General features: G+C 45.5%; 1 protein-coding gene across 5 annotated transcripts; it reads left to right on the top strand.

The window, feature by feature from the left end:
• The first annotated feature begins 47337 nt into the window (after positions 1-47337).
• On the top strand, positions 47338-116656 carry LOC146822453 (uncharacterized). Of its 5 annotated transcripts, XM_085613560.1 has the most exons (3): positions 47355-47464; positions 66442-66579; positions 72919-75495. In XM_085613560.1, the coding sequence occupies exon 3, from the start codon at positions 73336-73338 to the stop codon at positions 74317-74319; it is 984 nt and encodes a 327-aa protein (XP_085469686.1). In that variant the 5' UTR covers positions 47355-47464; positions 66442-66579; positions 72919-73335; the 3' UTR covers positions 74320-75495. The 5 variants fall into 5 exon arrangements, 4 of the variants coding, with proteins under 4 accessions (XP_085469688.1, XP_085469687.1, XP_085469686.1 ...); XM_085613562.1 differs by lacking the exon at positions 66442-66579 and having other exon boundaries at positions 47338-47437; XM_085613561.1 differs by lacking the exon at positions 66442-66579 and having other exon boundaries at positions 47338-47464.
• The last annotated feature ends 27523 nt before the right edge of the window (positions 116657-144179 follow it).

The raw sequence follows: 144179 nt of genomic DNA, 5'->3' as shown, positions 1-144179 counted from the left end.
GGACATTGAGGTTCGCTGGCATAGTGTCCGGTCTGTTGGCAGCGGAAACAGGTGATCCTCACTCGGGGCCCCGGCCTCCCTGGTGGGCCGGTGCTGGCCGGAGGTGGAGCTGGAAAGGGCGGAGATTGTCCTCTGGGAGGGCTGAGCGGGGATCCCCCCGGGAGCTCCCTTTGCCGGCCTTGATTCCCTCCGCCCCTCTGGCGGGGGGGTCCCTGACTGTGGCGACCATAGTCTCCCACGGGGCCCCGGGAGGCCCGGGTGTTCACCCACCGGTCAGCCTCGACGGCCAGTTTTCGAGGGTCTGTGAGTTTGCTGTCCAGGAGGTGCTGGCGCAGCTCTACGAAGCAATTAGCGGACAAGTGTTCCCATGCGATTAGGTCGAACAGCTCCTCAAAGGTGGAGACCTTGCTGCCCTTGATCCATCCGTCCAAGGCCCGGCTGTAAAAGTTCGCGTACTCCACCCAGGTGGTACCGGGTATCTTTTTGCAGTCTCCAAACCGTTGCCGGTACATTTCAGGGGTGAGCCCATATCTGGCTACCAGGGCCTCTTTCATGTGACTGTAGGAGTTCATCACCGTGGAGGGCAGGTCCAGCAGGGTATCTCTCCCCTCGCTCAGGAACCGGCCCCACAGCCCAGCCCCCCAGTCCTTCTGCGAGACTCGGTGGGAGGTCATGGCGACTTCGTAGGCCTTGAACCATTGCTGAATGTCGTCGTTCTTATAGTATTCTTTCACCACATCTTTGGGGATGTGGACCTTTGGTTCCACGGTGGAGGAGATGGGTTGGGTTTCCGAGGGTCGGGCCTCCGCCTTCTTAGCCTTGAGCTCGATTTCTTTTAGGCTACGTTCGTGCTCTAGTTGGAGTTTTTTGTCTTCGTGTTCTCTCTGTCGTTTCTTTTCCTCTAGTTCTCCTTGTAGGCGTAACTGTTCCACCGCCAGTTTTTTTTCGGCCAGTTTTAGCTCTCCTTCGATTTTTAATTTTGCTAGTTCTAGTTCGTGGTTGCGACCTCTTTCTCGGTCCGCTAGTTCCTCTGGGGATAGGCCCCCCTCGGGGGCGCCGTTCCTCCCCGGGGTGCTTCGTGGTTCGTTGGGAGGCTCTCCTTCTGTTTGTGTCCGGGGAGTTTCCGCCTCGACCCAGGTTTTTAATGCCCCCTGGAAGTCCTCTTTCGTGCTTAGTCCGGTGGTAGCGATTCCAAAGTCTTTGCAAAATTGTTTCAGTTCTCGGTGCGTATAAGATTCTAACTGGTTCTTTTGGAATGCCGTGCTCGGGTTGGTGCCTGCGGCACCCAGGGAAGTTTCTCCTTCCATTCCTTCTTGGTAGTGCGTAAGCCGTCTACTGCACGATCTCTAGGTGTTGGCTCGGATCCCGTCGCCTGCCACCAAATGTTGGAAAGCGTTCCCCGGGGAGGCTGCGGAATGCGTTCCCGACCACCCGGAGGCCCACCTTACCCAGAGTTAGGCCGAGCAAGCAGGGAGGCCCTTCCTGGGGGGGTCTCGTACCTAGGATCGCACACGCTGCGCTTACTCTCTCTTCGGATAGAGGGACACCACACAGTAATTCGTTGTAAGATAATATGCTTTTATCGGTGGTTATCAGGGATCTTTATGATCCGGCAGGCAGGTGCAGAATTAATGCCACAAGCGGCAGCGTTCTCGTGATGAGGGGAATAGGGGTAGCGGGACAGTCTTTGGATCAGTATCTCTGCGAGGTATCCGGCGCACAGCTCTCAATCCTCGAGCTGAGGGGATGTTGCTTCTCTCGGCAATCTCTGCCGATTCTCTTGGAGGAGCAAGCCGCGAGTCACTCAGCAGGCACCGGAGGGTCGTAGTTCAGGGAGCCGCGACGGCGTCAGCAGGGCTCAGATGGTTCAGAGTTCGGGGAGCCGCAACAGCGTCAGCAGGGCTCAGATGGTTCAGAGTTCGGGGAGCCGCGACAGCGTCAGCAGGGCTCAGATGGTTCAGAGTTCGGGGAGCCGCGACAGCGACAGCAGGGCTCAGATGGTTCAGAGTTCGGGGAGCCGCGACAGCGTCCGCAGGGCTCAGGTGGTTCAGAGTTCGGGTAGCGTTCTTCTGTTCGGGGAGCGATCGAGCCGCGACCAAGTCAGCAGGCTCTCGTCTGTCCAGGTCTTCTCTGCTCCCGTCCCTTCAGCACCCCTTGTTATACTCCCCCTCCTCTTTGAAGTCCGGAGTCCTCGCGGAGAGGGGTCTGGTGCCTGGGGGGCGGTGTGCCGGGGTTTCCTGTCGCTCGGCCCTTTGATCTGTTTAGGTGGTTCTGGGAGGGACTCCAGACACCCAGCAGGCGAGGCACCCGCTCACCGGGGGCCTGGTGGTCGATCGAAACATCCCTCGGGGGAGAGACCAGAGGTGTGACAGGGTCGGCGCCTCCCGGTCTGGTTTGGGGAAGGGGTTTCGTTCGCCCTCGGCCGGGCATGCGTGTTGGTGATCTGGTCGGCCCTCGGGATGTTGGCCCACGGGAGCCGGAAGGCCGTGTCCACGAGGTTCGGCGTGGTTGTAGGGTAACTTTCTGGTCGGGAGGGCCCACACCACGAGGCCGGTGTCACACACAGTGCATGCGCTGTCTAGAGTCGAGACCTAAAAAAGAGCATTAAGATCAAACCTAAAAGCACATATCAGCAGCTCTTGAAAACCACAGAGGTTTAACCAGTTCCATGCTGAGGACAGACCCCGGCCGTCCCACGTGACAGTCCAAACTGTCCAAACCCCGCCCACTGATTAAAATGCCCGCAGCCGAATTAGCCCACAGTCAACGGGTTAAAGGTGTTTTCCACCCCACAGCCTGCATGTTTTACGTTGTGAGCAGTATTCTTTGTTTTTCCTTGTTCATTGCAGATGGCATCTCTTGCTCATAATACACTGCTATTTTTTGAGAAATTCAACTTATTTCTTTTCACTTTAGGTCGTTCTGAGGCAATCAACAGTAGTCACGAGATTGTAAGTAAACCCTGGAGACTCTCTGGTGTTCAGGAAGATCTGAACCTTCTGCCAGAGTAAAGCACTCAGAGCCCTCGTCTTGTTAAGAGTTGAGGATTCCTGGAGTGCTCGGACAGGCTGGACCTGAGGAAGGAAAAGACGCCTCCCCTGCTTGGAGAGGGCAGGAACAGAAAAGGTGTGAGGATGAGCAAGAACCCACTGTGTTATTGTAGCCTTGTCTGATGCTTGTAAGCTGCTTGTGGTTGCTTTTCTCTAAACAAACCTTGCAGAGATGCCAGGAATGAGAACACAGTTTAGAGAAGATGCCACTGGCCCCTGTTGGTGGTTAAAGCTAGTGCTGCCCCTTGCTGGTGTGCATAGGTAGCACTACCCCCTGCTGGTGGGTAAATGTAGCACTGCCCTCTGCAGGTGGGCAAAAGTGGCACTGACGCCCCCTGCTGGGGGGTAAAGGTAGCACTGCCATCTTCTGGTGGGTAAAGGTAACACTGTTCCCTGCTGGTGAGTAAAGGTAGCACCCCCAAAGGTGGGCAAAGGTATCACTGCCCCTTGCAGGTAAGTAAAGGTAGCATTGCCCCTGGTGGTGGATAAAGCTAGCACTGCCCCCTGCTGATGAGATGAGTTTAATGAGCACTCCTTGTGTGCAAAGGTAGCACTACCCCCTGCAGGTGGGTAATAGTAGCACTGCCCCATTCAGGGGTAAAGATAGTAGCACTGCTCTCTGCTGGTTTATAAAGGTAGCACTGCCCCTTGCAGGGGTAAAGATGGTAGCACTGCCCTCTGCTGATGTATAAAGGTAGCACTGCCCCATGCAGGGGTAAAGATGGTAGCACTGCCCTCTGCTGGTGTATAAAGTTAGCACTGCCCTCTGCTGGTGTATAACGGTGGCACTGCCCTCTGCTGGTGTGTAATGTTAGCACTGGCCTCTACTGATGGGTAAGGGTAGCAATGCCCTCTGCTGGCGGGAAAGGTAGCACTTCTCCCTTCTGGTGGAAAGAGGCAGAGATCATGGGAATGCAAAATGTCCTAGGTTTCATGTTTGGAAGTTATTCAGTTAACGCAGAGGCACTTTTTCTGCTTTGCTTCGGCACTTTCTATATAAGCCGTGAATCAAAGCAGGGAAATATTATTGAACTACAAAACCCATAGCTCCATAAATAAACCACAGCATCTGAACAAACTGTCCAATCAGCTGTAATCACAATAAGTCCAACCAGCAGAGCCATATTCGCCTCTTTCTTCGCCTCTGTGCTGCATCCGTCACTCCATTCTTTCTGTTTCTTGGCTTTGGAGAAGTCAACTCCTATTGAGTGAAAGGAGGTGGAAACAAGACTTCTCAATCTTGAATTTATCCTCTATCTGCTCAGATAGAATAAGGTGTGAAAGTAACGTCTTTCAAGCAAAAAATCACCTATTTCAGATCAGAATGAGCCCAAGCAGCAAAACATGACTTTATGGAAAGAAAGAAAACTTTATGAGATTATCGAGCAATACACCAACCCCATAACGAACCTCAAGATAACCCCATCTGCTGTAAAAAAACAAAGAGTTGTCTGATTTCATCACAAACAACTTCTATAAGATTGAACTTTGACTACCAAGAATCTAAGCTCCCTCCGTGGCTTTTCGCTTAACTTTGAAAACCAACCTGGCCTGGAATGAATTCAGACCAGTCTAAGAAGAGGATGTTGCCTCAACAATCCAGAAAGTGAAGCCATCTGCTCATCTTGTCGATCTGTTTCCTTCTTTCCTAATCAAAGAATACAGTTGGGACATCTCATCATTCTGGACACAGCTGATTAGCACCTCATTGGCAACAGACTGTCTGAAACTTGATCAACTCACTCTGCCGCTAAAAACAAACAGGAGCCAACACAGAACGTGAAAAACTTCCACCCAGTAGCAGACCTCTCACTCTGAAATTCTGGACAGCCATGTCGCTACCCGTCTAAAGCAGTGGATCAAGGAGCTCCAAATGAGAGAACTTCCAGTCGGGCTCCAGACATGGAACCAGCATGGAATAGTCACTCTCCAGACAGTGAATGATGTCCTTAGCCCCTCAGATTAAGGAGCGTCTTGTGCATACTTCGGGATCTTTTCTCGGCCTTCAACACTCAACCACAAATTCCTGTCTAATTCTCACAGAAGGAAATCAAATTTACAGAACATTTCTTAGCTGGTTCCCCTCCTATTTAGACAACCGCCATCAGCGTCAAATTGGACAAGTATCCTCTGGAAATGACCAACATCACCAAGGGTGTACCCCAAGACTCTCTTCTCTCTCTTCTGCTTCAATCAGTGCGTAGAACCTCTAACCACTTTCTAAAACAGGCAGACAACTCATATCATCACTGCGCTGATGACACTGAGCTTTATCTCAAAGCTGTGAATGAAATCCCCTAATCCTTAATGACATCAAAGGCGGTCTACCTGAAACAAATCCCTCATAGGATGCAGTTCGTCCTTATTCCCCCCACCCGTCCCTAGTGCCTCAATCCAAGAATGTCTAGTCTCGCTAAATAACGCTTGAATTTGATCTCAAATCATTTAATGCTCCAAATCTCTTGGGATCACCTTAAACAGGAATCTGAATCATCAAGAACACGTGAACAACTCAAGAGAGAGTGCCTAAGCTCAACTGAGACTCCTAAAACAGATTAGCCCTTTCATTCCAAACTCAGACCTGAAACCCTGGCCATCCCTAGGCTGGGGTGTGGCCACGTCCTCCTTAAGAGCAGAGCATTCCCAAGATGCACCTGGCACCCTTGAAGGCAGTCATGCACTCTGCAGCTAGGCTTACTTCAGGTACTAGGTGCTTAGATCTCATCGTTTGCATCTGTCAAAAGAGAACTGAAAGCTCTTTAGTTCCAGATATATTTTATGAACTAAACTCTATCCTCTTTGTTCTCTCGGTGAGCTGAATCTCCCTTATCTCTTCTACACTCCCTAATCCCTTTCGGATTGTTGTATGGTGTAATCAGGAGACTGGGGCACCCTTGATTGAACCTCTTATGCAATAGTTGCACATTTGATAAGCTGTATCTCCTGCACTTACCACCCCCACCCCCGCGGCAGACTGGTATACCTGACCCTGCTCTACGCCCTGCACATTCTGAGTGAGGTATAGAGCCAATTACCCATGTTTTTTGTGATAGCCCTTATGTTAGAATTTACTGCTATTTGAGATGTACTATATCTATTACAATACAATAAGGACCTGATCCTTTAGCTGAACATGATGGTTGGATTTTCCTTCGCCATCGTTGGCCGCACAACATTATGTATATCAACAGCAGCTACAGCTATACTGTCTGTTGTTGGGAATCAATGTTCACCTTTGTATAACATTCTTGTACTTGGTCTCCCCCGGTTAGTATACCACCTTGTAGTGCAAAGAATCAAGTGTTTAGAAAAAGGTGGTGAAAAGGCTGGCAGTGCCTCACGGGAGCAACACCATGGGAGTTTACAGATAGGTTCTCACCAGTAAACTCAGATTCTATGTCAGGACTGGAGGCGAGGATTATGCCTTCTTTCTTCACTTTATTTTGTACAGCAGCACAGAAAGAAGTAAATAAAGACTACGTTTCCCATGAACCATAGGGAAAAAGGTAGTCATTTAGAAAACAACCAATCTACAACAAGGTAACAACGTCCAATCAGGGCCTCTCAAGCCCTCTATAGTCCTTTGTTAGTGCCTGATCTTCTCTTTCTTCGCTGCTGCGCAGCCAGTTAAGTCTCCTCAGAGTCTTTTTCTGTTTGGGGGGGCTTTTGTGGTTTTAATGAAGTTTAATGAAGTTTAATGATGTTACTATTGTGCTAATCGCTTTGTATGCGCGATTGTCATGTTTGTTGCTTAGGCGATTATTCCTCGCGATGTGTTAATTACTTTCGCCACGCGGTCTCCGCGTTTGTATTTTTAAGCGTTTTCTTATCATTCGCGTGTGTTTCCCATCGACCGCGGGACCGAGAGGTTTATCTCTCGCTCCTACGCGGTCGCTGCTGGCGCGCTCCGTTCCTCCCGCCGCCTGGGGGCGTGGGAGGCTGTGGCTTGTCGCGGCGCGTCTCTGGTTTTCGATCTTTTTTCCAGAGACGCGCGCGCGCTTACTACGGAGCTCTGGGCTGAGGTGAACGCCGTGTATCGGTCTGTACGGGGTCCGCGAGGCTGAATGTAACGCTCGCGGCCCGGTTTGCATAATTGGACACTCGATCCCTTCAGAAACGGGATTTCGAGTCTGTGTTGCTCGCTGAGCGCTGACGCCTCCTTTGGGGGTCTGTAGTGGCCTTTGGCTTTCTTTGGGGACAGTCCCAGCCCAGGTTGTCTGCAATTATTTCAAATTAATTACTTGCCAGCATTGTCCCCTCTGGGTTAGGCGCCCAACAACATTAAGTGGTTTGGACCACGTCTAAAAAATTATAAGCTGACACCCAGCTTTGGTACATATTTTGTTTGCGAATTGCGGCGCAAACCCTCTGTTTACCCATCCCTCGCCTGAGATGGAATTTTATGAGGATTACCAAGAGGAGGAGGAAGACCCTCTGGTAGATATGCCCTGGGGTGACGCTTTCTATGAAGCTGTGGATACCTCTATCTATAGGGCAGTGGACCAAGCCATCTCCCCTTTAGAAGATAGGCTGATGCAGAAAATAGAGCAAGCGTTCTGGCGTCTAGAGCGTAAAGCTGCTCTGCCTTCTACTTCCCAAGACCCGGGCCCGCCGCCTCCTAAACGCCCCTGTGCTCAGGGGGTGGATGTGGACGCTTTTGAGCGCCTCCGACAGGCCTTCCTAGATAGCCATCCCAGCAAGAGTGTGGTTGATTCTTCCGCCCCAGGATTGCCCTCCGGGGATCCTGATGCCAGCCCTTCCAGGTCTTGGCTCCCATCCCGGCCCTCACAGGTCCCGCAAACCCCTTCAGGACCATCTGATCTACAACCACCCCCAACTCCTTCCGACATGCTGGACCCCAACGACATTGTCCACCCCCGTTCCTCCGAATGGGTCCCAGCTGAGAAGGTCGCGACCTATGTCGCAGAACATATCAGGCGCCCGCTTGAAAAGGAGGCTCGCAGTTGTCTCCGGGCGGAATGCCCCCGCCCCTCCCTTGAGGGCAAGGTTGCCCTTACCCCGGAGATCGACCCTAGAATGTCCACATTCCTCCAGAAGTTTATAAGGGACCCGAAGAAAGGCATTGACAGGTCTTGGAGGGCGTGCCAAGACAAGCTCCTGGACGTCCTGGGGCCTGCCACGAAAATTCTAGATATGGCAGAAGAAGCCAAAGCATCGGGGTCAATGATTTCGCCCGAAATGTTATCAGGCTGGGCTCAACGGGTGGTGATATTTTTAGGTAACGCTAACTGCGCTCTCTCCACCGAGCGGAGGAGGTCCCTCCTCATCAAGATCGACCCCAAACTTGGTGACTTGGCAGATTCAGAGGCGGGAGCTATTGCCCAAGGAGGTCTCTTTGGAGAACCCTTCATCAAAGAATTAGGAAAATTTGTGAATACCTTCACGTCCCTGGACAGGGCACAATCTACCATCAAGAAAGTATTCCCTCGGGTTTTTCGAGGGGCCGGTCGAGGCAGGGGCCGCTCGACCGGTCGACAAAATCAGCAAACCACCCAGAGAGGCTCCGGTCAGTACCAAGACCAGTCAAAGTTTGGGAATTTCTACCCCACAAGAGGACGCCGTGGCAAAGGCAGAGGACACAGGGGAGGAACGTCTAACACAAGCTCTGGTGAGTGTTCTCCCTTTTTCCCCACAAAACATAGGGGGGCGTCTAGCCAGTTGTTACGGGGCATGGCTATCTATCACCCGCGATGCCTGGGTTCTTCAGACGGTGAGGGGGTTCCACATAGAATATTTCGGAGACCCAGTGCAACGGGTTCCTCCGCGTCCACTTCGGTTTTCGCTTCAGGACGCACATCTGGTGGACGAGGAGGTGGCCTCCCTCCTTCGCAAGGGCGCCATCTCTCTCGCCACGCTCCATCCGCGGGGTTTCCTCAGCAACCTTTTTTTGGTCGACAAATCCGATGGGGGCAAGCGTCCGGTCATAAATCTCAGCGAGTTCAACGAATGGTTGGTCTATCGCCATTTCAAAATGGAGGGTATCCACCTCCTTCGAGATGTGCTCCGCCCTCACGACTGGATGGTCCGTTTGGATCTGAAGGACGCTTATCTGGTAATCCCAATTTTCCGTCCACACCGCCGGTTCCTTCAGTTTGTTTGGCGCGATCAGATCTACGAGTTCACGTCTCTCCCTTTCGGGCTTTCTTCCGCGCCTTGGTGCTTCACCAAGGTGCTCAAACCGGTGGTAGAATTCCTGAGAGCTCGTGGGATCAGGTTGATCGTGTATCTCGACGACCTCCTTTTGATGGCTACCTGTCCCCGGATGTTATCGGATCATCTCCAGATGACAGTGACTCTCCTCCAAGATCTTGGGTTTGTGATCAACGAGAAAAAATCCCTTCTTCAACCGGCGCAGTCCGTTACCTTTTTGGGGTTCGTCATCGACTCCACTGCCTCCACTCTAAGTCTACCGGCCAAAAAACTCGCAAAGATTCGCCACGAGTTGCGTCGAGTTCTGGCGCATCAGAGGGTGTCTCTTCGCCAGCTGGCCCGTGTGGTGGGGCTTCTTTCAGCTTCGATTCAGGCGATTTTTCCGGGCCCGCTCCACTACAGGGCCCTTCAGCGCCTCAAGGCATACTTTCTCCGGAGGGGGTTTTCATACTCTCACAAAATCAGCTTATCCGACGAGGCTCGGAGCGAAATCCAATGGTGGCTAACGCACATGGAGGCTTGGAACGGAAGAGCGATCTTCGGTTCCGTCCCAGATTTGGTTATCGAGTCGGACGCCAGCAGGCTGGGCTGGGGCGCTCGCTGCGGAGATCTTTCCACGGGGGGCTTATGGTCTTCCGACGAACAGAAGTTACATATAAATTGTCTCGAGCTTCTGGCCGGCTCGTTTGCCGTAAAGTGTTGGACGAAAGACTCCGTACAGTCATGTGTCCTTTTGAAAATGGACAACGTGTCGGCCGTCCGTTATATCAACCATCTTGGAGGCACCAAGTCCAAAGCTCTCTCAGACCTAGCGGCGAGCTTCTGGCAGTACTGCCTGGACGCTCAGGTGTCGGTCACAGCGGAGTATCTTCCCGGTCGGGACAATGTGGAGGCGGATTTCCAATCGCGCCACTTCCGGGACTCCAGCCTTTGGCAGTTGGACCGTACGGTTTTTCTCTCGCTCAGCGGTCTGTGGGGTCCCTTCACGGTGGACCTGTTTGCGTCCCGCTTGGATCACCAGCTTCCCCGGTTTTTCAGCTGGAGACCCGATCCTCGGGCGGCAGCAACGGATGCGTTTCTCCAAGACTGGAGCGAGGAGAGCGGCTATGCGTTCCCTCCTTTTGCGATGATTACCCGGACAACGGCCCAAGTCCGCAGACAGCTCGCGGACCTGGTTCTCGTCACCCCTCTGTGGAGGTCGCAAGTGTGGTTTCCGGTTCTACTGGAACTTTCTTGGGATTTTCCAATCCTACTCCCCCGGGTTCCGGATCTTCTCAAGGATCCGTACGGCACTCCGCATCCTCTAGTATCCACGAACTCACTGTGGCTCATGGCGTGGAGGATTTCCGGGGCAGATGGCAAGCCCCAGGCCTTTCGCGAACAGCTGAAGACCTCATCGCCAAGGCCTGGGCGGATAGCACCGTTAAAAGATACAAATCTGCATGGTACCGATGGTCCCGTTGGTGTCTGCGACGGGATCTCGATCCCGTGGTCGCAGATGTGGTCCACGTTGTGAACTTTCTGGCGCATCTGGCTTCCAATGGCCTAGCCTATCGCTCTGTTAACACTTTCAGATCCGCCATTTCTTCGGGTCATACCCCGGTTGGTGGCTCGGCTATAGGGGAGCATCCTTTGATCTGCAGGCTCCTAAGGGGTATTCGACTCTCTTTGCCTCCGGAGCCCCGGTATTCAGCTTTGTGGGACGTTAATCAAGTCCTGAATCTTTTTCTATCATGGCAACCCAATAGGTTTCTATCTCGTAAGGAGCTGTCAGCAAAACTTGCAATGCTTCTATGCCTGGTATCTTGCCGTCGAGTGTCGGATGTGCGCGCTCTTGATATCTCGGGCCGGATGTTCACTCCGAATGGGGTGACTTTTACCCTTTCACGGCGTACAAAATGCCACTCGAGAGTCATCTCGTACCCAGAATTCTCAGATTCTCCGAAACTTTGTGTGGTCCGTTGTCTCAAGGCATACGAGGAAATGACGGACGACTACCGTCCCCCGGGTGAGCGTCAGCTTCTCATAGCGCTCCGGAAGCCCTTTAAGGCGGTTTCTTCACCCACCATCGCGAGATGGGTTCGTTGGGTGATGCAAGAGGCAGGCATTAACCTCAGGCTCTTTGGGGCGCACTCCACGAGAGGAGCCATGGCATCTAAGGCATTTGGCCTGGGTGCCCGTTTGGAGGATATCCTCAATGCGGCGGACTGGTCCTCAGATTCCACCTTCAAACGGTTTTACTTCAAGCCTATTCTGAATATGGCTCAGCTAGTTGTGGGCAAGCTTTAAACAAGCATAATCCTCGCCTCCAGTCCTGACATAGAATGAAAATTTTCCTAGCTATCGTAACGGAAAGTTTCAATTCTATTAAGGACTCGGAGGCGAGGATTATCCCGCCCTGTGTTCTCAGAGGACATCCCTCCCCGTACTGAAGTAAGTAAAGTTTCCTTTGGGACTTGTGTAGAAAATGTAATGTTTGGTTGATCTTTCCAACGTATGGTTAGAATGGTGTATCTATTCCGTTTCCTTCCCTTGCTACTAAATACCTAGGGTGGTTTTTTCCCCTGGTAATTCTGTCTTGTTTGTTGCAGGTTCGGATACCCACAAACAGGACTCCTGAAGTTGAAAGTGTGGCTGTCTTCGCGCTCCGAAAGAGAAGATCAGGCACTAACAAAGGACTATAGAGGGCTTGAGAGGCCCTGATTGGACGTTGTTACCTTGTTGTAGATTGGTTGTTTTCTAAATGACTACCTTTTTCCCTATGGTTCATGGGAAACGTAGTCTTTATTTACTTCTTTCTGTGCTGCTGTACAAAATAAAGTGAAGAAAGAAGGCATAATCCTCGCCTCCGAGTCCTTAATAGAATTGAAACTTTCCGTTACGATAGCTAGGAAAATTTTCATTCTCATCACCAGCAACTGCCATGCCACAACAGGAAAAAGTGTAAAATTGCAGAAAAAATAAAGAAAAAGTCACGTGCTCAGTGTGGTGAATCGTAAGCCCGGCACTTGGATAACTTATTCATATGCCCACCTATTCTGACCCAATAACGGAATAGCGGGAACTAAACATGAATACCGCTACACCGAGACTAAAAACGAGCTAGACAACCACTAGCTGTACTGTTTTATTCTATGCTGTGGGTCTACTCACATTAAAACCAAGACACACTGTTGCCACCTATCTATTTTGTCATAGAGGGCCAACATGTTTCATTCCCATGATTGAACTTATGGCAGTTTCTTCAGGACATGGGTCAGTTCTCGCCACACTGCAACAATCTTTTTATGTATTTTACCTGATCGTTGCCCCTCCTGGGCATACCTGCAACCCTCTCTTTTTCGAATGTGTGTACGAGTCCACACTTCTGGAATGTAGCGCCACAGCTGCTTATCGTCAGCCGGGTCTCCTAGAGTGTTTGTTCTTCGTGTTGATATAATATAATATATGTTGTATAATATATGTGTTTGTAATGTAAGTAGCTTCCAGCGCACTTCTCCATACTAAACACAAGATGTTCTATATCTGTACCATATGTGTTTGTAATGTAAGTAGCTTGCAGTGTACTACGCCCTACTGAATGCGAGATGTACCATATCTGTACCATATGTGTTTGTACTGTAAATAGCTTGCAGCGTACTACTCCATACTAAACACAAGATGTACTATATCTGTACCATATGTGTTTGTAATGTAAGTAGCTTGCAGTGTACTACTCCCTACTGAATGTGAGATGTACCATATCTGTACCATTTGTGTTTGTATTGTAAATAGCTTGCAGCGTACTACTCAATACTGAACACAAGATGTACTATATCTGTACCATATGTGTTTGTACTGTAAATAGCTTGCAGCATACTACTCCATACTGAACGCAAGATGTACTATATCTGTACCATGTGTTTGAAATGTAAGTAGCTTGCAGTGTACTACTCCCTACTGAATGCGAGCTGTACCATATGTGTTCGTACTGTAAATAGCTTGCAGCGTACTACTCCATACTGAACGCGAGATGTACTATATCTGTACCATATGTGTTTGTAATGTAAGTAGCTTGCAGTGTACTACTCCCTACTGAATGTGAGATGTACCATATCTGTACCATATGTGTTCGTACTGTAAATTGCTTGCAGCGTACTGCTCCATACTGAACGCAAGATGTACTATATCTGTACCATATGTGTTTGTAATGTAAGTAGCTTGCAGTGTACTACTCCCTACTGAATGCAAGATGTACCATATCTGTACCATATGTGTTCGTACTGTAAATAGCTTGCAGTGTACTGCTCCATACTGAACGCAAGATGTACTATAACTGTACCATGTGTTTGAAATGTAAGTAGCGTGCAGCGTACTTCTCCATACTGAGCGCGAGATGTACTATATCTGTACCATATGTGTTTGTAATGTAAGTAGCTTGGAGCGTACTACTCCATACTGAACATGAGATGTACTATATCTATAATATATGTGTTTGTAATGTAATTAGCTTGCAGCGTACTTCTCCATACTGAACGCAAGATGTACTATATCTGTACCAAATGTGTTTGTAATGTAAGTAGCTTGCAGCGTACTACTCCATACTGAACGTGAGATGTACTATATCTGTACCATATGTGTTTGTAATGTAAGTAGCTTGCAGCGTACTACTCCATACTAGGCACGAGATGTACTATATCTATAATATATGTGTTTGTAATGTAAGTAGCTTGCAGCATACTACTCCATACTGAGCGCGAGATGTACTATATCTATAATATATGTGTTTGTAATGTAAGTAGCTTGCAGTGTACCGCTCCATACTGAACACAAGATGTACTATATCTGTACCATATGTGTTTCTAATGTAAGTGGCTTGCAGCGTACCGCTCCATACTGATCGTGAGATGTACTATATCTGTACCATATGTGTTTGTAATGTACGTAGCTTGCATTGTACTACTCCATACTGAACATTAGATGTACTATATCTGTACCATATGTGTTTGTAATGTAAGTAGCTTGTAGAGTACCGCTCCATACTGAACGTGAGATGTACTATATCTGTACCATATGTGTTTGTAATGTAAGTAGCTTGCAGAGTACCGCTCCCTACTGAACGTGAGATGTACTATATCTGTACCATATGTGTTTGGAATGTAAGTGGCTTGCAGCGTACCGCTCCATACTGAACGTGAGATGTACTATATCTGTACCATATGTGTTTGTAATGTACGTAGCTTGCAGTGTACTACTCCATACTGAACGTGAGATGTACTATATCTGTACCATATGTGTTTGTAATGTAAGTAGCTTGTAGAGTACCGCTCCATACTGAACGTGAGATGTACTATATCTGTACCATATGTGTTTGTAATGTAAGTAGCTTGCAGAGTAGCGCTCCATACTGAACGTGAGATGTATTATATCTGTACCATATGTGTTTGTAATGTAAGTAGCTTGCAGTGTCAAGTCAATTTAGTCTTTATTTCGATTGTCATAATCATTAAAGACACAATTCAAAGAGTGACTGAGGAAATTCATAATATATAAAAACACATCATGTTAAAAACCATAGTTAAAAGTTAATAACCAGGTGTAAGTAAAATACGTAGGCAATAATACACAACAAGCAATCATTTACACAACTATTGGCAGATACAAATTACCCCCTCTTTGATGCATTAGACAAAACATGCACCTTGTTTGGATATCAATGGCGACCACCCGTGCTGGGAGTGAAATTACAATCCCATTCCACTGAAGTTAGAGTTATAAATTGGGTCTGACAAGAATTAGTGTACTATATCTGTAACATATGTGGTTGTAATGTAAGTAGCTTGCAGCGTACCACTCCAGGTGCACTATATCTGTACCACATGTGTTTGTAATGTAAGTGGCTTGTAGCGTACCCCTCCATACTGAACAGAAGATGTACTATATCTGTACCATATGTGATTATAATGTAAATAGCTAGCGGCTTACTACTCCATACTGAACGCGAGATGTACTATATCTGTACCATGTGTGTTTGTAATGTAACTAGCGTGCAGCGTAATACTTCATACTTAACGCCAAGATACGTGATTGCTGGATGCGATTTTCTTGCCAAACACGACTTGGACGGCCGATCCAAAGACTTTGAACACTAGACCTCAAGCTTACCATAGCTTAATCAAATCTGAATCTATGACGTATAAAAATGCATTTCTTACATGCCCTCAGGAAGCCTGTGATAAGGTGAAACACGTTGGCTGCGCTTGCTTGTGCATTCTGAAGAAGAACACGTATAAAAGACAAACACAAGCAAAAGGACCAACTACTCTTGTCTTTCTTGCTTCATGTAAAAACTTCCTTTGTACACACTTTGTTTTGTTGCCTCTTGAGTTTATTTAAAAATACTATTGCAAAGTGACCTGTCTGCCTCATAACTAGTGTGTGCTATAGAAAACTCTGACAGAAATAAATTCTTTTGAAGTTCAGTCACCTCCAGGGGATATTTAAACATGAATCCAAATAATCCAGTAATGTGAAATTAGGTGAGAAAAACAGCAATAACACAGCATTTTCAGCATAATGTTTAGAATTGGGCTGGGATAAAACATGTCACTATGGGGCCGATTCACAGAACTAACTTAAGACAAAATCCTAAACTTACTACTTTTGGTATTCACAGAAGGCATTCAGTAGTAGTAAAGTTAGGATTTTGTCTTAAGTTTGACTTAAGACAAACTTAAGACAGACTTAAGACAGACTTAAGACAAGATTAAGACAAATTTAAGACAAAATCCTAACTTAAGTCTGTCTTAAGTCTGCCTTAAGTTTGTCTTAAGTCTGTCTTAAGTCTGTCTTAAGTCTGTCTTAAGTTTGTCTTAAGTCAAATTTAAGACATAATCCTAACTTTTTCGAGCTGAGCCAGTACAGCCATCTTACGAACCCTCCCGCTCCCCCCTGTATGGTTAGCTAGTCCTAACCCGCCTAGCCCCAGTGCTTACAACACCACTCGATTCTTCTCAAGTCGCCTTCCTCCAGCCCAATTCACACTCCCTCCAGGCTCCCATCGGCCTCCACTGGTCGTTATCCATCATTCCCCTCCTCTCCTATCCTACCCATACTTGAAGTGCCACTTCCCTGAATCTCTCCCCTTGGGGCACATTCAGGTGCCTACTGCCCTACCTTCCCCCAACCTCACTAGCTCCTCCCCTTCCATACCCATTCTGAGTGTGCTGCTCCACTGCCCAAAAACGTTTCCTGCTGGGCGCATCCAGTTTCCTACCGCCCTTCTTTCCCCTGACCTCACTAGCTCTTTCCCTAGCCTATCCATTCTGAGTGGGCAGCTCCAGTGTCCTGAATCTCTTCCCGCTGGACACTTGCAGTCTCCACCTGCCCTACCTTCCCCCGACTTCACTAGCTCTCTCCCGCTCCAGGAGCCCGGGGACCGTGCCGCCCAATCCCTTCCGCACACCTCACTGGAAGGCCGCCTTAACGAGATAGTACTCTGCCTACATCAACTCAAGACAGAGGTCCACAGTATATTACATATCACAAAGGCCTTGTTTGCAAACCCCAGTCTAGCGGCCCCACCACGAAAAATCACCATCACCACTCGCTTCCTGATCACTGACGTTCTGGGCTCTACTACCCCCCTTGACGCACAGAGGTCACGTCTCATGTTTCCCACATACTTCATAGGTGGGTCTCTGCTCCGCTACCTAATGACTCGGCGCGCCCCTCCAGATGCAAAGCCCCCCTGTCCGATACAGATATTCTCTCTCGCCCACATTCTTATGTTCTAGCTCACCCACCCTCCATAGCAAACGTGCAACAAATTGAATCCATCGCCAAGGATCCCTTCGGGGAACCTAGGCCCAACACCAGAGCCCTAAAAGAGAACAACCACAGGCGAGTCACCACCACGCTTCCCGTTCCAACAGACGCCATCTCTAGTCTCAAATGTGTGCTCCTAAATTGTAATCGGCAGCTAAACATGCTGCGGACATTGCAGATCTCACCCTGGCGCAGGATCTTGACCTTGTAATGCTGACAGCAACCTGGCTTAATGACTCAGCTACCCCCTTCTTGGACCTCTTAATACCGCCCAACTATGACATCATTAGGTTGGACGGATCCTTAGGGCAAGGTGGAGGCATTGCATGTTTACATCGGAGCAATCTTACAGTGAAGGTACTTCAGACTGACCTTCTGCCATCCTGTGAATACCTATGCATTGAAGTGACTGGGGGCAACAATCACCCCTGCAAAATGCACACATTTTACCACCACGCTCCCGACAACCTTCCCTTCAGAGAACAGATCATGGACATTATCGCAGCTAACGTAGACTCCGACGGCTCCCAAATCGTGCTGGGAGACTTCAACCTCCATTGGAATGATGTAAATGATGGGGTGGTCAATAGCCTCAAATCCTTCCTTCTGGACCTTAACCTAATTTAAATCTGTGACAGCCCCACGCGTATCAAAGGAGCTACCTTAGATCTCGTCATTGGTAAGCCCAACTCCCTTCTCCTGGATTCTATCTGCCCTTGTGATTGGACAGATCACTATTACATCACTTTCCGTATCAGCCCAAGAACCCAAAACAGTTGAAAAGATGCCTATGGAATGTCAACCCGCATGATCTGACTGCTCTCTGTGATAACATCCTGCCCTCACCACCGAACATGTCGGATGTCCACGAACGTACAGCCCATTATAACCATGCAATGCTGAATGTCCTAGACTCGGTCGACCACCTACAGCTCAAAAGAATCCCCTCCAAACGCTCCAAACCATGGTGTACCGATAGTCTTAATTCAGAAAGGAGAAACCTAAGACTTGCTGAAAGGCTGTGGAGGTCCAATCCATCCCTTGAGCATCTGTACCACCTAAGATCCCTGAGAAGCTCCTATAATAAACGCATTAGATGCTCGAAGGCCACCTTTTTCAGAACTCAGTTAGACCAAGCAAAAAAAGTCCTAAAAAACTGTTCAAACTCATCAAGTCCCAAGCCAATAGTCATCCGAACTCTGCATTACTGGGTCAAGGGACATTGCCCAATTGCGAAGAATTGGCACATTTCTTCATAGATAAGACCAGTAAGATTGAAACAGAACTACGATCGGCCTGTAACCACTTGTCAATCAGCCCACCAACCGCCCTATGCTCACCTAGTAGCGAGTGCATGGTACCGGCGTTCCCACACCTCTCCAAAAATATGCCTCCTGGAGTCTCTTCCAAACCTTGGATGAATGCACTATATGCAAAACGCTGGCGACTCTGAAACCTTCCACACTACAATGACCCGTTGCCATCAATCCTCTTCCCGTATGTTAGATCCTCCCTACTAACATTGTGGACTACGATAGTCAATGCATCACTGCGGCATGGTGTTATTCCAGACTGCCTAAAAATGGGTCAAGTCACTCTGATTTTAAAGAAACCTTCTGCGGATCCCTCGGACCTTCATAACTTCCGCCCAATCTCCAACCTCCCCACCTTAGCAAAGCTCCTGGAGAAATGTGTGCTTGCCCAACTCTGCAACCATATCGACCATTTCCAACTCCTGGACCATTGCCAATCTGGTTTCCGCTTGGGCCGTAGCACAGAGTCGGCCCTAACGCACATTGTCGATGACGCGTTAAGAATGTTGCACCACAATGAGTCGTGCCTACTGATCCTTCTTGACCTTTCGTCAGCATTTAACACTGTCAATCATGATACTCTAATTGACCTCCTGGAACAGAGGATGGGGTTGTCAGGGCCTGTGCTCAATTGGTTCTCCTCATTCCTCCTGAATAGATCCCAACGCTTCAAGGTGAACCGATCCCTGTCCCATCCTGCACCGGCTTCGCTGGGGGTTCCCCAAGGTTCAGCACTCTCTCCCACACTCTTTAACCTGTTCATGGAGCCTCCATCGGAAATGCTCAAATCATCCAGCATTCACTATCACATGTATGCAGATGATACTCAACTATATCTGAAGATCGCCTCCCCTGAGGACATTCAGTCCCTCAACTCAGTTCTATTGGAACCACAAAGCTGGCTGACACGTAACCATCTGAAACTAAATGCTCTAAAAACAGAATTCCTCTTTATCTCACCCGATAAGCAATCACCGGACATTGAACAATGGTTGAACCAGCTTAAGGCTCTTAACTGCAGACCTCACCTTGTTGACTTGGCATCCTCGCTTGGTATCATACTAGACAAGAGTTTGAACATGCAAAAACACATAAGTTCCCTCACCAAAGGAGTGAACTTCCAACTCAACATCCTTAGGAAGCTCAAACCTTATCTCCCTGCTAATGACCTAAATGTTGCAGTGCAAGCATTGGTGATCGCAAAGCTGGACTATGGCAGTGCTATGCTGTGTGGCCTGCGCAGAGTGATAACGGCTCCCCTTATGGTGACCTTCAACGCTGCGGCCAGGCTTGTTACGGGCACAAATCCAACCACATCTCTCCAGACCTGCTAGCTCTGAAATGGCTCCCCTATGAAGCTCGGATACAGCTGAAAATTGCATGCCTGATACACAAAGCCATCCACCTCAAGACCCCGATGTACCTCGCTCAGAAACTGGATCTCTCATGTGGTTCAAGAAGTGTCAGCACCCTATTAATCAAACCACAAAAATTCAAGAAAAAATAGACCTATAATCGATCATTTTCAGGTATGGCGCCAAGGATCTGGAACTCTCTTCCCCCCGAAGTCAGTGTGATCCCTTTGTCTGCCCTCTTCAAATCAGAAGTTAAAGAGCTCTTGATGAAGAAATATCTGCATGTCTCCCTTCCCCACTTGACTCCCGGGACTTTTGACGCTGGTCTGTGCCCTAGATGCTAGGTTCTTGAGAATGTTGGACATTCTAAGTCTATGTACCTGTCGATATGCTGATTATTTGTGTTTCCATGTACGCGTCCTACGGCATAATCTGTAAAGCGCTCTGATACCCTCTGTGGTCATGTTTGCGCTATATAAAAATTTCAAAATAAATACCAGCACACTTGAAACTCGTAAGTCACCCCTCTCGCAGGCCTTATCAATCCTGAAGGCAGGGTGCACTGTTTTTGTGTGAGAGGGTGCTCCTGCATGAGCCGGGCCCCTCTGCAGCCTTCGGAACCAATTCTCCCGGGCTATGCATGGTACCACCAGACATATAGGTTAAGTGGCATTATAACCAATCGATAAATGCTAACTTTGTAACTACGGTTTAGAAACATGTTGTGTTTGGTGTCAAACACCTTGGGATCATACCTCCACGCCAGTAACTGGCATGGGAGGTATGATTCCTCCCTCAGAACCGAGGTTCTGGGGGTACAGAGGTCTACCGGTACAAACTGTCTATAGCCGCACAGCTCAAAATGGATGCTGCCAGCCTCAGACACCGGGCTGCCCTCCTACTGCTGACCGAAACTCGCAGAGGAGGAAGCCCAACAAAAGGTTTCCTGTCACAGGGAGGTGTTACCAACTCCCAGGCAGGAGTTTGTGTATTGGGGCTCGGTGGGAGCACTGTTCGTGCCAGAGAGACTGCACGTAGGCCACATTTGGTGTTCTCGTGCATAGTCCAGTTCAAACCAGTTCTGGGAGCACCCTGCTCCCACTCTGGCGTGAAACTGCACAAAGGACAGGGGTGTAGCTGCCCCTCTGTCCTGACCCTCCCAGAGGAGGGTCCCTAGAATCTGTCCCTCCCTCTCCCGTGGGTATAAAATGGGATACCTGGCTACAGGACTTTGGATATTACCTGGACAAGATTCTGAAACTGAAGATTCTGAGGAAACCAGTAAGCTGACTGTCTGGACATCGCTGGACCTTGCTGGACCTCCCGTGGGCTCGACTTCGTCTTCCCTCGCCGTCCTCGACTGCTCCAAGTCCCAAATCCACTCAGGCTCCGTGCAGGTCCCCATGACCTCCTCAGCATCTCCCTTGGAGTAAAGAAGTTACTCTCCTGCAGAAGCAGGCACCGTAACGCATTTCTCCTGTCGCTGACCCCTAGCTCCTGGGGACTCCGATGTCAGCAGCACCAGAGGAGTGTCACTGAAGGTACTGAGGTTGTGCCTGCCCTCTCACAAAGTTTGAGGGCACCAGCTGTCGAGGGGACCGCATAACCTGCAACTCGGTGCACCGTGTGTTATTGCAGCAGCCAAGGCTTGTTTACAAGCAATAAACTTGTGCTTCGGGCTAAGTGTAGCCCTGACCCCAGTGCATCTTTTCCTTGAAGGATTCCATCATCCTTGCAGCTGGTCTCCTGTGAATCCGCCTGTGATCCTCTCGCGACTCCTGTGCCTCCGGCCTGTGGGTCCACTTGAGGGTCAATCTTGATTTCCGTGGGCTCCCCTGGTTGCTCCAGGCTTGCCCTGACTCTTCTTGCTTTGGTGAGTCTCCTGTGCCGAACCGACACAGATCTGCATCTTCCTGGTATTTGCCGCTGTCAAGGCTTGTTTGGTGCTCCAGCCGGACACCGACCCCTCAGCACTAGACATCCGACGTGGAACAGCTGGCTTCCGTCTCCTGCTTGTCCAAGATGTCTCTGGGTCCTCGCAGCTGAAGAGACAAGATCATCGTCAACCATCCTGAAGCACCCGACATGCGTGGGCATTCGTCTTCCGAGCCCCTGGTCACTCCTGAAGTGACCTAGACTCTGTCCCCTCTGCTTTCATGTTCCACACATCGCGAATCCCGGCTTGGGTTCTTCCGGACACTCTTCACCTTCACGGAAGCAGTTCTTCTTCACGGTGCTCCATAGAAAACGACTGCGGTTTCCGACGCCATTTGACACCTATGCACCCGGCTCCTCTGGGTTAGGTAAAGTGGGTGCTTCTGTATTCACGGGTGGGTGGGCTCTAGAACCTCCTATATTCCAATGGAATTCCTCAAAGTCCTGCTAGAAGTGTCCTTCTTCTTTAAAATTGGAACCGCGACTTTCCCTATTGAATTGCACGTAGTTCGCATCGTGTAGTCACACTGCACCCGTTCTCCGTGGGGTCCCTAACTACTTACCTTGGGTGGTTCTTTAGGGTCCTATCAATTCTACACCTCTCAGACTAGGTCTGAGTCAGAGTCGTGGTTCTTATACCACTTTCTTAGTATATGGTTTGGTCTCCCCCTGAAGTCCACTGTGTATTGTGCCAGTTACGTTTGATTCTTTGCAACTGTATTATTTGAATTGTGTTCAATTGTGTTCTATCCTCGTGTCGAGGGTACTAGAGAGTGTTATTAATAAATACATATTTTTATAATGACTGTGTGGTTCCCTTTTCAGTCCAGCAACACTATAAGATTGTCCTCTGGTAAAACAAGCTGCTTTACATTCCTTCAGGACTTAGCCTGAAGGCTGCTGTCCATAGCTACCACTAGGATAGCTTTCAATAAAGGTTGTCTTTAACTTATCACCATAAGGGTTGTTTGGACTGATACAGGGTGCCCACTTTAATTAGTGGACAGCATATACCAGACCAACATCTCACAATGCCCCACTCTCCCCACCTTCACTACACCATACCTTAGTTAGCTCAGACTTTACATTGGTCATCTACACTACTGTTCGTCGTCTACAAGGAAGGTTAAATTCCTCTATTTTTTGGTATTATGGACTCTTGTCTACTCCTCATGAGTCCTTTGTTTTCGCTGCTGCTTTCATTCTGTCTAGTGATTTACATATATGTACCTTACTTATCTCCAAGAAGTGTCATCAACGTACCCTCATGTCTACTGTGCACGCCCTTTACGTATTGTCACTATGTATCTTTATCTACACATAATACAGCTCACGTCATGGATTCTATGCCAATTCTATGAAGCCCTCTAATGCCTTCAGCTCAAGTCAGGTTTCATCTTACAGCTAGAGCGGTTGACCTAGAAGTTGGGGAACAGGGTTCGAGTCTCGGCAACAACGCTCAACATCCTGTGATTCTGGGCACATCAATTAATCTCCCTGTGCCTAAAACAAATTAATGAGTCCATCTGTAACGAAACTGGTGCTCATGTAGAGCGCGATGACACCTGATATATTCCTGTCGAGTTCGAGCTATATTAAAAAAAATGCATTAAAAAAACTATACAAAATAATTTTTAAAAAGTTGACGCAAACACTCCAAGGAACCAAGGCGTTGGCGCGTCCTACCCCCGGGGAAGTCAGTGTGAGAAGTTGGCCTGATAAATGCTGTCCACTAGTTCTATTGGGCACCTTGAATCAGTCCAAATAACCCCTTATGGTGATAGGTTAAAGACAACCTTATGTGAAAGCTATCCTTGGGGTAGCTATGGAGAGCAGCCTTCAGGCTAAGTCTTGAAGGAATGTAAAGCAGCTTGTTTTACCAGTCTATAATCTCTTGAATGATCAAATGAAAGGACAACCAAACCAGGTATATATTCAAAATATATGTATTTAAGATAACACACACCCCTCTATTCTCTTTATGAGGCTAGAGTTCGAAGTAGTTTGTTTACAAGTTAGTAAGCTTCAATAATAGCACAAATACACGTTTGGGCCCTAGGGGCGTACCAAACCATATACCAAAAAAGTGGTATAAGAACCACGACTGGAATAGGCACAAGGCCTATTGCCTCTAGAATCACTGGGACCCCAAGGAACCACCCAAGGTAGTGAGACAGAGGACCCACGGGAGCTGTATGCAGTGTGGAAACACAACCGCGGGATCCTATTATCTTCTATGGGCAATGTCGCGGTTGGAAATTTAAAGATTAGGGACACTTCTAATCGAGTCAGGACCAAACCATTTTGGACTTAAGCCTCTGAAGGAAATCCGCTTTTTCCGTATGATCACTGTGAGAAGGTGGCCTGATATATGCTGTCCACTAGTTCTAGTGGGCACCTTGTATCAGTCCAAACAACCCCTTATGGAGATTGGTTAAAGACAACCTTTATTGAAAGCTATCCTAGTGGTAGCTATGGAGAGCAGCCTTCAGGCTAAGTCTTAAAGGAATGTAAAGCAGCTTGTTTTACCAGTCTATAATCTCTTGAATAGTCAAATGAAAGGACAACCACACCAGGTATATATTCAAAATATATGTATTTAGGATAAAACACACCCCTCTAGTCTCTTTATGAGACTGGAGTTTGAAGTACTATGTTTACAAGTTAGCAATTATCAGTAATAGCACAAATACACGTTTGGGCCCTAGGGGCGTACCAAACCATATACCAAAAAAGTGGTATAAGAACCACTACTGGGCTAGTCACAAGGCCTAGAGCCTGTAGAATCGCTGGGACCCCAAGGAACCATCCAAGGTAGTGACACAGGGGACCCACGGGGACTGTATGCAGTGTGTAAACACAACTGCGGGTTCCCGTTATCTTCTATGGTCAATGTCGCAGTTGGAAATTTAAAGATTAGAATCGAGTCAGAACCAAACCCTTTTGGACTTAAGAGGTTCTAGGGCTAGCACCCACGAGAGCACCGGAGTACTCAAGTTACCTCACCCAGGGAAGCCGGGTGCATAGGTGTCTTTTGGTGTCGGGTCGTCGATTTCAATGGAAACCTGCAAGGAACTGCTGCTGCCGTGAAGAGGAGAAGTGTCCGAAGAGATCCAAGCCTGGATTTAGGATGTAAGGAACCTGAAAGCAGAGGGGACAGAGTCTGGGTGACTAGCCAGTGACCGAGGGCAGGATGGACCAATGCCCACAGATGTTGAGTGCTTCAGGTGAGTTGATGGGTGTCTTGACTCTTCAGCCACGAGGTCCAGGAGGTGTCGACGAAGTCCACGAGCCGGATTTGAGCTGTCCCACGAAGTCTGTCGAGTGCTGTGGAGTCGGCGACCAGGATGGACCCAACAAGCCTTGGCAACGGCAAGTCGCAGGAATGCAGAGAAAGGACTGCGGTGCAGACCAGCAAGGTCTGAGAGACTCACCCATCGAGGGTAAGTCAGGGCACGTCTATAGCAACCAGGAAAGCCCAAGAAGAAGAGGATTTGCCTTCGTGGGGACCTGCTAGCCAACGGGCTAGTGATCACGAAGGAGCTTCGAGCGGTCGCACTTGAAACGGGCCCATGGGTCACTCGTGGAGTGGAGGCCCACAATCTTCGGTGCAAGAGATGTTCAAGGCTGGGGCTACTCCTACTAAGTTTAGGGGATGGACTAACTCTAAGGCCCCACCTATGGGTGGGTTTGGAAAGAGGGGTGGTTACACCCATTTCCTTTGTCCAGTTTCGCGCCAGAGCAGGTAGCCCCTGCAACCAGTTTGAACTGGACTATGCACAGGGATACCAAATGTGCCCCCAGTGCAGGACTTCAAGCACCAGAGAGTGCTCCCGCCCAGCCCCAATACATATCAGACTGTCTGGGGAGGTGGGGACACCTCCCCTCGACAATAAACCTATTGTCCAGGCCTCCCCTGCCAGAGTTTCGGTCAGCAGCAGGAGGCCAGACCCGTGTCTGTGGCAGAGGCATCAATTTTGTGATGCCAGGGCACAGGAAAGTCCTACCGGGTTTAGCCAGTGTGAACATGTCTCAACCCTCTAGAAGGGTGAAATGCTACTCCCGCCGCCAGGACTGGCGGGGGGTAGTATTCCAAGATGTTTGACACCAAACACGACATGTTTTGATGCAGCCATTCCAAAGTTAGCATTTACCGCGAGGTTATAATGCACTTAAGAGTATATGGTATGGCTGTATCACAGAACAGCCATAAGGAAGTATTTACGAAAGCTGCAGAGGGGCTCAGCTCATGCTTGAGCATCCTCTCACATAAAACCAAGCACTCTGCCTTCAGGATTGTCAAGGCCTGCCATAGGAGTGGCTTATAGGTTTATACGTGTCTGTATAAGGTAGTGATATTGGTAGCCTATACCACAATAAGGGGTGCAAGCACACCCTTACCCAGGCTGCAGTAGCAGACCTATGGTGCCATTTTGGAGTGCTTCCCAGGGGTGGCATAATACATGCTGCAGCCTCTGGTAGGCCTCTGAGGTACCTATGCCCTAGGTACATAGTATACCATATACTAGGGGCTTATAAGGCACTCCAGAATCCAAATAGATATGTACCTAATGTACATGGAAATCCTTTTAGAGAGGAAGCAGCTAGGCTCTGGTCCTGATTAGCAGGGCCACAGCTAGACTAAGGTCGAAAAACAGTGAAACACCATTAAAAAGTGGGGGTACCCATGTGAAGCAGATCCTACTCTCCTACAGCCAGAGTCCGCCATGAGCCGTGCATGTCAATCCCACTCCACCAAGCGCTCAGTGCCGCAGCCTGCAACCTCTGAGCGCTACAAAACCCCACCTTCTAGCACTATGCCGCTGCCCGCGTCCCAAGCAGTGGGACATCAGCAGGGCAGCATGTTAGTGGCCGCCCGTCGGAGCCTTCCCCCTTGCTGCCTCGCGCGCGAGGCTACGCCCACTAAGGTATGACCCCCCTATAGTTTGGAGCTGGAGGCATGGTGCGCATCCAGCCTGGACACGCGATTTGTGACTATGTTATCCACCATCAGCCAGGCCTACTACCTTAATAAAATCGCGGGTGGCTGGCAAGGGGTGCGTTCGCAATATCCAAGACATGCATGTTCAACATGCAGACAGGAATCGAAGGAAAGCTTGGGGGCGATAGTGTGAATACTGAAGGTGGCATCTGGTTCACGGCTTTCAGGAATGAAAACAGCCTTCAAGGTCAATTTTTTAAGTGTATGGTAGTGCTGCACGACCAGCAAGGTATCGAGTGTTTGCGCGCTTTACCTGCGCACCAACTAACGCTACACCAGGGACACACTCTTTTCTTATTAGGCACGAGGAGATTAAGTGATTTTCCCAGAATCACTGCATATTGATAAGGCGCTGAGACTTCTCTCTTCGTATGCAAATCTACAGTTGTCTTGAGGCATCACACCAGAGGTGTTTGACTGCATTTCCTACGTAATGAAAACACGCTTATATATGATTAGATATTATGGGTTTTCCAAGCGCCACCTGTGTTTAAAACACATCTAGAGTAAGTGAACCTATTTGAGAAGCGGCATTTGTTGTAGGAGTTGTGACAGTCTGAAATTTAGAAAGGAAATATGTCCCCCCATTTCCAAACACGAGAAAATATATGTTAAGGGGTTCACACGGAAGGAAGTACGAATAAATACGGGTGGATTTATTATACTATATGCTCAAGGCCAATATGTTCATTGACCTCCCCTGGTTCTTACCCTTTTTGATATCTGGCTTGACAGTGCATTTTTCTTATGACATTATAGCTACAAATGCTTTAAAATTCGAAATGGGATAGAATGTGGGTTCCCCAGAGCAGCGTTACCTGCCTCTTCCTGCTCGTTCGCTTCGCCCCTTACAATTGTGGTTGTTTTGAACGCGATTGCCAGCGGTGTGTGATGTTGTCACGGGCCGATGTGAATCCCTGGGTTCTAGCGTTGGTGCGTCCCAGGGCGGTTCGGCGGAGTCGCGCTCTATACATGGTGGTCGGGCCCGGTATGAATCGGGGAGGGGATGTGGAGCTCCGGCTAGCCTGCCGACTGGGGCTGGGTGCCGGAGTTCGAGTCTCGGGGTCGCGTCCGCTTCTTTTGATTCTGTGCTCATGTGAGGCGCTCCGCTGCCTTCGGGTCGATTTCACGCTGTATGGGTGCGCAGCGGTTTCGGTCGTTGAGCGCCGATGATGCCTGCTTTCGCCGCGGGCCACTGTGCTTCAGTGTGGCTAGTGCGGAGAGTGGTGTGCCTGCTGCAGAGAACGTGTGCAGAACGGATTGCAGAGGGCGTATGCCGCGATGTCGGTGCCACGACTTACCTATAGCACAGCAACACCGGTATAACAAGGACTGTCAAGTCAAGTCAAGTCATAGAATTTATACAGCGCACTACATACCCAGAGGGTTTCAAGGCGCTTAGGAAGGGGAGGAGGATTACTTGTCAAATATCCACGTTTTAAGTTGCTTTCTGAATGCTAGGTGGTTCTGGGTAAGGCGAAGGTAAGCGGGGAGTGAGTTCCATGTTCTAGCAGCTAGGTAAGAAAAGGATCTGCCTCCCATGGTGGTCTTGTTGATGCGAGGTACAGTGGCGAGGGCTTGGCTGGAGGAACGTAGTTGGCGGGAGGGGGTGTAGAAGGACAGTCGTGAGTTGAGGCATTCTGGTCCGATGTCGTAGAGTGATTTGTGTGCGTGGGTAAGCAGTCGGAAAGTGATCCTCTTATTGACGGGTAGCCAGTGGAGGTCTTTAAGGTGACCAGAGATGTGTTCGTTGCGTGGGATGTCTAATATGAGCCTGGCTGAGGCGTTTTGGATTCGTTGGAGTTTCTTCTGGAGTTTTGCGGTAGCACCTGCGTAGAGGGTGTTTCCGTAGTCCAGTCGGCTTGTGACCAGAGCATGGGTGACTGTTTTCCTTGTTTCGGAGGGGATCCAGCGAAATGTTTTTCTGAGCATGCGAAGAATGTTGAAGCAGGAAGAGGATACGGCGCTGACTTGTCTGTTCATTGAGAGTGAAGAATCCAGGATGACGCCTAGGTTCCGTGCGTGGTCTGTCGGGATGGGTGCTTTTCCGAGGGCTTCCGGCCACCAGGAGTCGTCCCATGCAGAGGGGGATGTACCTAAGATGAGGACTTCTGTTTTGTCTGAGTTCAGTTTCAGACGGCTTTGTTTCATCCATTCGGCAACTTCTTTCATTCCTTCGTGTAGGTTGGTTTTGGCGGTGCTGGGGTCATTGGTGAGAGAAAGGATCAGTTGAGTGTCATCCGCGTAAGAGATGATGTTGAGGTTGTGTTGGCGTGCGATGGCCGCGAGGGGGCTCATGTATACGTTGAAGAGGGTGGGACTGAGTGAGGATCCTTGTGGTACGCCGCAGATGACTTCAGAGGCCTCGGACTTGAATGGTGGAAGGCGGACACTCTGGGTTCTTCTGGTGAGGAACGAGGTGATCCATTTGATACAGATCAGGGTACCTAAAATATGCCCACTACCATAGATAGAGTAATTTCGCAGTTGCACGCACATGCATTCATCATACACCAGGGCCCATTTCACTAACATACGCTCCAATACTCTACCAGCAGCAAACCTGTGGGAAGAAAATTCCTAAAGCACCCTGCATCTATATCTAGGCGATAGGACCAGTTTAGTGGTTGCCTAACATAATATAATCAATCTATAAACAATAATAAAAAACCTTCAATAAATGTCAAAGAAAGAAACAACCAACACCATGTTTAAAAGTTATATTGCTTTATCTAAAATTAGTCAGAGTAAATCAGAATAAATCATTTCTCATAGTTACCTATTCTAACTAGTGTCAGAACGGGTCAGGACCAGTCTCTTAGAAAAGTCTTTCCAGGATAAGGTCCTCAGCATCAGTCCTCAGCAACGCAAGTTCACGCAGCAAGGCGACGAAAGAAAGTGTGGGGAGAGCCCTCCCTAAGCTAACATTTTATAATGCAAAATACAATGAAAACCCACATGAATTTGACAAGTAAAACTGTATCACTGAGCAGAACGAGAAGGAAGGGATGTAACTTTTGCAACATCTTGAAATCTCCGCTCAGGAAAAGTCATAATACACAAATCACGGAACAGGAACCAAGAACTAGAAACTATTAAAGTATCCATCTCGCTCATTTCCCTCGGCAAACCGGCTTTAGCACAATGTTCTTTCTGAGGTTCATTGTTCACCAAGGACACATCATTTCTTTTGGAGATCCTCCAAGCTTGCTGATGTCCTCCCGGAAATTTCCATATAAGGACTACCGTCAGTTTTTCTGTCAACTGAACTCCAGCAGGGGTCTCCCTTGTCACATCACAGATTTTCGCCTGTACCAGAGCTCAGCCAGGCTTCAAATTATTCTCAGTTATTTCCATAAAGGCCTCCATAGGCCACAATAGACCATCTTCAATTAAAGAGACAAAATAAAGATTACTACATCATAATGATTAAACAGTGTTAACCCCACTAACACCCTTATGTGTATGCATTTATCTAGCTTTGCGACATATAGAGCATTAATTCAGACAGCGTTTTGTGCTTAAAATAAATAGCACACAGCAACGTTTAAACATGAAAACTTGCACGTTATTGTGAATACAAAAACAGCACACGCATGCTAACCCTCGTGTAACCTTCTCTTGTATTAGGACAAACAGGTTGATTAGTATAACGCACTTGAACAAGACAAATAATTAGTTGTTAATTATTAATTAACTAATAAGACGCATAGACATGCCAGAGCTTCAAAAAGCCCCAGAATTTTCTAACAGAAAACTCTGCTCCAGCAATCCCCCCTTTGGTGATTTTATCACCAAATAAACCCAAAAAAAAAATTAGTGAAAATTTAGTCCCATTTTTAGGAGAAATCAGAAATGTCTTTTCCCCTTACACAACATTAAACACCAGTCACTCTTTCATCATCTCTCTTAGTCTCTAAATAAACACTCTCCCTCAATTCTTCTAATTCAATCTCTTCTGGTTCTCTTTTCGAATTTTTCGAATTCTTATTTTTCTTTTCATTTTTCAATTTCTCTTTCCCTCTCCTGTTTTTATAACACACACACATTAATCTCAGTATCAGCAAAGCAACAATTATACAAGACAAGGGAAACAATATTCTACCTACGATAGTACTACCTATTTTTGCAATAAAATCCTTAACAGCTATCATCTTATTAGCTAGTTTAGTCCATAAACTCCCAGTTTCAAGTGGTACTAAATCTTCATGCAAATCAGTAATATTTTTGATATAGACCTTCAGGTCTCTGCTTTCATCAGGAATGTAAGTGCAACAATGTTGAACTTTCAAAATTCCACAAACTCCACCCTCCTTAGCCAAAAGAATATCAAGGGCAAGTCGATTTTGCATAGACATGGCACGTACGGCACTTAACTCCGTATTTACCAAAAGAAATCCTCCTGCGGTATTTGTCGATAAACGATCAACCACTGTGGACAATTTCCGAATTCCATAAGCATTTAAAGAAATTCCCACTGCTGGAATCAAAACCCCAAAAATGTCACCCACAATTTCAGACCAAGTTTCTCTCTTAAAACGTTTTAATAGGTTAATATCTTCTACATCACTTATTTTATCTGTATGAAAAATCTTAGGAAAAACCAAACCCACATAACATGTGCCATACCAATGGTCAGGCAACTTGTAATAAGCCTTGTTCCCACACACATAGTACACCCCTGGAAAAATAGTATCTTCTCCACCTCTGAAACCCCAACCAGTCGCAACGAAGTATGTATCATGGCACTCACTAGTCCCTACAAAATATGTATCATATTGGGATCTCCTTCTGGTAATGCATAGTTTACCCTTCTGCGGTGCATCTAGAGCCAAAGTTGGACTAGCCCCATTTCTCAACTCTTTTCCCATCTCAATGTCCCAAATAGTCTCACTCACTTCATATTTTCCCCCTTTCTCATGCATGTTCACTCTTCTTTCCTCTACCATATCCAGAAAAGCTTTCTCCTCTTCTTTCAAACTGCAAGTTAAATTATTCTTGAAAATGTAATCTAATGTTAGTCCTTTTTCTTCAATAAAAATCTCACCAAAAGTGTTAGCTTCTTTAGCTGGATTCAGCTCTTTGTTCATTGGCAAATGCCCAAAAATACTATCTCTGTTAGACATGTTATAATCTATTTTCCCTAACAAATAAAAAACACTACTTAAAATACTACAAGAAATACCATATGTAGCTGGTAAATGGTGATAAGTAACACCCTCTGAAACGGATGCAGGTAATTGCATGCAGACATAGCAATCCCTCACTTCCATCGTCTTCACATATTCATATAACAGTTTAGAAAAAACATTACTAGAAAAATTATTAATCGACCTATCCTTGTGTATGTAACTATTTCTAATTGGAACTACTTTTTGTGAATTCTTCTCTATATTAGCCATGTTTTCTGTATCCATTCCAAATTCAACCTTAAATGTAACCAATAAAACTAAAACACCCCATAGAAGCATTAATATTCCAGTACAACAGCAGCACATCCTGCACCACCTTCTAAAGAAGGCACATCTATTTGGGTTATTCTCTATGTTAGCCATTCTGCTTTAACTTCTACTCCACTACAGTAATTAGAACTTCAAATCTCCAACGTTTGTTCCAAACTCTTCAGCTTCTTCAAAGATCCTTCCGTTCACTTAGTCCAAGTGAATCCTTTTTACTCAGTTTGGATACTCATCATTTTTCACTCCAATTTCTTCAACATCAAATTGTATCAAATCTCCAACGTCAGAATCCTCAGTATCTGACTTTTCTCTGATGTCAGTCAAGAGTACTTTCAGAATTTCACCAGTATTTTCCTCAACCACTTCTCTCAAGACCACTTCCGGATTATCTTGAGTCACTGTTTCTTCTTTTCCTTCTTCAGACAGTGTCACATAAGACCATTCCGGTGATCTGTACTTTTGGTTGGGTCTTTTAACTCTTTTTATTTCTACTGGTTCTTTTGTTCTTCTTGATTCTTCTTCTTCAGCCTTTGAAGTTTGACTGGATACCTCATTCACTTGTTCAGCTCCCGATGTATTTGCTCTTATTATCCTGTATCTCAGTCTTTTCACTCTGTTGTTAGGCCAACGATCTCCTTTCACAACCTTTTTCAGCTTTTCTTTAACACTCCTTTCTCCAATCGAAGTTCTCTTTCTCAGAACTCGACCTTCTGTTTGTTCATTCTCATCATCCGATTCTGTTTCAATTGCCTTTTGCTTTCGTTTCTTAGCAGTTTTCTTTTCTTTCACAGATTCTTTCACCACTATTTGAGACTTCCCTACTTCTGTCCCTCCTCGGGTCTCCGACACGCAATCTTCTTGCTGTCTATTTGTCCCTTTACCTAGCTCCTCATCAATGTTCCCTACACCTCCTCGGGGGTCTTCCGCAATCTGTCCCTCTCTATCTTCTTCTAACCCTGTTTCTTCAAGAATAATCTCAAGTGGTTCTTCAATCTCCTCCTCTTCAGATTCAGGAGTAGTCTCTGTGTGTTTTCTCTTTTCTTTTCTTTTTCCTCCACTGCTACTTGAAACTTCAGGCTCTTCTACAGAATCTGATCTTCCCTCTGATACTTGCAGTGAATCCCTTGAAGCTCTCTCTGCTTCTCTTCTCACTGATTCCGTATCTTCAGGATCTTCACCATCACTGGAATCTGACTCTTCATAATACTCTTCACCAGTTCCCTCTCTCGGGCTTGGAATTCTCAGAGTATGACTTGCATGTACCCAGTGTTTCACTCCAGCACACTTTACTGCAGTCGTTGTAGTCAGAATAACTTGTCTCGGCCTTCCCCACCTTGGAATCAAGCAATTTCTTCTTCTGTGCACCTTAATCCTCACCCGGTCTCCTGGACTTAGATCATGGGCTTGCTTCTTCTCAAGTGTGGTAGCTTCTTCTCCAACCTGGTGAAACACAGAATGAACTGCGTCAGCCAGGCCCTTACAGTAATCCAAAATCATGTCATCAGTTATTGTCATCAATTTATTCACAGGCACGAATGCATGGCGCATTGCACGTCCCATAATGATTTCATGCGGACTCAAACCTGTAGTTCTATCTGGAGTAGATCTCATAGTCATCAAGACTAGAGGCAGAACATCTGGCCATTTCATGCCAGTGGCTAAGCACATCTTTCCAATTCTGTTTTTGATTGTGCCATTAATCTGCTCAACCACACCAGAAGCCTCTGGTCGGTATGCACAATGTAGCTTCTGCTGTATTTTTAATGCTTCACAAATCAAACTAATGAGTTCATTTTGAAAGTGTCTACCTCTGTCAGATTCAACTGTAACTGGAAACCCAAACCTAGGAATCAACTCCCTCAACAGTAATTTTGCCACTGTTAATCCATCATTTCTTCTAGTCGGGTAAGCTTCCACCCACCTTGAAAACAAACAGACTACCACTAGGACATACCTCAGTCTGTTCACTTGGGGCATTTCAATGAAATCAATTTGCATTCTTGTGAAAGGACCTCCTTCTCTGCCAATTGTCCCTAAACTCACCACTGTCTTTTTCCCAGTGTTAAATTGCTGACAAATCAAACACCTTTGACAGATGCTCTCCGCAATTGTCCTAAACTTTGCATTGTACCAGGTTTGCTTAAAGGACCTAATCATCGCGTCCCTCCCCAGATGTCCCTGGCCATGATACATCCTTGCCATTGACGACAAAATTGAGTTTGGCATCACTGGTCTGCCATCTCTGTAGACCCAAACATGGTCTGTTTCTCTTGGAGCACATCCTGCCTTAACCCAATCTTGTTTCTCTTCTTCTCCTGCCTCATCTTGTAACTGTTTCACTTCATCCCACGTTTCTAGGACATTAGTAAACATCACAGAAAGAAAAGACATTTCTTCCTTCTCTCTTTCCCTGTTAATTGACAGATTCATCTTGGCGCAATATTGCGCCACATCGTTAGCATACCTGTTGCCAACAGTGATGAAATCCTCTCCTGAAACATGTGCTGCACATTTTACAACTGCTAGCTCCTTAGGCAGCTGTATCGCCTCAAGCAATTTTCCAATCAGCTCAGCATTCTTTATCGGAGTTCCACCCGATGTCAAGAAACCTCTTTGTAGCCACAGTTGGCCAAAATCATGCACCACTCCAAACCCATACTGACTATCAGTCAACACAGTTGTTCTCAAATCTTTCCCAATCTCACAAGCTCTCGTCAATGCCACTAATTCAGCAACTTGCGCAGATTTTACTCCTCTCAATGGTGATGCTTCCATAACCTCTGAAACTTTGCACACTGCATATGCTGCACAAAGCACACCATTATCATCTCTCAGGCATGATCCATCCACAAATAACACATGGTCATTCTCAGGTAAGGGAACATCCTTAATATCTGGTCTTGGTTTCGTACAGTACTCAAGCACATCTAAACAATCATGATCATCTTCCATCTTTATACCCACATTCTCAATATCCGGCAAAAGTGTCGCTGGATTCACATTCGTACATCTCTCAAGAGTCACATTTGATGCTCCCAAAATCACTTTTTCATATTTAGTCAGCCGACTATTTGACATATGCTGAGTTCTGCTTCTTGTCAAAAGAATTGCCACATTGTGAGGTACGAATACCCTTACAGGATACCCCATTATGATTCCCTCACTTTGTTCCAGGCTTCTGCATGTTGCAGCCACAGATTTTAGACAACCCGGTAACCCCACAGCTACAGGGTCAAGTGTCGATGAGAAGTACGCAATAGGCCTTCTCAATTGCCCATGTTTCTGGATTAACACTGAAAGTGCACATCCATTTCTCTCACTGCAGTACAGTTCAAATTCTTTTTCATAGTCTGGCATACCCAGAGCTGGAGCTTCACACATTTTTGTTTTGAGCTCTTCAAATGCTGCCAATTGTTCTGCATCCAGATCCAATGGATCTGTCATATCACTTTTTGTCAATTTAATCAATGGCTTTGCTATCAGGGAAAAATTAATTATCCACTGACGACAATATCCCACCATTCCCAGGAACATTCTCACTTCTCTCTGGGGTTTTGGAGCTTTCATTTCTCTGATTATTTTGATCCTGTCAGTAGTCACTTTTCTCAGACCTTTCTCAATATTATGTCCAAGATAATGCACCTCTTTCTTGCAAAACTGCAATTTGGCTGGGGATACCTTTAACCCTCCATCTCCCAGATGATTCAGTAAAGCTATGGTATCTACTTCACAAGCCTCACGTGTCTTTGATGCCACAAGTAGGTCATCAATATATTGCACTAGTACTGAGTTCTCAGGCATGATTAAACTTTCCAACGATTTCTTCAATAACTGATTGAATATCGAAGGACTCTCCGTATACCCCTGTGGGATACGACACCATGCTAAAATACGCTGGCCAAACCTAAATGCAAAAATCGGCTGGCTGTCATGATGCAATGGAATTGAAAAGAACGCATGACACAAATCAATCACTGTATACCACTCAGCATCATGTGGAATTTGATACAGAATCACTGATGGATTTGGCACGATGGGACAACATGCCACCACAATCTGATTAATTTTTCTCAGGTCCTGCACGATCCTGAACTTGCCATTAGGCTTCTTCAGCCCCATTATCGGTGAATTACACGGACTACTCAGTAATTCTCTCAGAACTCCTTGCTGAATCATTTTCTCAATTATAGGAGTTATCCCTTCAATTATTTCTGGTGTCATTTTGTACTGAGGAATGTTAGGATATGCAATTCCCTCTTTCACTGCAATTTTCACTGGATCTACATTATTCATCAATCCCACATCCTCTCCTGTAAAATCCCAAACTGCTTTTTTCACTGTGTCTCTCAGTACTTGAGGCAGATCCTCCGGATTGAACACTGGAAATGCACCAATTAATTCATTTTCTCTATTTTCTAAAGTCATCCGGTAGAAAACATCATCATCTGGTGTCTCAAAAGCTATTCCATCTGGTGTACAGAAAATTGTGCAGTTCATCTTGCATAATAAGTCCCTACCTAACAGGTTCACTGGACTCGTGTCACAGACAATAAATCTGTGCATGTCTGAAAATTTCCCTATCTGTACTTTCACTGGTTCAGTAAGACGTGTTCTGATTTGTGTATTGGCTACACCAACTACTTGGATTGCTTCATCCGAGAGAGGAAGATTTCTAACATCTGTTGACCTGACAGTTGATCTTGTCGCACCTGTGTCTACTAAAAAAGTAACACTCTCTTCATTTATTTTCCCATCCACAAATGGTCCTGCCTGGTCTATTTCTAGAGTTGCACCAAGTATGCACTCTTCTTCCTCTCCTCGGCACCGTCAATAATCACCTTCAGACTCACTCCCTTCACTCTTTAACAAGTACTGTTGTACCTTGTTAGTACGTCTTGGTTTGTTTACCTGCTCATCATTGAAGAATCCCGAATCCTGACTGTACTTTTGTACCCCTCTATTCTGCGGTAAAGGCGGTTTTGGCTCTTGACTCTGCTGCTGTCTCACAACTTTCTGCTGTTGTTGTTGCTGGTTATTCCCTTCATTCTGCACCTGTTGATTTAAGGATTTACCCTCATTTAATGGTGGATTAGGACATTCCGACCTCCAATGTCCCAGTTGGCCACAGTTGTGACACGGGAACTTTTTCTTTGCTTCCTCAAGACTTCCTCTTCCTTTTCCTGCAAACCTTGATCTATTCCCTGTATTATTTCCTGGATTATTTGCCTGTTCCACCAACTTTGCTTCCTGTCTTTCTGCAACTTTCACCTGTGCCCACATTGCTTTTTCTTTTAGCTTCCTTTGTTTTGCTTCAATTTCATCACTGAAATATTTTGCATGTCTCAGAATCTCATCTACTTTTTTACTCTGCCAATCCACTGTGTGTTCACGAATTCTCTCACTAATTTCAGGTCTAAGACCATATACAAATCTGTATACAAAATGACTCAAATCTTTGTCACCCAGGTGTTCATCTCCACTGAATTGTTTAAAAGCCAGTATCAGCCTTTCGTAAAAAGCATGAACTGATTCTTTTGCTTCCTGTTGTGTTCGATCTATTTTAACCCAGTCTGTCTCTTTTGGAGGAACTTTACTCTTCAGGTATACCATCACCTGATCATACTTCCTCATCACTTCTGGATCTGGTGCCCCTGTTCTTGGATCTCTTGGATATTCCTCACTAGGCCAACTCACAACTATTTTACACTCAGTCCACAAGTCTGCTGGAACAATTATATCAAACAGACTATTCAGGTCAACCCACAGCACTTTTGACAATTTCACAAACCTGTCTACCTGCCTATACCACTCGACGGGCTTTTCTCTCAATCGAGGGAAATCATTCGTAAATGATAAAATATCCTGTCTGGTCCATGGAACATGTACATATCCTCCTCCAGGTATTTCTCTCATGGGAAACTGCTCCACTGGTTTCTCTTTTTCTCTCACTGGAAATGCTGAGTAAGTTGTTCTATCTTCAGATTCATCTCTTTTCTTATACCACCTATCTTTCCACTTTTCTACGTCACCCCATCTTCGCAATAATGCCACCATTTCCTTAATCTGCCCTGTTCTACCAGAAGTATTCAAATTCTCTATGTCCTTCTCTGTAAAATCCATCCTGTATGTTTTCTGTAAAGCCTTTACTTTATCAATGTCAACTCCTTGCTCATTTGCTATCGCTCTCAATCTATCATGTGTATTTCTTGCTCTCCATGTTATGCTCTTGCACATAAACATTAATTCACCATCATGATGACTTTTCAGGATTTCTGTTGGAACTGTTCCTGTCACAAGCTCTTCTAATTCTATACGTAATTTAACCACATCAATAACTTGTGAATCTTTATCCTTTTTCTGAAGAACCTTCATCCAGTCATTTAAATCGTCAACTGTTATTTCTGCAGTTTTTCTCACTGGAACCACTTTTTTCTGCGGTTCTAAAATCGGCATTCGTGAACAACTAGGTTCACTAACATCCATTAATTCACTACCTGTGTCATGTCTTGTTTGTTTCAGGTCATTTCTCCCTGTTCTTTTATCTGAATCTCCTGAAGAACCAGCTGAATTTGTCAAATCATTTGCAATATATGGAACTACCAACCCATTTTCACCTGCTCTCTGTCTGTCAAACATAGGAATAACCGGACCTATAGTTACAGGTACCGTAACAGCTTCCAGATTCATCGTTAACTCTCTAATCTTCTCAGTCAGTTCTGTTGTCGTCTTCGCTAATTGTCTGGCATTTTCCCCACTACCTCGATTCTCTCTCTCTCTGAAAGAACCACTACCTCTTGATTCAGGTGTCATCTTTTCCTTCTCAACTGTATCTCTTATCGGAGAAACAACTGGTGTACTCTCATCTGGTTCTGATCTATATGGAGGTGGTCTCTTGTAAATCATGTCATTTAAGACCTCATCTTCATACTCTCCATATCTTCTCCTATCTGACTCAGAAACCCTTTCTTCTGAAGGAGCAGAAGCTTCAACTGTTCTCATAGGATATAATCCTTCTGACATATTAGCATCTCGCCACCTTTTCATTCGATCATGATGTGTTTCACGATCATGTCTCCTCCCAAACATATATCTGTACTGACCTCCAGTTCTCTGTCTTTCTCGATTAAATACTTCTTCTTCCCATTCCACTAAAGCCTCGAACTGTGTAGGTCTCGGCTTCGGGTCCAGATGTGCCATCTTTTCCCGTAAATTTCTCAACACGGCCAAATTAAATGAACCATGTTCTGGAAATGCTAGAACACCATATTCTTTAGTATAGCCAACCCAATTCTGCAACCATATACAGGTATGTAATCCATATTTCGCAACCATAAAGGATGCAGGTGTTTTCGCTGGAGGTAGCAACTCACCCTCTCTTGTCTTAACCTCTTTATCCTTGCTAAACCACTTCTTAACCTTTCCAAAGAATGTCTTTTTCTTTTTCTCTTCTTGGTAATACATCTTAACAAGCACTTATTAAACTCTTTACTTTTCTAGGTTGAAGACTCAATTCTCGCTAACGCACCAGTCCTGGAGCGTCTACGTCACTAAGCAGCTCTTCCAATCCCTGCGCGACTCACACTAACGCACCAATCCTAGCGCGAACCCTATTCTGAGTCACTATCCAATCAGTGCGCGAACCTTCTGACGTCAGCAGCCGCTGCAGTCTCTGTCTCCTGTCTCTGTCACTCGTCTACCCCTCCTTTACAAAACTCTCAGTAGACTTCGTGTGTCAAAATTTCTACAAAATCTATTAGTTACAACATAAAAACATCTCCATTGTCTGCTTCGCTAACCACAGAATAGTAAAAGAGAGTCTATTTCTCAAGAGTCAACAACTTTACATACATCTCATAACTGTTTCCTCTAGGACGTATCCAAAGAGTCTTACAATCAATAAATGTATATGCATTCACGCACATTCATACGAGAAAAATATAGTACATACACACAGAATCCTGCTTCTTGAGAACAGCGCACAATCTGTCTCTGTTCAGAATTATAACTCACAACAACTAAGCAGCTTACCTCTGCCCAGTTCTGCAAACAAGCTCAGAGAATACCTATTACTCCTCCCGCAATAAGCTTTAACGGCAATCCTTACGGATCCCTGGGACTTAAGACCAGAGTTTCACAGATAACCTTCACTACGATACACACTCCTTATATACCAGAAATTTCTAATAGTAACATACAATGTCACTGATTCCGAACCCAGACAATGTGAACGCGCAACTTCTATTGTCACACGTAATTCCTTACAATCCCGTCTTTCCCGAGAGCAGCATATACACCTTCCTCTGCCCTACTACGGAACTGTTTCCAGCTTCCAAGTTCCAGAAGCACTACATATAACTCAACATTACGACTCCAACATACAATATTAGTACATATACCAACAACATCAAAATAAATCAATAATCAATAAGCTAATTTACAAGCAATCTTATCTTATCAGATCAAGATAACCATCTAAACCATCCTCTGCTACCAGAGAAATTGATACAGATCAGGGTACCTAAAATATGCCCACTACCATAGATAGAGTAATTTCGCAGTTGCACGCACATGCATTCATCATACACCAGGGCCCATTTCACTAACATACGCTCCAATACTCTACCAGCAGCAAACCTGTGGGAAGAAAATTCCTAAAGCACCCTGCATCTATATCTAGGCGATAGGACCAGTTTAGTGGTTGCCTAACATAATATAATCAATCTATAAACAATAATAAAAAACCTTCAATAAATGTCAAAGAAAGAAACAACCAACACCATGTTTAAAAGTTATATTGCTTTATCTAAAATTAGTCAGAGTAAATCAGAATAAATCATTTCTCATAGTTACCTATTCTAACTAGTGTCAGAACGGGTCAGGACCAGTCTCTTAGAAAAGTCTTTCCAGGATAAGGTCCTCAGCATCAGTCCTCAGCAACGCAAGTTCACGCAGCAAGGCGACGAAAGAAAGTGTGGGGAGAGCCCTCCCTAAGCTAACATTTTATAATGCAAAATACAATGAAAACCCACATGAATTTGACAAGTAAAACTGTATCACTGAGCAGAACGAGAAGGAAGGGATGTAACTTTTGCAACATCTTGAAATCTCCGCTCAGGAAAAGTCATAATACACAAATCACGGAACAGGAACCAAGAACTAGAAACTATTAAAGTATCCATCTCGCTCATTTCCCTCGGCAAACCGGCTTTAGCACAATGTTCTTTCTGAGGTTCATTGTTCACCAAGGACACATCATTTCTTTTGGAGATCCTCCAAGCTTGCTGATGTCCTCCCGGAAATTTCCATATAAGGACTACCGTCAGTTTTTCTGTCAACTGAACTCCAGCAGGGGTCTCCCTTGTCACATCACAGATTTTCGCCTGTACCAGAGCTCAGCCAGGCTTCAAATTATTCTCAGTTATTTCCATAAAGGCCTCCATAGGCCACAATAGACCATCTTCAATTAAAGAGACAAAATAAAGATTACTACATCATAATGATTAAACAGTGTTAACCCCACTAACACCCTTATGTGTATGCATTTATCTAGCTTTGCGACATATAGAGCATTAATTCAGACAGCGTTTTGTGCTTAAAATAAATAGCACACAGCAACGTTTAAACATGAAAACTTGCACGTTATTGTGAATACAAAAACAGCACACGCATGCTAACCCTCGTGTAACCTTCTCTTGTATTAGGACAAACAGGTTGATTAGTATAACGCACTTGAACAAGACAAATAATTAGTTGTTAATTATTAATTAACTAATAAGACGCATAGACATGCCAGAGCTTCAAAAAGCCCCAGAATTTTCTAACAGAAAACTCTGCTCCAGCACATTCAAGTGCTTTTCCTTGGATTCCGATGTTATTGAGGCGTTGTAAAAGGGTGCTGTGGCAGACTGTGTCGAATGCTGCAGAGAGGTCAAGGAGGATGAGGGCGACTGTGTCCCCATTGTCCAGTAGAGTTCGAATGTCGTCTGTTGCTGCGATGAGGGCGGTCTCAGTGCTGTGTTTTGCTCGGAAGCCAGATTGTGAGGGGTGGAGGGATTTGTTGGCTTCGAGGAAGGCGGCGAGCTGGTTGTTGACAGCTTTCTCGATGACTTTGGCCGGGAATGGAAGAAGCGAGATGGGGCGGTAATTTTTGAGTTCGGTGGGGTCCGCTGTGGGTTTTTTCAGAAGGGCGGTGAGTTCAGCGTGTTTCCAGTCTTCCGGGAAGGTGGTGGAGTTGAAGGAGCAGTTGATGACGTCTCGGAGGTGCGGTGCTATGACGGAGTCTGCTTTGTTGAAGATGTGGTGAGGACATGGGTCTGTGGGGGATCCTGAGTGGATGGAGTTCATCAGGCGGATGGTGTCCTCAGTGGAGATTGGGTTCCAGTCGTTAAGGGTGTTCACGGGGGGAAGATGATCAGCAAATGGTAGGGGGGTTGGTTTCCGGGTTGGTTGTCAAAGCTGTTGTGGATGTCAGCAATCTTGTTGTGGATAAATGAGGCTAGGGAGTCGCAGAGGGTTTGAGAGGGGGTGATGTCGTTGGAGTTGGCCGAGGGATTGGAAAATTCCTTGACGATGTTGAAAAGTTCCTTGCTGTTGTGGGCGTTGTTGTCAAGTCGATCCTTGAATGCTGTTTTCTTGGCTTTTCGGATTAGTTGGTGGTGAGTGCGGGTGGCGTTTTTGAAGGCGTCCTTGGTGCTAGTGGTTGGGTCTTTTTTCCAGGCCTTTTCAAGGGAGCGGCAGAGTTTCTTGGACTTCTTGAGATCATCGTTGAACCATGAGGCCTTCTTGCTGCCAGGTTTGTTTTGACGTTTTTTCAGTGGTGCTAAGGTGTCAGCGGTGTTGGATAACCATAGGGTGAGGTTGGCGGCGGCTTCGTTAGCGTTAGAAGAGAGGGCTGGGGTGTTTCGAAGGAGCGATGCGGAGATTTGGTCCGTGGTGATTTTGTTCCAGTTTCTTTGCAGGGTAGGTTGGAGGTGGATGCTGGGTTTTGGTTTGTTGTAGGTGAAGTGAACGCAGCTGTGGTCAGTCCAGAGGAGATCCGTGGTGTGGCTGAAGGAGACATGATTGCTGGATGTGAAGATGGGGTCGAGTGTGTGACCTGCGATGTGGGTGGGGGAAGTGACTAGTTGTTTAAGTCCGAGGTTGGCGAGGTTGTCCACGAGGGTGGCGGTGTTGCGGTCGTTGATCTTTTCAAGGTGAAAGTTGAGGTCTCCCAGAAGGATGTATTCTTTGGAGGGGAGCTCGTGTGGGGTGATGAAGTCCGTGATGTCTTCACTGAATTTTGCGCGGGGTCCTGGTGGTCTGTAGAGGAGGGTGCCTCTGAGTGTGGTTTTGGGGTCGATGTGGATCTGGAAGTGAAGGTGTTCGGAGTTAGCGAGGTTGGTGTCAGAGCTGGTTGAGATGCGGATAGATTTCTTGTGGACGATGGCGATTCCTCCTCCTGTGTGGCTGGTACGGTCTTTGCGTGTGATCTTATAGTCTTCAGGGATGGCAATGGGGATGTCTGGTGCGGAGGAAGCGTTCATCCATGTTTCCGTAAGGAAGGCGATGTCCGGAGAAATGGTGTCTAGTAGATTCCATAGGTCAATGGTGTGCCTGTGGACCGATCGGGTGTTGAGAAGGATGCATTGTAGGTGGTTGGGGTCGGGAGTCTGTGGTGTGGTCGTAGCGGAGATGTTGTCGGTGCCGCTGAATTTGCAGGAGTAGCAGGAGAAAGGTCCATGGGTTTGTCCAGGGGCGGCTTGGACGCAGTTGGGGGCGCGACCGGGGTTGAGGGCTAGGAGGGTGGCGGCATCGTAGGTGATGCGGGGGGGCTGGGAGGGACGGGGGCCAGGGGGTCTGGCGCTGGGCGCGGTCCAGGCGCGGACGGGCATAGACGGGCTTACCTTTGGCGTACCTTCGGCGCGGCTGGGGCGCCGTCGCTGCGCGTAAACGCTGCGCGCGGGAACTCCTGTCATATATGGATAGTGGAGGGGGAGGGCGTCTCAGCTGGGAGGCGGGGCGGGCTGACGAGGACAACAACATAAACAAAATGGCAGCGGAGGGGAGGGCAGAGCACAGCGCCGGGGGTAAACTCGCTCTGAATATTAATAACAAGTCAAGGCAGTGGAGGCGATGCAAAGCGCTAGCAGCAACAGAGGCAGGCAACACGTGGGCGCGAGGCGAAGCGCTACAATATAAACAACAACAGTGCAGGCAACACACGAAGAAAGCAATTTGAAATGCAGGCAACAAACGATACCAGGTCTCTCAGGAGAGACTAGGGGAGCGACCTCTCAGTGCGCAGCAGTGAGGGGATCACGGCGCTTCCTGCTACGGGAGCGCTGTATAAGCTTAGTGGGAGGGCGTCTCAGCTGGGAGGCGGGGCGGGCTGACGAGGACAACAACATAAACAAAATGGCAGCGGAGGGGAGGGTAGAGCACAGCGCCGGGGGTAAACTCGCTCTGAATATTAATAACAAGTCAAGGCAGTGGAGGCGATGCAAAGCGCTAGCAGCAACAGAGGCAGGCAACACGTGGGCGCGAGGCGAAGCGCTACAATATAAACAACAACAGTGCAGGCAACACACGAAGAAAGCAATTTGAAATGCAGGCAACATACGATACCAGGTCTCTCAGGAGAGACTAGGGGAGCGACCTCTCAGTGCGCAGCAGTGAGGGGATCACGGCGCTTCCTGCTACGGGAGCGCTGTATAAGCTTAGTGGGAGGGCGTCTCAGCTGGGAGGCGGGGCGGGCTGACGAGGACAACAACATAAACAAAATGGCAGCGGAGGGGAGGGCAGAGCACAGCGCCGGGGGTAAACTCGCTCTGAATATTAATAACAAGTCAAGGCAGTGGAGGCGATGCAAAGCGCTAGCAGCAACAGAGGCAGGCAACACGTGGGCGCGAGGCGAAGCGCTACAATATAAACAACAACAGTGCAGGCAACACACGAAGAAAGCAATTTGAAATGCAGGCAACAAACGATACCAGGTCTCTCAGGAGAGACTAGGAGAGCGACCTCTCAGTGCGCAAAGATATTAACTCCTTTCAGCAGCAATAGAGTCCAAAGCTAGCTGCTATTCAACAAGCAAGTAATTGGATACGCTGTCCCAGTGGAGAGTAAGAAAAGAGTGGGATAACAGCGGGACTAGTATAAGACCCTATCGTCCAATTTAAGGTAACTTAATTTGCAAGCTGAGAGGCTAAAACGAGGAGATACTGCTAAGATATGGGCCAGTTTGTAGTAAACAATAGACTAATACGATGTGAAAGGAAGCAAATTTAGGTAACCGTGATGTCAGCTTGTGTTTATATACGTAGGTGAAGTGGTTAAATCACACGTTACCTTCACCCTCCTCATGGTGCTGTAGCTGTTGGGAACACAATTCCGTGCCAGGTGGCACCTAATTTGGCCAATTGAAAAATCTTAATGGGATTGCAGGTCCATAAGCGCCTATTTCACCAATGCCTTGTTACCGATGCCATATTTTTCCAGCCCGAGAATCAGATTTAGGTGTTACTCTTCTCGCCCAGCCTTTCTTGGAGCCAGGGAGGGGGGAAACGTTCACGAATTTGGGTCCTCGAGCTGAGCGATGTACCTTCGGCAGCTCAGTCAGTCATATTGGCTTTATCCGGAGTCATGAAAGAAGAATACGTCCATTTAGCAGTTACGTAAAAATCTTCTGTCCTGCTAAAGAAATCCTGCAATCCCCGCAGCATATGTAGGTGCTAGATCTTCCCATAATTACGTAGGAAGATCTGCAGTGGCATCGCTAAGAAGGCTAGTAACTCCAGTCACGCCTAAGCTGAGCGGCATTGGGGCCAAGAGTCATTCGTTGTTAGTCTGCCCTGGGCTTCTGAGTAATGTTGCAACTTAATGCCGTATATTTACGGTTACAGGACAGGACCCATTATTTAGCCCACTAAAAGCTGGCTCGCAGGGGCGGGCACCTATAAACAGCGAAGGGAGGAAGGGGGGGCTCTGGCAGCGACGGTAGCCTCCCCAGAGCTGTGGCGGAGTTACAGGGCGATCTGGATGCAGACGGGTACAGTAAGGGTACCTCTGCGACAGGCGGTACAGTAAGGGTACCCCTGTCCGGCACAGTAAGGGTGCCCGAGCCAAGGTCCAGGAGCCGAAGGGGGTTCTGGGAAGACCGCGACGGCGCCCCGTTAGTCCTTCGGGCGGTTGGGGGGCCTGACCAACCGGGGGTGTTCCACAACACGCTCCGCCCCTGTCGGAAGGGGCGGGAGTAGGAGACAGATCACGTGACCCAGTGGATGATCTGTAAATAATTATGTGCCACACTGCCGGGCATCGACCCACCGTGTGTGCTGGCTCACCAGGCGGGCGGAGCAGCAAGGGGCTGCCTGCCCTGGATCGCCCGTAAAATAACCCAATTTTATTATCATACTGTGTTGTATGAAATAAACCTGCAGCAGTTCTTCACCCACAAATAAAGTGTCAGTGTAATCTTTGGGTGACATCTGTGTATGCGTGTTGACTGAGGCGGATGACGGTGTGGTCACTAAGGCGGCAGAAGAAGGGGATGCAGGGGCTGGGAGGGGGCCCTTCCCACGGTGCCCGCGGATGGAGAGCCAGCCCCACAGATGGGGTGACCAGGCGTCCCGGATTTGCCTGGACAGTCCCGGCTTTTCACCAGCTGTCCTGGCAGATTTTTGCAATTTTAGCTCATGTCCCGCGTTTTAGAGGGGGTCGCCTGAAACCAGTGAGAATTGAGATTGGGTGTTCTAAAGTTGTGCTGGTTAGCAGCTGTTAAAAGGAAGCAATTTAATGAACAGGTATGCTGCTGGTTTTAGAAATTACATTTTATTTATTTTCTTAGCGCTTCTTCTGGGTTCCAATGTTGATAAGAGATGTCATTCTGCGAAGCATTGTTGATGTAAAATTGTAGTCCTTCTTCTATTTTTGCAAAATGTCCCGGTTTTCGCTTCTCAAGATCTGGTCACCCCACCCACAGGCCATTCCCTGGTGGGGGAGCACCAGTCCTCGAGCTGGCACAGTCCAGGTGCAGATGCATCGCTGCCCATGCGGGGGAGAGGGGGCACGGAATCTCCTTTCATACCTCCCGCCCCAGCACCTCCTGCATCCCTAGCCCTCCAACTCCACCCTCCCTCCCCTCTGTAGAAGAGGGGGGCCGGTCCAGACACATCCCCCTCCCTTGGGGGATGGGCGACGAACGAAGGGGCATAACAGACAGGGTGTTTTGGGACTGCCCCCCATCTGACCACTCCCCCTGGATGATGCACTTCTAACGTCACTGGCAATGGCAGGGCGACCACATAAGTCCTGAATGCCAGACTCCGGCAGGCGAGTTATTTTCATTCGGAGGTGCGTGCTGTGTGAGGTGAGCGCGCCGTGTGATCTGCTGCAGGTGAGTTGTGGTGCTGTGTGAGGGGAGTGCGCCGTGTGATCTGCTGCAGGTGAGTTGTGGTGCTGTGTGAGGTGACCGCGCCGTGTGATCTGCTGCAGGGGAGTTGTGGTGTTGTGTGAGGTGAGCGCGCAGTGTGATCTGCTGCAGGTGAGTTGTAGGGTGGCAGACACACCATCGGATTATTTTCATCCGAAGGTGCTGTGTGAAGTGAGCGCGCAGTGTGATCTGCTGCAGGTGAGTTGTGGTGCTGTGTGAAGTGAGCGCGCCGTGTGATCTGCTGCAGGTGAGTTGTGGTGCTGTGTGAGGTGACCGCGCCGTGTGATTGGATGCAGGTGAGTTGTGGTGTTGTGTGAGTTGAGCGCGCCGTGTGATCTGATGCAGGTGGGTTGTGCGGTGGCAGACACACACCCTCGGATTATTTTCATCCGAAGGTGCTGTGTGAGATGGGCGCGCCGTGAGATCTGCTGCAGGTGAGTTGTGGGGTGGCAGACACACCATCGGATTATTTTCATCCGAAGGTGCTGTGTGAAGTGAGCGCGTCGTGTGATCTGCTGCCGGTGAGTTGTGGGTGGCAGACACACACACTCGCATTACTTTCACCCGGAGGTGCTGCGCTTGTACTTCGTGCAGTTTTGAGCTGCGTGTTCCAAGCCGAAGTGTAATGTTTTAATTTGTAGATGTGGGCACTGGGTTACCACGGCCCCCCTTTCACAGGCGACCCAGGGCCGTGGTCTTAGTTCATTCTTCGGACTTTCTTGCATTCATTCTGACCGTGTGACCCCTGCTGCTGACCTCTGCTTACAGCTGATGCCCCCGTGCCACATGTGTGGATTCTGCCCTCAATACGTCCTTGAGTCAGAGGGCTCCTTCCCTTGTGCCAGTCCGTTTTCCTTCCAGTGAGCGGCATCACACCCTATTCAACCCCCCCCCCCCTTCATTGGTCTGACATGAGAGCACGCCCCCCCTCTTCATTGGTCTGGCATGAGAGCACGCCCCCCCTCTTCATTGGTCTGGCATGAGAGCACGCCCCCCCTCTTCGTTGGTCTGGCATGAGAGCACGCCCCCCCCTCTTCGTTGGTCTGGCATGAGAGCACGCCCCCCCTCTTCATTGGTCTGGCATGAGAGCACGCCCCCCCCTTCATTGATCTGGCATGAGGGCACAAGTGACGTGTGCATCCATGGGCACTGAGTGTATAAAGTATACCAGCTGTGCCCGCGAGCATGGCAGTGCCACCCCTTCTATCACTCTTCCACCCCATCATGCAGTACTTTCATTTGAATGTGTGAGGGACTCTTTCACACTTAAAAAGTGCCCCCACTAACACAAAAGGAGTTTGAGGGGTGCGTTCACAGGCAGGCTTTACAAGCCAGGGTCTGTGCAGATTTCGGGGCCTCGAGTCTGATTGCTGTGCTGAGGAGGGGGCGGTTTTAGTTGGTTGTTAATCACTAGGGGCACTTGTTCCAAGTCTTGCATGCTCGCACACACGTATTATTTGCTGCTCTTGTGTCTTTGGCACAATTGTGCTCCATTTGTTAATGTTGTGTCTTATTTCCATGCTCACTTGCCTCCACTCTCTTTCCACCTCTGGGGCTCGCCTTGGCACTTTGTCCATCACCTTTGTTCCTGCGTGTGGGGCATTGGTTCAATCCTTGTGCCTCTCACTTAGTGACAGGTCTCTAGAGTGACCCCCAACATTTGGCTGTATATCTGTGGCTGCCCCCTTCCTGCATTGAAATCCTTCCTGGCACTGCCAGTGTCACACACTTTGTATCTTTGTTTCAGTCTTATTAGGGCTCAATTCTTAACCCTTTGACTTCTGTGGCCCCCGCTGAATCACTGCTGAAAACCGGGGACCCCAACCGAAGCTATTTCTATGCTTTGAACCTCAAAACTACGCGCAAAATACAGAGAGAAATATACAAAAAACAATGCAAAATTATGAAATGTTTGACTTAATAAACATACCAAAAATATATAAAAATCACATTTTAATGGGATGGTTGGAACTTTTCAAATTCAGTTTTTATTTCTAAAAGGCAAAGCTATATGCTGGACTAGCAGACCACTCTGTTTCCTTGCTCATGATGCATGTTGTCCTTTTGTTGACGCACACCAGTGCTTCACTTGAGACCACCCATGCCAGCAGGATTCTGCTTGCTGTCCTTGTGCTGCTCCCACTAATCAGGCTAAGGAGACAACTTACATTTTAGCCTCCCATTTCATGTTCCCTCACATTTGCACAGAGTTGTATGTTTTTCAATTTTACAATGTTTCTAATATTATTTCATTTCTCACCTGTCAAGGCTCCCATAAATTGTTGTTAAAGGCCCCAGATTAAGACCCATAGATCTATGCCTTTGTGTTAAAGGAATAGACTTGGCGTCTGTGTTTATAGAACATCGCTTGTGTTCATTTACTGTCTTGTTTTTCAGCCTGCATCGCCAGCACTGTGTCTTTGTTTGCGGATCCTTGCGCTCTTGTCGCGGTCTATTCCATATCTGTGGTGGTGATGCACCGAGTGTCTGTCTTAATGTTGCTAGTTTAGCTGTGACATTGTAATGTTATGTTATGTTAACCTCATTTTATAACGCGCACAGATACTAAAAAAGTTTCCCGGCGTGGGAGCCAAATAGCAAAAGAAGAAGGGACGCTTATGAACCACCGAGAACTCATGACCAAAAAGCATTTAATGTAAGAGTAATGTTTTAAATTGCTTTTTAAATAGCCTAAGATTATCCATGTTACGTAACTCAAAGGGCAAGGTGTTCCAATCTCTGGCTGCTTTCACCGAGAGAGAGCAGCCACCTAGCCTCATCAGACGGAACCTAGGGACCGCCGCGAGGCATTGACCCTTCGAGCGAAGCTGCCAGGAAGGCTCATAAAACTCAAAACGCCTTCTGAGGTAGTAAGGCCCAGTCTGATAAAGAGCACCATGTACCAAAACCAAGGCCTTAAACCGAACTCGCTGTTCAACCGGGAGCCAGTGAAGTGTTCGAAGGTTCTGGCTGGCACTGGATCTAACTGGCAAGCCCAATAAGGTTCTAGCCATCGCATTCTGTACAATCTGTAACCTTTTCAATTGGTAGGCTGGAAGTCCAAGATACAATGCATTGGCATAATCCAGCCTGGACAGAATAAGTGCCTGTGTAACCGTTTCCTTGGCATTTTTAGGAAGCAGCGGCAGGAACTTCTTAAGGCGTTTGAGCATACCAAAACACGCCCCCGCTAGTTTGCTTATCTGGGTATTAAATCTCAAATCCTGGCCAAACCAGATCCCCAGGTTTTTTGATGGACAGCCAGAGGCACTCGGCAGAGGAAAGCCAACCGGCCAAATCTCTTCCCTAAAATTGGAGAGAAAGGCCCCATAAAGAAGCACTTCAGATTTCTCCTCGTTGCACTTTAATTGGACCTTAGCTAACCATTTAAAAACCTCTGCAAGGCATGTCCTGGCAATGGTAGGAGAGAAACCCATTTTACTCCATGTAAAGAGGAGCTGGATATCATCAGCGTAGACTATAATCCTCGCACCCAGCTCCTCGGCTAAATAAACCAATGGAGTCATGTAAACATTAAAAAGAAGAGGGCTAAGTGTAGAACCCTGAGGGACCCCCGTATTCAAGCTGCGCGGGGTCGAAGAAAAAGGCGGCAGCCACACTTTTTGCGATCTATTAGCAAGGAACGATTCGATCCATTTCCATACCTGCCCTGAGATGCCAATATGAGACAACCGTGCCAGAAGTTGTTGGTGTGGCACGGTGTCAAATGCGGCCGAGAGGTCTAAAAGCACAAGTGCTGCTTTGCCGCCGGCATCCAGACAGTCTCTAATCGCCTCAGTCACCTCAACCAAAGCTGTCTCGGTACTATGAGCAGCTCTAAAACCTGACTGGGCAGGGTGGAGAGCCCCAGAGATCTCAACAAACTCAGAGAGTTGTTTATGGGCAGCTTTCTTGCAGATCTTAGCCACAGCCGGAAGGAGGGAGATAGGACGATAGCTGGCTGGACATAGAGGGTCAAGAGAGGGTTTTTTCAGTAATGGAAGGAGCTTTGCTTGCTTCCACTCAAATGGAATCATGGCGGTCTGGAGAGACAGATTCTCCATATTGTTAATTTCCGGGTTAACTGTATCAGCCACCGCTGCTCGAAGCCTAGCACGGCAAGGATCAGTAGGGGAGCCTGACTTCAGCGATTTAAGTATCGACAGAGTGTCGGAGAGCGGAATAACAGAAAAAGTAGTCAAAAAAAGGACCAACCATGATTGCCTTAGCCCCCATGGGGAGCGGTTCTGTCACCAGAGGCTGACTAGAGGGCCCCAAACCATCCTGAATGGATTTAATTTTATTGCAGAAAAAGCTGAAGGTTTTTCACACCAATCATTCGAGCCTGGTAGGGGCCTGTGTTCAGCTCTAGGATCCAGAAAGCTCTGTACAATTGAGAACATTTCTTTAGAGTTATTTTTAGACGGTGCAATACGCTCAGCAAAGTAAACCCCCTTGGCCGTCTTTACCATAGAGTAGTATACTTTCTGAGCATTTCTAAGAGCTGATTTAGCTAGGGGACTATAAGCCTGTCTCCGAGTCCGTTCGAACTTTTTGCAGACAGATGTTTGCAACTTTAGTTCATTAGAGAACCAAGGTTGGGATGGCGACTTTCTAGCTCTTTTACGATCAGGTGGAACGACAAATTTCTCCACTGCAACTGACAGCCATAGCTTAAATCCATCCACAGCTTCAGAAAGATTCCCTGGCAAATCCAAGCGGGTGTCAGCTAAAATCTTCCGAAATACCTCTGGGTCAATACGAGGGGGCGGTCTGCCCACTAGTACATTCGAGGAAAAGGAGGATGATTGAATAGACCAAGAAAAAGAAATTAAGAAATGATCCGTCCAAGTAACAGGAAAAGGATCAGACACTAGTAAAGGGAAATTAGAACAAATCCCATCTATAATATGCCCTCCACCGTGTGTAGGGGATTTGATCCACTGAGTTAATTGGGCAAAGTCCAATGACTCCAAAAAGGAAAGTGTCTCAGGAGCTTCACTACAATCGAGGTGAATATTGAAATCACCCAGCAGAATGTAATTGGAATATTTTAAGGATCTCTGTGCTACAACTTCACCCAGCATCTTAAGAAATGAGCTGGACGCCCCAGGGGGCCGATAGATGAGTGTACCACCCAGCAAAAAGTGAGGGGAAATAGAGAGGGAAGAGTCAAGAGCTTCACTTTCCACCACTTCCTGACAATTCAACTGCGTAAAAACCCAACATTCTCTGTAGACCACCGCGACCCCACCCCCCCCTTGCTATTTTTCGGTCCATCCTGGCAATTTTAAAGCCCATAGGGATGGCCAAAGAAATAGTAGGGGCGGAAAACTCATTAAGCCAGGTTTCGGTAATAAATAAAAGATCAAGCCGACTATCCACCAAAAGCTCAAATATGTCCAATGCGTGCTTAACCATGGAGCGAGCATTGATCAGAGCAGCATTAATAGTATGTGCGGTCAAAGGGGGAGGAGAGATACACAGGGGAAGGCTAAGAAAGTCCCATAAAGGCACGGAACCAAACTTACAGCTTGGGCAGATCTTATCAATATTATCCAGCACCGACCACACATGATGACATCTAGTCAGGGACTCGCCAATAAGACCTAATTCTTCTCTGTTCCACACCCTGCGCACAGCATGCCCTGGGCGGCACCGAGCGCCCTGGCCGCGACCGGGGCGCGGACGGGTGCAGACGGGCGGTGGCGCACCAACTGCGCGTCCGCGCAGCACGCATGTTTTATAGACAGTTCCCCCAGTACCCCCAGGTGCTCAAGCATGCCTGACCCAAGATGGCGGCTGAGCGAGACGTATGCCTTCCAGCTAGTGTCGGCTGCAATGGGAGTGTGGGTAAGCGGAACCAATTTCTAGTGCTAGCACACTGTGGAAACACACCAACAATTGAATTAAAAAGATTAAAATAATTAAAAAGCGTCAATATAAAAGCAGGGACGATCGCAGGGCAAAACAGATTAGCCAAATGTCGCGTGTACAAGATCAAAGCCCCGGGGGGAAAATCAACTTCTCTCTCACCATTGCCCTTGTAGTTGTAGGTCTATGTTGCGGCAACCCATTTCTCTGCCTCTGTTGCCTGTGGTATTGTCTGTGTCCCTGACCCTCTGGTGCAGGCTTTGGCATTCTAAACATGTTCTCAAAAGTCGACCATGGTATGCTTCCCACCTCTCAATGCAGTTATTATGCTATGAATAACCCCTAAGCTCTTCACTTTATTAGGTGTAGTTTGACAGCGCAGCTGTCACTAAATCTTGTGTGATCAACAGAAAACAAGCTTCAGAGTACTCTTGAGAGATCGACCTTGGCGCCACCTGCTTTTCGATAACAGAGTACAGCATCGAGTTTGGCAAATGTGTGGTTTCACTGAAAAAGAGCGCTTGTGTTGCACTTTCTTGGACATGTAGGGAGTTTCAGTCGCAATTGTGTCCTGCTAACTCCTCGTCGCTGTTGTGACCATATGGGAATTTTGTACTGAGTTCAATAATGTAATGGAATTCAAGGAGTTGCAGTTGTTTCTCATGATCCCCCTCCAACTTTTTTACAACTCGATCTATGCCAGTATATTTCAAAAGGGTATTTTTCCACACACACTCTCTCACACACACTCTTTCGCACACACACTCTTTCACACTCTCTCTCTCTCTCTCTCTCTCTCTCTCTCTCTCTCTCTCTCTCTCTCTCTCGGTCTCTTTCACTCACTCACTCTCTCACTCACTCACTCTCACACTCTCTCACTCTCTCTCTCACACTCTCTCACTCTCTCTCTCACACACACTCACTCTCACACACACTCACTCTCACACACACTCTTTCGCACACACGCTCTTTCTCTCACTCTCTCTCTCTCTCACACACACTCACTCTCACACACACGCACTCTCACACTCGCTCGCCATTTTATAGTTGGGTCAGAGTAAGTTTCCATATGAAGGGTATTTTTTTATTTATTTATTTTTTAAATTTGTTGTAATAGTGCAGTTTGAATCTGCACAAAACAAAAAAACTATCATCCACCTCACCTGTCAGGGCCACAAAACATCAATTTCCCATGTTAATTCAAATGATAAGATCTGAATATATGGTTTGTTTTAATATTAGCAAGGTATCGATGGACAATTCAAATAACCTGAAGATAATTCCTGAATATCCACCAGATTGTTCCAGCTGTGACGCTGGTGGCGCGGGCATTGGCCCCATTTTATATTCCACTATCCTAGATTAAATCTCCTCTGGAATACAGTTTTTGAATACTGTGTAAACAAATTGAATATTAAATTACTGCAATATCCCAGTATGGTTTTACTTGTATATTTATCCTCATTGGGATTATCAGGTGAGTTTTGTAAATTAATACCTGTTTCTATGCTCATTGCTGGATCATTAATATTACAAAAAAGAACAACTAAATTAATTCAAATTCTTTTGGAATGCCTGGTCAAAATGTATACAGTAAAACAGTGAACACTGTATGTGGCCCAATTGGGAGCCAAGCAAATCATTTTCAAGCTGTAAAAAATGTTGCTTAGACTATTGTATTAAAATCCAGAAGATACATTGAAAAATAGATTATCTTTAATTGATAATCAAAACACATCATTACAATGAACAGATTAATTATATCCTCAAAAAGAACCCCACAATCAATAACACCCAAATAGTCCATTCATTAAAAACCAGGCCTAGTAGCAGAATGAGGGTCTTCAACAAACCGGAGAAAGTGTCTGTAGCATTCTTCTGCCAAGCCACTGTGGACAATAAGAATGTTTCGGTGGACATCCTCCAATTATCCGCCAATCTTCATCAGGACCAAAAGTAAATAAACATCTTCGATAATGCTTCTCATAATTAGGAATCACTAGGGTCATGTGAAGTTCGAGACATCTAACGCAACAAGACCCAATGAAGGAAGGCTCTACGAGCTTTATGAGCAGCAAGGAAGCAATTCTAGAGGCAGGAGTTTGAGCAACCTAGAAAATGCATGATGCTTAGATGCAGGGTACAAATAGAATCGGGGCTTGTAAATCTTATCTAATAAACAACTGCCCAGTCTGAACTGTAGTTCAGTAAATAGCAGCCTACAGGAATGCGGTGGAAGAAGTGTGGCTGAGCAATGTACTTCGGACTCAGCAGGCAGGACATTGGGACTCCAGGCCTTGGATATATAGGCACAATCTGGTGTCTGTGTCCATCCTGCCTCTATTTAACTTTCTTGATAGAAAACGACCAGCAGAGGTCAGTAAAATACCAGAATCACTTTAGCATTCTCTAGATTCCAGCCCATAGAACTTGTCTTCCACGATCACCAGTAGACAATAATAATTTTTTCAAATCTTGTATTTTCAGTGATATGACCCCCGAAGTCCCTGATTTTATATAAAAACGGAGCTTTTGGACTATGCCATTTCCCGCTGAAAGGCAATATTTCTCTCCATTTGTTCCCATACCTGTTGTGTCACGCAGTTTGGTGCTTACTTTCCCTCCATGTTAAAGAACAGTAGATGTTTCAGCGCCCAGGCTAATGTGCTGCATAGCTAAATACATATAAGGTCCCAAAGGAGAGACCGATTGCATTGCAAATTGTAGCGGGGTGGTAGGGACAGCACGGAGACCAGGTCGTTTTACATATGGTTTTATTGATGATAACACACGTCTGTGTTTACTAGTCAGTCTCTCTTCCTTCTTGAAGGGCTCCGTGGTGATTAGGGGGGCCTTGTCCTCTTTCCCGACTCCTGGGGGTCCTTCTCCGATCCTCCGTGGCGCTCCAGGACACACAGGGCAGGAGGGAAAGAGAAGAAGAAAGGGGGACGTTAGGACTAGGTTTTTAGAGCAGTATTGAAACTATGACCAGGACCGGGGGGGTGGGGAACACCTCTACTCGTGTGTACGACGTAGTGCCCGCATTTACTAGCCTTCCGTGTGTTGTGGGGGTAGTTTGTGGAGGGACACAGGTGAAAGGAAGCTGTAACACTGCTAGCGGCGTTCCCGCCTCCCTAGCCAACCCGTGAACCGCTCCCGTACCTGAGCCAGCCACGCTCCTCCGGGAACATGGCTCGGCGATGCGCGGAGACGTTGGCCTCCTGGCTCCTTCACTGCGTCAGTCTTCAGCTCGTCTCTCCGGCACTCCTCAGGTTCTTCTTCCTCGTTCTCCGCCCTCGGTCGTTCGTCCTCCGCTCCAGGTTTCCAGTCCTTGGTGATGTCACACTCCACCTTTTAGTTCTTCCGGATATATAACCAATCCGGTTTGGCCTCGTAACACAGGGGGCGTGGTGGCCGCAAGAAGGCAATCCTGGTTAAAGGGACCAGGCTCGATCTCGGGGGAAGCCTCTGCTGACACGTAATCACACCACTCCTCCTGCTGGGGATTAAAAGAACAAGGCAGTGGAGTTACGGGAGTACACCAGTCCTGTCTGTCATTTGAGTCAACAGGAAACGGGATGTCCCGTTTACATACCTCCCCCCCTAGACTCTCCCGATGGGGGAGAGGGGAAACCCATGAGAGATAGTCAGCGTTACCGTTGTCCTTGCCCTTACGGTGTTTGATGTCGAAGGAATATGGCTGGAGTGACAGAAACCAGCGCAAAACTCTAGGATTTTGTGACTTGTTCCTGTATAACCACTTAAGCGGGGCATGGTCTGTATATAACAGAAAATGTCGTCCGTCTAGATAATACCGCAGTTTCTCCACTGCCCATTTTATAGCCAGACATTCCCGCTCTATGGTGGAGTATTTGGTCTCTCGGGGAAACAGATTTCTACTGATATACAGTATCGGGTGTTCTATATCGTCGTCCCCCACTTGTGACAAAACTGCCCCCAGACCGGTATTGGAGGCGTCGGTCGATAGTATGAACTCCTTGGTAAAGTTAGGAGAGACCAACACCGGTTCGGTGATTATTGTGTCTTTTAATTTGGAAAAGGCATCTAACATTTCTTTTGTTGGACATTCTAGCACTTTTTGTTTTACTTATTTTCTTAGGACATTGGTCAGGGGGGTGGCTGTGTCTGCAAACTGTGGTATAAACCTCCTGTAATAACCTATAAGGCCAAGGAATGCCCTAAGCTCTCGTTTGGTTGAAGGGAAGGGGACGGTGACAATGGCTTTTACATTTTCCCGTTGTGGGGCAATTACCCCCTCCCCAAGGACATACCCTAGATACCTCACTTGTGAATACCCAGCACACGATTTTTTTGCATCAATATGCAAATCCGCTCTGTTTAGTGCTGTAAGGATGGTCCTTAAATGTTCCAAATGTTTGGCCCAGGAGCAACTGAATACCACTATATCGTCTAGATATGCTGAACTAAAAGCGGTGTAAGGTTGTAATACAGTATTCATTAACCTCTGAAATGTGGCTGGGGCCCCGTGTAAACCAAACGGTAAAACGTTGAACTCATATAGTCCCTCATCCGTAACAAAAGCTGTTTTTTCCTTATCTTCCTCTTTCAATTGGACCTGCCAATACCCTTTAGATAAATCAAACGTGGTGATGTACTTTGCTTCTCCTATGTTTTCTATAAGATCATCAACGCGAGGTATGGGATATGCGTCAAGCGAGGAGATGGCGTTTAAGGCTCTGAAGTCCATGCAGAAGCGGGTCGTTCCGTCTGGTTTTGGGACCATGACGATGGGCGACGCCCAACCACTCTTAGAGGGTCGAATGACCCCAAGCTTTAGCATGTCTTCCACCTCTTTTTTTTTTACCACGCTTTTTCGTGCCTCGGGTATACGATATGGCCTTTGCTTGACCTGCATTCCCTCTTTTGTGATGTTCCTATGTTCGGCCAGAGTGGTCCGGCCGGGTAGGTCCTAGAACATCTCTGAAAAGGGTTCTAGGGCCCGTAATAGTTCAGACCTTTGGTCGCTTGACAGATCCGGGTTAATAGGCACCTGTGGTAGGGTAGACTCTTTTAACATTGAAGGCTAGGCTCCGTGAGCGTTCTTCGGGGGGGGGGGCCTAGCCATTTTTTTAATATGTTAATATGATAAAGTTGTTTCCTTCTGGGTGTAACTTGGAGCCTATATGTGGTGTTTCCCAGGACTTCCACAACTCGAAAGGGACCCGTCCACTCGCTCTGAAACTTCTTAGTAGAAGACGGAAGTAACACTAGTGCCCAGTCATCAACTTTCAGGGTTCTAAGCCTTTTTCCTTTATCATATTGTATCTTTTGGGACGTTTGGTTTTTCTCTAAATTTAAGCTTGCTAGTTCCCGCAATTTCCCTATCCTGGATCGAAGTTGAGCTGTATACTCTAGGAAGGATTTTTGCTCCTCCCCGGTTTCTTTTTCCCACGCTTCTCGGGTAATCTCTAACAGAGACCTGGGTTGCCTTCCATACAACATTTCAAATGCCGAGCAGCCCAGGCTGCTCTGCACTTGTCCCCGGATTACATAAAGGGCAAGGGGGAGTAAGCGATCCCAGTCCTTGTTTTCCAGGGACAATATTTTCTTTAACGTGGTTTTGAGAGTGTGATTTTACCTCTCGACCAAACCGTCCATTTGCGGGTGGTACACGGATGTTTTTAACTGATGTAGGTTTAGGGTACTACAAACTTCCTTCATCATTTTTGATACAAAGGGCGTACCCTGGTCCGTTAGAATTTCCCGTGGGAATCCCACCCTTGAGAACAGCTCAATCACTTTCTCCGATATGTTTTTGGTGGTAGGGGACTTTAGGGGAAAAGCTTTGTGGAAGCGAGTAGCATAGTCTACAATGACTAATGCATAAGAGTGGCCTCGAGGTGTCTTGGGCAGGGGGCCTATTAGGTCCATACCAACCCTCTCAAAGGGTTTCACGATAACCTGCAGCAGCTGTAAGGTAACAGCGGGTGGTCACTGAAGGTTTTTCATTTGACATGTTTCACAGGACTGGCAATACGTCTGGATGTCTTTATATATGCCAGGCCTAAAGAAATGTCTCAAGACGTTCTGGGTAGTTTTCTTGGCCCCTGTATGTCCTGCTATAAGATGGGTATGGGAATAGAACAAGATTTGTTCCCTGAAGGGCACAGGGACTAACAGCTGTGAGTTCTCTCCCTCCCTCCCTTCTCTGTATAACAATTCATTTTTGATGAAAAAACAAGGATAAACAGGACTGGGGAAATCTTTATTAGCATGAGCGCTTTCCCAGGCATTAAAGAGTGTTGGGTCGTTAGCCTGGGCTTTTGTTTGTACATCTGGTTTTGGAATATCTCTAAGAACTGGGGATTGTCTACCCCTATTATGAGATCCTCAGGCAGGGAGTCTACCACCCCTACCCTTATTGTGCAGGGGTTCTGTCCATCTACTTCCACCGTTATTAGTGCGACTGGGTAATGCCTTACATCTCCGTGGACACATCTAATCTGTACCAGCGCATTCGGGAGGTTGTGCTCTAAGGGTACCAATGCTTTCTGGGCAACGGACTGTTTACACCCTGAGTCCAACAGTGCGTTTATGAACTTGCCATTGACCCTGGTTCTTACATGGAAGTAGGGACCCATTTCTGCCGAGTAGAGGACCGTTCTGGGGAGGTATCCAACTTCCATGGGTTCCTCTGGTGTTTTTTTACGAGGGCACATTCTTGCAATATGCCCCCATTCTCCACACTCGAAACACTGTGGACCTTTTATCACCGGGGTTTCCATCTTTAGCGGAGCAATTTTGTTGTATTCATTTTGACCCCTTGGTTTTTTTTCCGCTTTTTGCGCCACTCCGCTTTTGACATTTTTCTCAGTATCCCAAGGGAGCGTTTTCGGTTGAGCCCTTGTATAGGTTGTAGCCATCTCTATGGCCTGTTCAGGGGTTATGTTCGAGTGTTGCCGCAACCATCTCTGTGTCCCATAGAGGAGAGCTTCCAAAAACTGTTCTAAATAAATGCGGCTCATGATCTCTTCTTTGGTGCTAGTTAAAGGTTTCAGCCACTTATCAGCGGACATCTTCAGACGAAAAAACAAAGTCTTTGGATTTTCTCCTGGGGTTCCCTTCTCTTTTCGAAAAAAAACCCGATAAGCTTCTTCGTCTAGCCCCAGGTGGTCTAAGATGACCGTTTTAATTTCGTTATACGGAGTGGTCCCTGTTGCATTTGCGACTTGATATGCCACCTGAGCCTCCCCTGTGAGGAGCGGGGCTAGGAAAAAGGGCCACTTTTCGTCAGGCCACCCACAGGCCCTAGCCGCTCGCTCAAAGTTGGAAAAAAAAGCATCGGGGTCCTCTCCCGCTACATACTTTTGCAGCGTCACTCCAGATGGATGAGGCACATGGGGGCGCCGGTCCACGGCAACCCCGACTTCTGGTTTCATTCGGGCCGTACGTAGTTCTTCCAGTTGAGCGGTTATCGTGTTTTGAAACAGTTCCCGGTCATGCTGTGCAGAAGCCATTTGTTGTTCTACGGCCCACTCAAGCTTCTCCTGGCCTTTAATGAGGTGCTGTATCACGTTTTCCATCACGGGGGCACTGATGGACGGTAATCCCACTTCTGACACCAGTTGTAGCGGGGTGGTAGGGACAGCACAGAGACCAGGTCGTTTTACATATGGTTTTATTGATGATAACACACGTCTGTGTTTACTAGTCAGTCTCTCTTCCTTCTTGAAGGGCTCCGTGGTGATTGGGGGGGGCCTTGTCCTCTTTCCCGACTCCTGGGGGTCCTTCTCCGATCCTCCGTGGCGCTCCAGGACACACAGGGCAGGGGGGGAAAGAGAAGAAGAAAGGGGGACGTTAGGACTAGGTTTTAGAGCAGTATTGAACCTATGACCAGGACCGGGGGGTGTGGGGAACACCTCTACTCGTGTGTACGACGTAGTGCCCGCATTTACTAGCCTTCCGTGCGTTGTGGGGGTAGTTTGTGGAGGGACACAGGTGAAAGGAAGCTGTAACACTGCTAGCGGCGTTCCCGCCTCCCTAGCCAACCTGTGAACCGCACCCGTACCTGAGCCAGCCACGCTCCTCCGGGAACGTGGCTCGGCGATGCGCGGGGACGTTGGCCTCCTGGCTCCTTCACTGTGTCTGTCTTCGGCTCGTCTCTCCGGCACTCCTCAGGTTCTTCTTCCTCGTTCTCCGCCCTCCGCCCTCGGTCGTTTGTCCTCCACTCCAGGTTTCCACTCCTTGGTGATGTCACACTCCACCTTTAGTTCTTCCGGATATATAACCAATCCGGTTTGGCCTCGTAACACAGGGGGCGTGGTGGCCGCAAGAAGGCAATCCTGGTTAAAGGGACTAGGCTCGATCTCGGGGGAAGCCTCTGCTGTCACGTAATCACACCACTCCTCCTGCTGGGGATTAAAAGAACAAGGCAGTGGAGTTACGGGAGTCCACCAGTCCTGTCTGTCATTTGAGTCAACCGGAAACGGGATGTCCCGTTTACACAAATGCTTGTTTTTAACCCTGCTATCCAGGACCTTGTTTCTAATCCGGTGCTAGTAGAGTGCCTAGTTCTGAGTACAGTCCGAGGGTATTATTAAACAGTAACATTACCAATCTTACATAGATGTCTAGGAACAATTTAATTGAAAAAATGTCACCGCTCAGACTGCCACTCCTGTTGGGTATTTGGGCTGAAATGGAAAAGTGTCCGCCAGAGCCCCCAAAAATTGTGGTCCCTGGTATACCACGTGATGAAGTTAGCGGCAGTGTCCCTGGGTTATAACCCATTGGTGTGTTTACATAGACCGTAGCTTAGAAATGCACAGCACCTATAGAAATACAGTGCAGTGAAAGTACAGTAAAAATAAAGGTACATTGGATTGTTCGATGTTAAATGTTTAACAACATCGCTGTAATGTTGGGGTTGGTTTTGTCATTAAGCATCAGAGCAGCGTTCATTTGATAATCAAGCAACTTGTGTGACTGTCAGAGTGTTTAACACTGTAGGTTGTGAGAGACCTGAGGGTGATGGGCGACCCTGCTCCCGCTCCGAGTACCTTACTCCCACTCGGAGCACATATTGGGTGCACCCTACTCCCACTCAGAGCACATATTGGGTGCACCCTTCTCCCACTCGGAGCACATATTGGATGTACCCTACTCCCACTCGGAGCACATATTGGATGTACCCTACTCCCTCTCGGAGCACATATTGGATGTACCCTACTCCCACATATTGGATGTACCCTACTCCCACTCGGAACACATATCGGTGTACCCTAGTCCCACTCGGAGCACATATCAGTGTACCCTACTCCCACTCGGAGCACATATTGGTGTACCCTACTCCCACTCGGAGCACACATCGGTGTACCCTACTCCCACTCGGAGCACACATCGGTGTACCCTACTCCCACTCGGAGCACACACCGGTGTACCCTACTCCCACTCTGAGTACATATTGGATGTACCCTACTCCCACGCGGAGTACATATTGGTGTACGCTACTCCCGCTCGGCGTACATTTTGGATATACCCTACTCCCGCTTTTTTTTAATTTTCTTTTTTTAGAGTTTTAGAACTCGCAAACTAGACCCGAGACATCTGGTATCAGAGGACTTTACATCAGCACCAGTTTTGTTACAGAAGGACACATTCATTTTTTGGTAGGCACAGGGAGATTAAGTGATTTGCCCAGGATCACAGGATGTTGAGCATCTTTGCTGAGACTCGAACCCCGTTCCCCAGCTTTGAGGTCGACCGCTGTAGCGATAAGGCTACATCCTCTCCCCATATTGGGTGTACCCTACTCCCACTCGGAGCACATATTGGGTGTACCCTACTGCCACTTGGAGTACATATTGGGTGTACCCTACTGCCACTTGGAGTACATATTGGGTGTACCCTACTCTCACTCGGACCACATATTTTTTATGTCAGCCTTTTTTAATGGAGTTCCCTCCACCCAAGCTATTTATTGCTTGAGTAGTGTACATTGATCGTGGCAGTAGGGTGGCTGTGAGGACCAAGGGTGTGGTCTTGTCGGTGCTTGCATGAATTCTCTGGTGTTTGTGTCATTGGACGGTTGTCCATCACCTGACTGACTGACCTGAGTTTCTTTACTTTAACCCCTTGCATGCTCATGACGGCTCCCGAATCCCGCCCGCCATCTATTTCTCCCACGCAGCGTGGAAAATCAACCTGCGTCCAATGAGTTAAGTACGCCCCCCTCCCCACCCCCAGTGTAAACTTGTTTACTGAAAATTGTAAGAGAAATCATAGACTGCCCTGTGTATCTATAATGAAGAATAAATAATAAATGTTATTGCTAGAACGAAAATTGTAAACCAAGTTTTCTTTGTTAAATACCCACCCGCCCCCCTCCCCACCCCAGTGAAAACTTGTTTACTGAAAATTGTAAGAGAAATCATAGACTGCCCTGTGTATCTATAATGAAGAATAAATACTAAATGTTATTGCTAGAACGAAAATTGTAAACCAAGTTTTCTTTGTTAAATACCCACCCGTTATTTAGAAGGGAGAAATTCTACAATCTGTTTCCCGCAAGTTGTGCTGATTGAGACTAGTTTTAAGGTTTTGATTAACGGAATGTTGATTAAACAGTAAATCTCACCAGAATTATGAAGAATGGTCATGGCGATTAAAGCCATATTTCATGAGTCCCATTGAAATGTTTAATGTTTTTAGGTCGAGCATGCGCTGCTCTACGAGGCATACTATATTGGAGTATGTAATTGAAGCCCTGCCCATATTTGTCATTGGCTTGTGTCATTGTCTTTCTTAAATATGGCTTCTGATTGGTTAATAGGTTTAGTCCCTCCTAAAACTAAAACTGCCTTGTCTTCATTTGCAACCTTCCATGGCGACTGGCCCTTTTACTTCGGTTGTTACACGTATGCTTTAATTGGAGCCTGGGAGCACTATTTTCTTATTTGGTTTTCTTCTGCCTGATGTTGCAGGCAGGACACGCTTTCTCTCTAAATGCATTTTTTAGGTCGAGCTAGAAAGCGCATCTGTTTCTATGAGACCTGCTGTAATTCGTCTGTGGATATAAAGTCCATCCCCTTTCTTGACATTGCTTTTCATTTGTCTATGTCAGCGTCCTTCAAAAATCCCTGCTTGCTAGTGGTCAGTCCTGCCTCTTTTTTCCTCCTTTCTCTCTTCTGCTCCTCCCACAGAGCAGGGACTTAGTACTGTCTTATTCCACTATGGTTCTTTTTCTGTTCTTGAGGGACTATTTTTTAGCTTGGATTCCTGCTCTGTTATTATTTGTCTGTATTCAACTTCAGCTCCCTACCTGCTTATATTTAAATATGTGTTAGTCCTATCCCCTCTCAATGCCACAGTTCCATTACTGCTGCCTCCCCTGCCGTGCTTCCCGTTCTGTTGCTTGAATTTTATTTAGGTTTATTTAACTTGTCGCACTTTTAGAAGTTCGGCGTCCGTTGGGCTTTGTTTTGGTAGGATAGCTTGGTTTGGGCTTCCTTCTAAGGTGGGATTTGGCTTGTTTTTTTCCTGCCTGCCTCTGCTCACTTCTCATTCGTCTGTGCACTTAATATTCCTGTGCTCTCCACCACCCCCTCCGATATCGATCAATGCTTTTTAGTTGTTTTTTTAGTGCACTTTAAGGTGAAGAACATTTCCAGGATCATTCACAGGATGTTAAACCGACTGCGGAGGCTCAAACACGAATCCCCAGCTCCAAAGTCTGCAGCTCTGACTGCTGAGCCACATCCTCTCGCTCTGGTGATCCCTGCTGGAGTCTCTTTGTTCGCCTCAAGCCACGCATTAGCAGCAGCTCTCTTTCGGGCTTTTTGTTTCATTCCGTAGTGCTTTGCAAAAGCACCAGCTACATTACACATTTCAGTTTCATATTTTTGGTACACACGGGAGATTACATGGCAGCTCAGGACATTCCTTGTCTTTAACAGGAGCTGCCGATTAATCTCCTCATGGCTTCAAAAAATATGAATGTCATTGGGTAATGTTACTGGTGCTCGCTGCTTAGAGGAAATGCCCTTATTCCTTGGTAGGCTCTGTTTTTATCAGATGGTGATGTCAGCAGCACAATCAATGACAGAGATCAGATGGCTGTTAAAATGTGCTCAAGATCAAACTGGAACCATAGTTTAAAGATCTTCAAAGGAACTGGGGTGCTTGTTTCAATATGTGGGGCTTGATGAGGGAGGGGGCAAGGGAAAGTAGAGAAGACTATTGGTAATAACCCATCAGGGTTATTGACGGCGCTTATCCGTATTCAATTTTTTGTTACATTTTCTATTGCGAATCTGTTAAGGAGCGCCCATCACCAAGACCCAGCACTATATAAATTAGAAAACAAATACAGTTATTACATTTTATTTTAATTGTATCAAAATAAGATTTACTGTCTCACTTTTACATAAAATAAATGTTGTCTGCTACAGCTTCATTTTGAATTATGGTTAGCTAAAAGAAAACAGATGCTGTGTTTACTCACATATCTATTTTGTATAATGTGCATAGAATGTAATTATCTTTTGTAAAATAAGTGTTATTCTCAAACAGTTGAATTCCTATTTTAGACTTTGAATTGACAAGTTGCCCGCGCTCCAAGACTGAGGACTTCTCTTGACTGGGGGTGAATGTTTTGATTTGTTCTGCATTCCGTCCATCAATTGTGTGTCTTTTGTCATTCTCCGAAGTGGGCTCTTATACCTCACTGGCTTGTTAAAAACTCAACTTTTTCATATGAACCCTCTGTAGAGTTGTCACACGCTAAATCCCTTCCAGTTCCAGAAGTCAGGTACTTTGCTATTAGTGGCGAGCCGTGTGTGACACTTGAGGAGGAAGGAATAAGCAGCACTCTTGGCAGGCAGCTTGTATTCTCAAAATGCTTGTATTTTTAATAAGGCAATAATCTAGTCATTCAATACATAGCAATAACACAGGCCTTCCTAGCTAGAGCATTATTTTTTTTATAAGAGTGAGTTTAATTTTGGATATGATTATTAGCATCAAAAAGATGCCTGCTCTTCTTGTGGAAGCATCGTGATAATGCTTTCTAATTGTTTATAAATTAGGCTCATCCAACGAAGGTTGACGAGGGCCAGACTACACACCCATTCTGGTTCCCATTTTCATTATCGCATGTAAATAAGATTCAGGTGGATATTGTGAAAACCTGGCATGGCTCCACCCTCAAAGGCATTGCTGACCAGGTAGGTTTACATGATGACTCCATGTCATTGAGAATGCGATTCACCAGCGCTGGGTTTTTCTTTTACAATTTCCTTCCATTGAAGCAATCCTCACTGCCCCTTCTCCTCGGAGCACTTTCTTTGTCTCCTTCACCTAAAGCACTCTGCTTGCCTTGCCTTTACCTCCTCTCAGGCATTAGCCTTTGCCCCCTCTCCTAGGCCCACCAAGGCACTCTATGCATCTCTATCACCAAGGGTGACCAACTGGCAGTGGTGTAAATTTAGGACGATGAGAGTAAAAATTCGGGACACTTTGCTACCTCCTAATGGGTTCACGCAGAGATACATCACTTCGGTTTTTCCACAGCTGTATGTGCTTACTGTATCCCTGCCTCCCTGCAATCTGCTAGCTCTCACCAGTCATCTTCGCTCCCACTGTGTATCCATTGCTTGCACCCCTAGTCTCTGTGCCTAGAGGGGTGTTCATCCTCCTCTTCTTATGCCTTGTTGATACCCCGTGCTCCAATGTTTGTCCACCCCCCAAATGCACCCCCTTTGGTTTATGTATCGCTGTCTTCATAACCTGTAATTCCTGTGTCTGCTTCAGTTCACATTGTCTCACTGTAGCCCTGCTCCTCGTGTCTTTGCTCCCCATGCCTATGCATCCTGTGCGTCCCCAGTCTGTCTCCATGTTCATCCTATCATTACAACCTCTGGCTTTGTTTCATTAGTCTGTGCACAAACCTACTAGTTACAACCTGGAATTTTCTCTTTCTTCTGCTTGTTGTGGACACCTAGGGATAATTGCACCAGATTCATAGCAGCCACCCAACAGGGTGTTAAAAACCAGGTAAAATTAGCACCATCATATTGCTTAACGTTATTAAATATCCACAAATAAAATAATCAGGTGGCTCTTATTCTCTTGGGTTCAATATGTCCATACCCAGCATTTCCCTTTATGTAATACAGCATTCTTGTCATGTCCTTAATAACTGCATAGTGTTCATTTGCTAAAACAAATCCAGGATTGCTTTAAACTGTATCCCAGTAAGCCCCATACACCAGAAACACTATCATTACGCTTGCTTATAAATTAATTATAAATCACACAATTGCCATCACATCCATCCACTACTAAACGCATAAGTAAAACATATTTATATTTACACTTGTAGCTCCAACTCTAAAAAATGCGAGACCCATTAATGCAATGGGCAAATGCTTGTTCTATCTTGATGTTGTGCAGCATTGGGAAAGCCTACATGTCTAAAAGGTGAGACTTCATGACTTTGCCAATGTGTGTTTATTGTGGTTGTAAATAGGGGTGGGCGGAATTAGCAAAATCCACTTTTGCAAATTATCGCCAAAATGTTCAAAATTATCGCAAACACGCGGAAATATCGCGAAGATGCGGAAGTTTTTTTCCCGTATGTTCGCGAGATTTTCTGCATGGTTGCGGCTCACCAACTTACCCATGTGGTTGCTCGCGGGCGCGGCCATCTTGTTTTCAGTTGTCTCGCGGTGCATGATCGCGAGAAGAAAGACGTGATCGCGCGGCGCATGACGTCACTGCAGGCGCGAACTGTCGCTAGACAGCGCAAATGGCTAAAAACAATACAACATCTCATGGAGAACGCGACCACATCAAAACTTGTCGGCGAATGCAGGGATTCAGGTAAGGCGATCGCGCGCGCGAGAATGTATTATTTTACAGCGCGAGCAAGAAACAAATTATCGCAAGCTGCGGAATGCGGAAATTTTGACATTTTCGCGCCATCCGCGGAACGCGAAAATGTCAAATTATCGCAATTTCCGTGAACGGAACGAAATTTTAGCCCAGGCCTAGTTGTAAACCTCCTTTTTTAGGTCTCGCCTGGCGAATACAGCACAAAGCGCTGTCGCCAGCGAGATCTATTGTTGCTGACTTGCCTCGGAAGTGGGACAGGAGATGGGCACGCGCAGGGCTTTTGGGGATTGTAGTCTGTGGACGCGCTTGTGGAGACGCGCTCGGCGTGCACATCTCCTCTCCGACTTCCAAGGCAAGTCAGCAGCCTCATGCACTTTCACTTTCTATTCCCCCGTCGGGGAGATGTTGGCCAAGGAAACATGTGCCCGCTGCGCAGCTCCGGGAATGGCACCCTGCATTTAATGGCCACTACGCTCTCGACGCCGAGTCCAATCCCGCGTCTGTGGCAGGCGTCCCTGCGAGCACCTGGAGAGGGCACGATCCGCAATCGCACTGCGGTGTCACAACATGGCAGCTGAGAACACCCGACAGATGTCAATAAAGAGGTGCGCGCGCAGGTCTACGTAAATGTAGGAATATTCTATGCATTTTCGTCACTTTGCGCATATATGCGTTCGACTGACAGGCGACCCCAGAGGCCAGTGAGGCCCTGACCTAACTGTGCCATACATTAATTAGGACTTGTTTTTAAATGGTCCGGGCTGTGGACAGGGCTGCGATGGACCCGTGCGCACCCAGACACGTGTCCACTTTGCATTGGAGCTGCTCGCGCTAGGGAGATAGAACGCAAGCGACGCTGCAAGCATTGCTGCCAACCTAGCGCAGATGGAGCTTTGCCCGGGAACGGTAAACGTTGGACGCGCGCTTAGTCTCTGCCGAAACCAGCTAGCCTCGAGCTATAGTTAGCCCCAAACTTAAAACTGGGAGTTTTGTCCCTCGGCTAAACACGAGGAAGCCCCAGATGGCCTGCTACTTTCCTTCGCTTCCTTTGACAACAAGGCTCTTCGTAGTCCTTCCTTTGTGTCGCGTCTAACTGCCAGGCCTATTAAACGCACATGATGTCATAGAGAGCGACGTCAGTTTCACGGGGAGCGCCCTGGAGGCAAGCTCCTCCCACGGGGAGGGGCGATGGGCGGAGCTTCCGTATCAGAGGAGAGGGCGGGGCAGCAGAGGTAACAGAGGGAGAACCCGGGACAGGCAGAGAGAGGTCAGTGCTCGATCACATCCCATATGGGGAGGGAGGACAGTGCCCAGGGTCACAGGGCACATCTGCAGCTCCCCACTGCTGCCACTGCATCACCAGCCCCACTGCAGAGCAGTGCCAGAGGACACTGCCCATACCTGCCCACACCTGCCCACTCCAGGGCACCTAAGGGTATTGACAGGTACTAAAGGTTCATCCCATCCCTACTGCAGGGGCATTCAGACCACCTGGTCCAGCTGCCCCTGAACCCCCTGCCCCACTACAGGGCAGTGCTAGAGGCTGCTGCCTCATAGCTGCCCACCTCAGGGCACTTAGGGGCAGTGACAGGTACTTCAAGTTTAGCCCATCCTCACTGCAGGGGCATTCAGACCACCTGTTCCTTGGTCCAGCTGTCCCTGAATCCCCTGCCCCTCTACAGGACATTACAGGGCAGTGCCAGAGGCCACTACCCCATACCTGCCCACCCCAGAGCACTTAGGAGCATTGACTAGTACTAAAGGCTCATCCCATCCCCACTATAGGGCCATTCAGACCACCAGTGCCCTGGTCCAGCTGCCGCTGCTTCACCAGCCCCACTACAGGGCAGTGCCAGAGGCTACTGCCTCAAACCTGCCCACTGCAGGTCAGGGGCATTGACAAGTACTTTAAGTGCATTCCATCCCCACTGCAGAACACTTCAGACCACCAGTGCCCTGGTCCAGCTGCCCCTGCATCACCAGCCCCATTCCAGGTTCCTTCAGGGCAGTACCACATGCTGATGGCTCATACCTGCCCACCGCAGATCATGGAAGGGCACTGGTAGGTACTAAAGGCTCAGTCCATCCCCACTGCAGGATCATTTGCACCACTTAACCTCTGGTCCTGCTGCCTCCACATCACTACCTCCCATTATAGCGTTTAGTCCGCAGGATCTGATGCCCAGCTTTACCCTACTGACTGCGGGGCCATTCGAATAGAGCCAGAGACCCTCATTCCAGGCCAGGCTATAGTGGCATTGGCAGCTTTACTGCCCCAGCCCCATTGCCACCATCCTACTAGTATCTCATCTATTCCACTCGCCATCAAGGCCCTGTTTCCCATGCCTCCTCTGCAGTACAAGTCTCCAGGGTGGTTTCCAAAGGTCCCCCACCGGTGCTCCTTTACCTCTTCTGTGATTTTAACCTTACTCAGGGCCGAAGGATACTGCTTCCTAGGCTGCCTCTGGGCATCTGACCTTCTATACTGCCCAAAGCTGCCAATTTAACCACATGGCGTTGAACAATATTTCAATGTGGGGTGGCACTGGGCCTCCATCTTCTATTGTGCTGTGTTGCTAATGCTAGTATTTAATGTCCATTAAGGGTATGTGGATGAAAATGTGATATTGAAAAGAATGTCATTTTTGACAAACATGAGTCCCAGTGCACGTCACCAGCAACCACGAGCACAAATGAAGCCCTGTCTTTGCCCCTTTTACCCACCGAGAGTTGAAGCAACAAAACCCAGTTCCTGGGTCATTAAATCATTATTTTTGTGTTGTGCTAAGCCCATATTTCTTTGTCTCATGGTGGTAGTAAGCCTGCTGGACGTCACAGACTGAAAAAGGTTATTTGGGGCTATATATACACTATCAATACATGGTTTCCAGGGATACTCATTTTCAGCTAACGAATGGCATAGTTTATCCATAATAACGCGGGATAGAGTGAATTAAAAAGAAGGCAATTTTAGTTTTAATACTTAGAAACTGCTCTACACAAACTTGGTTTTGCATGAGCATTTCCCATTGGGCAGCAGTAAATACACAACATGGTCCGGACACTGCCACTGTCATGGTGAAGCTCCCTGAATGTTGCAAAGTAGTGCCCATGCTTGACTTGTACTACAAAGGTATTTATAACTGAATATAGACAATAATAACTAGCATTTCCTATGCAATAGGTCTCGCATTTATACGAGTTTAAGTTATTGGTATTGTAAATGACAATGCCTTTTATTTATGTTTTAAAAAGGAATCAAAAATAAAAGGCATTGTTATTTGCAATGTCAATAGCTCAAACTCGTGTAAATGGGAGACCTATTGCATTGCAAATGCTTGTCTTGTGCAGCTATGGTCAGAGCCTCTGATCTCTGGAGTTACACTATGCGAAAGATGCTCAGAATATTGTCCAGGTCCTATCACGGGCACTGATAGTATAAAGAACTCCCTTGCAGCAATTGATTATATTTCCCGCCGTTATTGTGATGCTCTTTATTGTGTGGTCCATTCACTGGAAAAGGCTCTGTTAAACCTGACAGCCTTAGGGTGATCTTTCCCCAACTTTTTACCTGCCTCCCTCCATTTTCTGTGCTCGCTTTTGCTGGCTTTAGGACTCTGCACCTGTTACCACTGCTAATCAGTGCTAGCGTGTTTGTGCTCTCTATCCTAAACATGGTAACATGGGCTCATACTCAGTTGGCATATTTAATTTGCTTATGTCCCTAATAAAGTGCACTACATGTGCCCAGGGCCTGCTAATTATTGCTACTAGATGGCTGCAGCACTGACCGTGCCACCCACATATGCAGCCTGAAATCATGTCTCAGGCCTGCCACTGCAGTGCCTGTGTGTGAAGTTTACTGCCACATCGACTTGACATTTAAAGCTACTTGCCAAGCCTAAAACTCCCCTTTTATTACATATAAATTGCCCCTAAGGAAGGCCCTTGGTAACCCAAAGGGCAGGACGCTATACTTCTATGTTTTACATGTCCTAGTAGTAACAAACAGCTAAATTACTTTTTCACTGCTGTAAGGCTTACTCCTCTCATTGGCTAGAACTGGGAATTCCTCAGAATACCTTTAAGCTGTAATTCCTGATTGGTAAGGAGTAGCCTTTTCATGTTTTATATCTTTGCAATGGTAATGAGAAATCTTCTTTACTGGTAAAGTCGGATTTAACATTACTATTTTATAAAAGCTACTTTTAGAAAGTGGACTTTTCTCTGCTTGTACTGTTCTTTGTGCCTTACAGCCTGCCTCTAGTACACGTCTGGGCTAGGTGACCGACCCCTTTGTGTATACCTTGTAGAGAGCCACAGACACTGCAAGGGTTGGGTGTGATTTAGCACTTATCTGCATCCCAATGGGTCTTTCTGGGCAGATGGGAGGAAGGGGCCCACTCTTACCCTTCAGAGGGTAGTAGACTGACCACATACAAAGGAATGATAACTCCCTTGGTAGTCTGGAGTGAGTGCTGGGATTGAAAGAGATACCGGTGCACGTCAAAACCACTCTATTGCATCTTTACATTGAAAGTGTAATCTAGAATTTCTTCAGTGCACTTGTCTGTGGTCCATTAAATGTCTCATTAAATGCCAATAGATTTTCGTGAGGGACCTACCATGTAAGCTTATCCAGTGTTTTTTAAATATATTTTTTCCAACAGGTGAAATAAATAAAGTAATGAGCAAAAAAGGTGAAAGCATTAAACATCACTTGTGTAGGAAGTGGTGTAAAAACAGTACACCTCGAAATTTCTTCCCTTGACGGCTAATGCCTCGCCAAAGTCTTTTTCTACAGCAGAAAACTCAAACTGCCCAATGTGGTCTGTACTTGGCTCTTAGGGATCACCTGATATACATTGACGAAATAACACAGTGACATACAGAAGCAAGTCTGATAAGGTTCTCACTACGAAAGAAGAGCTAACCTGGATCAGAAAGAACACACAGAAGAGAAACCGTATGAATATCTAGAAATTGACAAACATTTATTAGGGAGAGAAAGAGCAAGTGCAACATCAGAAAATCCTACTGGAGAAGAACCATATCGATGGACTGACTGTGGAAAAGTTTACTTTGCAATGAAAGACCTAATGCAGCATCAGAGTGTCCACGTAGAGGAGAAACCTTATAAATGTACAGAGTGTGACAAAGCATTTATAATAAATAGAAAGCTAAAGCTTCGTCAGAAAATCCACACTGGGGAAAAACCATATAAATGTACAGAATGTGACAAAGCATTTAAAACAAATGGAGAGCTAAAGCAACATCAGAAAATCCACACTGGAGAGAAACCATATGAATGTACAGAATGTGACAAAGCCTTCATTAGAAAGTCACATCTAATGGAACATCAGAAAGTCCACACTGGGGAGAAAGCATATCCATGTTCAGAATGTGACAAAGCATTTAAAAGAAATGATATGCTAAAGCTACATCATAAAATTCACACTGGGGAGAAACCATACCAGTGTACAGAGTGTGACAAAGCATTTAAAAGAAATGATATGCTAAAGCTACATCATAAAATCCACACTGGGGAGAAACCATACCAGTGTACAGAGTGTGACAAAGCATTTAAAAGAAATGATATGCTAAAGCTACATCATAAAATCCACACTGGGGAGAAACCATACCAGTGTACAGAGTGTGACAAAGCATTTATTACAAAGTCACGTCTAATGGAACATCAGAAAGTCCACACTGGGGAGAAAGCATATCAATGTACAGAATGTGAAAAAGCATTTATAACAATTGTACAGCTAAAGCGACATCATAAAATCCACACTGGGGAGAAACCATATCAGTGCACAGAGTGTGACAAATCATATAAAAGAAATGGAGATCTAAAGGTACATCATAAAAACCACACTGGGGAGAAACCATATCAGTGCACAGAGTGTGACAAATCATTTAAAAGAAATGGAGATCTAAAGCTACATCAGAAATTCCACACTGGGGAGAAACCATATCAATGTACAGAGTGTGACAAAGCATTTATAACCAATCGACAGCTGAAGCGACATCTAAAGGTCCACACTGGGGAGAAAGCATACAATGTATAGACTGTGAAAAAGCATTTACAACAATTGTACAGCTTAAACAACATCTGAAATTCCACACTGGGGAGAAACCATATAAATGTACAGAATGTGACAAAGCATTTATAACAATTGGACAGCTAAAACAACATCTGAAATTCCACTCTGGGGAGAAACCGTATAAATGTACAGAATGTAGCAAAGCATTTATAACCAATCGACAGCTGAAGCGACATCTAAAGGTCCACATTGGAGAGAAAGCATATCAATGTACAGAATGTGATCTAGCATTTATAAGTAATGGAGAGCTAAAGCAACATCAGAAAATCCACACTGAGGAGAAACCACATCAATGTACAGAATGTGGCAAAGCATTTATAATAAATGTAGAGGTGAAGGAACATTAGAAAATCCCCACCGGAAAGAGACCATTCAACTGCACTGATACATCTTATGCACCATCAGATAGTCCACGTAAGAGAGAAACCCTATGAATGTGCATAATGCAACAAGACATGTATCACTAGACAAAGATAAATACTACAGCAGAAATTCCACACTGGTGAGAAACGATATGGCTGTACTGAATGTGACTTAGCAGTTATTACAAAGCAAAGTTTGAAAATACATCTGAATGTTCACACGTGAAAGAAACCATATAATTGTACAAAATGTGACATAGCGTTCATTCCAAATGGAGGGTGACCATTCAACTGCACCGCATGTGACAAGGTATTTATTATAAAGGAAGTGTTAAAGCAATATCAGCATCCACACTGGGCAGAAACCACATGAATTTATAGAATGTAACAAGGGATTTATTACAAAGCATAATGTAATACAAGATCAGAAAGTTAACTCAGGGGAGAAAACATATGTATGTACTGAATACCACAATGCATTCATTATAAATGGAAAACTTAAGTGACATCCGAAAATCTACATGGCAAAAAATCCAATGTATGTACAGAGTTTAATAAAGTCTTTCACAGGAAGAATAAGCTAATGCAGCATATATAAATCCACACTAGGGAGAAACCCTATTAATGAATAGAAGGTGACAAGGGATCGATTACAAAATGTAATATATCAGAATGTTCACACAGGAGAGAAACTCAATAAATGTATTGAATGTGACCATGCATTCATAAATGGAGAGCTAACTCGACATCAAAAGTCAACCCTGAAGACCGCACTGAATTTAGCAAGGCATGTATTGGCAAGGGAGAGTCAAAACCGCATCAGAAAGTCCCCACTGAGAAAAATCTATATGAATCTACAGAATCAATCAATGGGTATTAAGCGCGGCAAATCATCAGTGAGGTTCTCAAGGCGCTGGGTGAGGAGTTGTTGTCCTGAGTGGCCGATCAGTTGAACAGCCAGGTCTTGACCTTGCCAGATTCAGTGATGAGGCAGATCTCCGGTGCAGGGGGAGTTCATTCCAGGTCTTTGCAGCCAGGTGGGAGTAAGAGCGACCTCCGTTCCTGGTGCCTTAGACTCGGGGAGTTTAAGCTAGGAAGAGGGAGGCGGAATGCAGGTGTCTGGTGGGGAGCCATCAAAAGATCTTGCGGCGCATGCGCATTGTGAGGAAACAGATGGCGGAGATCATGTTGATTTGCTTCTTCACAGAGAGCTTGTTGTCCAGGTCAATGCTGAAGTCACGGGCATGGTCAGTGGGGGAGGGGAAGAAGCCAGGTTCTGCTGACCACCATGCGTTGCTTCAAGGAGATGCATGGTTGCATGGTTACTGAAGATGAGGACTTCTGTCTTGTCTGTGTTCAGTTTTAGACAGGTGTGCTTCATCCAGTCGGTGATGTTGGCCGTGCACCTATGTAAGTTGTCTTTGAAGGTAGTGAGGTGGGTCCAGTCAGTGTAGATTAACTTCAGCCCATGCGAAATGACAATGTTGGCTACGGGTGTCCTGTAAGTGTAGGAGAAGGGGGGCTTGGCTAACGGAGGATCCTTGTAAGGTGATGCAGATGATGTCCTTGGGTTCAGGAGTTGGGCGGGAGTCTGAGTTTTTCTAGTGAGGTAGGAGGTGATCCATTTGAGGGCATTTCCTTGGATTCCGAGGTCAAGGAAGATGAGGGTTGCTGTCTCACTGAGGTCCAGGAGGGCTGTGATGTCATCTATGGCTGCTATCAGGGCAGTCTCTGTGCTTTGATTGGCTCAGAAGCCAAACTGGGAGGAGTTCAGGAGGTTGTTATGCTCCAGGTGTCCGGTCAGCTGCCTCTTGATCGACCTCTCAAAGACTTTGGCCGGAAATGAGAGCAAGGGTATCAGTCAGGAAATCTTCAGCTGCTCTAGGTCTGCTGAAGGTTTTTTCAAGAGGGGTTTCACTTCTGCGTGTTACCACTCTTCCGGGAAGGAGGCCATGGCGATGGATCTGTTCAGTGGTTTTGTGAGTTCTAAGCTGATCGCCTTTCTCCTGAAGTTAAAGATAAGGTGGGGCATGGATCAGTGGGTACACCAGAGTGTATCGACTTCATTGTGGAGGTGGTGTCTTGTGCGATGAGGAGGTCCGAGGAAGTGGCCGGAGGTCAGAGTTAGTGTCAGTGGGTGTGAGGAGGTCGAGGCTGTCACTTGCGGAGAGCTGAGATTCAAAGTCCCTATAGATGAAGGCGATCTTCTAATGGAAGTAATCAGAAAGCATGTCGCACAGATCCCAGATGGGAGTTATGATATTCTCAGTGGACGCAGGGTTGCTGAATTTCCTAACTATGGCAAAGAGCTCATTGCTGTGGTTTGAGCTGAGCTCTATGCAGAATGTGACGGCACTCTTCTTCGCTTCTTTAAGGAGAAGGTGGTAGTGGTTGATCAATGTCCTGAAGGTGGTGTAGTGCACTGGATCCTTACTAGTAATCCATCTTCTTTCTAGCCAACAAGTCTCGTTGAGAGGTCTAAAGTTCCGGGGTAAACAAGTTGACACACTTTGCGGATTCTCTGATCTTGTTCGGCTTGGTGGGGGTGACATAGTCGGTGATCCAGTCTGTGAAGTTCTTGATGGCCTGTTTAAGGTCTGGAGCTGTGTCCGGTCAGTTGGCATGGAGAGTGTTGTTCCAGTTCTCGTCTGAGACAGTTTTCAAGTTGCGCTGTGGTGTGCTGGGCGGTTTGGCTTTGGTTTCTGTAGCGTTGTGCAATGTGATGATGAAGTGGACAATGGAGTGGTCGGTCCAGGAGAGTTCTGTGACATGGTGGTACTTGATTGTTTCGCTGGAGATGAAGATGGAGTCACGTGTGTGCCTTACGATGTGTGTTGGATTGATGAGGAGTTGGATGAGGCCGATGTTGTTCATGCTTTCTATTAGGTTGTCAGTGCTGGCATTGCTAAGGTCTTCCATGTGGAAGTTGAGATCTGCTAAGAAATATAATGTTCGGGGGCAATGGTGAGTTGGGTGATGAAGCAAGGGATGGCTTTGCAAAACTCGGGGCGAGTTCCTGGAGAACTCGGGGCGAGTTCCTGGAGAATGTGACAAAGTGTTCCTAATGAAGTAACCGTATGAATGTACAGAAAGTGACAAGGCATTTATCAGAAGGGCACCGCACAGCCAATGTACCATAGGAAAGCCCACCCTGGGGAGGAACCACGAATGGCCAAGGGTATACCCAGACGTGTGTCCTGGCTCACTGTGCACTGGATTCAAGCTGACTGATGAGGGGTAATACCCCAAAACCGGTCCCAGGATGCTTGGTTCTGGTCCAGGGAGGACCTGGCTTTGCAGTTCAAGCTGGATTGTTCCCATGAAGAGCAGGGCCAATAGTTTGCATATGGCAGGGTCTAATCTGGCGTTGCATGGTGAGCAAAAGAACAATGGATTTAAACAAGATCTCTTGACTGGGGGTGAATGTTTGATTTATTCCTTCTATCATTTGTGCTTCTTTTGGTTACGTATATAAGCACAATGCAAATTTTAAACCAGCAACAAAACGCAAGAGACATTGTATCAATTTTATCTCCTCTGTGCCCGCATACTTAGATTGAGGTGGTCTGCGATGTCAATGCTGGTTGTGGTGATGGGATAACACATCCAGTGATGTGTCCTGTTTACAAAGCTGACTCATGGTCACTAAGCAGTTTGACAAAGCCCTTTTCCTGTTCCAGAGTCTACTATGATATTGTCATGACCAAGGCAATCGCTCTATACCACGCTCCTCTCCGACTGGGCTACCACCAAGTAACAATGAAAAAAACATAATACTACTGAACTATATGGGCCCATTTGGTGACCGAAGAGCCACATTGGGAAGTATACAAAAATAAATCCTCAGCCCTTGAATGGACAGATGGGGCAATCGATAGGTCAGTGTTTCACTTGGATAGAGGCTAATAAAAAAACAGGTTGCTTCGCTTTACTTGTTTATGAAAGGCTAACTGTTAATTCCATAGTGATCAAGGCTTCAATCAAGCAGGATTTATAAAGCACGGCTGATCGCCCAATAGGTTATCCAGGTGCTTGCAGGTCCTGTAGGCTTATTCGAACAGCCAGGTCTTGAGGGCTGTTGGACTTGGCCCTTTTTGCAGGTTTATCCTCAAACTTTTTGCTTCTTCCTCCTATTTTTTTTCCTGACTTGTTGTTGGTTTTAGGACTCTGGGTACTTTGCCACTGCTAATCAGTGCAAAAGTGCATATGATCTCTGTGTAAATTGTTATTATGATTGGTTCTCCCTTATTGGCATATTTTGATTTACTGGTCAGTCCCTAGTAAAGTGCACTGGGTGTGCCGGGGCTGGTAAATCAAATACTACTAGTGGGCCTCCAGCACTGATTGTCCCACCCACATGAGTAGCCCTTAAAAGATGTCTCATGCCTGCCACTGCATTGCCTGTGTGCAGTTTGCTAACTGCCATGTCGATTTGGCAAGTGCACACACCTGCCAAGTCCTAACCTTCCCTTTTCTTACATATAGGGCACTCTTATGGTAGGCCCAAATTACCCCCTGGGCAGGGTGCAGTGTATGTGAAAGGTAGGACATGTTCTTATGTGTGCAACATGTCCTGATAGTGAAATACTGCCAATTTTGTTTTTCACTATTGAAAGGCTGTCTTGCCCCATAGGACCGAATGGTGAATGCTCTGTAACATTTTACAAGCATATCTTCCCATAGGATAAGATGAAAAAATAACGTTTAGGCTCTCTGAACTTAGAATTTAATAACGCATCTTTTGCTAAAGATGGTTTTTAAATTGTGTATTAACTGTCTGGTTTTGAAGTGACAGGGGCTGGGGAAGTGCATTCTCTCAGACAGCCACCGGGGGGTTTGATGTGTGTCCTGCCTTTCCTGAATGAGTCAGGGCTGGGCTGAATAGACCTGGTCTGCATTCAGAGTAGGGGGAGGAGTTCTCACTAGCAGCCCGGTCTGCATTTAGAGTGGTGGGAGAAGATTCCCCTTGCACCTGAATAGGACCTGTCTGCCTTACACAATGCTGTCTCCACCTCCTGCCGGGCAGTTGCACCAGGGAGGACAGAACTGGTTTGGACTGGGCTCAGAGACCCTTGCACAAAGAGGACAAAGACATTTTGGGGTATAAGTATTAGACCTAAAACCCCTGAACTTTAGACTGCTTCTAGAATCAAGAGGAACCTTTGCCAATGAGAAGAGCTGGAGAAACTGTGGGGGAAGTACGGCCCTTACTGTGTGTCTGGGGTTGGCCTGCAGCTACTGTTTTCTGCCAAGGAAAGGAGAAGGAATTTGCTGTGTGGTGTATCCCCTGCTTGAGGAAAGTCTCCAAGGGCTTGAGTAGAGCTTCACAACACTGAAACAACCTGGGTCTGGGACTGAGTAAAGAAAGTACACAAATAAGCCAAGGTAAACCCCAAAATAAAAGTGACAACTCTATAAGAGAGCCTCTCCCGAAACAGGACCCATCAATCACTTAAGGTGGTTATTTGTTATTATCATCTGGGTCTGCCTGCTCCAACCTGCTGGACCAGTTCATAAAGCAGTGAACCGGTCACTAGCATGGAAGAAGCACCAAAGGAGGATAGTCACCTGATCCCTCACGGGTGTTATCTGTGATGAAATCCTACCCAAGGAGCCAAAATGGGAGATCCTAAAAGCAGCAGTAAAAATAATAAAGTGAATTTAAAAATGGCTAAGGATGCTCAAAAAATCTTTATTGGTAGAGGATCCTTGTCAAGATTAAGAAGCAAAATGGCAATACGGCATAGATAGTTTTGTCATTATGCTATTGTCCATAGCATGGTCGGTCAACATGTTTCTGCCCACACACGATCAAAAGTATCAGGGCATTCGTCAGGACCTAGATTACTGCTGTGGTTGAATGTGAAAACGTGTCAACAAAACATACAAAAAAGGTATGTGAATAAACTCATCCTACCGCACCGGTCAGGTCAGGAACAATCAAAACCGGATGCCTGTGGAAGAAAGTGAAAAAATATACAATGGCCAATTGTGTACAAACATAGTCAGGGGTCATTAGTCCTAAATGCCCTAAATCATACATATATTAATGATGAATTGCATTCAATGTAGTAAATTGAATTACACTTACCCATAACAAGTGGGCACTGCCCTCACCTCAACCTGGTCTCAACTCAGGGAAAGGGGCCCCGCTCTAAACATAAAATCAAATAGGAGAGAAAACAGGTAACATCTAATCATGCCTGAAAAAACTCTCCTCTTGAAGGCATGGTATAAAAACTGAGAAACACCCATACAGTGCAATGGATGGCAAGTGATGGTCAGTCCAAACGTTAGTAAAATAGAAATTTGAAAGAGCCTAGTGAGAACGATGTATGAGTTTGATATCGTTCCCCTTGTTAAGGTGTTGCTAGGCAAGTGAAAATATCACATGAAAAAGTATCCTATAGAGACAAACCACTTAATTGTTCATACAGGTCCTTACAAATGAAAGGTAAGACCAAACTTAACTGATTTAAACAGGACAACTGATCTCTCTATGTTATCAAGTACGCGAGACCAACGAGACAATTAAGTCAAACAACTAAGATGGCTGGATAAGGAACACCCACTAGGTACGCATCAAAGTTCAAATAATTGCACCTATTCAAAGTATAAGCTCACCTGTCCGTCGGTACCCCGGGGCGGTCTTTGAATCAAGACCGGAGGTATCTGCGGACGGGCGAGCACTGTCTATTTATCCCTCTTTCTCTGTAGTCGCTTCAGGTGTGGTGGACCAGTTTAGGTGGCCACAGCAATGCCCGCACTAGGAAGTGATGCACATGCGCAGAGACCGGAACACTAATCCAGAGTCCCTAGACCGCGCTACGCATGTGCAGACTCCGGAAGCTGATCTGAAGTGTGGACTACCTGCTACCAACAATATTGTGTAAGCAATATTACTATAAGTGATCGAGTACGAAATCTACTCGGAATATACTTGCATCTACAAAGCCGCCTGTTACGCCAAAACAAGCGCATGCGCAGAGACAAGGACGATGGGCTGCAGTCCCGTTTTCGCAATATGTGTGTGTGGTATATAACACCCATAATATTGTGGATAAAATATTGCTAAAGGGTGAAAAAATAATAGCAAAAGAGTCAAAGAACCACACGAGGGTGTATGAGAATCACCCGCAGTGTACATGTGTGGTATTCGTAACAACGCTCAAAAAACCACTCAATACTGTGCCCTGCCCGCTCATGTTCGTAGTGTAGTTAGAATAATGCTATACATGTTCAAAGCGAACGAGTAGGTTAAGAGTGGTGGATGTCGTAACCTACAAATGTGAAAAGCCAGAGTACTTCACGTAACCTACAAATGTGAAAAACCAGAGTGCTTCACTCTGGGCTGTGTCTTATTAAGCCCAAAAATAACTGGGAGTGCCCAATGTAAAATACAAATACAGATAGGCATTTGTAGACAGTCTCAATAAGGTGAGTATGTCTACAACAAGACCTCCCAATCATATCAATTATCTGATATGTAGATAAATCCTTATCTAAACCTTCGTTATAAGGAAGAATTATAGCAACAGCCAAGGAATTTCATCATTCAAGCCCTCTGTATCTGAGTGCAGTCTGTGCACCCACCTCTGCTCTCTAAGTAAAAGGAACTTCTGAATGTCAGTAATGTGAGGGGGGATGCATGGTTGTTCAAGAATGACCCAGTGTAGCTCGTTCTCCTTATGACCCACTGATAAAAAATGGTTAGTGAGCTTAGTTGCACTTTTCTTACACCGAATGGTGCTTTTGTGCTCCGAAATTCTCACTTTGACCTTACGTGATGTCATGCCTACATAGTTCTTGTTACAGGGGCATTTGATTAGATAGATCACCCTTTCACTGTTGCAGTTCGTATGTGCTTTGAGGGACCAAGGTCTATTTGTCCCAATATCTACTTCAGTAGTATGCCGAGTTTGTGGACATACTGAACAGGTCCCACATGGGAAGTGACCCACAACTGGCGGTAAACCCCACAGTGTAGTAGATTCTGGGTTCTTCACTAGTTTAGGGCGAGTATGTACCAATTGGTCTTTCAAATTCGTGCCTCTTTTAAAAGCAAAAAGAGGAGGAGGTAGAGAACTACCCTCAATTTTAAGTACCCTCCAGTTCTTTAGGATGCTCTTCTTGAGTGCATTAGAGTAGTTACAAAACGTGTTAACGCAATTAATCCTCTTATTGTCTTCGATAGGGCCCTGTGTTCTCCTCTCAAGCAGAGCCTCTCTATGGTTGTTCCTAGCTCTTTTCATAGCTGTCTTAATGATCTTTTTAGGGTACTGTCTCTCCTGAAGTTGTGTAGACAGAAACGAGGCATGTTCATTGTACTTGGACATTTCAGAGCAATTCCGCCGAATGCGGAGAAATTGTCCAAATGGAAGATTTTCCCTAAGAGCTCTCGGATGATGACTCTGGAAATGGAGGAGGGAGTTACGTGCCATGGGCTTCCTATAAAGTTCAGTGCCGAGAGTGTCATTAGTAGGGCTAATCCGTAGATCCAGGATGAGACACTTACAACTATAAGAACTCTCCTTGAAGGTGTCTCCCTGCAGAGCCCTACTCCAGTGGACTTCATTATGACATGTGCAACCATAGCCATGAAAGAGAACTTCTTTAAGTTCGAGGAGGATCTCTTTTTACAAGTCTCTGGGACTTCCATGGGGAGCATTTTCGCCCCATCTTTGGCGAATCTGTACGTCCACCAGATCGAGCAGACGAAGATCCTCGCTGACACAAATCCGTTTCTAGGTCACATTTTGACCTGGAAGCGCTATATTGATGATATTTTTGTCATCTGGAGGGGCTCGATCGAGACAATCAGAGATTTTCACACCTGGTTGAACAACATGAACAATTTCCTAAAGTTCACTTGTGATTTTTCAAGAGAAGGCATATCCTTTGGATCTACGGATTAGCCCTACTAATGACACTCTCGGCACTGAACTTTATAGGAAGCCCATGGCACGTAACTCCCTCCTCCATTTCCAGAGTCATCATCCGAGAGCTCTTAGGGAAAATCTTCCATTTGGACAATTTCTCCGCATTCGGCGGAATTGCTCTGAAATGTCCAAGTACAATGAACATGCCTCGTTTCTGTCTACACAACTTCAGGAGAGACAGTACCCTAAAAAGATCATTAAGACAGCTATGAAAAGAGCTAGGAACAACCATAGAGAGGCTCTGCTTGAGAGGAGAACACAGGGCCCTATCGAAGACAATAAGAGGATTACTTGCGTTAACACGTTTTGTAACTACTCTAATGCACTCAAGAAGAGCATCCTAAAGAACTGGAGGGTACTTAAAATTGAGGGTAGTTCTCTACCTCCTCCTCTTTTTGCTTTTAAAAGAGGCACGAATTTGAAAGACCAATTGGTACATACTCGCCCTAAACTAGTGAAGAACCCAGAATCTACTACACTGTGGGGTTTACCGCCAGTTGTGGGTCACTTCCCATGTGGGACCTGTTCAGTATGTCCACAAACTCGGCATACTACTGAAGTAGATATTGGGACAAATAGACCTTGGTCCCTCAAAGCACATACGAACTGCAACAGTGAAAGGGTGATCTATCTAATCAAATGCCCCTGTAACAAGAACTATGTAGGCATGACATCACGTAAGGTCAAAGTGAGAATTTCGGAGCACAAAAGCACCATTCGGTGTAAGAAAAGTGCAACTAAGCTCACTAACCATTTTTTATCAGTGGGTCATAAGGAGAACGAGCTACACTGGGTCATTCTTGAACAACCATGCATCCCCCCTCACATTACTGACATTCAGAAGTTCCTTTTACTTAGAGAGCAGAGGTGGGTGCACAGACTGCACTCAGATACAGAGGGCTTGAATGATGAAATTCCTTGGCTGTTGCTATAATTCTTCCTTATAACGAAGGTTTAGATAAGGATTTATCTACATATCAGATAATTGATATGATTGGGAGGTCTTGTTGTAGACATACTCACCTTATTGAGACTGTCTACAAATGCCTATCTGTATTTGTATTTTACATTGGGCACTCCCAGTTATTTTTGGGCTTAATAAGACACAGCCCAGAGTGAAGCACTCTGGTTTTTCACATTTGTAGGTTACGTGAAGTACTCTGGCTTTTCACATTTGTAGGTTACGACATCCACCACTCTTAACCTACTCGTTCGCTTTGAACATGTATAGCATTATTCTAACTACACTACGAACATGAGCGGGCAGGGCACAGTATTGAGTGGTTTTTTGAGCGTTGTTACGAATACCACACATGTACACTGCGGGTGATTCTCATACACCCTCGTGTGGTTCTTTGACTCTTTTGCTATTATTTTTTCACCCTTTAGCAATATTTTATCCACAATATTATGGGTGTTATATACCACACACACATATTGCGAAAACGGGACTGCAGCCCATCGTCCTTGTCTCTGCGCATGCGCTTGTTTTGGCGTAACAGGCGGCTTTGTAGATGCAAGTATATTCCGAGTAGATTTCGTACTCGATCACTTATAGTAATATTGCTTACACAATATTGTTGGTAGCAGGTAGTCCACACTTCAGATCAGCTTCCGGAGTCTGCACATGCGTAGCGCGGTCTAGGGACTCTGGATTAGTGTTCCGGTCTCTGCGCATGTGCATCACTTCCTAGTGCGGGCATTGCTGTGGCCACCTAAACTGGTCCACCACACCTGAAGCGACTACAGAGAAAGAGGGATAAATAGACAGTGCTCGCCCGTCCGCAGATACCTCCGGTCTTGATTCAAAGACCGCCCCGGGGTACCGACGGACAGGTGAGCTTATACTTTGAATAGGTGCAATTATTTGAACTTTGATGCGTACCTAGTGGGTGTTCCTTATCCAGCCATCTTAGTTGTTTGACTTAATTGTCTCGTTGGTCTCGCGTACTTGATAACATAGAGAGATCAGTTGTCCTGTTTAAATCAGTTAAGTTTGGTCTTACCTTTCATTTGTAAGGACCTGTATGAACAATTAAGTGGTTTGTCTCTATAGGATACTTTTTCATGTGATATTTTCACTTGCCTAGCAACACCTTAACAAGGGGAACGATATCAAACTCATACATCGTTCTCACTAGGCTCTTTCAAATTTCTATTTTACTAACGTTTGGACTGACCATCACTTGCCATCCATTGCACTGTATGGGTGTTTCTCAGTTTTTATACCATGCCTTCAAGAGGAGAGTTTTTTCAGGCATGATTAGATGTTACCTGTTTTCTCTCCTATTTGCTTTTATGTTTAGAGCGGGGCCCCTTTCCCTGAGTTGAGACCAGGTTGAGGTGAGGGCAGTGCCCACTTGTTATGGGTAAGTGTAATTCAATTTACTACATTGAATGCAATTCATCATTAATATATGTATGATTTAGGGCATTTAGGACTAATGACCCCTGACTATGTTTGTACACAATTGGCCATTGTATATTTTTTCACTTTCTTCCACAGGCATCCGGTTTTGATTGTTCCTGACCTGACCGGTGCGGTAGGATGAGTTTATTCACATACCTTTTTTGTATGTTTTGTTGACACGTTTTCACATTCAACCACAGCAGTAATCTAGGTCCTGACGAATGCCCTGATACTTTTGATCGTGTGTGGGCAGAAACATGTTGACCGACCATGCTATGGACAATAGCATAATGACAAAACTATCTATGCCGTATTGCCATTTTGCTTCTTAATCTTGACAAGGATCCTCTACCAATAAAGATTTTTTGAGCATCCTTAGCCATTTTTAAATTCACTTTATTATTTTTACTGCTGCTTTTAGGATCTCCCATTTTGGCTCCTTGGGTAGGATTTCATCACAGATAACACCCGTGAGGGATCAGGTGACTATCCTCCTTTGGTGCTTCTTCCATGCTAGTGACCGGTTCACTGCTTTATGAACTGGTCCAGCAGGTTGGAGCAGGCAGACCCAGATGATAATAACAAATAACCACCTTAAGTGATTGATGGGTCCTGTTTCGGGAGAGGCTCTCTTATAGAGTTGTCACTTTTATTTTGGGGTTTACCTTGGCTTATTTGTGTACTTTCTTTACTCAGTCCCAGACCCAGGTTGTTTCAGTGTTGTGATATTGTTATTTAGGGGAATCACAACCTGCTGGTCTTTAAATTTTCCCTTAGACCTCCACCCACATTTTTTGTGATATTCTTGAGTAGAGCTTACCTTCTGTTTTGAAGTCTCAGGAACACAAAGACTTCACCCCCAGCTCCCCTGAACTTCCTTGCTGTGAGTTCTGACCTGCCAAGAGGTGCCTGAGAGTCTTGGTCCTCTGGAGGTTGTTTCTGCTGTTGGGAGCTGGAAAAACAGCGCAACGACAAGGAAATCGATGCATCGCTCTTTATGTGACAGTTTTTCCAACCCAACGCCATGGTGCGAGAAGAATCTCCCCGCATCGCCACACCACTGCCGAAACCAATGCTTGTGGTTGCTTTTCTCTAAACAAACCTTGCAGAGATGCCAGGAATGAGTACACAGTTTAGAGAAAATGCCACTGGCCCCTGTTGATGGTTAAAGCTAGTGCTGCCCCTTGCTGGTGTGCATAGGTAGCACGGCCCCCTGCTGGTGGGTAAATGTAGCACTGCCCTCTGCAGGCGGGCAAAGTGGCACTGACGCCCCCTGCCCCCTGCTGGAGGTAAAGGTAGCACTGCCATCTTCTGGTAGGTAAAGGTAACACTGTTCCCTGCTGGTGAGTAAAGGTAGCACCCCCCCATAGGTGGGCAAAGGTAGCACTGCCCCTTGCTGGTAAGTAAAGGTAGCACTGCCCCCTGGTGGTGGATAAAGCTAGCACTGCCCCCTGCTTATGAGTTTAATGAGAACTCCTTGTGTGCAAAGGTAGCACTACCCCCCTGCAGGTGGGTAATAATATCACTGTCCCTTGCAGGGGTAAAGATAGTAGCACTGCCCTTTGCTGGTGTATAAAAGTAGCATTGTCCCATGCAGGGGTCAAGATGGTAGCGCTGCCCTCTGCTGGTGTATAAAGGTAGCACTGCCCCATGCAGGGGTAAAGATAGTAGTGATGAATACAGGCCCCAGCTAGGCCCGCAGGACGCAAAGGTTCGCTCTTCTGTAATGGAATCTACAAGGAAGTTGGCACGGAAACTGCAAAGTACAAAGACAGCATTTATTAACCCTTAAGGGTGGTCCTACAATCCATACAACACTCTTCAGTATTGCATAGAGTAGCACAAAGAACTTGCGTGCGTGGTCCCCTTTTATACACAATAGAGGGGCTCATAAGTGGGTGGATACAACATGAGGCCAAAGAACATTACCATTTATGGTCATTCTCAATACTGAATCAATATGTGGGCGGAGCTAACACACTCCTTGAGCCCGCGAAAACATGGTCAAGCAAGGCTAACTGATAACAGATGTGGTCCAGTCTGGGCATGCGCCAGATGGACAAAGGAGCTATTTATAGACTGTTACTAGGCAGATTACAAGAGCAACTAACACAGAGGTTGGACTCTTCTCGTGGGGAACACGTGGAAGCATGACAATACAAAATGGAGTCCGAACTTCGGTCAACATAACAAAGAAAACATGATCTAAGAGAGAGAATTAATGTCTTCAGTAAAATGCTTAATCACATCGTTGTTTCAATTTACAACAGTAGCACTGCCCTCTGCTGGTGTATAAAGGTACCACTGCCCTCTGCTGGTGTATAAAGGTGGCACTGCCCTCTGCTAGTGTATAATGTTAGCACTGGCCTCTACTGATGGGTAAGGGTAGCAATGCCCTCTGCTGGCAGGAAAGGTAGCACTTCTCCCTTCTGGTGGAAAGAGGCAGAGAGCAGGGAATGCAAAATGTCCTAGGTTTCATGTTTGGAAGTTATTCAGTTAACGCAGAGGCACTTTTTCTGCTTTGCTTCTGTACTTTCTATATAAGCTGTGGCTCAAAGCAAGGAAATATTATTGAACTACAAAACCCATAGCTCCATAAATAAACCACAGCATCTGAACAAACTGTCCAATCAGCTGTAATCACAATAAGTCCAACCAGCAGAGCCATATTCGCCTCTTTCTTTGCCTCTGTGCTGCATCCGTCACTCCATTCTTTCTGTTTCTTGGCTTTGGAGAAGTCAACTCCTATTGAGTGAAAGGAGGTGGAAACAAGACTTCTCAATCTTGAATTTATCCTCTTTCTGCTCAGATAGAATAAGGTGTGAAAGTAACGTCTTTCAAGCAAAAAATCACCTATTTCAGATCAGAACCAGACCAAGCAGCAAAACATGACTTTATGGAAAGAAAGAAAACTTTATGAGATTATCGAGCAATACACCAACCCCATAACGAAACCCAAGATAACCCCATCTGCTGTAAAAAACAAAGAGTTATCTGATTTCATCACAACCAACTTCTATAAGATTGAACTTTGACTACCAAGAATCCAAGCTCCCTCCGTGGCTTTTCGCTTAACTTTGAAAACCAACCTAGCCTGGAATGAATTCAGACCAGTCTAAGAAGAGGATGTTGCCTCAACAATCCAGAAAGTGAAGCCATCTGCTCATCTTGACGATCTTTTTCCTTCTTTCCTAATCAAAGAATACAGTTGGGACATCTCACCATTCTGGACACAGCTGATTAGCACCTCATTGGAAACGGACTGTCTGAATCTTGATCAACTCACTCTGCCGCTAAAAACAAACAGAAGCCAACACAGAACGTGAAAAACTTCCACCTAGTAGCAGACCTCTCACTCTGAAATTCTGGACAGCCTTGTCGCTACCCGTCTAAAGCAGTGGATCAAGGAGCTCCAAATGAGAGAACTTCCAGTCGGGCTCCAGACAATTAACCAGCATGAAATAGTCACTCTCCAGACAGTGAATGATGTCCTCAGCCCCTCAGATTAAGGAGCGTCTTGTGCATACTTCGGGATCTTTTCTCGGCCTTCAACACTCAACCACAAATTCCTGTCTAATTCTCACAGAAGGAAATCGAATTTACAGAACATTTCTTAGCTGGTTCCCCTCCTATTTAGACAACCGCCATCAATGTCAAATTGGACAAGTATCCTCTGGAAACGACCAACATCACCAAGGGTGTACCCCAAGACTCTCTTGTCTCTCTTCTGCTTCAATCAGTGCATAGAACCTCTAACCACTTTCTAAAACAGGCAGACAACTCATATCATCACTGCGCTGATGACACTGAGCTTTATCTCAAAGCTGTGAATGAAATCCCCTAATCCTTAATGACATCAAAGGCGGTCTGCCTGAAACAAATCCCTCATAGGATGCAATTCCTCCTTCTCTCCCACCCGTCCCTAGTGCCTCAATCCAAGAATGTCTAGTCTCACTAAATAACGCTTGAATTTGATCTCAAATCATTTAATGCTCCAAATCTCTTGGGATCACCTTAAACAGGAATCTGAATCATCAAGAGCACGTGAACAACTCAAGAGAGAGTGCCTAAGCTCAACTGAGACTCCTAAAACAGATTAGCCCTTTCATTCCAAACTCAGACCTGAAACCCTGGCCATCCCTAGGCTGGGGTGTGGCCACGTCCTCCTTAAGAGCTGAGCATTCCCAAGATGCACCTGGCACCCTTGAAGGCAGTCATGCACTCTGCAGCTAGGCTTACTGCAGGTACAAAGCGCTTAGATCTCATTGTTTGCATCTATCAAAAGAGAACTGAAAGCTCTTTAGTTCCCGATATATCTTATGAACTTCTCTCGGTGAGCTGAATCTCCCTCATCACTTCTCCACTCCCTAATCCCTTTCAGATTGTTGTATGGTGTAATCATGAGACTGGGGCACCCTTGATTGAACCTCTTATGCAATAGTTGCACATTTGATAAGCTGTATCGCCTGCACTTACCCCCCACCCCCACGGCATACTGGTATACCTTACCCTGTTCTACGCCCTGCACATTCTGAGTGAGGTATAGAGGCAATTACCCATGTTTTTTGTGATAGCCCTTATGGTAGAATTTACTGCTATTTGAGATGTACTATATCTATTACAATAAAATAAGGACCTGATCCTTTAGCTGAACATGATGGTTGGATTTTCCTTCGCCATCGTTGGCCACACAACATTATGTATATCAACTACAGCTATACTGTCTGTTGTTGGGAATCCATGTTCACCTTTGTATAAAATTATTGTACTTGGTCTCCCCCGGTTAGTATACCACCTTGTAGTGCAAAGAATCAAGTGTTTAGAAAAAGGTGGTGAAAAGGCTGGCAGTGCCTCATGGGAGCAACACCATGGGAGTTTACAGATAGGTTATCACCCGTAAACTCAGGTTCTCATCACCAGCAACTGCCATGCCACAACAGAAAAAAGTGTAAAATTGTAGAAAAAGTAAAGAAAAAGTCACGTGCTCAGTGTGGTGAATCGTAAGCGCGGCACTTGGATAACTTATTCATATGCCCACCTATTCTGACCCAATAATGGAATAGCAGGAACTAAACATGAATACCGCTACTCCGAGACTAAAAACGAGCTAGACAACCACTAGCTGTACTGTTTATTCTATGCTGTGGGTCTGCTCACATTAAAACCAAGACACACTGTTGCCACCTATCTATTTTGTCATAGAGGGCCAACATGTTTCATTCCCATGATTGAACTTATGGCAATTTCTTCAGGACAAGGGTCAGTTCTCACCACACTGCAACAATCTATGTATTTTACCTGGTCGTTGCCTCTCCTGGGCATACCTGCAAGCCTCTCTTTTTCGAATGTGTGTACGAGTTCACACTTCTGGAATGTATCGCCACAGTTGCTTATCGTCAGCCGGGTCTCCTAGAGTGTTTGGCCTTCGTGTTGATATAATATAATATATGTTGTATAATATATGTGTTTTTAATGTAAGTAGCTTGCAGCGCACTACTCCATACTAAACACAAGATGTACTATATCTGTACCATATGTCTTTGTAATGTAAGTAGCTTGCAGTGTACTACTCCCTACTGAATGCGAGATGTACCATATCTGTACCATATGTGTTCGTACTGTAAATAGCTTGCAGCGTACTACTCCATACTGAACGCGAGATGTACTAGATCTGTACCATATGTGTTTGTAATGTAAGTAGCTTGCAGTGTACTACTTCCTACTGAATGCGAGATGTACCATATGCAGGGGTGTGGAATTTATTAAAATATCTACTTGTCCATGGGGCAGGTTGCTTCATAAATCTACTTGCCCTGTAACAAAATCCACTTGTCCCTTTGGTGTCATGTAGTGTGGTGACAAATTATGGCAGCAATCTCATTATATAAGAGCTGTTATATAGCCTCGCTGATTATGCCAGAGCTCATTCCATGCTAGTGTTTGAATACTAGGTATCCCTTTATGTTGCCACGTTTCAACAGATCTACATACAGGAACTGAAGGTAGTAGTAAGCAATAGTTCCTGGGTTGGAATGCCCTATTGAGTCTGTGCAAACCTACTAACTTGTGCATGTTTTAGGAGTTTTCAACAACTCTTTTGTAATCTTTTCCCATACTGAGAAATGTTGGAGATTTACTCCTGATAATGGCAGACGTAAACCTTCTTCCAGAGTTTGGAAAAAAGTGGTTGGAGGGAAAATTAACTTGCAAACACTCAGGTTTTTGCATGAGCTTTTCTACACATGCATATTTGCTCATGCTAAAATGCAGTTCACAAATATTTTCTAGGAGTACAATTTCTTGCCCAGCTTCTGTAAATTCTCGGGAATTCACGAAAGCCATATAGCTGCTCTTAATGCAAGGACATATACCAAGGGTGCACTTTTGAGACTTTCTTTAATAATTGGGCTCCTAATTTGGTCTGGCGTTAACCATGACCTTTTGTGTTTATTAAAATTCTCTCTCTCTCTGTGTATCAGCTGGCTTCACTGTGAGTGACAACATTCTGCTCTTTCACAAGGAGCATATTGGCACACAAAGTAGTTTTGTTCAGTGCCAATAACTAATGTGGCAGTGTGTGCTTTTTTGAGAGCAAAAACTATTTTTGGTTTTGCCAATGTTTGTTATAATGGTGAGGGCCCGGCAGCTCTCACATCAATAAGGTTTTACAAAAACCATGACAAGTTACGCATTGCCAAAACTAAAAATCTGATTACCAATTTCAGACCCACTGGCTTTGCCAATGTTTGTTTATTCGTATGTTTCCCATAATCTTAATGAAACTGGTTACACTGATTTTCTAATATGAATATTTTTGGCAAATACTTCCTTGCATCAACACATTTTATTAAATGATGCTGCAAATAAATGGTACCTGAAATCTTATAGTAGTTTAACAAAATGTTTTTTTCCCTACTTTCATTATTTGTGGAACATTTTAAATTGAAAGCAAAGAATCATTCATCTTGCTTTCAAGCTTCTGCAAATATTTGATTCTAATCAAAGAGCGGTCTGGGAGCATTATGCATAGCCTCATATTGCTAAACTTTGAAACCGTGTGTACGCATTTGTATACTGGAACCAGTCTGTAGTGCAGTCAGAGCTTACATTTATTTAGAGCACTCACCCTAATAATAAAGGCTTTCAATTAATAACACATAAATACAAGTTTGAATAGCATTAACATATGCACACAAATATTAACTTACCTGCAGGCAGTGCCCTTCCCTGACCCTTAATGTGGCACTGCAAACTGGCAGCCAAAGGGTTTGTGATGCAGGGGGTTGGGCCTACTTGTCCCAAGGACAAAATACTCATTAAAACGTGTTGCTCTTGACTCCAAACAATATGTCCTGGGCGTCGGGCTATAGGAATTCCACATCCCTGACCATATGTGTTCGTACTGTAAATAGCTTGCAGCGTACTAATCCATACTGATCGCGAGATGTACTATATCTGTACCATATGTGTTTGTAATGTAAGTTGCTTGCAGCGTACCACTCCAGGTGCACTATATCTGTACCACATGTGTTTGTAATGTAAGTAGCTTGCAGCGTACTACTCCATACTGAGTGTGAGATGTACTATATCTGTACTATATGTGTTTGTAATGTAAGTAGCTTGCAGCGTACCACTCCAGATGTACTATATCTGTACCACATGTGTTTGTAATGTAAGTAGCATGCAGCGTACCGCTCCATACTGAATGCGAGATGTACTATATCTGTACCATATGTGTTTGTAATGTAAGTAGCTTGCAGCGTACCGCTCCATACTGAACACGAGATGTACTATATCTGTACCATATGTGTTTGTAATGTAAGTAGCTTGCAGCGTACCGCTCCATACTGAACGTGAGATGTACTATATCTGTTTGTAATGTAAGTGGCTTGCAGCGTACCACTCATACTGAACTTGAGATGTACTATATCTGTACCATATGTGTTTGTAATGTAAGTGGCTTGCAGGGTACCACTCCATACTGAACGCAAGATGTACTATATCTGTACCAAATGTGTTTGTAATGTAAGTAGCTCGCAGCATACTACTCCATACTGAGCGCAAGATGTAGTATATCTGTACCATATGTGTTTGTAATGTAAGTAGCTTGCAGCGTATCGCTCCATACTGAACGCGAGATGTACTATATCTGTACCATATGTGTTTGTAATGTAAGTAGCTTGCAGCGTACCGCTCCATACTGAAAGTGAGATGTAGTATATCTGCACCATATGTGTTTGTACTGTAAGTAGCTTGCAGCGTATCGCTCCATACTGAAAGTGAGATGTACTATATCTGTACCATATGTGTTTGTAATGTAAGTGGCTTGCAGCGTACCACTCCATACTGAACATGAGATGTACTATATCTGTACCATATGTGTTTGGAATGTAAGTAGCTTGCAGCGTACTAGTCCATACTGACCGTGAGATGTACTATGTCTGTACCATATGTGTTTGGAATGTAAGTAGCTTGCAGTGTACTACTCCATACTGAACACGAGATGTACTATATCTGTACCATATGTGTTTGGAATGTAAGTAGCTTGCAGTGTCAAGTCAAGTCAATTTAGTCTTTATTTTGATTGTCATAATCATTAAAGACACAATTCAAAGAGTGACTGAGGAAATTCATAATATATAAAAACACATCATGTTAAAAACCATAGTTAAAAGTTAATAAAAAGGTGTAAGTAAAATACGTAGGCAATAATACACAACAAGCAATTACTTACACATCTATTGGCAGATACTAATTACCCCTTCTTTGATGCATTAGACAAAACATGCACCTTGTTTGGGTATCAATGGCGACCACCCGTGCTGGGAGTGAAATTACAATCCCATTCCACTGAAGTTAGAGTTATAAGTTGGGTCTGACAAGAATTGGTGTACCCTCATCGTAGTGAATCGGATGGCCCACATCCAACTCAAAAATTTAGCAACAGCAATCACTATAGGCTCGTGTGTGTTGGTCTTCAAGATTCTTAGCGCCTCAATGCTAGACCTTGTGCCCAGATTCAAGCAAATTGGTTTCAACCATTTATTTCTTGGTAATTTGTAAGCTCGACATACAAAAAAAATGTGTGCTAATGTTTCAATATGAGCTGGACATGTATAAAATGTGCCATCTGTCAAAGAATGCCATCTACTTGTAAATGATTCTATTAGGAGGGACCCCACCCTTAATTGGTGGAACAACTTCCTGTCACTTGGTTTGGTGATAAGATCTCAATAAGATTCAAACTCAGTATGATGTTTAAACTCCAAGAATACCCCAGAAATCCAAGAACTCCAAGAATACCCCTGGCTTGCAGCGTACTACTCCATACTGAACACGACATGTACTATATCTGTGCCATATGTGTTTGCAATGTAAGTAGCTTGCATTGTACTACTCCATACTGAACACGAGATGTACTATATCTGTACCATATGTGCATGTAATTTAAGTAGCTTGCAGCGTACCACTCCAGGTGTACTATATCTGTACCACATGTGTTTGTAATGTAAGTAGCGTGCAGCATACTACTCCATACTGAACGCGAGATGTACTATATTTGTACCATATGTGTTTGTAATGTAAGTAGCTTGCAGCGTACCCCTCCATGCCGAACACATGATGTACTATATCTGTACCATATGTGTTTATAATGTAAATAGCTTGCAGCTTACTACTCCATACTGAACGCGAAATGTATTATAACTATAATATATATGTTTGTAATGTAAGTAGCTTGCAGCGTACAACTCCATACTGAACACAAGATGTACTATATCTGTACCATCTGTGTTTGTAATGTAAGTAGCTTGCAGCGTAGTACTCCATACTGAATGTGAGATGTACTATATCTGTATCATATGTGTATGCAATGTATGTAGCGTGCAGCGTACTACTTCATACTGAACGCCAAGATACGTGATTGCTGGATGCAATTTTCTTGCCAAACACGACTTGGACGACTGATCCAAAGACTTTGAACACTAGACCTCAACCTTACCATAGCTTAACCCCTTCGATGCGCATGACGGAGAGGTTCCGTCATGCGCGTCGGTTGCGCTGTGCTTATGACGGAACCGCTCTGTCATGGCCCCGCCCGCGCACGGAACCTTCAGCACGGCGCGGTAATCCGCACTGAAGGGGTTAATCAACGCTGAATCTATGACGAATAAAAATGCATTTCTTACATGCCATGAGGAAGCCTGTGATAAGGTGAAACACGTTGGCTGCGCTTGCTTGTGAATTCTGAAGAAGAACATGTATAAAAGACAAACACAAGCAAAAGGACCAACTACTCTTGTCTTTCTTGCTTCATGTAAAAACTTCCTTTGTATACACTTTGTTTTGTTGCCTCTTGAGTTTATTTAAAAATACTATTGCAAAGTGCCCTGTCTCCCTCATAACTAGTGTGTGCTATAGAAAACTCTGACAGAAATAAATTCTTTTGAAGTTCATTCACCTCCAGGGGGTATTTAAACATGAATCCAAATAATCCAGTAATGTGAAATTAGGTGAGAAAAAACAGCAATAACACAGCATTTTCAGCATAATGTTTAGAATTGGGCTGGGATAAAACATGTCACTATGGGGCCGATCCACAGAACTAACTTAAGACAAAATCCTTAACTTACTTCTTTTGGTATTCACAGAAGGCATTCAGTAGTAGTAAAGTTAGGATTTTGTCTTAAGTTTGACTTAAGACAGACTTAAGACGGACTTAAGACGGACTTAAGACAGACTTAAGACAAAGTCCTAACATAAGTCTGTCTTAAGTCTGTCTTAAGTCAAATTTAAGACAAAATCCTAACTTTAGGAGCAGAGCTAGTACAGCCATCTTGCGAACCCTCCCGCTCCCCCCTGTATGGATAGCTAGTTCTAACCCGCCTAGCCCCAGTGCTTACAACACTGCCCGATTCTTCTCAAGTCGCCTTCCTCCAGCCCAATTTACACTCCCTTCAGGCTCCCATCGGCCTCCACTGGTCGTTATCCATCATTCCCCTCCTCTCCTATCCTATCCATCCTTGAAGTGCCACTTCCCTGAATCCCTCCCCTTGGGGCACATTCAGGCGCCTACTGCCCTACCTTCCCCCGACCTCAGTAGCTCCTCCCCTTCCATACCCATTCTGAGCGTGCTGCTCCACTGCCCAAAAACGTTTCCTGCTGGACGCATCCAGTTTCCTACCGCCCTTCTTTCCCCTGACCTCACTAGCTCTTTCCCTAGCCTATCCATTCCGAGTGGGCAGCTCCAGTGTCCTGAATCTCTTCCCGCTGGACACTTGCAGTCTCCACCTGCCCTTCCTTCCCCCGACTTCACTAGCTCTCTCCCACTCCAGGAGCCCGGGGACCGTGCCGCCCAATCTCTTCCGCACACCTCACTGGAAGGCCGCCTTAACGAGATAGTACTCTGCCTACAACAACTCAAGACAGAGGTCCACAGTATATTACATATCACAAAGGCCTTGTTTGCAAACCCCAGTTCTAGTGGCCCCTCCGCAAAAAATCACCATCGCCGCTCGCTTCCTGATCACTGACGTTTTGGGCTCTCCTCCCCCCTTGACGCACAGAGGTCACGTCTCATGTTTCCCACATACCTCATAGGTGGGTCTCTGCTCTCCTACCTAATGACTCGGCGCGCCCCTCCAGATGCAAAGCCCCCCTGTCCGATACAGATATTCTCTCTCTCCCACATTCTTGTGTTCCAGCTCACCCACCCTCCATAGCAAACGTGCAACAAACTGAATCCATCACCAAGGATCACTACGGGGAACCTAGGCCTAACACCAGAGCCCTAAATGAGAACAATCTCAGGCGAGTCACCACCACGCTTCCCACTCCAACAGACGCCATCACTAGTCCCAAATGTGTGCTCCTAAATTGTAGATCGGCAGCTAAACATGCTGCGGACATTGCAGATCTCACCCTGGCGCGGGATCTTGACCTTGTAATGCTGACTGCAACCTGGCTTACTGACTTAGCTACCCCCTTCTTGGACCTCTTAATACCGCCCAACTATGACATCATTAGGTTGGACGGATCCTTAGGGCAAGGTGGAGGCATTGCATGTTTACATCGGAGCAATCTTACAGTGAAGGTACTTCAGACTGACCTTCTGCCATCCTGTGAATACCTATGCATTGAAGTGACTGGGGGCAACAATCACCCCTGCAAACTGCACACATTTTACCACCCCCCTCCCGACAACCTTCCCTTCAGAGAACAGATCATGGACATTATCGCAGCTAACGTAGACTCCCACGGCTCCCAAATCTTGCTGGGAGACTTCGACCTCCCTTGGAATGATGTAAATGATGGGGTGGTCAGTAGCCTCAAATCCTTCCTTCTTGACCTTAACCTAATTCAAATCTGTGACAGCCCCACGCGTATCAAAGGAGCTACCTTAGATCTCGTCATTGGTAAGCCCAACTCCCTCCTCCTGGATTCTATCCGCACTTGTGATTGGACAGATCACTATTACATCACTTTCCGTATCAGCCCAAGAACCCAAAACAGTTGAAAAGATGCCTATGGAATGTCAACCCGCATGATCTGACTGCTCTCTGTGATAACATCCTGCCCTCACCACCTAACATGTCGGCTGTCCAAGAACGTACAGCCCATTATAACCATGCAATGCTGAATGTCCTAGACTCGGTCGACCCACTACAGCTCAAAAGAATCCCCTCCAAACGCTCCAAACCATGGTTTACCGATAGTCTTAATTCAGAAAGGAGAAACCTAAGACTTGCTGAAAGGCTGTGGAGGTCCAATCCATCCCTTGAGCATCTGTACCACCTAAGATCCCTGAGAAGCTCCTATAATAAACGCATCAGATGCTCGAAGGCCACCTTTTTCAGAACTTAGTTAGACCAAGCAAAAAAATGTCCTAAAAAACTGTTCAAACTCATCAAGTCCCAAGCCAATAGTCATCCGAACTCTGCATTACTGGGTCAAGGGACATTGCCCAATTGCGAAGAATTTGCAAATTTCTTCATAGATAAGACCAGTAAGATTGAAACAGAAGTACGATCGGCCTGTAACCACTTGTCGATCATCCCACCAACCCCTCTATGCCCACCTAGTAGCGAGTGCATGGTCCCGGCGTTCCCACACCTCCCCAAAAATAACGCCTCCTGGAGTCTCTTCCAAACCTTGGATGAATGCACTATATGCAAAACGCTGGCGACTCTAAAACCTTCCAACCACTACAATGACTCTTTGCCATCAATCCTCTTCCTGGATGTTAGATCTTCTCTACTAACATTATGGACTACGATAGTCAATGCATCACTGCGGCATGGTGTTATTCCAGACTGCCTAAAAATTGGTCAAGTCACTCCGATTTTAAAGAAACCTTCTGTGGATTCCTCGGCCCTTCATAACTTCCGCCCAATCTCCAACATCCCCACCTTAGCAAAGCTCCTGGAGAAATGTGTGCTTGCCCAACTCTGCAACCATATCGACCATTTCCAACTCCTGGGCCATTGCCAATCTGGTTTCCGCTTGGGCCGTAGCACAGAGTCGGCCCTAATGCACATTAGAATGTTGCACCACAATGAGTCGTGCGTACTGATCCTTCTTGACCTTTCGTCAGCATTTAACACTGTCAATCATGATACTCTAATTGACCTCCTGGAACACAGGATGGGGTTGTCAGGGCCTGTGCTTAATTGGTTCTCCTCATTCCTCCTGAATAGATCCCAACGCTTCAAGGTGATCCGATCCCTGTCCCATCCTGCACCGGCTTTGCTGGGGGTTCCCCAAGGTTCAGCACTCTCTCCCGCACTCTTTAACCTGTTCATGGAGCCTCCATCGGAAATGCTCAAATCATCCAGCATTCACTATCACATGTGTGCAGATAATACTCAACTATACCTGAAGATCGCCTCCCCTGAGGACATTCAGTCCCTCAACTCAGTTCTATTGGAACCACAAAGCTGGCTGACACGTAACCACCTGAAACTAAATGCTCTAAAAACAGAATTCCTCCTTATCTCACCCGATAAGCAATCACCGCACATTGAACAATGGTTGAACCAGCTTACGGCTCTTAACTGCAGACCTCACCTCGTTGACTTGGCATCCTCGCTTGGTATCATACTAGACAAGAGTTTGAACATGCAAAAACACATAAGTTCCCTCACCAAAAGATCGTCCTTCCAACTCAAAATCCTTAGGAAGCTCAAACCTTATCTCCCTGCTAATGACCTAAATGTTGAAGTGCAAGCATTGGTGATCGCAAAGCTGGACTATGGCAGTGCTACTCTGTGTGGCCTGCCCAGAGTGATAACGGCTCCCCTTATGGTGACCTTCAATGCTGCGGCCAGGCTTGTACGGGCACAAATCCAACCACATCTCTCCAGACCTGCTAGCTCTGAAATGGCTCCCCTATGAAGCTCGGATACAGCTGAAAATTGCATGCCTGATACACAAAGCCATCCACCTCAAGACCCCGATGTACCTCGCTCAGAAACTGGAGCTCTCATGTGGTTCAAGAGTAGGGGTGGGCGGAATTTGCGAAATTCACTTTCGCAAATTATCGCGAAAATGTTAATAATCTCCGCAAACATCGCGAAGATGCGGAAGTTTTTTTCCCGCCCGTTCGCGAGATTTTCTGCATGGTTGCGGCTCGCCAACTTACCCATGTGGTTGCTCGCGGGCGCGGCCATCTCGTTTTCAGTTGTCTCGCGGTGCATGATCGCAAGAAGAAAGACGTGATCACACGACGCATGACGTCACTGCGGGCGCGAACTGACGCGAGACAGCGCAAATGGCTAAAAACAATACAACATCTCATGGAGAACGCGACCGGATCTGGAAAACTTGTCGGCGAACGCGGGGATTCAGGTAAGGCGATCGCGCGCGAGAATGTATTGTTTTACAGCGTGAGCAAGAAACAAATTATCGCTAAGCTGCGGAATGCGGAAATTTTGACATTTACGCGCTTTCCGCAGAACGCGAAAATGTCAAATTATCGCAATTTCCGCGACCGGAACGAAATTTTAGCCCAGGCCTATTCAAGAGCCTCTAGAAGTGCCAGCACCCTATTACTCAAACCACAAACATTCAAGAAAAAATAGACCTATAATCGATCATTTTCAGGTATGGCGCCAAGGATCTGGAACTCTCTTCCCCCCGAAGTCAGGGTGATCCCTTTGTCTGCCCTCTTCAAATCAGAAGTTAAAGAGCTCTTGATGAAGAAATATCTGCATGTCTCCCTTCCCCACTTGACTCCCGGGCCTTTTGACGCTGCTCTTTGCCCTAGATGCTATGTTCTTGAGAATGTTGGACATTCTAAGTCTATGTACCTGTCTATATGCTGATTATTTGTGTCTCCATGTACTCGTCCTACGGCATAATCTGTAAAGCGCTCTGATACCCTCTGTGGTCATGTTTGCGCTATATAAAACTTTCAAAATAAATACCAGCACACTTGAAACTCGTAAGTCACCCCTCTTGCAGGCCTTATCAATCCTGAAGGCAGGGTGCACTGTTTTTGTGTGAGAGGGTGCTCCTGCATAAGCAGGGTCCCTCTGCAGCCTTCGGAACCAATTCTTCCGGAATATACATGGTACCACCAGACATACAGGTTAAGTTGCATTATAACCAATCTTTAAATGCTAACTTTGTAACTACTGTTTAGAAACATGTCGTGTTTGGTGTCAAACACCTTGGAATCAAACCTCCACGCCAGTAACTGGCATGGAAGGTATGATTCCTCCCCTGAGAACCGAGGTTCTGGGGGTACATAAGTCTATCGGTACCAACTCTCTATAGCCTCACAGCTCAAAATGGATGCTGCCAGCCTCAGACACCGGGCTGCCCTCCTACTGCTGACCGAAACTCGCAGAGGAGGAAGCCCAACAAAAGGTATCCTGTCACAGGGAGGTGTTACCAACTCCCAGACAGGAGTTTGTGTATTGGGGCTCGGCGGGAGCACTGTTCATGCCAGAGAGACTGCACGTAGGCTACATTTGGTGTTCTTGTGCATAGTCCAGTTCAAACCAGTTCTGGGAGCACCCTGCTCCCGCTCTGGCGTGAAACTGGACAAAGGACATTTGTGTAGCTGCCCCTCTGTCCTGACCCTCCCAGAGGAGGGTCCCTAGAATCTGTCCTTCCCTCTCCCATGGGTATAAAAGGGGATGCCTGGCTACAGGACTTTGGATATTACCTGGACAAGATTCTGAAACTGAAGATTCTGAGGAAAGCAGTGAGCTGACTGTCTGGACATCACTGGACCTCGCTGTACCTCCCGTGGGCTCGACTTCGTCTTCCCTCACCGTCCTCGACTGCTCTAAGTCCCAAATCCACTCAGGCTCCGTGCAGGACCCCATGAGACTTCAAAGACCTCCTCAGCATCTCCCTTGGGGTAAAGGAGTTACTCCCCTGCAGAAGCAGGCACCGTAACACATTTCTCCTGTCGCTGACCCCTAGCTCCTGGGGACTTCGATGTCAGCAGCACCAGAGGAGGGTCACTGAAGGTACTGAGATTGTGCCTGCCCTCTCAAGAATTTTGAGGGCACCAACTGTCGAGGGGACCGCATAACCTGCACCTCGGTGCACCGTGTTATTGCAGCAGCCAAGGCTTGTTTACAAGCAACAAACTTGTGCTTCGGGCTACGTGTAGCCCTGACCCCAGTGCATCTTTTCCTCAAAGGATTCCAGCATCCTTGCACTCTGTGCCCTGTTAGCTGGTCTCCTGTGAATCCGCCTGTGATCCCCTCATGACTCCTGTGCCTCCGGCCTGTGGGTCCACTTGAGGGTCAATCTTGATTTCCGTGGGCTCCCCTGGTTGCTCCAGGCTTGCCTTGACTCTCCTTGCTTTGGTGAGTCTCCTGTGCCGAACCGACACAGATATGCATCTTCCTGTTATTTGCCGCTGTCAAGGCTTGTTTGGTGCTCCAGCCGGACACCGACCTCTCCGCACTCGACATCCGACGTGGAACAGCTCACTTCCGGCTCCTCCTTGTCCAAGATGTCTCTGGGTCCTCGCAGCTGAAGAGACAATATCATCGTCAACCATCCTGAAGCAATATAGACCAAAACTTGAGGGTAGAGGCTGATCAGATCCGCACACAACAAATGAATGTGGTTACTGATTATTAGATAGTGCACGAAACCAGAGAGTACTCCCCTCTTTACTCTCGAAGAAGTAGGACCAAGTCCTTCCTACAACAACATTCAAATGCAAAAAGGTTTCAGCACTATATACATTTATATAAGCATAATATAGCCACAGCAACTCAATAACGAAAACATCTAACTCAAGATGAATATTTCATGGAGAAATATTCTTCTTTATTTTTCTCAGATGGAAATTCTTTACATTTCATATTTCATATCCTCATAGCCAATGCGTTTCGTCTCCCACGAGACTTCTTCAGGGCTTTTATATGTGATGTACAGAATTTTTCTTAGGGGTTCATATAATTCGAATTCAATAATCAAAGTTTTCTTTAAATCACTCAGTCTTCGGCAACGGTTTCATAGCCGGCCACATGCGTAGTCATCACCCAATTTTAGCAAAACTAAAATTGCTTATATAAATGTATATAGTGCTGAAACCTTTTTGCATTTGAACCATCCTGAAGCACCCGACATGCGTGGGTATCCGTCTTCCGAGCCCCTGGTCACTCCTGAAGTGACCTAGACTCTGTCCCCTCTGCTTTCATGTTCCACACATCGCAAATCCCGGCTTGGGTTCTTCCGGACACTCTTCACCTTCACGGCAGCAGTTCTTCTTCACGGTGCTCCTTAGAAAACGACTGCGGTTTCTGACGCCATTTGACACCGGCTCCTCTGGGTTAGGTAAAGTGGGTGCTTCTGTATCCACGGGTGGGTTGGCTCTAGAATTCTTCAAAGTCCTACTAGAAGTGTCCTTTCTCTTTAAAATTGCAACTGCGACTTTCCCTTTTGAATTGCACCTAGTCCGCGGCAGTGTAGTCACACTGCACCCGTTCTCCGTGGGGTCCCTAACTACTTACCTTGGGTGGTTCTTTGGGGTCCTAGCAATTCTACACCTCTCAGACTAGGTCTGAGTCAGAGTCGTGGTTCTTATACTACTTTCTTAGTATATGGCTTGGTCTCCCCCTGGAGCCCACTGCGTATTGTGTTAGTTACGTTTCATTCTTTGCAACTGTATTATTTGAATTGTGTTCAATTGTGCTCTATCCTCGTGTCGAGGGTACTAAAGAGTGTTATTAATAAATTCATATTTTTATAATGAGTGTGTGGTTCCCTTTTCAGTCCAGCAACACTATAAGATTGTCTCTGGTAAAACAAGCTGCTTTACATTCCTTCAAGACTTAGCCTGAATTTTTACAAGATTAGAAGACTAAAATAGCACTCCCACACTATGTAAGGGTTAAGTACCCAGCTGATACAGGTTATCAGTTCACGTTCAGGTCATATATGCCTGTCCTATTGCCAAAAACATGAAAAAGAAAAAGGATTTCCTCAATTCCTTCAGGTAGTCTGGTCCGGACTGGTCGGTGTATTTGGAACTTACAACTTTGCATCAATAAAAGAAAGATGAACAACATCTAATATCCAAAGGGTCCTGGATTTTTCACGTGACTACCTGAAGGAATTGAGGAAATCCTTTTTCTTTTTCATGTTTTTGGCAATAGGACAGGCATATATGACCTGAACGTGAACTGATAACCTGTATCAGCTGGGTACTTAACCCTTACATAGTGTGGGAGTGCTATTTTAGTCTTCTAATCTTGTAAAAATTAATATTTGTATGTCTTGCACATATGGATGATGTCCCCAGGTAGTGGACATTAATTGAAGCCTTGAGCACCCCACTATTACAATTCACTTTTTCATATTGTTAACGCCTCAAATTGATTTACATTAGCTACTACTCATATGCAGTTTGGTGTGCCGTTCTTCCCTATTTTTAGGGACGCTACTACCTATTTTTTAATTGTAAGACTTAGCCTGAAGGCTGCTCGCCACAGCTACCACTAGGATAGCTTTCAATAAAGGTTATCTTTAACCTATCATCAATAAGGGTTGTTTGGACTGGTGCAAAGTGCCCACTTTAATTAGTGGACAGCATATACCAGGCCACCTTCTCACAATGCCCCACTCTCCCCACCTTCACTACACCATACCTTAGTTAGCTCAGACCTTACATTGGTCATCTACACTACTGTTCATCGTCTACAAGGAAGATTAGATTCCTCTATTTATTGTTATTATGGACTCTTGTCTACTCCTCATGAGTCCTTTGTTTTCACTGCTGGTTTAATTCTGTCTAGTGATTTACATATATATACCTAACTTATCTCCAAGAAGTGTCATCAACGTACCCTCATGTCTACTGTGCACGCCCTTTACGTATTGTCACTGTGTCTTTATCTACACATAATACAGCTCATGTCATGGATTCTATGCCAGTTCTATGAAGCCCTCTAATGCCTTCAGCTCAAGTCAGGTTGTCACCTTACAGCTAGAGCGGTCGACCTAGAAGTTGGGGAACCGTGTTCGAGTCTCGGCAACAACGCTCAATATCCTGTGATTCTGGGCAAATCACTTAATCTCCCTGTGCCTAAAACAAATGAATGAGTCCATCTGTAACTAAACTGGTGTTCATGTAGAGTGCGATGACACCTGATATCTTCCTGTCGAGTTTGAGCTATATAAAAAAAAGCATTAAAAAACTATACAAAATAATTTTTAAAAAGTTGACGCAAACACTCCAAGGAACCAAGGCGTTGACGCGTCCTACCCCAGGGGAAGTCAGTGTGAGAAGTTGGCCTGATATATGCTGTCCACTAGTTCTAGTGGGCACCTTGAATCAGTCCAAATAACCCCTTATGGTGATAGGTTAAAGACAACCTTATGGGAAAGCTATCCTAGTGGTAGCTATGGAGAGCAGCCTTCAGGCTAAGTCTTGAAGGAATGTGAAGCTGCTTGTTTTACCAGTCTATAATCTCTTGAATGATCAAATGAAAGGACAACCACACCAGGTATATATTCAAAATATATTTATTTAAGATAAATCACACCCCTCTAGTCTCTGTATGAGGCTAGAGTTCGAAGTACTTTGTTTACAAGTTAGTAAGCTTCAATAATAGCACAAATACACGTTTGGGCCCTAGGGGCGTACCAAACCATATACCAAAAAAGTGGTATAAGAACCACGACTGGAATAGGCACAAGGCCTATTGCCTCTAGAATCGCTGGGACCCCAAGGAACCACCCAAGGTAGTGACACAGGGGACCCACGGGAGCTGTATGCAGTGTGGAAACATAACCGCGGGATCCTATTATCTTCTATGGGCAATGTCGTGGTTGGAAATTTAAAGATGAGGGCCACTTCTAATCGAGTCAGGACCAAACCCTTTTGGACTTAAGCAGTTTTAGGGCTAGCACCCACGAGAGCACCGGAGTACTCGAGTTACATCACCCAGGGAAGCCGGGTGCATAGGTGTCTTTTGGTGTCGGGTCGCGTCGTCGATTTCAATGGAAACCTGCAAGGAACTGCTGCTGCCGTGAAGAGGAGAAGTGTACGAAGAGATCCAAGCCTGGATCTTGGATGTAAGGAACCTGAAAGCAGAGGGGACAAAGTCTGGGTCACTAGCCAGTGACCGAGGGCAGGATGGACCAATGCCCACAGATGTCGGGTGCTTCAGGTGAATTGATGGGTAACTTGACTCTTCAAAGTTTTCAAACGACAGTTTGAAATCAAAGGCGCACTGTCCACTAGCCCAATAAGGTGCGATGAATTTATCTGCACAAGTTCAAAAGATTCAAAAAATTCAAAACAACTAAAGCAACATCAATGAAACAGTATTAAGTGAAACTCAATCTGCAATGACTTTTAGAGAACAGTATGTCACAACGTACCATTACAATCCTTAAATGACATCATCAAAATTACACAACATGAATTGAATGCACGTTACGTGACGGATGTAAATACTATTCAGAATGACTTCAAAAAATGTATATCAATCCAATGTCTGAAATCTTCTTTATTTTCTTATTCCATATCTTTTCAAATGGAAAAATGTTTTCAAATCAACATCATGGCGTCCCAATGCATTTCGGTATGAAAACCTTCATCAGGGGAATGCTGTGAAAATATATATACATCGTGTATAATACATTTCCCAGACGCAATAGGTCAAAAAATTAACAAATGTAATTCATAACATTACTGAGTAAAGACTTGCAAACATATAACAATATAAGGCTCAACATCCAGTTATCGTTACCAGCCAGTTTGTATTTGATAAATCAATCAGTAACAAAAATAAAAGAAAAAAAGCGTTTGAAAACCATGCAGACAGTTATATACAATCCAATAGGATGCTGTGGTGACCCTGAGTGATAGAAGAGTGAAAGAAATGTAAACAACTAATACGACACCTAAGCCTCATGAATGTTACCAGTATCAAAATGAAATCCACCTCACCTTCACTAGTGCAAGACCAACGTGTATGCGTGATATACCTAATTCGTAACGTTAGAGGACTCACCTCCATTAGTGTCTTAACAACTGCTGTAGTGGTATAGTCAGCGTGTTAAAGAAATGTCCATGCTAAACGGAGTGGAAAAAGCGTACGAAAAATTTATGACTGAATATGTTCATGAAACCAAAGCCTGAGAAATCACAATGGTTAAACACCGTTAAAGAGTCCCACTTACTTGGAGACTGAAGGTCAAAGACGTACTCAAAGGATGCGCTTTTCACGCGGGAATATACATTTTTCAATGCCGAGAGTGTCTGTGTCAACAATAGCTACAATTAATGCATGCCACTCATTCATTGCGCTCTGTCTTAAAACAACTCAACACGCTTAACAGCCGAAAGGCGAATGCCGCCAAACTGGATTCAATTACCTTCGTAGCGTAGTTTCTGAACCCATCAACAGTGTCCGGTTGCTTCCATTACCTACAGCCAAAAGTTTGCCTGTACGTGCGTAAAGCCGTCATAGATATAGAGAGAGTGCAGGTTGTCACACTTCACTTTGTTATTTAAACTTCAGCCCCACCTTAGACAACCAGCACCCAGTCATGGATTTTGATGATATTTCACATTTGACTACAAATCAGGCAGAAACAAAGGGTTACTCAGCTGAAGAAGCAGAAAACATATACTCCCTAATTGATGAAACTAGGGCATTTCAGGCCCCATTCGGCTCTACCAGTCAATTGATCAAACAATTACAATATACCCTTAGAAGGGAAGTCAATCAGAGACTCCATGCTACCGCACTCATTCAGTACCACAAGGCCAAGCGGATTCCAAGAGGGTTGCGCATAGCACTACGACCCATGTTGTTTAAATTCAATAAGCCTTTTATGACCAAATGGTTTGCATAACAGCATTATGAAATAAGAAAATAAAGAAGATTTCAGACATTGGATTGATATACATTTTTGAAGTCATTCTGAATAGTATTTACATCTGTCACGTAACGTGCATTCAATTCATGTTGTGTAATTATGATGATGTCATTTAAGGATTGTAATGGTACGTTGTGACATACTGTTCTCTGAAAGTCATTGCAGATTGAGTTTCACTTAATACTGTTTCATTGATGTTGCTTTAGTTGTTTTGAATCTTTTGAACTTGTGCAGATAAATTCATCGCACCTTATTGGGCTAGTGGACAGTGCGCCTTTGATTTCCAACTTTTGTTTGAAAACTTTGTAGCATTATTTTGAGCCTGTTTGGGGTTTATTAGGTTTTACAAAGGCGGCACCATTTTTGTAATTTGTTGATAAATTTTGACTAAATTCTTCTATAAATTTCTTTATACATTTTGGAGTGCAGGTTGTCACACTTCACTTTGTTATTTAACTTGACTCTTCAGCCACGAGGTCCAGGAGGTGTCGACGAAGTCCACGAGCCGGATTTGAGCTGTCCCACGAAGTCTGTCGAGTGCTGCAGTGTCGGCGACCAGGATGGACCCAACAAGCCTTGGCAACAGCAAGTCACAGGAATGCAGAGAAAGGAATGTAGTGCAGACCAGCAAGGTCTGAGGGACTCACCCAGCAAGGGTAAGTCAGGGCACGTCTAGAGCAACGAGGAAAGCCCAAGAGGAAGAGGAGTTGCCTTCGTGGGGACCCGCTAGCCAACGGGCTACTGATCGCGAAGGTGCCTCGAGCGGTCGCACTTGAAACGGGCCCACGGTGCACTCGTGGAGTGGAGGCCCACAATCTTCGGTGCAGGAGATGCTCAAGGCTGGGGCTACTCGGAGCCCAAAGCACAACTTCGAGGAGGACCAGGAAGATAGTGTTGCTGCAAAAGTTCACGGTGTCCAGGGGTCACGGTTCCACATCACCCACGAAAGCCACGGGCCTCAGCTTTGCTGTGGTCTCAGGGTAGCCTCGCGGAAGTCTGGAAATCCACCTCTGGTGATACAAAGACTTTAACGTCTGGCGGGAGCTTCAGTGAGGCAGACCGGTCAGTTGCTTCTTTGGTGCCTGCCAAGCAGGGGAGTCACTACTTGACCCTAAGGGAGATGTCTTCCATCTTCTAGTCGTGATAGAAAGTTGAAGGTCCAGGATATATGTTGCAGAGTTTCGTCCAGGGTAATTGAAAGTCCTAGGGACTGGGTTCCTATACTTATACTAAGTTTAGGGGATGGGCTAACTCTAAGGCCTCACCTATGGGTGGGCTTGGAAAGAGGGGTGGTTACACCAATTTCCTTTGTCCAGTTTCGCGCCAGAGCAGAGGCAGGTAGCCCCTGCAACCGGTATGAACTGGACTATGCACAGGGACACCAAACGTGCCCCCAGTGCAGGACTTCAAGCACCAGAGAGTGCTCCCGCCCAGCCCCAATACACATCAGCCTGTCTGGGGCGGTGGGGACACCTCCCCTCGACCGAAAATCTATTGTCCAGGCCTCCCCTGCTGGAGTTTCGGTCAGCAGCAGGAGGCTAGACCCGTGTCTGTGGCAGAGGCATCCATTTTGTGATGCCAGGGCTCAGGAAAGTCCTACCGGGTTTAGCATGTGTGAACATGTCTCTCCCTCTAGAAGGGTGGAATGCTATCCCCGCCGCCAGGACTGGCGGGGGGGGGGGGGTTAGTATTCCGAGATGTTTGACACCAAACATGACATGTTTTGATGCAGCCATTGCAAAGTTAGCATTTACCGTGAGGTTATAATGCACTTAAAAGTATATGGTATGGCTGTACCACACAACAGTCATAAGGAAGTATTTCCGAAAGCTGCAGAGGGGCTCAGCTCATGCTTGGGCATCCTCTCACATAAAACCAAGCACTCTGCCTTCAGGATTGTCTAGGCTTGCCATAGGAGTGGCTTATAGGTTTATATGTGTCTGTATAAGTTAGAGATATAGGTAGCCTATACCACAGTAAGGGGTGCAAGCACACCCTTACCCAGGCTGCAGTAGCAGACCTGTGGTGCCATTTTGGAGTGCTTCCCAGGGGTGGCATAATACATGCTGCAGCCCCTGGTAGGCCTCTGAGGTACCTATGCCCTAGGTACTTAGTATACCATATACTAGGGGCTTATAAGGCACGCCACAATCCAATGAGATATGCACCTAATGTACATGGAAACCATTTTAGAGAGGAAGCAGCTAGGCTGTGGTCCTGATTAGCAGGGCCACAGCCAGACTAAGGTCGAAAAACAGCGAAACACCATTAAAAAGTGGGGGTACCCATGTGAAGCAGATCCTACTCTCCTACAGCCAGAGTCCGCCATGAGCCGTGCATGTTAACCTCACTCCACCAAGCGCTCAGTGGCGCAGCCTGCAACCTCTGAGAGCTACAAAACCCCACCTTCTAGCACTACATTGAGACTGAATCCACTCACACACACACTAAGGAAGGCGGCAGAAGAAGGGGATGCAGGGGCTGGGAGGGGGCCCTTCCCACGGGTCCCACGGATGGAGAGTCAGCCCCACAGGTGGGGTGACCAGGCATCACGGATTTACCCAGACAGTCCCGGCTTTTAACCAGCTGTCCTGGCAGATTTCTGCAATTTTGGCTCATGTTCCGCTTTTTAGAGGGGGTCGCCTGAAACCAGTGAGAAGTGAGATTGTGTGTTCGAAAGTTGTACTAGTTATCAGCTGTTAAAAGGAAGCAATTTAATGAACAGGTATGCTGCTGGTTTTAGAAATTCCATTTTATTTATTTTCTTAGCGCTTCTTCTGCGGGGGAGAGGATGTGGTCCGTCGGCTTAAACTGCTGATTTTGGTGCAGGAAACCAGGGTTCGAGCCTCGAGGTCGCGTCCACATCCTGTGATTCTGGGCAAATTACTTAATTTCCCCGTTCCTGAATATGTAATGTAAATACGGTGCTCATGTACAGCGCTCCAATACCTTCGGGTCTAGTTTGCGCTATATAAAAGATGCAAAAAAAAAAAATGTTGATGAGAGTTGTCATTCTGCACAGCATTGTTGATGTAAAATTGTAGTCCTTCTTCTATTTTTGCAAAAGGTCCCGGTTTTCGCTTCTCAAGATCTGGTCACCCCACCCACAGGACTTCCCTGGTGGGGGAGCACCAGTCCTCGAGCTGGCACAGTCCAGGTGCTGATGCATCGCTGCCCACGCGGGGGGGCATGGAATCTCCTTTCATACCTCCTGCCCCAGCACCTCCTCCATCCCTAGCCCACCAACTCCCCCCTCCTTCCCTCTGTAGAAGAGGGGGGCCCGGTCCAGACACATCCCCCTCCCTTGGGGGATGGGCGCCGAATGAAGAGGCATAACAGACAGGGTGTTTTGGGACTACCCCCCATCTGACCACTCCCCCTGGATGACGCACTTCTAACGTCACTGGCAATGGCAGGGTGACCACATAAGTCCTGAATGCCAGATGACTTATTTTCATTCGGAGGTGCTGTGTGAGGTGATCGCGCCGTGTGATCTGCTGCAGGTGAGTTGTGGGGTGGTAGACACACACCCTCAGATTATTTTCATCCAAAGGTGCTGTGTGAGGTGAGCGCGTCGTGTGATCTGATGCAGGTGAGTTGTGGGTGGCAGACACTGACACTCGCATTACTTTCACCCGGAGGTGCTGCGCTTTTACTCGTGCAGTTTTCAGCTGCGTGTTCCAAGCCTAAGTGTAATGTTTTAATTGATAGATGTGGGCACTGGGTTACCACTAGGGATGGGCGGAATTTGCGTAATCGCGTTACGCAAATCTCCGCGAAACGGTAAAAAATCTCCGCGAACACGCAGAAATTCTGCGAACGCGCGGAATTGCTTGTTCGCGATACATTTTTCCTGTTCGCGATCGCTGTTTGCATGCTCGGGGTGAAATATCTCGCGAACACGCATATTGAGAACGCGAACAAGCAAAAAATTTCGCGAAGTGGCGGAACGCAGATTTTTGGGCAATTTCGCGTTCTCCGCGGAACGCGAAATTACCCAAATTCCGCAAATTCCGCGAACGGAACGGAATTTACCGCCCAGGCCTAATTACCACTGCCCCCTTGACACAGGCGCGCCAGGGTCGTGGTCTCAGTTCATTTTTCAGGCTCTCTCTTGCATTCAATCTGACCATGTGACTCCTGCTGCTGACCTCTGCTTACAGCTGATGCCCCCGTGCCACATGTGTGGATTCTGCACTCAATTCGTCCTCGTGCCAGAGGGCTCCTTCCCTTGTGCCAGTCCGCTTTCCTTCCAGTGAGCGGCATCACGCCCTATTCAACCCCCCCTTCATTGGTCTGGCATGAGAGCACGCCCCCCCTTCATTGGTCTGGCATGAGAGCATGCCCCCCTCTTCATTGGTATGGCATGAGAGCATGCCCCCCCTCTTCATTGGTCTGGCATGAGAGCACGACCCCCTCTTCATTGGTCTGGCATGAGTGCACGCCCCCCTCTTCATTGTCTGGCATGAGAGCATGCCCCCCCTCTTCATTGGTCTGGCATGGGAGCACGCCCCCCCTTCATTGGTCTGGCATGAGGGCACAAGTGACGTATGCATCCATGGGCACTGAGTGTATAAAGTATACCAGCTGTGCCCGCGAGCATGGCAGTGCCACCCCTTCTATCACTCTTCCACCTCCATCATGCAGTACTTTCATTTCAATGTATGAGGGACTCTTTCACACTTAAAAAGTGCCCCCACTAACACAAAAGGAGTTTGAGGGGTGCGTTCACAGGCAGGCTTTACAAGCCAGGGTCTGTGCAGATTTCGGGGCCTCGAGTCTGATTGCTGTGCTGAGGAGGGGGCGGTTTTAGTTGGTTGTTAATCACTAGGGGCACTTGTTCCAAGTCTTGCATGCTCGCACACACGTATTATTTGCTGCTCTTGTGTCTTTGGCACAATTGTGCTCCATTTGTTAATGTTGTGTCTTATTTCCATGCTCACTTGCCTCCACTCTCTTTCCACCTCTGGGGCTCTCCTTGGCACTTTGTCCATCACCTTTGTTCCTGCGTGTGGGGCATTGGTTCAATCCTTGTGCCTCTCACTTAGTGACAGGTCTCTAGAGTGACCCCCAACATTTGGCTGTATATCTGTGGCTGCCCCCTTCCTGCACTGCAATCCTTCCTGGCACTGCCAGTGTCACAAACTTTGTCTCTTTGTTTCATTCTTATTCTCAGGGCTCAATTCTTAACCCTTTGACTTCTGTGGCCCCCGCTGAATCACTGCTGAAAACCGGGGATCCCAACCAAAGCTATTTCTATGCTTTGAACCTCAAAACTATGCGCAAAATACAGAAAGAAATACACAAAAAACAATGCAAAACTATGAAATGTTTGACTTAATAAACACACCAAAATATATTAAAATAAAATTTTAATGGGAAGGTTGGAACTTTTCAAAATATGTTTTTACTTCTAAAAGGCAAAGCTATATGCTGGACTAGCAGACCACTTTGTTTCCTTGCTCATAATGCATGTTGTCCTTTTGTTGACGCATACCAATGCTTCACTTGAGACCACCCATACCAGCAGGATTTTGCTTGCTTTCCTTGTGCTGCTTCCACTAATCAGGCTAAGGAGACCAACTTACATTTTAGCCTCCCATTTCATGTTCCCTCACATTTGCACAGAGTTGTATGTTTTTCAATTTTACAATGTTTCTAATATTATTTCATTTCTCACCTGTCAAGGCTCCCATAAATTGTTGTTTAAGGCCCCAGATTAAGACCCGTAGCTCCATGCCTTTGTGTTAAAGGAATAGACTTGGCGTCTGTGTTTATATCACATCACATGTGTTCATTTGCTCTCTTGTTTTTCAGCCTGCATCGACAGCACTGTGTCTTTGTTTGCGGATCCTTGCGCTCTTGTCGCGGTCTATTCCATATCTATGGTGGTGATGCACCGAGTGTCTGTCTTAATGTTGCTAGTTTAGCTGTGACATTGTAATGTTATGTTATGTTAACCTCATTTTATAACGCGCACAGATACTAAAAAAGTTTCCCGGCGTGGGAGCCAAATAGCAAAAGAAGAAGGGACGCTTATGAACCCCCGAGAACTCATGACCAAAAAGCATTTAATGTAAGAGTAATGTTTTAAATTGCTTTTTAAATAGCCTAAGATTATCCATGTTACGTAACTCAAAGGGCAAGGTGTTCCAATCTCTGGCTGCTTTCACCGAGAGAGAGCAGCCACCTAGCCTCATCAGACGGAATCTAGGGAGCGCCGCGAGGCACTGACCTTTCGAGCGAAGCTGCCAGGAAGGCTCATAAAACTCAAAACGCCTTCTGAGGTAGTAAGGCCCAGTCTGATAAAGAGCACCATGTACCAAAACCAAGGCCTTAAACCGAACTCGCTGTTCAACCGGGAGCCAGTGAAGTGTTCGAAGGTTCTGGCTGGCACTGGATCTAACTGGCAAGCCCAATAAGGTTCTAGCCATCGCATTCTGTACAATCTGTAACCTTTTCAATTGGTAGGCTGGAAGTCCAAGATACAATGCATTGGCATAATCCAGCCTGGACAGAATAAGTGCCCGTGTAACCGTTTCCTTGGCATTTTTAGGAAGCAGCGGCAGGAACTTCTTAAGGCGTTTGAGCATACCAAAACACGCCCCCGCTAGTTTGCTTATATGGGTATTAAATCTCAAATCCTGGCCAAACCAGATCCCCAGGTTTTTTGATGGACAGCCAGAGGCACTCGGCAGAGGAAAGCCAACCGGACAAATCTCTTCCCTAAAATTGGAGAGAAAGGCCCCATAAAGAAGCACTTCAGATTTCTCCTTGTTGCACTTTAATTGGACCTTAGCTAACCATTTAAAAACCTCTGCAAGGCATGTCCTGGCAATGGTAGGAGAGAAACCCATTTTACTCCATGTAAAGAGGAGCTGGGTATCATCAGCGTAAACTATAATTTTCGCACCCAGCTTCTCAGCTAAATAAACCAATGGAGTCATGTAAACATTAAAAAGAAGAGGGCTAAGTGTAGAACCCTGAGGGACCCCCGTATTCAAGCTGCGCGGGGTCGAAGAAAAAGGCGGTGCTGGAGCAGAGTTTTCTTTTAGAAAATTCTGGAGCTTTTGAAGCTCTGGCATGTCTATGCGTTTTATTAATTTATTAATAATTAACAATTAATTATTTGTCCTTGTGCAAGTATGTTTTACTAATCAACCCGTTTGTCCTAACACAAGAGAAAGTTACACGAGGGTTAGCTTATTTTTGCTGTTTCTGTATTTACAATAACGTGCAAGTTTTCATGTTAAACGTTGCTGTGTGCTATTTATTTTGAGCACAAAACGCTGTCTGAATTAATGCTTTTTATGTCGCAAAGCTAGATAAATGCATACACATAAGGGTATTAGTGGGGTTAACACTGTTTAATCATTATGCTGTAGTAACGTTTATTTTGTCTCTTTAATTAAAGATGGTCTATTGTGGCCTATGAAGGCCTTAAACGAGCTGAGAATATTTTGAAGCCTGGCTGTGGTGTGGCTTATTCTGTGATGTGGCAAGGGAGACCCCTGCTGGAGAAAGGTCGAAGACAACTGACCGTGGTCCTTATTGTATTTTTCCATGAGGACATCAGCAGTTTGGAGGATCTCCAAAAGAAATGATTCGTCCTTGGCGGACAAAGGAGCTTCAGAAATGAACAATGAACTGTAGCCCGGCTGCCGAGGGAAGCTGAACGAGTTAGATACTTTAAAAGTTTCTGTTTCTTGGTTCCTGTTCCGTAGTTCACGTCTTGTGACTTTTCCTGAGCGGAGATTTCCAGATGTTGCAATGTTACATTCCTTCCTTCTCGTTCTGCTCAGTGATACAGTTTAACTTGCCAATTTTATGTGTGTTTCTATTGTTTTTTTCATTATAAAAATTGTTAGCTTAGGGAGGGTTTTCGCCACCCTTTTGCCACTTGCCATTTTACCTTCGCCGCGTGAACTTGCGTTGCTGAGGACTGATGCTGAGGACTCTGTCCTGAGAGACTTTACCGAGAGACTGGTCCTGACCCGTTCTGACACTTAGTTAGAATAGGTAATTATGAGAAATGATTTATTCTGATTTTACTTTGACTAATTTTAGATAAAGCAATATAACTTTTAAACATGGTGTTGAATATTTCTTTTCTTGTCAATTATTGTGTAAATTTTTGATCATTGTTGTATAGATTTTATAGAGTATGATTAAGGACAACCACTATAATCAGGTCCTATCGCTTAGATATAGATGCAGGGTGGTTTAGGAGTTTTCTTCCCACAGGTTTATTGCTGGTAGAGTATTTGAGCCTATGTTAGTGAAATGGGCCCTAGCGTATGATGAATGTATGTGCGTGTAACTGTGAGATTACTCTATCTGTGGTAGTGGGCATATTTTTGATACCCTGATCTCTATCAATTTCTCTGGTAGCAGAGGATGGTTGTAGATGGTTGTCTTGATCTGATAAGATAAGATTGCTTGTACATTAGCTTATTGATTATTGATTTATTTTGATGTTGTTGATATATGTACTAATACTATATGGAGTCGTCATGTTGAGTTATATGTAGTGCTTCTGGAATTTGGAAGCTGGAAGCAGTTCCGTAGTAGAGTAGAGGAAGGTGTATATGCTGCTCTCGGGAAAGACGGGATTGTAAGGAATTACGTGTGACAATTGAAGTTGCGCGTTCACATTGTCTGGGTTCGGAATCAGTGACATTATTGTATGTTACTATTAGAACATTTCTGGTATATAAGGAGTGTGTATCGTAGTGAAGGTTATCTGTGAAACTCTGGTCTTAAGTCCCAGGGATCCGTAAGGATTGCCGTTAAAGCTTATTGCGGGAGGAATAATAGGTATTCTCTGAGCTTGTTTGAGGAACTGGGCAGAGGTAAGCTGCTTAGTTGTTGTGAGTTATAATTCTGTACAGAGACAGATTGTGCGCTGTTCTCGAGAAACAGGATTCTGTGTGTATGTACTATATTTTTCTCGTATGAATGTGCGTGAATGAATATACATTTATTGATTGTAAGACTCTTTGGATAAGTCCTAGAGGAAACAGTTATGAGATGTATGTAAGTTGTTGATTCTTGAGAGACTCTTTTTTTACTATCCTGTGGTTAGCGAAGCAGACAATGGAGATGTTTTTATGTTGTAACTAATAGATTTTGTAAAAATCATGACACACGAAGTCTACTGAGAGTTTTTTGTAAAGGAGGGGTAGACGAGTGACAGAGACAAGAGACAGAGACTGCAGCGGCTGCTGACGTCAGAAGGTCCGCGCTCTGATTGGACAGTGACTCAGAATAGGGTTCGCGCTAGGATTGGTGCGTTAGTGTGAGTCGCGCAGGGATTGGAAGAGCTAATTAGTGACGTAGACGCTCCAGGATTGGTGCGTTAGTGTGAGTCGCGCTGCTATTGGTTGAAAAACTTGTATTGTATATTTATAATACGGAAGGAGTAGAGAGTTTTGGTAAGCGCTAAAATGTATTACCAAGAAGAGAAAAAGAAAAAGACGTTCTTTGGAAAAGTTAAGAAGTGGTTTAGCAAGGATAAAGAGGTTAAGACGAGAGAAGGTGAGTTGCTACCTCCAGCGAAAACACCTGCATCCTTCATGGCTGCGAAATATGGATTACATACCTGTATATGGTTGCAGAATTGGGTTAGGTATACTAAAGAAGATGGTGTTCTAGCATTCCCAGAATATGGTTCATTTAATTTGGCCGTGTTGAGAAATTTACGGGAAAAGATGTTATGCTTAGACCCGAAGCCGAGACCTACACAGTTCGAGGCTTTAGTGGAATGGGAAGAGGAAGTTCATGACCGTGAAAAGCAAAGATCTGGAGGGTATTACAGGTACATGTTTGGGAGGAGACATGATCGTGAGACACATCATGATCGAATGAAAAGATGGCGAGATGCTAGTATGACGGAGGGATTATATCCTAAGAGAACAGTTGAAGCTTCTGCTCCTTCAGAAGAAAGGGTTTCTGAGTCAGATATGAGAAGATATGGAGAGTATGAGGATGAGGTTTTAAATGACATGATTTACAAGAGACCACCTCCATATAGATCAGAACCAGATGAGAGTACACCAGTTGTTTCTCCGATAAGAGATATAGTTGAGAAAGAAAAAATGACACCTGAATCAAGAGGTAGTGGTTCTTTCAGGGAGAGAGAGAATCGAGGTAGTGAGGAAAATGCCAGACAATTAGCCAAGACGACAACAGAACTGACTGAGAAAATTAGAGAGTTAACGAAGAATCTGGAAGCTGTTACGGTGCCTGTAACTATAGGTCCGGTAATTCCTGTGTTTGATAAACAGAGGACAGGTGAAAATGGATTGGTAGTTCCATATATTGCAAATGATTCGACAAATTCAGTTGGTCCTTCAGGAGATTCAGATAAAAGAACAGGGAGAAGTGACCTGAGACAAACCAGACATGACATATGTAGTGAACTATTGGATGTTAGCGAACCTAGTTGTTCAGGGATGCCGATTTTAGAACCGCAGAAAAAAGTGGTTCCAGTGAGAAAAACTGCTGAAATAACAGTTGATGATTTGAATGATTGGATGAAGGTTCTTCAGAAAAAGGATAAGGATTCACAAGTTATTGATGTGGTTAAATTACGTATAGAATTAGAAGAGCTTGTGACAGGAACAGTTCCAACAGAAATCCTGAAGAGTCATCATGATGGTGAGCTAATGTTCATGTGCAAGAGCATAACATGGAGAGCAAGAAATACACATGATAGACTAAGAGCGATAACAAATGAGCAAGGAGTTGACATTGATAGAGTAAAGGCTTTGCAGAAAACGTACAGGATGGATTTCACAGAGAAAGACATTGAAAATTTGAATACTTCTGGTAGAACAGGACAGATTAAAGAAATGGTGGCATTATTGCGAAGATGGGGTGATGTAGAAAAGTGGAAGGATAGGTGGTATAAGAAAAGAGAGGAATCTGAAGATAGAACAACTTAGCATTTCCAGTGAGAGAAAAAGAGAAACCAGTGGAGAATTATCCCATGAGAGAAATACCTGGAGGAGGATATGCACATGTTCCATGGACTAGACAGGATATTTTATCATTTACGAATGATTTCCCTCGATTGAGAGAAAAGCCCGTCGAGTGGTATAGGCAGGTAGACAGGTTTGTGAAATTGTCAAAAGTGCTGTGGGTTGACCTGAATAGTCTGTTTGATATAATTGTTCCAGCAGACTTGTGGACTGAGTGTAAAATAGTTGTGAGTTGGCCTACTGAGGAATATCCAAGAGATCCAAGAACAGGGGCACCAGATCCAGAAGTGATGAGGAAATATGATCAGGTGATGGTATACCTGAAGAGTAAAGTTCCTCCAAAAGAGACAGACTGGGTTAAGATAGATCGAACACAACAGGAAGCAAAAGAATCAGTTCATGCTTTTTACGAAAGGCTGATACTGGCTTTTAAACAATTCAGTGGAGATGAACACCTGGGTAATAAGGATTTGAGTCATTTTGTATACAGATTTGTATATGGTTTAAGACCTGAAATTGGTGAGAGAATTCGTGAGCACACAGTGGATTGGCAGAGTAAGAAAGTAGATGAGATTCTGAGACATGCAAAATATTTCAGTGATGAAATTGAAGCAAAACAAAGAAAGCTGAAAGAGAAAGCAATGTGGGCACAAGTGAAAGTTGCAGAAAGACAGGAAGCACAGTTGGTGGAACAGGCAAATAATCCAGGAAATAATGCAGGGAATAGACCGAAATTTGCAGGAAAAGGAAGGGGAAGTCTTGAGGAAGCCAAAAAGAAGTTCCCGTGTCACAACTGTGGCCAACTGGGACATTGGAGATCGGAATGTCCTAATCCACCATTAAATGAGGGTAAATCCTTAAATCAACAGGTGCAGAATGAAGGGAATAACCAGCAGCAACAACAGCAGAAAGTTGTGAGACAGCAGAGTCAAGAGCCAAAACCGCCCTTGCCGCAGAATAGAGGGGTACAAAAGTACAATCAGGACTCAGGATTCTTCAATGATGAGCAGGTAAACAAACCGAGACGTACTAACAAAGTACAACAGTACTTGTTAAAGAGTGAAGGGAGTGAGTCTGAGGGTGATTATTGACGGTGCCGAAGAGAGGAGGAAGAGTGCATACTTGGTGCAACTCTAGAAATAGACCAGGCAGGACCATTTGTGGATGGGAAAATAAATGAGGAGAGTGTTACTTTTTTGGTAGACACAGGTGCGACAAGATCAACTGTCAGGTCAACAGATGTTAGAAATCTTCCTCTCTCGGATGAAGCAATCCAAGTAGTTGGTGTAGCCAATACACAGATCAGCACACGTCTTACTGAACCAGTAAGAGTACAGATAGGGAAATTTTCAGACATGCACAGATTTATTGTCTGTGACACGAGTCCAGTGAACCTGTTAGGTAGGGACCTATTGTGTAAGATGAACTGCACAATTTTTGTACACCAGATGGAATAGCTTTTGAGACACCAGATGATGATGTTTTCTACCGAATGACTCTAGAAAATAGAGAAAGTGAATTAATTGGTGCATTTGCTGTGTTCAATCCGGAGGATTTGCCTCAAGTGCTGAGGGACACAGTGAAAAGAGCAGTTTGGGATTTTACAGGAGAGGATGTGGGATTAATGAATAATGTAGATCCAGTGAAAATTGCAGTGAAAGAGGGAATTACATATCCTAACATTCCTCAGTACAAAATGACACCAGAAATAATTAAAGGGATAACTCCTATAATTGAAAAAATGATTCAGCAAGGAGTGCTAAGAGAACTACTGAGTAGTCCGTGTAATTCACCGATAATGGGACTGAAAAAGCCCAATGGCAAATTCAGAATCGTGCAAGACCTGAGAAAAGTTAATCAGATTGTGGTGGCATGTGGTCCCATCGTGCCAAATCCATCAGTGATTCTGTATCAAATTCCACATGATGCTGAGTGGTATACAGTGATTGATTTGTGTCATGCGTTCTTTTCAATTCCATTGCATCATGATAGCCAGCCGATTTTTGCATTTAGGTTTGGCCAGCGTATTTTAGCATGGTGTCGTATCCCACAGGGGTATACGGAGAGTCCTTCGATATTCAATCAGTTATTGAAAAAATCGTTGGAAAGTCTGATCATGCCTGAAAGCTCAGTGCTAGTACAGTATATTGATGACCTACTTGTGGCATCAAAAACACGTGAAGCTTGTGAAGTGGATACCATAGCTTTACTGAATCATCTGGCAGATGGAGGGTTAAAAGTATCTCCAGCCAAATTGCAATTTTGCAAGAAAGAGGTGCATTATCTTGGACATAATATTGAAAAAGGTCTGAGAAAAGTGACTACTGACAGGATCAGAATAATAAGAGAAATGAAAGCTCCAAAAACCCAGAGAGAAGTGAGAATGTTCCTGGGTATGGTGGGATATTGTCGTCAGTGGATAATTAATTTTTCCCTGATAGCAAAGCCATTGATTAAATTGACAAAAAGTGATATGACAGATCCATTGGATCTGGATGCGGAACAATTGGCAGCATTTGAAGAGCTAAAAAGTAAAATGTGTGAAGCTCCAGCTTTGGGTATGCCTGACTATGAGAAAGAGTTTGAACTGTACTGCAGTGAGAGAAATGGATGTGCACTTTCAGTGTTAATCCAGAAACATGGACAATTGAGAAGGCCTATTGCGTACTTCTCATCGACACTTGACCCTGTAGCTGTGGGTTTACCAGGTTGTCTAAAATCTGTGGCTGCAACATGCAGAAGCCTGGAACAGAGTGAGGGGATCATAATGGGGTATCCTGTAAGGGTATTCGTACCTCACAATGTGGCAATTCTTTTGACAAGAAGCAGAACTCAGCATATGTCACATAGTCGGCTGACTAAGTATGAAAAAGTGATTCTGGGAGCATCAAATGTGACTCTTGAGAGATGTATGAATGTGAATCCAGCGACACTTTTGCCGGATATTGAAAATGTGGGTGTAAAGATGGAAGATGATCATGATTGTTTGGATGTGTTGGAGTACTGTACAAAACCGAGACCAGACATAAGGGATCTTCCCTTACCTGAGAATGACCATGTGTTGTTTGTGGATGGATCATGCCTGAGAAATGATAATGGTGTGCTATGTGCAGCATATGCAGTGTGCAAAGTTTCAGAAGTCATGGAAGCATCACCATTGAAAGGAGTGAAATCTGCGCAAGTTGCTGAACTAGTGGCATTGACGAAAGCTTGTGAGATTGGGAAAGATTTGAGAACAACTGTGTTGACTGATAGTCAGTATGGATTTGGAGTGGTGCATGACTTTGGCCAACTGTGGCTACAAAGAGGTTTCTTGACATCGGGTGGAACTCCAATAAAGAATGCTGAGCTGATTGGAAAATTGCTTGAGGCGCTACAGCTGCCTAAAGAGTTAGCAGTTGTAAAATGTGCTGCACATGGTTCAGGGGACGATTTTATCACTGTTGGTAACAGGTATGCCAACGATGTGGCACAGTATTGTGCTAAAACAAATCAGGCGATTAACAGGGAAAGAGAAAAGGAAATGTCTTTTCTTTCTGTGATGTTTACTAATGTCCTAGAAACGTGGGATGAAGTGAAGCAGTTACAAGATGAGGCAGGAGAAGAAGAGAAACAAGATTGGGTTAAGGCAGGATGTGCTCCGAGAGAAACAGACCATGTTTGGGTCTACAGAGATGGCAGACCAGTGATGCCAAACTCAATTTTGTCGTCAATGGCAAGGATGTATCATGGCCAGGGACATCTGGGGAGGGACGCGATGGTTAGGTCCTTTAAACAAACATGGTACAATGCAAAATTCAGGACAATTGCAGAGAGCATCTGTCAAAGGTGTTTAATTTGTCAGCAATTTAACACTGGGAAAAAGACAGTGGTGAGTCTAGGGACAATTGGCAGAGAAGGAGGTCCTTTTACAAGAATGCAAATTGATTTCATTGAAATGCCCCAAGTAAACAGACTGAGGTATGTTTTGGTGGTAGTCTGTTTGTTTTCAAGGTGGGTGGAAGCTTACCCGACTAGAAGAAATGATGGATTGACAGTGGCAGAATTACTGTTGAGGGAGTTGATTCCTAGGTTCGGGTTTCCAGTTACAGTTGAGTCTGACAGAGGTAGACACTTTCAAAATGAACTCATTGGTTTGATTTGTGAAGCATTGAAAATACAGCAGAAGCTACATTGTGCATACCGACCAGAGGCTTCTGGTGTGGTTGAGCAGATCAATGGCACAATCAAGAATAGAATTGGAAAGATGTGTTTAGCCACTGGCATGAAATGGCCAGACGTGTTACCTCTAGTTCTGATGACTATGAGATCTACTCCAGATAGAACTACAGGTTTGAGCCCGCATGAAATAATTATGGGACGTGCAATGCGCCATGCATTCGTGCCTGTAAATAAATTGGTGACAATAACTGATGACATGATTTTGGATTACTGTAAAGGCCTGGCTGACGCAGTTCATTCTGTGTTTCACCAGGTTGGAGAAGAAGCTACCACACTTGAGAAGAAGCAAGCCCATGATCTGAGTCTAGGAGACTGGGTGAGAATTAAGGTGCACAGAAGAAGAAATTGCTTGATTCCAAGGTGGGGAAGGCCGAGACAAGTTATTCTGACTACAACGACTGCAGTAAAGTGTGCTGGAGTGAGACACTGGGTACATGCAAGTCATACTCTGAGAATTCCAAGCCCGAGAGAGGGAACTGGTGAAGAGTATTATGAAGAGTCAGATTCCAGTGATGGTGAAGATCCTGAAGATACGGAATCAGTGAGAAGAGAAGCAGAGAGAGCTTCAAGAGAATCACTGCGAGTATCAGAGAGAAGATCAGATTCTGTTAAAGAGCCTGAAGTTTCAAGTAGCAGTGGAGGAAAAAGAAAAGAAAAGAGAAATCACACAGAGACTACTCCTGAATCAGAAGAGGAGGAGATTGAAGAACCACTTGAGATTATTCTTGAAGAAACAGGGTCAGAAGAAGATAGAAAGGGACAGATTGCGGAAGACCCCCGAGGAGGTGTAGGGAACATTGATGAGGAGCTAGGTGAAGGGACAAGTAGACAGCAAGAAGATTGCGTGTCGGAGACCCGAGGAGGGACAGAAGTAGGGAAGTCTCAAATAGTGGTGAAAGAATCTGTGGAAGAAAAGAAAACTGCTAAGAAACGAAAGCAAAAGGCAATTGAAACAGAATCGGATGATGAAAATGAACAAACAGAGGGTCGAGTTCTGAGAAAGAGAACTTCGATTGGAGAAAGGAGTGTTAAAGAAGTGAAACCGAAAAAGGTTGTGAAAGGAGATCGTTGGCCTAACAACCGAGTTAAAAGGGTGAAATACAGAGTAATAAGAGCAAATTCATCAAAAGCTGAACAAGTGAATGAACTATCGAGTCAAAGTTCAAAGGCTGAAGGGAAAGAAACAAAAGAGCCGAAAGAACAAGAAGAAGTCAAAAGAGTGAGAAAACCTAACCAAAAGTATAGGTCGCCGGAATGGATGTATGTGACACTGCCTGAAGGTGAAGAGGTAGAAAGTCAAGGAAATCCAGAGGAGACCGTACGAGGAGTGGTTGAGGAAGACACTGGTGAGATCCTGAAAGTACTCTTGACTGACATTGGAGAAGAGTCAGATACTGAGGATTTGAATGTTGGAGATCTGATACAATTTGATGTTGAAGAAATTGGAGTGAAAAATGATGAGTATCCAAACTGAGTAAAAGGAGGATTCACTTGGTCTAAGTGAACGGAAAGATCTTTTGAAGAAGCTGAAGAGTTTGGAACAAACGTTGAGATTTTGAAGAGTTTTAATTTCAGTAGTGGAGTAGTAGAGGTTTAAACAGAAAATGGCTAACATAGAGAATAATCAAAATAGATGTGCCTTCTTTAAAAGGTGGTGTAGGATGTGCTGCTGCTGTACTGGATTATTAATGCTTCTATGGGGTGTTTTAGTTTTATTAGTTACTTTTAAGGTTGAATTTGGGATGGACACAGAAAACATGACTAATATAGAGAAGAATTCACAAAAAGTAGTTCCAATTAGAAGTAGTAGTTACATACACAAAGATAGGTCAATTAATAATTTTTCTAGTAATGTTTTTTCTAAGCTGTTATATGAATATGTGAAGACAATGGAAGTGAGGGATTGCTATGTCTGCATGCAGTTACCTGCATCCATTTCAGAGGGTGTTACTTATCACCATTTACCAGCTACATATGGTATTTCTTGTAGTATTTTAAGTAGTGTTTTTTATTTGTTAGGGAAAATAGATTATAAGATGTCTAACAGAGATAGTATTTTTGGGCACTTGCCAATGAACAAAGAGCTGAATCCAGCTGAAGAAGCTAACACTTTTGGTGAGATTTTTATTGAAGAAAAAGGATTAACATTAGATTACATTTTTAAGAATAATTTAACTTGCAGTTTGAAAGAAGAGGAGAAAGCTTTCCTGGATATGGTAGAGGAAAGGAGAGTGAACATGCATGAGAAAGCGGGAAAATATGAAGTGAGTGAGACAATTTGGGACATTGAGATGGGAAAGGAGTTGAGAAATGGGGCTAGTCCAACTTTAGCTCTAGATGCACCGCAGAAGGGTAAACTATGCATTACCAGAAGGAAATCCCAATATGATACATATTTTGTGGGGACTAGTGAGTGCCATGATACATACTTCGTTGCGACAGGTTGGGGTTTCAGAGGTGGAGAAGATACAATTTTTCCAGGAGTATACTATGTGTGTGGGAACAAGGCTTATTACAAGTTGCCTGACCATTGGTATGGCACATGTTATGTGGGCTTGGTTTTTCCTAAGATTTTTCATACAGATAAAATAAGAGATGTAGAAGATATTAACTTATTAACACGTTTTAAGAGAGAAACTTGGTCTGAAATTGTGGGTGATATTTTCGGGGTTTTGATTCCGGCAGTGGGAATTTCTTTAAATGCTTATGGAATTCGGAAACTGTCCACAGTGGTTGATCGCTTATCGACAAATACCGCAGGAGGGTTTCTTTTGGTAAATACGGAGTTAAGTGCCGTACGTGCCATGTCAATGCAAAATCGACTTGCCCTTGATATTCTATTGGCCAAGGAGGGTGGAGTTTGTGGAATTTTGAAAATTCAACATTGTTGCACTTACATTCCCGATGAAAGTAAAGACCTGAAGGTCTATATCAAAAATATTACTGATTTGCATGAAGAATTAGTACCACTTGAAACTGGGAGTTTATGGACTAAAATAGCTAATAAGATGATAGCTGTTAAGGATTTTATTGCAAAAATAGGTAGTACTATTATAGGTAGAATATTGTTTCCCTTGTCTTGTATAATTGTTGCTTTAATGATACTAAGATTAGTGTGTGTGTGTTGTAAAAACAGGAGAGGGAAAGAGAAATTGAAAAATGAAAAGAAAAACAAGAATTCGAAAAATTCGAAAAGAGAACCAGAAGAGATTGAATTAGAAGAATTGAGGGAGAGTGTTTATTTAGAGACAAAAAGAGATGATGAAAGAGTGACTGGTGTGTAATTTTGTGTAAGGGGAAAAGACATTTCTGATTTCTCCTAAAATGGGACTAAATTTTCACTATTTTTTTTTTGGGGGGTTTATTTGGTGATAAAATCACCAAAGGGGGGATTGCTGGAGCAGAGTTTTCTTTTAGAAAATTCTGGAGCTTTTGAAGCTCTGGCATGTCTATGCGTTTTATTAATTTATTAATAATTAACAATTAATTATTTGTCCTTGTGCAAGTATGTTTTACTAATCAACCCGTTTGTCCTAACACAAGAGAAAGTTACACGAGGGTTAGCTTATTTTTGCTGTTTCTGTATTTACAATAACGTGCAAGTTTTCATGTTAAACGTTGCTGTGTGCTATTTATTTTGAGCACAAAACGCTGTCTGAATTAATGCTTTTTATGTCGCAAAGCTAGATAAATGCATACACATAAGGGTATTAGTGGGGTTAACACTGTTTAATCATTATGCTGTAGTAACGTTTATTTTGTCTCTTTAATTAAAGATGGTCTATTGTGGCCTATGAAGGCCTTAAACGAGCTGAGAATATTTTGAAGCCTGGCTGTGGTGTGGCTTATTCTGTGATGTGGCAAGGGAGACCCCTGCTGGAGAAAGGTCGAAGACAACTGACCGTGGTCCTTATTGTATTTTTCCATGAGGACATCAGCAGTTTGGAGGATCTCCAAAAGAAATGATTCGTCCTTGGCGGACAAAGGAGCTTCAGAAATGAACAATGAACTGTAGCCCGGCTGCCGAGGGAAGCTGAACGAGTTAGATACTTTAAAAGTTTCTGTTTCTTGGTTCCTGTTCCGTAGTTCACGTCTTGTGACTTTTCCTGAGCGGAGATTTCCAGATGTTGCAATGTTACATTCCTTCCTTCTCGTTCTGCTCAGTGATACAGTTTAACTTGCCAATTTTATGTGTGTTTCTATTGTTTTTTTCATTATAAAAATTGTTAGCTTAGGGAGGGTTTTCGCCACCCTTTTGCCACTTGCCATTTTACCTTCGCCGCGTGAACTTGCGTTGCTGAGGACTGATGCTGAGGACTCTGTCCTGAGAGACTTTACCGAGAGACTGGTCCTGACCCGTTCTGACACTTAGTTAGAATAGGTAATTATGAGAAATGATTTATTCTGATTTTACTTTGACTAATTTTAGATAAAGCAATATAACTTTTAAACATGGTGTTGAATATTTCTTTTCTTGTCAATTATTGTGTAAATTTTTGATCATTGTTGTATAGATTTTATAGAGTATGATTAAGGACAACCACTATAATCAGGTCCTATCGCTTAGATATAGATGCAGGGTGGTTTAGGAGTTTTCTTCCCACAGGTTTATTGCTGGTAGAGTATTTGAGCGTATGTTAGTGAAATGGGCCCTAGCGTATGATGAATGTATGTGCGTGTAACTGTGAGATTACTCTATCTGTGGTAGTGGGCATATTTTTGATACCCTGATCTCTATCAGCGGTAACCACACTTGTTGCGATCTATTAGCAAGGAACGATTCGATCCATTTCCATTCCTGCCCTGAGATGCCAATATGAGACAACCGTGCCAGAAGTTGTTGGTGTGGCACTGTGTCAAATGCGGCCGAGAGGTCTAAAAACACAAGTGCTGCTTTGCCGCCGGCATCCAGACAGGATCTAATCGCCTCAGTCACCTCAACCAAAGCTGTCTCGGTACTATGAGCAGCTCTAAAACCTGACTGGGCAGGGTGGAGCGCCCCAGAGATCTCAACAAACTCAGAGAGTTGTTTAAGGGCAGCTTTCTTGCAGATCTTAGCCACAGCCGGAAGGAGGGAGATAGGACGATAGCTGGCTGGACATACAGGGTCAAGGAAGGATTTTTTCAGTACTGGAAGGAGTTTTGCTTGCTTCCACTGAAATGGAATCGTGGCGGTCTGGAGAGACAGATTCACCAAATTGTTAATTTCCGGGTTAACTGTATCAGCCACCGCTGCTAGAAGCCTAGCACGGCAAGGATCAGTAGGGGAGCCTGACTTCAGCGATTTAAGTATCGACAGAGTGTCGGAGAGCAGAATAACAGAAAAAGTGGTCAAGAAAGGACCAACCATGATTGCCTTAGCCCCCATGGGGAGCGGTTGTGTCACCAGAGGCTGACTAGAGGGCCCCAAACCATCCTGAATGGATTTAATTTTATTGCAGAAAAAGCTGAAGGTTTTTCACACCAATCATTCGAGCCTGGGAGGGGCCTGTGTTCAGCTCTAGGATCCAGAAAGCTCTGTACAATTGAGAACATTTCTTTAGAGTTATTTTTAGACTGTGCAATATGCTCAGCAAAGTAAACCCCCTTGGCCGTCTTTACCATAGCGTAGTATACTTTCTGAGCATTTCTAAGAGCTGATTTAGCTAGGGGACTATAAGCCTGTCTCCGAGTCCGTTCGAACTTTTTGCAGACAGATGTTTGCAACTTTAGTTCATTAGAGAACCAAGGTTGGGATGGCGACTTTCTAGCTCTTTTACGATCAGGTGGAACGACATATTTCTCCACTGCAACTGACAGCCGTAGCTTAAATCCATCCACAGCTTCAGAAAGATTCCCTGGCAAATCCAAGCGGGTGTCAGCTAAAATCTTCCGAAATACCTCTGGTTCAATACGAGGGGGCGGTCTGCCCACTAGTACATTCGAGGAAAAGGAGGATGATTGAATAGACCAAGAAAAAAAAATTAAGAAATGATCCGTCCAAGTAACAGGAAAAGGATCAGACACTAGTAAAGGGAAATTAGAACAAATCCCATCTATAATATGCCCTCCACTGTGTGTAGGGGATTTGATCCACTGAGTTAATTGGGCAAAGTCCAATGACTCCACAAAGGAAAGTGTCACAGGAGCTTCACTACAATCGAGGTGAATATTGAAATCACCCAGCAGAATGTAATTGGAATATTTTAAGGATCTCTGTGCTACAACTTCACCCAGCATCTTAAGAAATGAGCTGGACGCCCCAGGGGGCCGATAGATGAGTGTACCACCCAGCAAAAAGTGAGGGGAAATAGAGAGGGAAGAGTCAAGAGCTTCACTTTCCACCACTTCCTGACAATTCAACTGCGTAAAAACCCAACATTCTCTGTAGACCACCGCAACCCCACCCCCCTTCCTATTTTTCGGTCCATCCTGGCAATTTTAAAGCCCATAGGGATGGCCAAAGAAATAGTCGGGGCGGAAAACTCATTAAGCCAGGTTTCGGTAATAAATAAAAGATCAAGCCGACTATCCACCAAAAGCTCGAATATGTCCAATGCGTGCTTAACCATGGAGCGAGCATTGATCAGAGCAGCATTAATAGTATGTGCGGTCAAAGGGGGAGGAGAGATACACAGGGGAAGGCTAAGAAAGTTCCATAAAGGCACGAAACCAAACTTACAGCTTGGGCAGATCTTATCAATATTATCCAGCACCGACCACACATGATGACATCTAGTCAGGGACTCACCAATAAGACATAATTCTTTTCTGTTCCACACCCTGCGCACAGCATGCCCCTGGGTGGCACCGCACGCCCTGGCCGTGACCGGGGCGCGGACGGGCGCAGAATGGCGGCGGCGCGCCCGCTGCTCGTCCGCGCAGCGCGCATGTTTTATAGACAGTTCCCCCAGTAGCCCCAGGTGCTCAAACATACCTGACCCAAGATGGCGGCTGAGCGAGACGTATGCCTTCCAGCTAGTGTCGGCTGCAATGAGAGTGCGGGTAAATGGAACCCATTTCTGGTGCTAGCACACTGTGGAAATACACCAACAATTGAATTAAAAAGATTAAAATAATTAAAAAGCGTCAATAAAAAAGCAGGGATGATCGAAGGGCAAAATAGATAAGCCCAATGTTGCGTGTACAAGATCAAAGCCCCTAGGGGGAAATGCAACTTTCCTCTCACCATTGCCCTTGCAGTTGTATGTCTATGCTGCAGCAACCCATTTCTCTGCCTCTGTTGCTTTTGGTGTTGTCCGTGTCCCTGACCCTCTGGTGCAGGCTTTGGCATTCTAAACATGTTCTCAAAAGTCGACCATGGTATGCTTCCCACCTCTCAATGCAGTTATTATGCTATGAATAACCCCTAAGCTCTTCACTTTATTAGCTGAAGTTTGACAGTGCAGCTGTCACTAAATCTTGTGTGAGCAACAGAAAACAAGCTTCAGAGTACTCTTGACAGATCGACCTTGGCTCCACCTGCTTTTCGATAACAGAGTACAGCATCGAGTTTGGCAAATGTGTGGTTTCACTGTAAAAGAGCGCTTGTGTTGCACTTTCTTGGACATGTAGGGAGTCTCAGTCGAAATTGTGTACTGCTAACTCCTCGTCGCAGTTGTGACCATATGGGAATTTTGTACTGAGTTCAATAATGTAATGGAATTCAAGGAGTTGCAGTTGTTTCTCATGAACCCCCTCCTCAACTTTTTTACAACTCGGTCTATGCCAGTATATTTCAAAAGGGTTTTTTTCCACACACTCACACACACACTCACTCACTCACTCACTCACTCACTCACTCACTCACTCACTCACTCACTCACTCACACACTCACACACTCTCACACACACACACTCTCACACTCTCACACACACTCACTCTCACACTCACACTCGCTCGCCATTTTATAGTTGGGTCAGAGTAAGTTTCCATATGAAGAGTATTTATTTATTTATTTTTCAAATTTGTTTTAATAGTGCAGTTTGAATCTGCACAAAACAAAAAAAACTATCATCCACCTCACCTGTCAGGGCCACAAAACATCAATTTCCCATGTTAATTCAAATGATAACATCTGGATATATGGTTTGTTTTAATATTTTCAAGGTATCGATGGACCATTCAAATAACCTGAAGATAATTCCTGAATATCCACCAGATTGTTCCAGCTGTGACGCTGGTGGCGCGGGCATTGGGCTCATATTATATTCCTCTCTCCTAGATTAAATCTCCTCTGGAATACAGTTTTTGAATACTGTGTAAACAAATTGAATATTAAATTATCAGCATGGTTTTACTTGTATATTTATCTTCATTGGGATTATCAGGTGAGTTTTGTAAATTAATACCTGTTTCTATGCTCATTGCTGGATCATTAATATTACAAAAAATAACAACTAAATTAATTCAAACTTTTTTGGAATGCCTGGTCAAAATGTATACAGTAAAACAGTGAACACTGTATGTGGCCCAATTGGGAGCCAAGCAAATCATTTTCAAGCTGTAAAAAATGTTGCTTAGACTATTGTATTAAAATCCAGAAGATACATTGAAAAATAGATTATCTTTAATTGATAATCAAAACACATCATTACAATGAACAGATTAATTAAATCATCAAAAAGAACCCCACAATCAATAACACCCAAATAGTCCATTCATTAAAAACCAGGCCTAGTAGCAGCATGAGGGTGTTCAACAAACCGGAGAAAGTGTCTTTAGCATTCCTTCTGCCAAGCCACTGTGGACAATAAAAATGTTTCGGTGGTCATCCTCCAATTATCCGCCAATCTTCATCAGGACCAAAAGTAAATAAACATCTTCGATAATGCTTCTCATAATTAGGAATCACTAGGGTCATGTGAAGTTCGAGACATCTAACTCAAGACCCAATGAAGGAAGGCTCTACGAGCTTTATGAGCAGCAAGGAAGCAATTCTAGAGGCAGGAGTCTGAGCAACCTAAAGAAGAAAATGCATGATGCTTAGATGCAGGCTACAAATATAATCAGGGCTTGTAAATCTTATCTAATAAACAACCGCCCAGTCTGAACTGTAGTTCAGTAAATAGCAGCCTACAGGAATGCAGTGGAAGAAGTGTGGCTGAGCAATGTACTTCGGACTCAGCAGGCAGGACATTGGGACTCCAGGCCTTGGATATATAGGCACCATCTGGTGTCTGTGTCCATCCTGCCTCTATTTAACTTTCTTGATAGAAAACGACCAGCAGAGGTCAGTAAAATACCAGAATCACTTTAGCATTCTCTAGATTCCAGCCCATAGAACTTGTCTTCCACGAGCACCCGTAGACAATAATAATTTTTTCAAATCTTGTATTTTCAGTGATATGACCACCGAAGGCCCTGATTTTATATAAAACTGCACTTTTGGACTATGCCATTTCCCGCTGAAAGGCAATATTTCTCTCCATGTGTTCCCATACCTGTTGTGTCACGCAGTTTGGTGCTTACTTTCCCTCCATGTTAAAGAACAGTAGATGTTTCAGCGCCCAGGCTAATGTGCTGCATTGCTAAATACATATAAGGTCCCAAAGTAGAGACCGATTGCATTGCAAATGCTTGTTTTTAACCCTGCTATCCAGGACCTTGTTTCTAATCCGGTGCTAGTAGAGTGCCTAGTTCTGAGTGCAGTCCAAGGGTATTATTAAACAGTAACATTCCCAATCTAACATAGATGTCTAGGAACAATTTAATTGAAAAAATTTCACCGCTCAGACTGCCACTCCTGTTGGGTATTTGGGCTGAAATGGAAAAGTGTCCGCCAGAGCACCCAAAAATTGTGGTCCCTAGTATACCAAGTGATGAAGTTAGGGGCAGTGTCCCTGGGTTATAACACATTGGTGTGTTTACATAGACCGTAGCTTAAAAATGCACAGCACCTATAGAAATACAGTGCAGTGAAAGTACAGTAAAAATAAAGGTACACTGGATTGTTCGATGTTAAATGTTTAACAACATCGCTGTAATGTTGGGGTTGGTTTTGTCATTAAGCATCAGAGCAGCGTTCATTTGATAATCCAGCAACTCGCGTGACTGTCAGAGTGTTTAGCACTGTAGGTTGTGAGAGACCTGAGGGTGATGGGCGACCCCGCTCCCGCTCGGAGTACCTTACTCCCACTCGGAGCACATATTGGGTGCACCCTACTCCGACTCGGAGCACATATTGTGTGTGCCCTACTCCCACTCGGAGCACATATTGGGTGTACCCTACTCCACTCGGAGCACATATTGGGTGTACCCTACTCCACTCAGAGCACATATTGGTGTACCCTACTCCCACTCAGAGCAGATATTGGATGTACCCTACTCCCACTCGGAGCACATATTGGATGTACTCTACTCCCACTCGGAGCACATATTGGATGTACCCTACTCCCACTCGGAGCACATATTGGATGTACCCTACTCCCACATATTGGATGTACCCTACTCCCACTCGGAGCGCATATCGGTGTACCCTACTCCCACTCGGAGCACATATCGGTGTACCCTACTCCCACTCGGAGCACACATTGGTGTACCCTACTCCCACACGGAGCACACATCGGTGTACCCTACTCCCACTCTGAGTACATATTTTATGTACCCTACTCCCACGCGGAGTACATATTAGTGTACGCTACTCCCACTCGGCGTACATTTTGGATATACCCTACTCCCGCTTGGAGTAATTTTTTTTAATTTTATTTTTTTAGAGTTTTAGAACTTGCAAAGTAGACCCGAGACATCTGGTATCAGAGGACTTTACATCAGCACCAGTTTTGTTACAGAAGGACACGTTCATTTTTTGGTAGGCACAGGGAGATTAAGTGATTTGCCCAGGATCACAGGATGTTGAGCATCTTTGCTGAGACTCGAACCCCGTTCCCCAGCTTTGAGGTCGACCGCTGTAGCCATAAGGCTACATCCTCTCCCCATATTGGGTGTACCCTACTCCCACTCAGAGAACTTATTGGGTGCAACCTACTCCCACTTGGAGCACATATTGGGTGCAACCTACTCCCACTGGGAGCACATATTGGGTGTACCCTACTGCCACTTGGAGTACATATTGGGTGTACCCTACTCTCACTCGGACCACATATTTTTTATGTCAGCCTTTTTTAATGGAGTTCCCTCCACCCAAGCTATTTATTGCTTGAGTAGTGTACATTGATCGTGGCAGTAGGTTGGCTGTGAGGATCAGGGGTGTGTTCTTGTCGGTGCTTGCATGAATTCTCTGGTGTTTGTGTCATTGGACGGTTGTCTATCACCTGACTGGTTGTGTCAACTGTCCATGGCATGGTGATGATGCCCCTGTTTTAATAATGGAGGTATCACTTTGTGACCTTTTTAGTTAAGGCAAGTTTATTTTGAGTTTCTTTACTTTAACCCCTTGCATGCTCATGACGGCTCCCGAATCCCGCCCGCCATCTATTTCTCCCACGCAGCGCAGAAAATCAACCTGTGTCCAATTAGTTAAGTACGCACCCCCAGTGAAAACTTGTTTACTGAAAATTGTAAGAGAAATCATAGACTGTCCTGTTTATCTATAATGAAGAGTAAATACTAAATGTTATTGCTAGAACGAAAAATTTAGACCAAGTTTTCTTTGTTAAATACCCACCCCTTATTTAGAAGGGAGAAATTCTTCAATCTGTTTCCCGCAAGTTGTGCTGATTGAGACTAGTTTTAAGGTTTTGATTAACGGAATGTTGATTAAACAGTAAATCTCACCAGAATTATTAAGAATGGTCATGGCGATGAAAGCCATATTTCATAAGTCCCATTGAAATGTTTAATGTTTTTAGGTCGAGCATACGCTGCTCTACGAGGCATACTATTTTGGAGTATGTAATTGAAGCCCCGCCCATATTTGTCATTGGCTTGTGTCATTGTCCTTCTTAAGTATGGCTTCTGATTGGTTAATAGGCTTGTTAGTCCCTCCTAAAACTAAAACTGCCTCGTCTTCATTTGCAACCTTCTATGGCGACTGGCCCTTTTACTTCGGTTGTTACACGTATGCTTTAATTGGAGCCTGAGAGCACTATTTTCTTATTTGGTTTTCTTCTGCCTAATGTTGCAGGCAGGATACGCTTTCTCTCTCAATGCTTTTTTTAGGTCGAGCTAGAAAGCGCATCTGTTTCTACAAGACCTGCTGTAATCGGTCTGTGGATATAAAGTCCATCCCCTTTCTTGATATTGCTTTTCATTTGTCTATGTCAGCGTCCTTCAAAAATCCCTGCTTGCTAGTTGTCAGTCCTGCCTCTTTGTCCCTCCTTTCTCTCTTCTGCTCCTCCCACATAGCAGGGACTTTGTAATGTCTCATTCCACTATAGTTCTTTTTCTGTTCTTGAGGGACTATTTTTTAGCTTAGATTCCTGCTCTGTTATTATTTGTCTGTATTCAACTTCAGCTCCCTACCTGCATATATTTAAATATGTGTTAGTCCTATCCCCTCTCAATGCCACAGTTACATTACTGCTACCTCCCCTGCCGTGCTTCCCGTTCTGTTGCTTGAATTTTATTAAGGTTTATTTAACTTGTGGCACTTTTAGAAGTTCGCCATCAGTTGGGCTTTGTTTTTGTAGGATAGCTTGGTTTGGGCTTCATTCTAAGCTGGGATTTGGCTTGGTTTTTTTTTTCCTGCCTGCCTCTGCTCACTTCTCATTCGTCTGTGCACTTAATATTCCTGTGCTCTCCACCACCTCCTCCGATATCGATCAATGCTTTTTAGTTGTTTTTTTAGTGCACTTTAGGGCGAAGAACATTTCCAGGATCATTCACAGGATGTTGAACCGACTGCGGAGGCTCAAACATGAATCCCCAGCTCCGAAGTCTCAGCTCTGACTGCTGAGCCACGTCCTCTCGCTCTGGTGATCCCTGCTGGAGTCTCTTTGTTCGCCTCAAGCCACGCATTAGCAGCAGCTCGCTGTCGGGCTTTTTGTTTTATTCCGTAGTGCTTTGCAAAAGCACCAGCTACGTTACACATTTCTGTTTCATATTTTTGGTACACACGGGAGATTACTTGGCAGCTCAGGACATTCCTTGTCTTTAACAGGAGCTGCCGATTAATCTCCTCATGGCTTCAAAAAATATGAATGTCATTGGGTAATGTTACTGGTTCTGGCTGCTTAGAGGAAATGTTCTGATTCCTTGCCAGGCTCTGTTTTTATCAGAGGGTGATGTCAGCAGCACAATCAATGACGGAGATCAGATGGCTGTTAAAATGTGCTCAAGATCAAACTGGAGCCATAGTTTAAAGATCTTCAAAGGGAGTGGGGTGCTTGTTTCAATATGTGGGGCTTGATGGGGGAGGGGGCAAGGGAAAGTAGAGAAGACTATTGGTAATAACACATCAGGGTTATTGACGGCGCTTATCCGTATTCAATTTTTTGTTACATTTTCTATTGCGAAGAGCGCCCATCACCAAGACCCAGCACCATATAAATTAGAAAACAAATACAGTGATTACATTTTATTTTAATTTTATCAAAATAAGATTTACGGTCTCACTTTTACATAAAATAAATGTCTGCTACAGCTTCACTTTCTTTTTCTTGTGTGCGTTTGCTTGAAGGGAGGGTGGGTGTAGTTTCTCTTGCCTGTCAGTTGCGTGAATTAAGAGGAGGCCGCTTGCTGTCACTGCTGCCTCGGCCTTGCGTGTAAAGATGGACTCATCTCCGTGGTGCTTCCTTTTTGGTTTATAGCTATAATGGAGTATAATTAAGTATCTCTGGAATCGCCAGGGTTCATCTCTGTAATTATTTTTCTGCTTTAATTCTGTGCGCTGTTTCTTGGCCAGAGGTGACAATTGTCTCGTTTTTTATTAACCTAATTGTAGCAGGGGGACGTATAGTGTGCACTCTGTCAGACTACACACCCATTCTGGTTCCCATTTTCATTATCGCATGTAAATAAGATTCAGGTGGATATTGTGAAAACCTGCATGGCTCCACCCTCAAAGGCTTTGCTGACCAGGCAGGTTTACATGATGACTCCATGTCATTGAGAATGCGATTCATCAGCACTGGGTTTTTCTTTTACAATGTCCTTCCCTTGAAGCAATCCTCACTGCCCCTTCTCCGGGGAGCACTTTCTTTGTCTCCTTCACCTGAAGCACTCTGCTTGCCTTGCCTTTACCTCCTCTCAGGCATTAGCCTTTGCCCCCTCTCCTAGGCCCACCAAGGCACTCTATGCATCCCTATCACCAAGGGTGACCAACTGGCAGTGGTGTAAATTTAGGACGATGAGAGTAAAAATTCAGGACACTTCTTTGCTACCTCCTAATGGGTTCACGCAGAGATACATCACTTTGTTTTTTCCACAGCTGTATGTGCTCACTGTATCCCTGCCTCCCTGCAATAAGCTAGCTCTCACCAGTCATCTTCGCTTCCACTGTGTATCCATTGCTTGCACCCCCAGTCTCTGTGCCTTGAGGGGTGTTCATCCTCCTCTTCTTATGCCTGGTTGATACCCCGTGCTCCAATGTGTGTCCACCCCCCAAATGCACCCCCCTTTGGTTTATGTATCGCTGCCTTCATAACCTGTAATTCCTGTGTCTGCTTCAGTTCACATTGTCTCACTGTAGCCCTGCTCATCGTGTCTCTGCTCCCCAGGCCTATGCAACCTGTGCGTCCCCAGTCTGTCTCCATGTTCATCCTATCATTACAACCTCCGGCTATGTTTCATTAGTCTGTGCACAAACCTACTAGTTACAACCTGGAATTTTCTCTTTATTCTGCTTGTTGTGGACCCCTAGGGATAATTGCACCAGATTCGTAGCAGCCACCCAACAGGTGGCTCTTATTCTCTTGGGTTCAATATGTCCATACCCAGCATTTCCCTTTATGTAATAAAGCATTCTTGTCATGTCCTTAATAACTGCATAGTGTTCATTTGCTAAAACAAATCCAGGATTGCTTTAAACTGTATCCCAGTAAGCCCGATACACCAGAAACACAATCAATATGCTTGCTTATAAATTAATTGTAAATCACACAATTGCCATCACATCCATCCACTACTAAACGCATATGTAAAACATATTTATATGTACACTTATAGCTCCAACTCTAAAAAATGCGAGACCCATTGCATTGCAAATGCTTGTTCTATCTTGATGTTGTGCAGCATTGGGAAAGCCTATATGTCTAAAAGGTGAGACTTCATGACTTTGCCAATGTGTGTTTATTGTGGTTGTAAACCTCCTTTTTTAGGTCTCGCCTGGCGAATACAGCACAAAGCGCTGTCGCCAGCGAGATCTATTGTTGCTGACTTGCCTCGGAAGTGGGACAGGAGATGGGCACGCGCAGGGCTTTTGGGGATTGTAGTCTGTGGACGCGCTTGTGGAGACGCGCTCGGCGTGCACATCTCCTGTCCGACTTCCGAGGCAAGTCAGCAGCCTCATGCACTTTCACTTTCTATTCCCCCGTCGGGGAGATGTTGGCCAAGGAAACATGTGCCCGCTGCGCAGCTCCGGGAATTGCACCCTGCATTTAATGGGCGCTACACTCTCGACGCCGAGTCCAATCCCGCGTCTGTGGCAGGCGTCCCTGCGGGCACCTGGAGAGGGCACGATCCGCAATCGCACTGCGGTGGCACAACATGGCAGCTGAGAACACCCGACAGATGTCAATAAAGAGGTGCGCGCGCAGGTCTACGTAAATGTAGGAATATTCTATGCATTTTAGTCACTTTGCGCATATATGCGTTCGACTGACAGGCGACCCCAGAGGCCAGTGTGGCCCTGACCTAACTGTGCCATACATTATTTAGGACTTGTTTTTAAATGGTCCGGGCTGTGGACAGGGCTGCGATGGACCCGTGCGCACCCAGACACGTGTCCACTTTGCATTGGAGCTGCTCGCGCCAGGGAGATAGAACGCGAGCGGCGCTGCAAGCATGGACGTCAACCTAGTGCAGATGGAGCTTTGCCCGGGAACGGTAAATGATGGACGCGCGCTTAGTCTCTGCCGAAACCAGCTAGCCTCGAGCTATAGTTAGCCCCAAACTTAAAACTGGGAGTTTTGTACCTCGGCTAAACACGAGGAAGCCCCAGATGGCCTGCTACTTTCCTTTGCTTCCTTTGACAACAAGGCTCTTCGTAGTGCTTCCTTTGTGTCGCGTCTGTAACTGCCAGGCCTGTTAAACGCCCATGATGTCATAGAGAGCGACGTCAGATTCACGGGGAGCACCCTGGAGGCAAGCTCCTCCAACGGGGAGGGGCGATGGGTGGAGCTTCCGTATCAGAGGAGAGGGCGGGGCAGCAGAGGTAACAGAGGGAGAACCCGGGACAGGCAGAGAGAGGTCAGTGCTCGATCACATCCCATACGGGGAGGGAGGACAGTGCCCAGGGTCACAGGGCACATCTGCAGCCCCCCACTGCTGCCCCTGCATCACCAGCCCCACTGCAGAGCAGTGCCAGAGGCCACTGCACATACCTGTCCACATCTGCCCACTTCAGGGCACATAAGGGTATTGACAGGTACTAAAGGCTCATCCCATCCCTACTGCAGGGGCATTCAGACCACCTGGTCCAGCTGCCCCTGATCCCCTGCCCCACTACAAGGCAGTGCTAGAGGCTGCTGCCTCATAGCTGCCCACCTCAGGGCACTTAGGGGCAGTGACAGGTACTTCAAGTTTAGCCCATCCTCACTGCAGGGGCATTCAGACCACCTGTGCCTTGGTCCAGCTGTCCCTTAATCCCCTGCCCCTCTACAGTTCATTACAGGGCAGTGCCAGAGGCCACTACCCCATACCTGCCCACCCCAGAGCACTTAGGGGCATTGACTGGTACTAAAGGCTCATCCCATCCCCACTAAAGGGCCATTCAGACCACCAGTGCCCTGGTCCAGCTGCCGCTGCATCACCAGCCCCACTACAGGGCAGTGCCAGAGGCTACTGCCTCAAACCTGCCCACTGCAGGTCAGGGGCATTTACAAGTACTATAAGTGCATTCCATCCCCACTGCAGAACACTTCAGACCACCAGTGCCCTGGTCCAGCTGCCGCTGCATCACCAGCCCCATTCCAGGTTCCTACAGGGCAGTACCACATGCTGATGGCTCATACCTGCCCACCGCAGATCATGGAAGGGCACTGGTAGGTACTAAAGGCTCAGTCCATCCCCACTGCAGGATCATTTGCACCACTTAACCTCTGGTCCTGCTGCCTCCACATCACTACCTCCCATTATAGCGTTTAGTCCGCAGGATCTGATGCCCAGCTTTACCCTACTGACTGTGGGTCCATTCGAATAGAGCCAGAGACCCTCATTCCAGGCCAGGCTATAGTGGCATTGGGAGCTTTACTGCCCCAGCCCCATTGCCACCTCCTACTAGTATCTCCTCTATTCCACTCACCATCAAGGCCCTGTTTCCTATGCCTCCTCTGCAGTACAAGTCTCCAGGGTGGTTTCCAAAGGTCCTCCACCGGTGCTCCTGTACTGCTTCAGGGACTTGAACCTTACTCGGGGCCGAAGGATGCTGCTTCCTAGGCTGGCTCTGGACATCTGACCTTCTATACTGCCCAAAGTTGCCAATTTAACCACATGGCGTTGAACAATATTTCAATGTGGGGTGGCACTGGGCCTCCATCTTCTATTGTGCTGTGTTGCTAATGCTAGTATTTAATGTCCATTAAGGGTATGTGGATGAAAATGTGATATTGAAAAGAATGTCATTTTTGACAAAAATGAGTCCCAGTGCACGTCACCAGCAACCACGAGCACAAATGAAGCCCTGTCTTTGCCCCTTCTACCCACCGAGAGTTGAAGCAACAAAACCCAGTTCCTGGGGCATTAAATCATTATTTTTGTGTTGTGCTAAGCCCATATTTCTTTGTCTCATGGTGGTAGTAAGCCTGCTGGACGTCACAGACTGAAAAAGGTTATTTGGGACTATATATACTATCAATACATGGTTTGCAGGGATACTCATTTTTAGCTAACGAATGGCACAGTTTATCCATAATAACGCGGGATAGAGTGAATTAAAAAGAAGGCAATGATAGTTTTAATACTTAGAAACTGCTCTACACAAACTTGGTTTTGCATGAGCATTTCCCATTGGGCAGCAGTAAATACGCAACATGGTCCGGACACTGCCACTGTCATGGTGAAGCTCCATGAATGTTGCAAAGTAGTGCCCATGCTTGACTTGTTCTACAAAGGTAAATATAACTGAATATAGACAATAATAACTAGCATTTCCTATGCAATAGGTCTCGCATTTATACGAGTTTAAGTTATTGGTATTGTAAATGACAATGCCTTTTATTTATGTTTTAAAAAGGAATCAAAAATAAAAGGCATTGTTATTTGCAATGTCAATAGCTCAAACTCGTGTAAATGCGAGACCTATTGCATTGCAAATGCTTGTCTTGTGTAGCTATGGTCAGAGCCTCTGATCTCTGGAGTTACACTATGCGAAAGATGCTCAGAATATTGTCCAGGTCCTATCACGGGCACTGATAGTATAAAGAACTCCCTTGCAGCAATTGATTATATTTCCCGCCGTTATTGTGATGTTCTTTATTGTGTGGCCCATTCACTGGAAAAGGCTCTGTTAAACCTGACAGTCTTAGGGTGATCTTTCCCCAACTTTTTACCTGCCTCCCTCCATTTTCTGTGCTTGTTTTTGCTGGCTTTAGGACTCTGCACCTGTTACCACTGCTAATCAGTGCTAGCATGTTTGTGCTCTCTATACTAAATATGGTAACATGGGCTCATACTCAGTTGGCATATTTAATTTGCTTATGTCCCTAATAAAGTGCACTACATGTGCCCAGGGCCTGCTAATTATTGCTACTAGTTGGCTGCAGCACTGACTGTGCCACCCACATATGCAGCCTGAAATCATGTCTCAGGCCTGCCACTGCAGTGCCTGTGTGTGAAGTTTACTGCCACATCGACTTGACATTTAAAGCTACTTGCCAAGCCTAAAACTCCCCTTTTATTACATATAAATCGCCCCTAAGGAAGGCCCTTGGTAACCCAAAGGGCAAGACGCTATTCTGGCGTACTTTACAATTTGGGACCGCGTAGGAGGCAGGGCCCTACCCCTGTCTATCCCGGTATTAGCGAACCGCGAATGGTCAATGCGGTATGTACAAGTGCTTTGTGTAACGTTTTGGCTATGAATGCACTATGTATACGTTATTATACATCACTACGTGGGTTCCATCTTAGAGCGGTGGCCATCTTATGGTTGCCCTCACATAGGCTACATGTTATGAAGCCAATACGGGCCTTTAGAGGACATGTGCTTTCCTTTGACTTCTCTGTGACCTGGGCAGCTTGGCTTCGCTGCCCCAGGTCAGTCCGGTCTCACGAGCTCCCCATCCTCTGGCCACCTGTGATTAGCATCAGGGCTTGACACACCATAAAGCCTTTACATTAAACACGAGCCTCCAGCTAATCTCTTTCACACTTGACTGTTCCTGCTTTATGGCTTGTTTTCCAAACAGGAGATGCTCATGTTTATTGGGGCCTATCGATATCTGATGTGGGATCTGAGCCCTGTTGGGTAAATAATTGCGGGCTGGCTTAACTGGAATGTGGGATGGTCATCATGACTCTGCCTTTTCGTTTGTAATGTATACCTTTATATGGCCATATCGTAAACCAAGGAATGTGTGCCTGAAGCACGATATTTTGTATTTAAGGAGAAGCCCGTTTCTGTGATTTTTAGCAGTCTCCTGAGAACATGCACGCTGTTGTACTTCTAGGATACCTGTAATTGGTCTGCAGCCAATAAACTGATCTTTGACTTCACCCAGAAGACTCTGTGTTTCTGTAGGTCTGAAACAGGAAGAACCCCGAAGTCATAGGGTGTGTTCCCCTGCACCGCTGGGCTTAAAATACCCAGTACTTCAATACTTCTATGTTTTACATGTCCTGGTAGTGACAAACAGCTAAATTACTTTTTCACTGCTGTAAGGCCTACTCCTCTCATTGGCTAGAACTGGGAATTCCTCAGAATACCTTTAAGCTGTAATTCCTGATTGGAAAGGAGTAGCCTTTTCATGTTTTATATCTTTGCAATGGTAATGAGAAATCCTCTTAACTGGTAAAGTCGGATTTAATATTACTATTTTATAAAAGCTACTTTTAGAAAGTGGACTTTTCTCTACTTGTACTGCTCTTTGTGCCTTACAGCCTGTCTCTAGTACACGTCTGGGCTAGGTGACCGACCCCTTTGTGTATACCTTCTAGAGAGCCACAGACACTGCAAGGGTTGGGTGTGATTTAGCACTTATCTGCATCCATCTGCATCCCAATGGGTCTTTCTGGGCAGATGGGAGGAAGGGGCCCACTCTTACCCTTCAGAGGGTGGTAGACTGACCACATACAAAGGAATGATAACTCCCTTTGGTAGTCTGGAGTGAGTGCTGGGATTGAAAGAGATACCGGTGCACGTCAAAACCACTCTATTGCATCTTTACATTGAAATTGTAATCTAGAATTTCTTCAGTGCACTTGTCTGTGGTCCATTAAATGTCTCATTAAATGCCAATAGATTTTCGTGATGGACCTACCATGTAAGCTTATCCAGTGTTTTTTAAATAT

This window comes from Triturus cristatus, chromosome 6 (assembly GCF_964204655.1).
Source record: "Triturus cristatus chromosome 6, aTriCri1.1, whole genome shotgun sequence".
Classification (NCBI taxonomy): domain Eukaryota; kingdom Metazoa; phylum Chordata; class Amphibia; order Caudata; family Salamandridae; genus Triturus; species Triturus cristatus.
The sequence above is the reverse complement of the archived record's forward strand: the minus strand, read 5'-3'. Positions and strand labels throughout refer to the sequence as shown.

Excerpts from the sequence above, each read along its gene's own strand:
- LOC146822453 (XM_085613562.1), top strand. The coding sequence starts at position 73,336 with ATGAAAGACCTAATGCAGCATCAGAGTGTCCACGTAGAGGAGAAACCT.